At 41.8% G+C, this 144,179-nt stretch overlaps 1 protein-coding gene across 1 annotated transcript; it reads left to right on the top strand.

Annotated features, from left to right (window-relative positions):
- The first annotated feature begins 67,220 nt into the window (after nt 1-67,220).
- pias2 (protein inhibitor of activated STAT, 2) lies at nt 67,221-127,348 on the top strand. The gene is made up of 15 exons (XM_034169536.1): nt 67,221-67,228; nt 67,380-67,504; nt 69,819-69,906; nt 69,998-70,048; nt 73,411-73,501; nt 73,600-73,734; nt 73,834-73,939; nt 79,802-79,875; nt 88,106-88,266; nt 91,045-91,178; nt 99,193-99,198; nt 116,050-116,218; nt 116,300-116,439; nt 116,521-116,558; nt 123,869-127,348. Exons 1-15 carry the CDS (start codon nt 67,221-67,223, stop codon nt 124,088-124,090), a joined length of 1,548 nt encoding a protein of 515 aa, XP_034025427.1. The 3' UTR covers nt 124,091-127,348.
- The last annotated feature ends 16,831 nt before the right edge of the window (nt 127,349-144,179 follow it).

The raw sequence follows: 144,179 nt of genomic DNA, 5'->3' as shown, positions 1-144,179 counted from the left end.
AATGGGGAATGTTAAAGTACTGAATGCAAAAAGTTCTACATAGTCGGTGTACCTTGATGTGACCTGGGGTGAATTCCTCCGGTAGCACGTGCAGTCCATAGACAAGCCTGTTTACAGTTATGTTCACAATGTTGACAGTTGTCAAAGTGAATATGTGGTTAAAAAGCAAGAATATTTCCACCTTGTGTGTGTTTGTCTAACAAATCACATTGGTGTCTCAAAGTGGATGTCTGTGACATGCGAGGAGATATCAAAAAGCTTTGAGCCTCAAACAGAAAGAGCAAGATATTTGCATTCATAATGTTTTATTTTTCAACATAGTCCCCTTCCAACTCCGTACTCTTGTTCCATCTAGTTTTGCCAGTCAATGATACCCGATTGGTAGAACTCAACATCTTGGTCAGTCAGCTCATCGTCGTCATCAAATCTCTGGCCCCGAAGGTATTTTTTCAGCCTGGGAAAGAGGTGGAAGTCGCTAGGGGCTAGGTCTGGAGAATAGGGTGGGTGAGGAAGAAGTTTATAGCTACACTTGTGCACAGCGTCCATGGCAACCCGGCTGGTGTGGACTGGTGCGTTGTCCTTTTGAAGCAGAATGCCACGACTGACATTGTCTTTTCCACACAGTATTATGACTCAACAATTGAAGTGAGCAATATGATCCTACATGAAATAAGTAGCTAAGGTATTAATGTAGATCAGGTGTGATGTACTGTAATATCCGACTGGGAAAACTGTGCAAGGCTCAAAACCTTTTGACATCCCTTCATATTTTGTGGAAGTGTCTAATGTCCCATTTCAGGCCTAAATTTCCCTTTTACTGGGGCAGTTTTTACATGCAATCTGAGGATATCTGATATGACATCACATTATATTGAAGGTCAGTAACTGGTTAGCCAGAATATATCCCTTTAAACAGTTGTAAATCATTTAATGTTAGACAGATGTTTCCCATTTTGACTCTGTTAATACTGTGCTCCTTTTTCCCCATCAGAGCATAAAAAAATAATTGTTTTTTTTCTTGCACACATCAGTTTAATATGAAGCAGCATGGAGAACAACATAACGAGTTACTCCATAGAGGTCCGAGGTACTGTCCTATTTTGCTTGCAGTTTATTTTATGCACCAATGGGGCTAGAAGCAATTTAGGATAAGTAGTCGAGAACAGTTGAGGATATGATAAATGGCTTTATTGTTGGGATTGTGACTATCTGATACCCAGTCATGTGTTCCTTTGAACAATCAAGCTGCAGCATGGCAAAAGAATCTCAGTTTCCTGGACACTGGTGGCGGGCCAGATTGTCTGGTCCTGATAATAGTAATGAGAGTGATAGCAGCAGTGGCTAATCTGGACCCAGAAGGGGTCAGGTCTCACTTATCTGGCCTCAATGAAAAATACCAGCTCACTTAATGCCAATCTGTGATTGCAGAAGCAGCTTTACTAATGTTATTTGAGTGCTGTCAGCATGATTGAGTTTAATACATTATTACTGCAAGGTGGGTATATTTCAACTCACACAACTGAAAGTAAGATCACTCAGAAACATAAAACGATTTCTTTCAGTGTCTCCAGTGTAAATCTGGTGTGGATCGACATGGAGATTTGGCACAAGTTTCACACTGGATAACCTTCCTGATAAAACTGTAGATGTACAGTATAAGCAGATTTGGGTCTTGATTGAACCCAAAAACCTTCTTTTTGGGCATCAAGCATGCTATCTACTTGTTCCACCTGGCTGAAGTGTAATGGAAATCAAAAGTTTTTGTGGTTCTTGCCCATTGACTATATTTACCAGCTTATCATAACCCAGTGTGCAGTGTCTGAGTGACAGGATACACTGTGGGCAAGGTGCCAGTCATCTACAACGTCACTTCTCTTTTTGATTGTCATAGATATAATGTCTTCCCACAACTGCGGGTTGGATGGTATTTGCTGTCAAGGTGTCAGAAGTGTATTTCTGCATTTCGCAGATGATATGGTACTGATGGCTTCTTCAGAAAATGGCCAACAGTGCTCAGTAGGACTTTCTAGAGCGTGAAACTGTTGGGATGAGAATTTTACATGACTAAATCACGGGCCTTAGAACTCTGCTGGAAGTGAGTAGAATGTTCCTTCTGGCTTGTGTGTAACTGCTGCAACTGAAGGCACTCAACTGTCTTGGGGTATTGTTCAGCAACAAGGGTACAACAGAACAAGAGATTGGCAGGCAGGCTGGGGTAACCCCAACAGCAATGACAGCAGCAGTCAAAGACAATCTGTGAGGGTGGCATTGGAGCCCCTAAAAAAAATGCTGTGCCATCCCAGTTTTGGACAATCTGTTCATAATTAAGCACACCCACAGTTCAATTTTAATGATCCAAAATGCCAACCCTGGAGTTCAGAGGTAAGTCCTCTATAGGCCCTGAGGCCTGTGCTTATTGCCGGATTCCGTAACATCATGTGGATAAGAGTCTGCAACAGTCCGATGCAGGTTACTTCCTTAGCCGAGGTCAGTACCCGCTTACAGCTGGGTGGACTGAGACAATGTAGACAATGTAGATCAGGGGTGGCCAAGTTCGGTCCTCGAGAGCCACATTCCTGAGTTGTCTCCCTGCTCCAACACACCTGAATCCAATGAAAGGCTCATTAAAAGTCTGCTCATGAGTCTTTCATTGGATTCAGGTGTGTTGGAGCAGGGAGACAACTAAGAGTGTCAGGACTGTGGCTCTCGAGGACCGAACTTGACCACCCCTGATGTAGATTAAGTGTTGTGTCCAAGGATACAGACAGGTAGCATGAGCAGGATTTGCATAGAGGTCTACATATTTCCAGGGGAGCTCCTTAGCCACTCAGCTACCTGCTTGACAAAGGTAGAGTTCAGAGATTAGTCAAAATTACAGACATCTCTAGTTACTCAAAATTGCATAAAGACAGCACCTTCAAATCAGAGTTTTCATCCTCACTGGGTTGTTTCTATTTTGAAATTGTGAAAATGGAGATGTACAAATGATCACTATGATTTATTTTGCAGTTGCATGTGTGTTTGTCACGTGCAAGTTGCATCGATGCTGACAGTCATGATGGCGAAGTGGAGAGACAAAGTACAACCGAAGACATTAACTACGTGTGTGTGTGTGTGGGGGGGGGGGGGGGGGGGGGTTGTTTCTTGCTTGTTGAAAATTCACAGGAGTTAAACTTTGATGTAAAGTGAATGCAGCGGATGCTCCGGGTACCAAATTCTTTTCTACTCTTCCAATAACAGGGAGCAGACAGTATATTGAAGGAAAGAGGTAATAATTATTGTTCCACTTTAGATTAATCAAAAATATGTACTGATGGTTGGGTCCATATTTGCTGTATGCTAGCTAGCAAACATCACCTCTGCTTATGAAAAATCTGTCATGAATGCCCAAACAATATAGCTTTTTTTTTTCAGTGAACATGATGTAAATTACCAAATAAATTCTCAAATAATTGATGCAAATATTGTGAAGCTAAGGTAAAAGGTGTAGTTGCACTGTGACAGATTGAGTAAACTGATTAGTAATGGATTGAAATCATTAGTCTGGTAGCAAAAATCTGCTAATCCACAGGTCTCCATTAGATTTGGGTCACTGATGGAATGAGTGGACAACCACCAAATGAGGGTGTGCAGCACTTCTAGATGTGGAGAGAAGACGAACAGATAACACATGCCAAAAAATTAATGTCTACCAGATGTCCACTGGCAAGCTTGCAAGCAAGTACAGGACAAAACTGGTAAACAAATGTGCAAACACCGGGGAAGCTCTCCGTGTGATGTCCTGTTAAAGTTTTGAGTGTGCACAAAACTTTCCGACAGACACTACGGACACCAGCTTACAATGAGCTGAAATTTAACAAATTAGAAAAAAGATTTGTCAAAAGTTTTTTTTTTTTTTCTGTTACTCATGTTTCCTCAATTCATCACAGTGTGACTTTGACTTAAAAGAAGGTGTCCATTCATGTCTGGAAGTTGGCAAGCTCACTAATGAATTATTATTTAAGTAGCTTGCTGTTATTAATGAATTATGCAGAACTGTAGGGTCTGCAGATGTCCAAACCTATACTGTCCTGTCATTAATGGTCTTACTGCAGAGTTGTGAGATTTGGGTGCTAGGACAACAGCTAGATGTCTTTGACTCTTGGTCTGTTTAGAGGATCCATTTGTACCGGTGGAATGACTTTGTGTCAAATGAACAGTTATGTAGGGAGACTCAGATGAGGACTATAACTTGCATTATGAGCTGTGACATTTTGGCCATGTCACACTTTTGCAGTTATGTCAGTAACATTGACACCAGTAACTGGAAAAGGCCAAAGGGATTCCCACTTTATGCATAAAGATGCAGATGATCCATTAAGCAGCATAAAATTTCAAAATTAACGTATGTGAGAAAAATGTTTCAGATGGCCTTGAAAAGTAGAAGCACAGATTATATACAGTGGAATTAACAGAAATCCACACCAAGATAATTCACACCAGACAGCTTGAACAATAGTTATACAAAATATATTACTCAAGGTCATCAGATCACCATTGGCAGCCATATTGAAATATTTCCCAGAAATGATCAAATAACGTACCAAAGAGTCTGAGAAATATCAGTTTCTCATAAGGTTAAAAGATTATAATTGATCCAAAACTCAAATCATCCAAATAGGTTACCTCTGTAAATATCCTGGCCAAGATGTGTCATCTTTAGCAATCACAAGTAATCCTCTTGAAAAATAGCAGCCATCTTGTAATTTTTGGAGGCTAATCCCCCCCAGCCCCCAAAAATAAACTTCAAAAGATTATTCATAGAAGATATAGCACTCGCGACACCATTTTTCACTTTCCCACTGCACTATTCACTCAGTAAGTGAAAACGTATGTTTGTGTCGTCATGTAATCCATTTAATACCTATGAAAAAAGTCTAAATAGAAAGCGAAAGCTTCTTAAGTTCTCTTAAATCACTCCATTTACAACTGAATCTGTGTGCACGAATCTTGTGTGAGACCCACTGTGAATTCAGAGTTTAAAATTTGGAGTTCATACGAAACATGGATGATCCATGTGGCGACCGTAAGTTAAAAGTGAACGAAATGGAAAAAAACAAACAAACAAACAAACATCATGACCTGTACCACAGATTTAACCTCTCTGGCAGTAAACTATGTACCTGGTACGGTGTATAATTTTTGGTTAAATTAGTTACAATAAACTTTGACATTGTTTAAATAAAACAATTATTGATCAAAATGCTTTCACATACTTACAGGACTGTTTGTCTGACACAGCAACAGAAACGGTAATCATTATAAATTGCTCTAATACGCTGCGTAACAGCAGTGTTTCTTGTTTATCATGCTGCACTACATAAACTGAACCCTCCTCACAACCTTTGTGTGTGTAAAGCCGCTTTAGGCGACTTCTGGTCATACATGTGCCAAGCGTACGATATGGAAGTGCAGTAATTAGCTCTGTGGTGGAACGCCATTCTGAACCCAAAGCACAAATGCATGTGTGATCAAGTGTTGCTTAACCTTATGGAGTCAGCATTTCGGGTCTGAATGGTGCAAGTGGCTGGAAGCAGGTCAGCAGAGGTCAGGGAGGCCAGAAAGAGCTTCTTGGACACTTTTGAGGTCCAATGCGAGGGGCACTGAGTCAGTTCATTGATATTCAAGGATTTGACCCCCCGACAACAGCGATGTCACTGAGGTTAAGACAGCTGTGCTCTTGCCTATTGTACAGGGCCGGAAAGCCAGGGGGTCCCTTGCCAGCCCCTGGCCCTGCTGCACGGTTGTCATGGCAAGCAAATCAGTCTGGCAGAGCCTTTCTTCTTCCCTTTCTTTTCACTCTCTGATTTTCTGTCATGCTGCTTCACTGAGGAGGCCGCCAGACAGCTTTCTGTCCACTGACAGTACTCGGTGAGCCACAAACATCCCCATGAAGTGCACAGTGGTCTACTCTCTCGAAGACACTGCACACAAGGAAACAGATACAATGTATTTCCTTACGACTGTAGAATCTGATTGGATGAATAACTAAGATTTGTCCAATCTGTCCATGCTGCAGGTGAACAACAACTGACAGCACACTGCTGATACAAAGATCATGCCTCACTGCCTCATGCCATGCAGGCTGAAGACATGCAAGTTGGTGTATTGTATGGAGTGTAAGTCACATATTGATGTTTATAGTTTTTTTTTGTTTGACTACTTTGGAGGTCCTGCCACTTATATTTCAAAGCGATTTATATATCAAAAAACACTCCAATATCACCTTTGGCCACACGATGGCACTGTCTACATGCTTGACAAGTTGCTCCTGTATACTGAATGAGGTGTGATTCACGCAGTCTAGCAATGCTGATGGTTCAGAATGACTCATCTGCATCTGAGTGGCAATTGTCAACATTGATTTTGTGGAAAATATATGCACTGACAACCCTAATTTAACTTACTTATTGCTTTTTTGTGGTTCAAGTCACATGTTCGTTTATATCAAAACATCATAACGTCTGCCATGGCGGCCATTTTGGTGAAGGCATCTGGCGATGGAGGTTTCGACCTGTTATTTTACATACTCTTCTAATTATCGTATTTTGATATAAACAAGCATGTTATGCCCCCTTTTACAATGGACTGAGACCTATATCAGACCTACAAGATGAGGACATTTTGTCAACTCTCACAAGTCTTGGCTGGTCTCTGTTGTGATCTGTTATTTGCGTTTACACTAAGTTTGCATTGTGACTGAATTGTGTGAGTGAAAAATATGTTAATATCCGCGAACATTGATGCAACCCCAAGTTGAGTCAATTGAGAGTCTATTACAACCCACAGGATCAAGTTGAAATTGAGTTGGGATGTGAAAGTTTATCAAGACCAATTATAAGACCCATGTATCTGTAAACTGGACGCACAACTTGTGGGAGTGTTTTAAACAGTTCAATACACTCGTGCACCTGTTGGAGACCAATGGGTCATGATGGAGAGTGATGGCAACCAAGAGGGACCTTTTTTCTGACCATGGAGACCCCATTGTGACCAGCTTGCAACCCCAGTGGGAGTCAGCAAGAGTGACGGCAACCATGGCTGTTTTTCAGTCGTGGACTCTGTGTAAATGGGGTGTTACTTGGATAACAAAGAAGCGACAAGTAAGTTAATCTGTGATTTTTAGTGCATATATTTTTCAAAGCATTGATGTCAACACCTGCTGCACAGGAGCAGATCAGCCATTTGGAAAACCTCACCACAGCTTGAGCCCACATCATGTGACAACAGAGCAGAAGAAGAAGAAGAACTTCACCTGGAATGCCGTGGTCTGGAAAAAATTAATATACCATATTTTCCCGAGTACAAGTCACGGTCTGGTTTGGGAGGCCCTGCGACTTATACCCCGGTGTGACTTATATACTGAAAATTCACAAGTTTGTTATAATAGCAGTAATTGTAATTACTATTTATATAGAACTTTCCCAAGAATCAAAGCACTAAACAAAATAAACTTCAATAATAAAAGCATAAATGCCAGTAATAAAAATTACACTGCCTTGGATGGATGTCCATCACAGGGCGATAATGACGTAAATGGTGTCTTAGATAAGATTGCTGCCCAAGTGTTGTGTGGGCCGCTGAAGAGGAGGTACTGCTGGCCCACCACCACCAGTCGGCGCCCTGCTTGGAGTGCGGGCTTCAAGCATGAGAGGGCGCCGAGACAGAGAGTGACAGCTGTCACTCGTTTACACCAGCTGTCACCAATCACCACCAGCTCTACAAAAGCCGGATCATTACTCCACCTCCTCGCCGAGAAATCAACTACCGTTGAAGGTAATTTCTCCGCTGTGAGTAAGACTGTGTCTTAACCTGATCTTTGTCTGCAGCCTTTTTCCTGAAGTCGGAGATAACTGGAGTGGCGTGTAGTGGGAGCAGCGACGTCTTCGCCTCCCACTCCATCCAGATAAGTGACTGACAGGAGCTGCTAGAGTGTTCCTATTTCGGAGGTGGAGGTTTTCCCTCCTTGAAGACCTGCAGAAAAAGGATTATTGGGTGTGTGGATACACACTCACCATAACTGTTTTGTCATCTTCTGCCAGCAGTACCAGGGTCTGCAACCGAAGACGGTGACCACCTGGGGACTCAGGACTTGGCGGCTCCGGTGTTCTTCAGGCCGTTGGTAGTGGAAGCTGTGTGGGTCCTGGCTCTCCGATCGCCAGAGGTCTCCTATCTTCGAGCCTGCCCGCACGTCACCTTGTGTACAATTGGCATTATCTGTGTCTGTATTTAGTTGTGCGATTCACAACATTAAATTGTTGCTCTTTGTCTTATCCATTGTCCGTTCATTTGCGCCCCCTGTTGCGGGTCCGTGTTACGACCCTTTCCCAACAGGATTTCTCGGCCATTCGTCATGGATCCCGAGGGGCGTCAACCACAGCTTGAACAGCCAATGGGAGAACAAGGAGCGCAGGCGTCAGCAGGAGGCGTGGTAAGTGATCTGCAGCAAATCCTTACCGCTTTCACCGCTCAGTTAAATCTGGTAACCGAGCAGAATGCAGTCCTCAATCGGAGAGTGGAGGCTCTCACCGCCAGAGTGGAAGCGCGCGACTCGAGCGCTGCTGCAGTGACTCCTCCTGCTGGCTCTGGGCCACAGATAGACGTTCCACTGGCCGTTCAATAAACCCCCCCACCGTCCCCTGAAGCTTACATAAGCCCTCCAGAACCGTACGGAGGCTGTGTCGAAACGTGCGCAGACTTCTTAATGCAGTGTTCGCTCGTTTTTTCACAGCGTCCAGTTATGTACGCATCAGATGCCAGCCGGGTGGCTTATGTGATCAATCTGCTTCAAGGTGAGGCACGCGCTTGGGCTACGGCGCTTTGGGAACAGAATTCGTGGCTCCTGACGTCATACGCTGGGTTTGTACGGGAATTCAAACAGGTGTTTGATCATCCCAACAGAGGCGAGACCGCCTCGAGCGTGCTGCTGTCAATGAGACAGGGGCGCCGAAGCGCAGCTGATTATGCAGTCGACTTCCGCATCGCGGCTGCAAGGTCCGTCTGGAATAATGTTGCGCTCCGCGCCGCCTTCATAAACAAACTGTCTCCAGTTCTGAAGAAGCATTTACTGGCTAAGGACGAACCGCCAGACTTCGATGGGCTTGTCAGTTTGGTTATACGTTTAGACAACCGGTTGAATGAACACCGTCGGGAGCAGGCCGGGGGGCGTGGTCGGGCACAAGCCGTCCCTCTCTCCTCCGGGTCCGAAAGGGTGTCGTCTTCCCCACGTTCCACTGCCAGAGGGCTCCGTGTGGCAACAGCTCCCCCTGCTGACGAAGCTATGGACACGAGCAGGGCCAAATTAAAATTAAATATCAGACAAAGGAGGCTGGCCCGCGGGGAGTGTTTTTTCTGTGGCTCTTGTGAGCACATGTTAAAAGACTGCCCCAAACGATCAAACTCCAACACCCATCCTTAGGAACTGGGTTAAGGGTGGGCCATAATATGTACACAGGGAAAACCCATAAATCAGCACGAATCCAAGTAACAATCCTGAGTGGGGATTTAACCCTTCACGCCCCAGCACTGGTAGACACGGGGTCAGAAGGGAATCTGCTGGACAGCAGATGGGCCAGGGAAGTAGGGCTTCCTCTGGTGGCCCTGCCTTCACCATTGAAGGTACGAGCACTAGATGGCACTCTACTCCCGTTAATTACACATCAGACACAGCCAGTAACCTTGGTTGTGTCTGGGAATGACAGGGAGGAGATTGTGTTTTATGTAACACCTTCTACCTCCCGAGTGATTCTGGGATTTCCATGGATGGTGAAGCACAATCCCCGGATTGATTGGCCGTCTGGGGTGGTGACGCAGTGGAGCGAAACCTGCCACCAGGAGTGTCTTGGATCCTCGGTTCCACCCGGAATTACAGCTAAAGAGGAGGTCAAAGTCCCCCCCAATCTGACGGCGGTGCCCGAGGTGTACCACGATCTAGCTGACGTCTTCAGCAAAGAATAGAAGATCTGGCACTCACTCTTCCCCCACACCAACCGTACGATTGTGCCATCTATTTGATTCCGGGCGCTGAGTACCCATCCAGTAGATTGTACAACCTCTCACGTCCGGAACGCGAATCGATGGAGACCTACATCTGGGACTCCTTAGCCGCCGGGTTGATTCGGAACTCCACCTCCCCGATGGGTGCGGGTTTCTTTTTTGTGGGTAAAAAAGACGCCGGACTCCGTCCATGCATTGACTACAGAGGGCTGAACGAGATTACGGTTCGCAATCGATACCCGTTGCCCCTGTTAGATTCAGTGTTCACGCCCCTGCATGGAGCCAAAATGTTCACCAAACTTGATCTTAGGAACGCGTACCACCTGGTTCGGATCCGGAAGGGAGACGAATGGAAGACGGCATTTAACACCCCGTTAGGTCATTTTGAGTACCTGGTCATGCCGTTCGGCCTCACTAATGCCCCCGCGACGTTCCAAGCATTGGTTAATGACATCTTGCGGGACTTCCTGCACCGGTTTGTCTTCGTATATCTGGATGATATACTCATCTTTTCTCCGGACCCTGAGTCTCATGTCCAGCATGTACGTCACGTCCTGCAGCGGTTACTAGAAAACCGGTTGTTTGTGAAGGGCGAGAAGTGTGAGTTCCACCGCACTTCTTTGTCCTTCCTGGGGTTCAACATCTCCTCCAACTCCGTCGCCCCGAATCCGGCCAAGGTTGCGGCGGTGAGAGATTGGCCCCAACCAACAAGCCGTAGGAAGCTGCAACAGTTCCTCGGCTTTGCAAATTTCTACCGGAGGTTCATTAAAGGTTACAGTTAGGTTGTTAGCCCCCTGACTGCCCTGACCTCCACTAAAGTCCCCTTCACTTGGTTGGATCGGTGCGAAGCCGCGTTTAGGGAGTTGAAACGCCGGTTTTCGTCTGCACCAGTTCTGGTGCAGCCTGATCCTACCCCGCCAGTTCATAGTGGAGGTAGACGCCTCTGACTCAGGGATACGAGCCGTTCTGTCCCAGAGCGGGGAGTCCAACAAGGTTCTCCATCCATGTGCCTACTTTTCCCGCAGGTTGACCCCCGCTGAATGCAACTATGACGTGGGCAATCGGGAACTCCTCGCGGTTAAGGAGGCTCTTGAAGAGTGGAGACACCTGTTGGAGGGAGCTACGGTGCCTTTCACGGTTTTCACGGACCATCGGAACCTGGAGTACATCCGGACCGCCAAGCGGCTGAACCCCAGGCAAGCCCGCTGGTCCCTGTTCTTTGGACGCTTTGACTTCCGGATCACCTACCATCCCGGGACTAGAAACCAACGATCCGACGCACTGTCCCGGGTGCACGAAGAGGAAGCCAAGGCTGAGTTGTCAGACCCCATCGAGACCATCGTTCCCGAGTCCACTGTCGTGGCCACCCTCACATGGGACGTGGAGAAGACCGTCCGGGTGGCCCAGACCAGGAACCCGGACCCGGGAAACGGTCCTAAGAACAGACTTTACGTCCCACCAGAAGCCAGGGCTGCCGTCTTGGACTTCTGCCACGGATCCAAGCTCTCCTGTCATCCCGGAGTGCGTAGGACCGTGGCAGTAGTCCAGCAGCGCTTCTGGTGGGCGTCACTGGAAGCCGATATCCGGGACTATGTCCAGGCCTGCACCACCTGTGCTAGGGGCAAAGCAGATCATCACAAGATCAGGGGCCTCCTCCAGCCCCTGCCTGTGTCTCATCGCCCCTGGTCTCACATCGGCCTGGACTTCGTCACGGGCCTCCCGCCGTCCCAGGGTAACACCGTCATCCTCACGATAGTGGACCGGTTCTCCAAGGTGGCCCACTTCATGGCCCTCCCGAAGCTCCCGACGGCCCAGGAGACAGCAGACCTCCTGGTCCACAACGTCGTGCGTCTGCATGGGATACCATCGGACATCGTTTCGGATCGTGGTCCCCAGTTCTCCTCGCAGGTCTGGAGGAGTTTTTGTAAGGAACTGGGGGCCACCGTGAGTCTCTCGTCCGGGTATCACCCACAGACGAACGGCCAGGCAGAGCGGGTGAACCAGGAGTTGGAACAGGCTCTCCGCTGCGTAACCTCCGCGCATCCGGCGGCTTGGAGTGACCATCTGGCCTGGATCGAGTACGCCCACAATAGCCAGGTCTCATCTGCTACCGGCCTCTCCCCTTTCGAGGCGTGTTTGGGGTATCAGCCCCCATTGTTTCCACTTGTGGAGGGAGAGGTCGGGGTCCCCTCGGTCCAGGCCCACCTGCGAAGGTGCCGCCGGGTGTGGCGGACCGCCCGTTCTGCCCTGTTGCAGGCCCGGATGAGGGCTAAGGCCCATGCAGATCGCCGGCGTTCCCCGGCCCCTGCATACCAGCCTGGGCAGGAGGTGTGGTTATCAACCAAGGACATCCCACTGCAGGTTGAATCACAAAAGCTCAAAGACCGGTTCATCGGACCTTTCTCAATACTCAAGATCCTCAGTCCGGCCGCAGTGAAGCTGAAACTCCCAGCTTCACTGCGGATTCACCCAGTGTTTCATGTCTCAAGGATAAAACCATACCACGCCTCACCTCTCTGCACTCCTGGACCCGTACCACCTCCTGCCCGTATCATCGACGGGGAGCCGGCATGGACAGTTCGCCGGCTCCTGGACGTCCGTCGGAAGGGCCGGGGTTTTCAATATCTGGTGGACTGGGAGGGGTACGGACCCGAAGAACGCTCCTGGGTGAAGAGGAGCTTCATCCTGGACCCGGCCCTCCTGGCCGATTTCTACTGCTGACACCCGGACAAGCCTGGTCGGGCGCCAGGAGGCGCCCGTTGAGGATTTCTCGGCCATTCGTCATGGATCCCAAGGGGCGTCAACCACAGCTTGAACAGCCAATGGGAGAACAAGGAGCGCAGGCGTCAGCAGGAGGCGTGGTAAGTGATCTGCAGCAAATCCTTACCGCTTTCACCGCTCAGTTAAATCTGGTAACTGAGCAGAATGCAGTCCTCAATCGGAGAGTGGAGGCTCTCACCGCCAGAGTGGAAGCACGCGACTCGAGCGCTGCTGCAGTGACTCCTCCTGCTGGCTCTGGGCCACAGATAGACGTTCCACTGGCCGTTCAACAAACCCCCCCACCGTCCCCTGAAGCTTACATAAGCCCTCCAGAACCGTACGGAGGCTGTGTCGAAACGTGCGCAGACTTCTTAATGCAGTGTTCGCTGGTTTTTTCACAGCGTCCAGTTATGTACGCATCAGATGCCAGCCGTGTGGCTTATGTGATCAATCTGCTTCGAGGTGAGGCACAAGCCCGTTGAGGGGGGGGGTCCTGTTGTGTGGGCCGCTGAAGAGGAGGTACTGCTGGCCCACCACCACCAGTCGGCGCCCTGCTTGGAGTGCGGGCTTCAAGCATGAGAGGGCGCCGAGACAGAGAGTGACAGCTGTCACTCGTTTACACCAGCTGTCACCAATCACCACCAGCTCTACAAAAGCCGGATCATTACTCCACCTCCTCGCCGAGAAATCAACTACCGTTGAAGGTAATTTCTCCGCTGTGAGTAAGACTGTGTCTTAACCTGATCTTTGTCTGCAGCCTTTTTCCTGAAGTCGGAGATAACTGGAGTGGCGTGTAGTGGGAGCAGCGACGTCTTCGCCTCCCACTCCATCCAGATAAGTGACTGACAGGAGCTGCTAGAGTGTTCCTATTTCGGAGGTGGAGGTTTTCCCTCCTTGAAGACCTGCAGAAAAAGGATTACTGGGTGTGTGGATACACACTCACCATAACTGTTTTGTCATCTTCTGCCAGCAGTACCAGGGTCTGCAACCGAAGACGGTGACCACCTGGGGACTCAGGACTTGGCGGCTCCGGTGTTCTTCAGGCCGTTGGTGGTGGAAGCTGTGTGGGTCCCGGCTCTCCGATCGCCAGAGGTCTCCTATCTTCGAGCCTGCCCGCACGTCACCTTGTGTACAATTGGCATTATCTGTGTCTGTATTTAGTTGTGCAATTCACAACATTAAATTGTTGCTCTTTGTCTTATCCATTGTCCGTTCATTTGCGCCCCCTGTTGCGGGTCCGTGTTACGACCCTTTCCCAACACCAAGAGCTGAAGCGCAAACAATATACAACAATAATGCTGGGGCTGGGTCTTCTTTCCTTTCTGGCTTGCCTCTTGCGATCCAAGTTGCCTCGCCTGTTCTCCTCAAGGTTTTTATTCCTTGATGAACAGCATGGTGCCAGGCACATCTGTTGGTGGCAATGGACTCCCATTCAGGATGAGAGATACTGTATGTGGCAAAGGATGACTTCTAAGAGTCCTTGAAGCACTTGTTGGGGTGTCCAACCTTCCTTATGCCGGTAACAAGCTCGCAGTAGAACAATGTCTGCTTTGCTCGTCGGAGCACTTCAGTGTTGGGAACCTTTTCTCTCCAAGAGATGCCAATGATCTTAAGCAGGCAACAGAGGCAGAACTGGGCCAATGCTTTGAGCTGTTTTTGGTACAGTGTCCATGTTTCAAAGCCATAAAGTAGGGCCGTTATGATGGCTGCCTTGTATACTGCCAGTTGTGTATGAAGTTTGATGCTGCGTTCACCCCACAACCATGTCCAGAGCCTGCCAAAGGAGGAGCCAGCCTTTGCAATCCTGTTCAACACCTCTTTGCCCATGCTGCAAGATAAGGTCAGTGTGCTTCCCGGATAGGTAAAGCTCTCTACGTTGTTGAGCTCTGTGCCCTCAATCACAATGTGAGAGGCTGGTAGTATGAGCCCTGGTGCAGGCTATAGCATCACTTCTGTTTTCTTCAAGTTATTTATCAGTCCAAAAACTTTATTGGATGTTGACAGGCAGCTAGCAAGCTCTGGCAGCTCTAGCTCTCTGTGAGCAGCAAGGGCACAGTCATCTGCAAAGAGGAAGTCTCTCACTAGCACCTTCAGTACTTTGGTTTTCACTTTGAGACACTGTAGGTCAAAGAACTGGCTGTTGAATCTATAGCGAGTGGTTATCCCTGAAAAAGCTGTGGACAGCATGGTGGCAAACATGAGTATTGGTGAGTATTGGTGCCAAGACACATCCCTGTTTTACTCCGCTTGTGATCGAGAAGAAGTCAGACATTGTGTCTTTTTCCACAACGCGGGCCATCATGCCATCGTGGAAAGACTTAATGATGTTGACAAACTTTGGGGGACAACCCAGTTTAGACAGGATAATCCACAGGCCTTGCAAGTTGTACTCCAGTGTGACTTATACACTGAAAATTCACAAGTTTGTTATAATAATAGTAATTATATTTACCATATATAGAACTTTCCCCAGAATCAAACCACTAAAAAAATAAACTACAATAATAAAAGAATAAATGCCAGTAATAAAAAATTACACTACAACAATGCACAAAAATCTCAAATTAAGCAGTTCATGACACAGAAAAGGGTATGACTTACATATGTTTTTTTCCTCTTGAAGAGGCATTTTTGATAGGTGCAACTTATACTCTGGTGCAACTTATACTCCGGAAAATATGGTAACTTTTTTTCTGCTCAGCACAGGACTTGTTTGGACTTTGTGAGACAACAAGAGCAGCAACAGCAGGACAGCTGAGCTAAATTAACTCTATTAACATTCACAATTTTTTTTTTTCAATATAAATACATTTTTTTTGTGCTGAGTTTTCAAACATTTAATTACATTGCACATTTAACTGACATGATTGTCTGTTCATTGGGCAAAAGAAGCAGTTTATTCACATTTTATGACTGGTATAATAACATTAATTACTTTATTAGCTTCTGGCCGCTAATGTAGTGTTTTTGTTATAAATAAATGATGCACCAATTAAATTCCCTCTTTCTGGAAATCATGATTCCTTGCAAGGTTGGCAGAATTTTTGTCTGTTTGATTTCCCTTAGCTGTGAACAGATATCTGAAAATCTGCCTTTTAAAGCTTGGCGAAGCAATGCGGATGTTCACAATTTTTGCTGTCTGCAGAAAAACAACTAGTTAAGGAGCAATAAGGAGTTAAGTTGGACTCAAATAAAATAATCGAGTTCATTGAAGATGCTAGTTGACATTCAAAAATCTGCTCGTGACTTTTTTTATTCAGTTTTTGCAACTACTGGTCTTTGCTGGCAATTAAATTTTGTGTTATAACAATGTGAATTTTAATGTTAACTCCAGTTAACACAGCAGTCAATGAGATCAGAACGACAAGAATGATTCCAAACGTGCGTTACATTATGAGTCATTTTGCTCCTTGCTGCATAAATAAATGTGACATACTCCATAAAATATGTTACTGCTGTACGATTACTCATATCTCTTTAATGTTGTCAAGAAGAAAATCACTCAACAGAAATTAATTCATTTATAAAATACTCCATCACCTTGTCGTACTTTCTAATGGGAAACAATTGACTGATGTTTGGCGTTATGCCGCCACGGTGTCTTGTTGTCACACAAATATGCTCTTCGAGCCAACGTCAAGGAGATTAAGCTGAAGGGAAAAATGCAGCTGGTGACTTTCTGCACTCAGGTGATGGGGCAAGTCTGTGCTTCACCCCACCTGAACCTGGCGGCTGCTGCGGTTGGTGCTGTAATTATGCCGGCTGGAGAGAGGCGGATCAGGAGGAGTGAGAGTTGGAACGAGGGAGGGTGAAGGTGAAAGACTGGATTCATTTTCACGCAGGCAAGTTGTAACACTGCAAGCATCATCCTGCAGCTATACGAGTAATGACGTGAGTCTGACTTTAAAACCTGCATCTTTATGGCAAACATCTTTCACATCTCTGTACAAATAAGGAGTGGTAATGGCCGCACAGTATTTGAGACACTGCGTTGATGTTTTATTCCTTCATTCTCTGGGGGAAAATCAGACTTTTTTTTTTTTTCAATTTTTTACTGTGATGTTCATCGCAATGAAAGCAGATCACACCATCATTTTCAAGGCTTTAGAAAAAGATACTGATCAAACACTTTCTCAACATGGTCGTTTCCAAAACCACCAAAATTTAACATTTTCTTTGCGGGGAGAATGTTGAAAGCTCAAGAAAGAAAAATATTATAAGTAAAAGGTTTTATCACCTACATGTGGGGACATAAGTATTTGCATAGTGATTGTTCTTGCCTCTGTAACACTGCCATAGTGGACCTGAAATGAAACAATCGAGGTGTGCTAATGTAGACTTTCATCTTAGATTCAAAGGGTTAAACGAAAATATCACATTTACCATTTAGTAATTACAGCCATCTATCTCTCTCTCTCTCATATATATATATATATACATATATATATATATATATATATATATATATATATATATATATATATATATATATATATATATATATATATATATATTTGCGTGACTCTTGCTTGCCTCTACTGGTGGTTGGCTCTCACTGTGGTATTGTATCACTTCCTGTTCCGGAGCACAGCGGTGTTTTTCTGTATCTGTTAGCTGTTTAGTCTGCGCAGTTAGATTGATCTAGATAACTAGATAACGATTTGTTTCACAGTGTAATCTTCACGTGCCTTAACTAAAGCACTCCTTCTGCTGAATCACCTCTAAATTATTTACACATTATTCACTTTGTGTGTTTTTAGGAATCCGCTAGCTTAGCGCAGCTACTAGCTCTTAGCCGATTTAGCACGGTGGCTTCTCCTGTCTCTCCCGCACTTTTCTGCTCTGGGTGTGAAATGTTTAGTTATTCCTTGGCCTCCTTTAGCAGTAATGGTACTTGTAATAAGTGTAGCTTATTCGTAGCTTTGGAGGCCAGGCTGGGCGAATTGGAGACTCGGCTCCGCACCGTGGAAAATTCTACAGCTAGCCAGGCCCCTGTAGTCGGTGCGGACCAAGGTAGCTTAGCCGCCGTTAGTTCCCTTCCAGCAGATCCTGAGTAGCTGGGAAAGCAGGCCGACTGGGTGACTGTGAGGAGGAAGCGTAGCCCTAAACAGAAGCCCCGTGTACACCGCCAACCCATTCACATTTCTAACCGTTTTTCCCCACTCGGCGACACACCCGCCGAGGATCAAACTCTGGTTATTGGCGACTCTGTTTTGAGAAATGTGAAGTTAGCGACACCAGCAACCATAGTCAATTGTCTTCCGGGGGCCAGAGCAGGTGACATCGAAGGAAATCTGAAACTGCTGGCTAAGGCTAAGCGTAAATTTGGTAAGATTGTAATTCACATCGGCAGTAATGACACCCGGTTACGCCAATCGGAGGTCACTAAAATTAACATTGAATCAGTGTGTAACTTTGCAAAAACAATGTCGGACTCTGTAGTTTTCTCTGGGCCCCTCCCCAATTGGACCGGGAGTGACATGTTTAGCCGCATGTTCTCCTTGAATTGCTGGCTGTCTGAGTGGTGTCCAAAAAATGAGGTGGGCTTCATAGATAATTGGCAAAGCTTCTGGGGAAAGCCTGGTCTTGTTAGGAGAGACGGCATCCATCCCACTTTGGATGGAGCAGCTCTCATTTCTAGAAATCTGGCCAATTTTCTTAAATCCTCCAAACCGTGACTATCCAGGGTTGGGACCAGGAAGCAGAGTTGTAGTCTTACACACCTCTCTGCAGCTTCTCTCCCCCTGCCATCCCCTCATTACCCCATCCCCGTAGATACGGTGCCTGCTCCCAGACCACCAATAACCAGTAAAAATCTATTTAAGCATAAAAATTCAAAAAGAAAAAATAATATAGCACCTTCAACTGCACCACAGACTAAAACAGTTAAATGTGGTCTATTAAACATTAGGTCTCTCTCTTCTAAGTCCCTGTTAGTAAATTATATAATAATTGATCAACATATTGATTTATTCTGCCTTACAGAAACCTGGTTACAGCAGGATGAATATGTTAGTTTAAATGAGTCAACACCCCGAGTCACACTAACTGCCAGAACGCTCATAGCATGGGCCGAGGCGGAGGATTAGCAGCAATCTTCCATTCCAGCTTATTAATTAATGCAAAACCCAGACAGAGCTTTAATTCATTTGAAAGCTTGACTTAGTCTTGTTCTTCCAGATTGGAAGTCCCAAAAACGAGTTTTATTTGTTATTATCTATCGTCCACCTGGTTGTTACTGTGAGTTTCTCTGTGAATTTTCAGACCTTTTGCCTGACTTAGTGCTTAGCTCAGATAAGATAATTATAGTGGGCGATTTAACATCCACACAGATGCTGAGAATGACAGCCTCAACACTGCATTTAATCTATTATTAGACTCAATTGGCATTGCTCAAAATGTAAATGAGTCCACCCACCACTTTAATCATATCTTAGATCTTGTTCTGACTTATGGTATGGAAATTGAAGACTTAACAGTATTCCCTGAAAACTCCCTTCTGTCTGATCATTTCTTAATAACGTTTACATTTACTCTGATGGACTACCCAGCAGTGGGGAATAAGTTTCATTACACTAGAAGTCTTTCAGAAAGCGCTGTAACTAGGTTTAAGGATATAATTCCTTCTTTATGTTCTCTAATGCCATATACCAACACAGTGCAGAGTAGCTACCTAAACTCTGTGAGTGAGATAGAGTATCTTGTCAATAGTTTTACATCCTCATTGAAGACAACTTTGGATGCTGTAGCTCCTCTGAAAAAGAGAGCCTTAAATCAGAAGTGCCTGACTCCGTGGTATAACTCACAAACTCGCAGCTTAAAGCAGATAACCCGTACGTTGGAGAGGAAATGGCGTCTCACTAATTTAGAAGATCTTCACTTAGCCTGGAAAAAGAGTCTGTTGCTCTATAAAAAAGCCCTCCGTAAAGCTAGGACATCTTACTACTCATCACTAATTGAAGAAAATAAGAACAACCCCAGGTTTCTTTTCAGCACTGTAGCCAGGCTGACAGAGAGTCAGAGCTCTATTGAGCCGAGTATTCCTTTAACTTTAACTAGTAATGACTTCATGACTTTCTTTGCTAATAAAATTTTAACTATTAGAGAAAAAATTACTCATAACCATCCCAAAGACATATCGTTATCTTTGGCTGATGTCAGTGATGCCGGTATTTGGTTAGACTCTTTCTCTCCGATTGTTCTGTCTGAGTTATTTTCATTAGTTACTTCCTCCAAACCATCAACATGTCTATTTGACCCTATTCCTACCAGGCTGCTCAAGGAAGCCCTACCATTAATTAATGCTTCGATCTTAAATATGATCAATCTATCTTTATTAGTTGGCTATGTACCACAGGCTTTTAAGGAGGCAGTAATTAAACCATTACTTAAAAAGCCATCACTTGACCCAGCTATCTTAGCTAATTATAGGCCAATCTCCAACCTTCCTTTTCTCTCAAAAATTCTTGAAAGGGTAGTTGTAAAACAGCTAACTGATCATCTGCAGAGGAATGGTCTATTTGAAGAGTTTCAGTCAGGTTTTAGAATTCATCATAGTACAGAAACAGCATTAGTGAAGGTTACAAATGATCTTCTTATGGCCTCAGACAGTGGACTCATCTCTGTGCTTGTTCTGTTAGACCTCAGTGCTGCTTTTGATACTGTTGACCATAAAATTTTATTACAGAGATTAGAGCATGCCATAGGTATTAAAGGCACTGCGCTGCAGTGGTTTGAATCATATTTATCTAATAGATTACAATTTGTTCATGTAAATGGGGACTCTTCTTCACAGACTAAGGTTAATTATGGACTTCCACAAGGTTCTGTGCTAGGACCAATTTTATTCACTTTATACATGTTTCCCTTAGGCAGTATTATTAGATAGCATTGCTTAAATTTTCATTGTTATGCAGATGATACCCAGCTTTATCTATCCATGAAGCCAGAGGACACACACCAATTAGCTAAACTGCAGGACTGTCTTAGAGACATAAAGACATGGATGACCTCTAATTTCCTGCTTTTAAACTCAGATAAAACTGAAGTTATTGTACTTGGCCCCACAAATCTTAGAAACATGGTGTCTAACCAGATCCTTACTCTGGATGGCATTACCCTGACCTCTAGTAATACTGTGAGAAATCTTGGAGTCATTTTTGATCAGGATATGTCATTCAATGCGCATATTAAACAAATATGTAGGACTACTTTTTTGCATTTGTGCAATATCTCTAAAATTAGAAAGGTCTTGTCTCAGAGTAATGCTGAAAAGCTAATTCATGCATTTATTTCCTCTAGGCTGGACTGTTGTAATTCATTATTATGAGGTTGTCCTAAAAGTTCCCTGAAAAGCCTTCACTTAATTCAAAATGCTGCAGCTAGAGTACTGACAGGGACTAGAAGGAGAGAGCATATCTCACCCATACTGGCCTCTCTTCACTGGCTTCCTGTTAATTCTAGAATAGAATTTAAAATTCTTCTTCTTACTTATAAGGTTTTGAATAGTCAGGTCCCATCTTATCTTAGGGACCTCATAGTACCATACCACCCCAATAGAGCACTTCGCTCTCAGACTGCAGGCTTACTTGTAGTTCCTAGGGTTTGTAAGAGTAGAATGGGAGGCAGAGCCTTCAGCTTTCAGGCTCCTCTCCTGTGGAACCAGCTCCCAATTCAGATCAGGGAGACAGACACCCTCTCTACTTTTAAGATACATATTTCAGTACAAAAGGTTCAAGTATAACACCTTCATACTACAACACAACTCAACCACTTTCCTCTAATACATATCTGGAGGATACCATTTCTTGGTATAAATAATTGAACCGGTTGATATCTGGACATCGCTTGAGTTTCTCAGGTAGATTATTCCATTTTTTAGGACCACAAATGGAGACACAGAAGCATTTCCTGGTCGTCCTAGCGCCAGCAATTTTAAAATGATACAAACCCCTTAAATTATACATTCCTTCTCTTTGCGCAAAATATTCTTGAATTCTAACTGGTAATTGCTTATTTTTCGCTTTATACATCAATTGAACAGTCTTGAATGAAATCATATCGTAAAGTTTTAATATCTTCGATTTAATGAACAATGGATTGGTATGGTCCCGATACCCTGCATTGTGAATTATTCTTAATGCTCTTTTTTGAAGGATGAATAATGGTTGCAGTGTAGTTTTATAGTTATTGCCCCAGACTTCAGCACATCAGGTAAGGTGCAATCAATGCACAATACAGAGTGTGTAGTGATTTGCCATCAAGAATGTGCGTTGCCTTATTTAATACTGCAATACTTTTGGATGTTTTCTTTTGAATATGTTGAATATGAGCTTTCCAGTCAATTCTGTCATCAATAATCACACCTAACAACTTATTCTCTTTGACACGTGCTATGTTTACCCCAAGTATATTTAACTGTATATGTACATACTTTTTGTAATTTCCAAATAACATCATTTTAGTTTTAGATCAGTTTAGTGACAACTTGTTAATATCAAACCAACTCTTGAACTTTATCATTTCAGTTCTTAAATCAAATAATAATTGTTGCAAATTCTCTCCTGAAAAAAACAAGGGACTGCTTTAAATACATCCGAAACTTTACATAAATATTTGATATATAAAATAAATAATTTTGGTCCCAACACAGAGCCCTGGGGAACTCCGCAAACGATGTCCAGATACATAGAACAGCAGTCCCCAAATTCAACAAACTGCTTCCGGTTTTGTAAATAGCTTTTAATCCAATTCAGAGCCACTTCTCTGATCCCACAGAGTTCCAACTTTTGAAATAATATGTTGTGATCAACTGTGTTGAAAGCCTTTCTTATATCAATAAATAAACCAATTACCAATTCCCTTTGGTCCACATGTTTATTGATCTCTTCTATTACGTACATCAAACAAAGCCAGTGCAGTGGACCTTTTCGCTCTGAACCCATACTGACTGTCGTCAAGCAAGTTGTGTCGTTCAATAAATTTATCCAATCTGTTATTTTAAAGTTTTTCCAATATCTTAGAAAATTGTGACAATAAAGACCTGTAGTTAGTAAAAAGATGTTTGCCACCAGATTTGAATAGATGTATCATTTTTGCCACTTTCATACCATTTGGGACAATTCCAGCTTGAAATGATGTATTAAATATATAAGTTAATGGTTTAGCAATTTTGGGAATTATTTGCTTTATTAAGGCAATATGTACATCATTAGATGTACATATGGACTATACTATAGATGTCCATGAATGAAGTTGTGTGTAATATTATGAAATGGCACAGAGAAAAAGTATTGAACACATGAAGAAAGGGGGGGTGCAAAAAGGTATAGAAAGCCAAGATACTAAGTGGAATCTGTCAGTAATTGGAAAGCAAGCCTGCCCCTTATCAGTGCAAATTAATATCAGCTAGTTCAGTCCCACCTGATAGCCTATAAAAAGGTGTCACACAATAAATATCTCATGATGGGTTAAAGCAAAAAGCTCTTTCAAGATCTTTGCAACCTCATTGTTGCAAAACATACTGATGACATTGGTTACAGAAGGATTTCTAACCTTTTGAATGTTCCAGTGAGCACTGTTGGGGCCAAAACCCAGTAGTGCAAAGAACATCATTATCATTTCACTATAATCTGACCAGGATACCAGGTACCCCTCACAAGATTTGTGACAGATGAGTGAAAAAAATTATCAGAAGAGTTGTCAAAGAGCCAAGGACCACTTGTGGAGAACTTCAGAAAGACCTTGAATTAGCAGGTACAATTGTTTCAAAGAAAACAATAAGTAATGCACTCAGCCACCATGGCCTGTATGCACACTGACCGCGCAAGACTCCATTGCTGAAGAAAAAGCATGTTTAAGCTTGTTTAAAGTTTTCTGTACAACATTTACACAAACACATGAATTATTGGGAGAATATAATCTGGTCAGATGAGACCAATAATTGAACTTTTTGATCCCATAATACGTATACACGATAAATGGCACTGCACATCACCCCAAGAACTCCATACAACAGTGAATTTTAGAGGTGGGAACATCATGGTGTGGGACTGTTTTTCAGCATACAACACTGCAAACATCTTATAATTGAAAGAAGGATGAATGGGAAAATAAAAATCTACCAGGATGATGAAGATGAAATGAGGGTGAGCATTTTCACAAGACAATGATCCCAAATTCACAGCCGAGGAAACTCACTTGATTTCAGCGCATGAAGCTAAAGCTGCTAGAATGGCCCAGCCAGTCAGCTGACTTGAATCCAACAGAAAATCTATGGATAGAACTAAATATCAGAGTTCATAGAAGAGGTCCACGGAACCTTCAAGATTTGAAAACTGTTTATGTGGAAGAATGGGCCAAAATCAAGCTGAGTAAAGCATGAAACTAGTTTCTTCATACAAGAGGCATCTTGAAGCTGTCAATACCAATAAAAGGGCTGTTGTATGAAGTATTAAATTAATTTCATTAAGCATGTTAAATAGTTTTGGGGTAAATTCAGTTGATTGGACATGATTTGGAAAGGCACACACCTGTCTACATATAAAGTCCCACAGTTGACCAGAGACCAAAACAAGCATGAAGTCAAATTAATTGTCTGTAGACCTCTGAGACAGAATTGTCTCGATGCACAAATCTGGGGAAGGATACAGAAACATTTTTGCTGCTTTGAAGGTCCCAGTGAGCACAGTGGCCTCCATCATCCATACATGGATCCACCTGGACTCTGCCTAGAGCTGGCCACCTGTCTAAACTGAGTAATCAGGGGAGAAGGGCCTTAGTCAGGGAGGTAACCAAGGACTTGATGGTCACACTGTCAGAGCTCCAGCATTCCTCTGTGGAGAGACGAGAACCTTCCAGAAGGACAACCATCTCTGCAGCAATCCTCCAATCAGGCGTGTATGGTAGAGTGGCCAGATGGAAGCCACTCCTTAGTAAAAGCACATGGCAGCCCACCTGGAGTTTGCCAAAAGTTACCTGAGACTGTCAGACTGTCTGGTCTGATAAGACAAAGATTGAACTCTATGGCGTGAATGTCAGGCATCATGTTTGGAGGAAACCCGGTACCATCCCTTCAGTGAAGCATGGTGGTGGCAGCATCATGCTGTGGGGATGTTTTTCAGCAGCAGGAACTGGGAGACTAGTCAGGATTGAGGGAAAGATGAATGCAGCAATGTACAGAGACATCCTGGATGAAAACCTGCTTCAGAGCACTCTTGACTTCAAACTGGGGCAACGGTTCATCATTTAACAGGACAATGACCCTAAGCCCGCAGCCAAGATATCAAAGGAGTGGCTTCAGGACAACTCTGTGAATGTTCTTGAGTGGCCCAGCCAGAGCCCAGACCTGAATCTGATTGAACATCGCTGGAGAGATCTGAAAATAGTTGTATACTGACACTTCCCATCCAACTTGATGGAGCTTGAGAGGTGCTGCAAAGAGGAATGGGCAAAACTGCCCAAACGTGGGGGCACCAAGCTTGTGGCATCATATTCAAGAAGACTTGAGGCTGTAATTGCTGCCAAAGTTGCATCAACACAGTACTGAGTAAAGGGTGTGAATACTTATGTGCTGTACATGTGATTTCTTAGTTTTTTATTTTTAATAAATTTGCAAAAAATTCCAAAATCTTTTTTCATGTTGTCATTATGGGTGGGGGGGGGGGGGGGGAGAGTAGAATGTTGATGTGAAACAATTAATTTATTCCATTTTGGAATAAGGCTGTAACATTAAAATGTGGAAAGAGTGAAGCGCTGTGAATACTTTCCGGATGCACCATAAGTAAAGTACGTATTAAAAGAAAAATTGAACACTGGCACCTGCTGGATGACAAATGACAAATGACAGATGACAAATGTGCATCCATGTCAATTTATGACTTTCATATTCAAAGAAGGGCAGCATTTTGGCTTCGTGGTTAGCACTGTTGCCTCACAGCAAGGAAGGATGTGGGATGACTTTGAACTTGGTCCTTTCTGTGTGGTGTTTGCATGCCCCCCCCCCACACACACACATTTGTGTGGGTTCCCTCTGTGTGCTCTAGTTCCCTCCCACTCTCAAAGACTTGTAGGTTAGGAGAAATGGAACCTTTAAATTGGCCATAGGTGTGAGTGATGTGTATGTGCTTCTCTGTCTACATGTGGCCTTGAAGTAGACTGGCATCCTTTCCAAGGTGTATCCCACCTCCCATCCCATGATTGCTGGGATAAGCTCAGCTCCCCTGCAACCTGTAATTCGAATAAGCAGGTATAAAAAATGAATGAATGAATATTTTAAGGATTCAGTCACTGTAATGTTTGTATCTGCACTAGCATGCACTTTCCTTGCATATAGTGTTCACACAAAAGAATCTGATTAATTTGTTAGGCTTTGGTGTTACAATCCCTAAAGGTTCAGCATTCCTCACGCCAGAGCAAAGTTATTCTTTGCTGTGACCATCAGCTTGGAGCCAAAGATCTGAAACATCGTCAGTTGTGTAAGTCAACATCATCAGGTGTTTTGACTTTTATCACAAACCACCCTCTGTGGAGGCAGGCCTACTGCAAACTGATCAGACCTGGGTGTGTGTCAGATGGTTCGCTCCTCCATGGTCACCTAGGGGCCTAGATGCGATCCTTCCTCTTGAGCCACAACCAGTGACTGCTCCTCTCTGCTGTGTTGGCCAGAGCTTTGACCACATTTGTCCGGACCTTCTCTCTGATCCCAACTTCCCTCAGGAGCCTTGTGGTGGAATTGATGAAGAAGCCTTTGGAACCAACCTTGACTGGACGCACCTTCACTTTCCAGCCTCTTCAGCTACCAGGTCAGCGTAGCACAGCTTCTTACATTTGAATGCCTCCTCTGTGGCCTCATCCCAAGAGACAGTCAGCTCAATGATGAAAGAGTACTTATAAGACTTCCAGAGGTCCAGATCTGGTGCTGAGTTGGTAGCTGCAATCTCAGGTGAAAATAAAACTTGCTGGTCCATGTCAGTGCACAAAGTGTGGGAACTTGTTCTGGGTATTGAGAGGTGAGAAATAGGTGGTTACCCTCTTGATCTCAAGCTCAGCTGTCAGGCACTTTAGTACATTGTTGTGCCACCAGGTGCATCTGCCTTGTGTCAGGCTGGTCCTACATCTTACCAAGATATGCTTGAATGATGCTGCATTGAGCACAATTTGCTGACCAGATCTTATCCCAGCCAGAGATTGAGGTTGGTATGAGAGGGCAGGATGTTAGAATTTCAATTTTCAATTTATTTTCCTTTATATAACGCCAAATCACGACAAGGATGCTTCAAGGCGTTTCACACAAGTAAGGTCTAACCTTGCCAACCCCTAGAGCAACAGTGGTAAGGAAAAACTCCCTCTGCGGAAGAAACCTCAAGCAGACCAGACTCAAAGGGGTAAATAAATAAAATAATAATATTAATAATAAAAATAAAAAAAGATGGCACTGGGGAAAAAGCTCAATATGAGCACCTCCTTAACCGGAGGTACAGTATTTGAGAGAGGTAAAAAGGAAGAGGAAATAATTAGAGAGCAGGTAGCAGCTAAAAGAACAGAAGAGAAATGTGATGAACAAATAATAGGTGCAGAGAGAAATCGTTATTGTGAGAATCTTAAATGGTTTATAGAGAATTAAAAAATCATTTATAAATGTTTTATAAAGACATTACAAATTTTGTTATTAATAAATATTAAGTCATCTATTTATATTCTTACCAGTGAGTAGCTAATAAAAAAGACTGCTTAATAATTTGAGGAAAAAATGTAAAGACAATAAAAATATGATTTGTAAAGTATTTTAATCACGAATGAATAGTGTCTGATTTTACGTTTGTAAATGATGAACTATTAATGATCAACTTTTCTTGAATGGTTTATAGAGAATTAAAAAATCATTTATAAATGTTTTATAAAGACGTTACACATTTTGTTATTAATAATTATTAAGCCATCTATTTAGGTTCTTACCAATGCATTGTAAATGTTTTACAAGTAAAAAAAGAATGCTTTGTAAATGTTTTACAAGTAGTTATTTAAGCATTTACTTACACTTTATAAAAGCGTTACTAATGCTTTATAGTGTGCAGTTAATATAAAGTGTTATCCAATTCACAAAATGAACATACAGGAAATGTTGCCGGTGCACAGGACGGTTTCTAGAACAGATACCACACCCATCTCTGGATGGAGCCGCACCTCAAACAGAGAGAAAAGAAAAAAAGCAGAATCAAGCATTAGAGAGACAAATACAGTGTAATTTCTCACCATTAAGCAACAAGGAAAAACAGAAGAAATACTAAGGTGATTGTCGGCCGCAAGCCCTAAGCTTCCCTAAAAGACCCAGAATTTAGATAAATTTCAGGCCGCGGCCCGCTCCATTTACCAATAAAATGAATTAAAAGAGTAAAAAGCATAGAAACATATTATGCCAGTATGCCAGCCATACGAAAGGGAAAATAAGTGTGTCTTAAGTCTGGACTTGAAAGTCTCTACAGAATCTGACTGTTTTATTGACGCAGGGAGATCATTCCACAGAACAGGGGCATGATAAGAGAAAGCTCTGTGACCCGCAGACTTTTTATTCATCCTAGGGACACTAAGTAGCCCTGCACCTTGAGAACGTAAAGCCCAGGCTGGTACATAGAGTTTTATTAGGTCAGCTAGGTAGGGAGGTGTCAGTCCGTGAAGAATTTTATAGGCTAGTAGCAGAACCTTAAAGTCTGATCTCACTGGGACAGGAAGCCAGTGAAGAGATGAAGAGAGGCTCTAATGATAAAGATCAGAAAAGAAGACTCTATGCTACACAACGCAGTCCACTTACTTTTCCTCCTTTCAATAGAGTGCCATCTCATCCAGCTCCCTTGCTTCACTTGGGATATAGTTCTGGCACACCTCCTCCACCACCAAGAACCCATGTTCAATTGGAGTAGGCTTTTGCCAGGTAGGTCTTAATTTTCTAAACCCAAATCCCCATCTGCCCTGTTGGACGTGGCCCACTATGTTCCATTATTGAAGAGCAGATTTTGCGTCCATTACTGCAACCGCTGGAGTTCATCTTTTCCCCATGGCATTGAAGTAACTCCTCTTACCACAGCGTTCTCTCAGTGTCATCTCCATCCTTGTTCTGGCATACTTGATGTCCTCCACCAGAGTGAAGATGGGCAGTGACAGGACCCCATTCCCATAAAGTCACATGGTAATGAGGTATCTCGGTAGATCAAGCCATTCCCTCACCTAAGCATTCACTAGCCTCTCCAGATGATTGATGTGGGACAAACTGCCCTTGTATGTGCAAATTAGCTACATGAAATGAGGCAGCAAGCCAAAGTGGAAACAACAGAATTTCAGCTTCTCTGAGAGGGCAGTGCTGGTGATCTGCTTGAGGCCACTGATTGTATCCTGTCTGAGCTGCTCTGCCTGCTGTGTGTCTTTATCCTATGCATTGTACCATCTTCCATGGCTTTTCATATGCTTGTCCCGGACACTTGGTATTGCCTCGCCACTGATACTAGTGTTTCATCAGGAAGCCAGCCTCTTACAGTGGAGATGCTGGTGGACTTACTGGGTGTGTGTGGTATAACTCACAAACTCGCAGCTAAAAGCAGATAACCCATACGTTGGAGAGGAAATGGCGTCTCACTAATTTAGAAGATCTTCACTTAGCCTGGAAAAAGAGTCTGTTGCTCTATAAAAAAGCCCTCCGTAAAGCTAGGACATCTTACTACTCATCACTAATTGAAGAAAATAAGAACAACCCCAGGTTTCTTTTCAGCACTGTAGCCAGGCTGACAAAGAGTCAGAGCTCTATTGAGCCGAGTATTCCTTTAACTTTAACTAGTAATGACTTCATGACTTTCTTTGCTAATAAAATTTTAACTATTAGAGAAATAATTACTCATAACCATCCCAAAGACGTATCGTTATCTTTGGCTGCTTTCAGTGATGCCGGTATTTGGTTAGACTCTTTCTCTCCGATTGTTCTGTCTGAGTTATTTTCATTAGTTACTTCATCCAAACCATCAACATGTCTATTAGACCCCATTCCTACCAGGCTGCTCAAGGAAGCCCTACCATTATTTAATGCTTCAATCTTAAATATGATCACTCTATCTTTATTAGTTGGCTATGTACCACAGGCTTTTAAGGTGGCAGTAATTAAACCATTACTTAAAAAGCCATCACTTGACCCAGCTATCTAATTATAGCTAATTATAGGCCAATCTCCAACCTTCCTTTTCTCTCAAAAATTCTTGAAAGGGTAGTTGTAAAACAGCTAACTGATCATCTGCAGAGGAATGGTCTATTTGAAGAGTTTCAGTCAGGTTTTAGAATTCATCATAGTACAGAAACAGCATTAGTGAAGGTTACAAATGATCTTCTTATGGCCTCAGACAGTGGACTCATCTCTGTGCTTGTTCTGTTAGACCTCAGTGCTGCTTTTGATACTGTTGACCATAAAATTTTATTACAGAGATTACAGCATGCCATAGGTATTAAAGGCACTGCGCTGCGGTGGTTTGAATCATATTTATCTAATAGATTACAATTTGTTCATGTAAATGGGGAATCTTTTTCACAGACTAAGGTTAATTATGGAGTTCCACAAGGTTCTGTGCTAGGACCAATTTTATTCACTTTATACATGCTTCCCTTAGGTAGTATTATTAGACGGCATTGCTTAAATTTTCATTGTTACGCAGATGATACCCAGCTTTATCTATCCATGAAGCCAGAGGACACACACCAATTAGCTAAACTGCAGGATTGTCTTACAGACATAAAGACATGGATGACCTCTAATTTCCTGCTTTTAAACTCAGATAAAACTGAAGTTATTGTACTTGGCCCCACAAATCTTAGAAACATGGTGTCTAACCAGATCCTTACTCTGGATGGCATTACCCTGACCTCTAGTAATACTGTGAGAAATCTTGGAGTCATTTTTGATCAGGATATGTCATTCAATGCGCATATTAAACAAATATGTAGGACTGCTTTTTTGCATTTACGCAATATCTCTAAAATTAGAAAGGTCTTGTCTCAGAGTGATGCTGAAAAACTAATTCATGCATTTATTTCCTCTAGGCTGGACTATTGTAATTCATTATTATCAGGTTGTCCTAAAAGTTCCCTGAAAAGCCTTCAGTTAATTCAAAATGCTGCAGCTAGAGTACTGACAGGGACTAGAAGGAGAGAGCATATCTCACCCATATTGGCCTCTCTTCATTGGCTTCCTGTTAATTCTAGAATATAATTTAAAATTCTTCTTCTTACTTATAAGGTTTTGAATAATCAGGTCCCATCTTATCTTAGGGACCTCATAGTACCATATCACCCCAATAGAGCGCTTCGCTCTCAGACTGCAGGCTTACTTGTAGTTCCTAGGGTTTTTAAGAGTAGAATGGGAGGCAGAGCCTTCAGCTTTCAGGCTCCTCTCCTGTGGAACCAGCTCCCAATTCAGATCAGGGAGACAGACACCCTCTCTACTTTTAAGATTAGGCTTAAAACTTTCCTTTTTGCTAAAGCTTATAGTTAGGGCTGGATCAGGTGACCCTGAACCATCCCTTAGTTATGCTGCTATAGACTTAGACTGCTGGGGGGTTCCCATGATGCACTGAGTGTTTCTTTCTCTTTTTGCTCTGTATGCACCACTCTCATCATCATCTCATCATCATTAGTGATTGATCTCTGCTCCCTGTCCACAGCATGTCTTTTTCCTGGTTCTCTCCCTCAGCCCCAACCAGTCCCAGCAGAAGACTGCCCCTCCGTCGTTTTGACTGTTGGGGTTTTTACGTAATTATTGTATGGCCTTGCCTTACAATATGAAGCGCCTTGGGGCAACTGTTTGTTGTGATTTGGCGCTATATAAATAAAATTGATTGATTGATTGATTCGAGTTTATCCAAATGGTGTTATCCATATACCCTCTTCTTAGAAGAAACCACTGCCCACTGTCCAGGTGTTGACCTCCTGCGCTTTACTGCCATGGTGAAAGCCAGTGGTGAGATGGTTTAACCTGCCTTTCTTGAGATGTTGCCATCTCGTAGTGTTATCATGTGTTGTTATACAGAACTGAAAGTTTTTAATGTAAGCTTTGACCATCCTTGAAATACTCTCTGGAACCTGGAAGAACTTGAAAACAGCCCACAAGACCTCATGAGACATTGACCCAAAGATATTTGCAGGGTCCAAGAATACCACATGGAGGTTTTTCTTTTCCTTCTGGGCAGTCTGGATTAGGGCTCAAATGATTTGTCGAGTAACTCTAATAATTCAATTACAAAAAATGTAATTGACGCTTATCATGGAAAACTGACTGACAAACATATTCACACTTTCATCAATGGTTAATTTAGTGTTTCCAGTTTACCTAGCCTTCATATCTTTGGAATGCTAACCTCTAAACCACAGAGGTGGGATGAAGTCACCATCAAGTCACTCTCAAGTCATGAATCAGCAAGTCCCAAGTCAAGTCTCAAGTCATAATGACCACCAATTGTTTGCAAGCTGACTTGAGACTTGACTTGGGACTTGCAGTTGATGGCTTCAGAATGACCAGACCAGTGGTGTCCAAACTATTCCAGAAAGGGCCGAGAGGGTGCAGGTTTTCCTTGCAGGTGATTTCACTGATTAACATCCCTTTGAACAGATGGAATGAGTTCATCAGTGAAATCACCTGCTGGAGTCAGTGGCTGCAAGGAAAACCTGCACCCTCTCAGCCCTTTCTGGAATAGTTTGGACACCACTCGACTAGACAGTGACTTTGTCCCACCTCTGCTACACCACTATGCAGTCGTACATGAGATGTAATCCTACTTATACAAGCCTGGTCTTAGACCCAGTGGAAGCACAAATGTCAACTGTATATTTGCACCAGACTGTGCGCCGCTTTGCACTGTGTGGAAGATAAAGGCCAGCGATGGCAGCCAACTGCAGCCAAGTGGGCATTTCTCTACAGCACCATTGTGTTCCATCTCAGAATAATAATGTTGGTACAGAGCTCAAGGCCAGTACTCCTCATGGCAAGACAAACTTTGCATGGAGACATTTTTCAGTGGCTTCAGAGCCAAGACCATAATATGACTTCCACTAATCCGTAAAATCATTACAAAGACACTGTTAACAGGTTCCAAGGGCCACAGCTTACTTTTTAAATAAAATATAAACAAGGGAAAATATCAAACCCATTAATCTTTCATTAAGCTTCCCGGATAAAAAAGAATCACTTAAAGTATCATTCGTTACCATCAGTGTGAGTGAAAAAGCCCCCTACTAACATCAAAGGCTTCTCAAAGAAACCGAGAGAGAGAGAGAGAGAGAGAGAGAGAGAGAGAGAGAGAGAGAGAGAGAGAGAGAGAGAGAGAGAGAGAGAGAGAGTCAGCTGGCTGAGAACCAGCGTGTGGTTGTGTTTTAATTCCGACTGACTCATAATGGCACTGAGGAGGAAAAAAAGAACCAGCTTTTATTGTATCTTTTTTCTGTGCAAACACACATAAACAATCCATTTAACTGACATTAAAAAGCCGCACACAAAGCTCATCTTTATCTCGGACACAGTCTTCGTGTCCCGGACAGATCATAGGCTTCTCACAACAAAAGAACTGAACTCTGTAAAGACTGTACGGTACAGAACCCTTTATAACCCGAACAGCTCCCTGTCTCCAGACTTCCCAAACTGGAGTGTGAGCAACCCCTGGAGTGCATGGATTGCTGCTATTGGGTGCGCAAAAGAAAATTTGCAATGGCTGAAATAAAAATAACATTGAGCCAAAGGGGGCCACACAGTGGCTTAGTGGTTAGCACTGATGCCTCACAGCAAGAAGGTCGTAGGTTGACTTCCCACCTGGGGTCTTTCTTTGTGGAGTTTGCACGTTCTCCTTGTGTTTGCAAGGGTTCCTTCCGGGTGCTCCGGCTTCCTCCCACATCCAAAGGCATGCAGGTTAGGTCAACTGGAAACTTCACATTGACCGTAGGTGTGCATGTGTGTGTGCGTGAATCTGTTTGTCTCTCTGCAACAGACTGGCCTCCTGTCCAGGACGTACCCTTCCTCACACCCTATGACTGCTGGGATAGGCTCCAGCCTCCCCGTGACCCCTAATTGGAGTAAGCGGGTATAGAAAATGAATGGATGGATGGATGGATGGATGGATGGATGGATGGATGGATGGATGGATGGATGGATGGATGGATGGATGGATGGATGGATGGATGGATGGATGGATGGATGGATGGATGGATGGATGGATGGATGGATGGATGGATGGATGGATGGATGGAGCTAGCCTAAGGACATAAGACAGGAACAAGGTCTGAACCAAGGTTGGTCATCTTCTATACCCACTTACTCTAGTCAAGCCCATTCCAGCAGTCAAAGGGTGAGAAGCAGGGTACACCCCGGACAGGACACCAGTCAATCACAGGGCTACATACAGTCAGACAAACACAGCCACACCTACAGTCAAGTTGAAGTCCCCAGTTCACTTGACCTACAGGACTTTAAAAGTGGGAGGAAGCCAGAGCACTTGGAGGAACCCACACAATCATGTGGAGAACATGCAAACTCCACAGACAAAGGACCAAGTGGGAAGCAATTCCATAACCTTCTTACCATGAAGCAGCAGTGCTAACCTCAAAGCCATCTTGCCACTCCTGAAGCAAGGTTTGTGTGTGTATACAATTGGACTTTTTAGTTTGTTTCACACTGCAATATTGCACTTGGGCTAAAGAACTTTTTATGACATATTTGCATCTTGACATCATCATCTATGTAGGTTGTGTCTCCTCATACTTGACACTGATTGGCTTGTAATTATGCATGTGCCTGACATCAGTTTATTGTCAGTCTGGTGTGTAGCTCCATTTGAACATACACAAAAAGATGTTCAATTTGAACAGAGCAAAATTAATTAATGGATTTTCAATAAATGATCATTATTTGCATTTGTCAGCCTCCAAACATTTAAGCCCCCATCACACATAGCAAGAATGTGCAGGAACCATGCCCGACATGGCAAATATTGCCATAATCCGACGCAGTCAGGATGAAAAGAGGCATGGTCAGCCATGTCAGAATGCATCCAGAGTACCTGGTCCACACCTGCGTGATTGTAGCCAAAGTGCATGTAGACAGGTTGATGACACAGACTGCTGTCAGACGGCCATAAAAGGCGTTGCAGACTACCCGATGTCCAAACGTCTGGATGGCAAACACGGGACTGGAGTGCTGTGTTCCTCACACAGAATGTGTGTGTGCGTGACGCACGTGCACTCCATGCACATGGGTGGGGCTGCACTTATCACTTAGCCATGTGTCTGTGTGTATGCATATATGAGCCACTAAGAGCGTGTGCACAGCGTGCGTGCTTAGTGCCACTGGATAGCTTCGCTGAAAGTTTGCTGGCCTTGGGCCATGATGTCTCCTGCATCAATTCATTTTTATTTTGGGTGCGAGGATTTTAACCACAGGCTGCAGGTTTCGGATCTACGTCCACGTCTATGCTGTGAAACACTCCTGGATTGCTGTTGGAGGTGAGATTCATGTTTATTAATGACCACGGCCTGGCACAACAGTTCCACAATGGATAAATATCTGTACTGTAAGGGCTACTGTTAAGGTCTATTATTGAACAGCCTGTTCAGATTTGCAGCGGCGTGCGCACAGTAGCACCCGGTGCTTTCGGTTTGATAGCCGCTGTTCACATTCACTGTACATGATAATAATTCATAATTAATTATTATCATTATGAAGTGTGCCATATACATTACAACAGTTCCTTTGCGCTCTGGCGGGGTTGGACATTATTATACGTGGCACGTGCAGGTCACACTGCAGGCTTTACCTTGCCAAATCCATCTTGAGGTTCCCTCGTACGCGCTCAAATCGTTTCATGTCCTGTTTTTCGGTCATCAGAATATGTAAATTGTGGTCAGATGGTCCTCAGATTGCACATGGGCTGCCGTTGGATAGGTCTCCCATCTCGACGGTGCTCGGAGGGTTTTCAACATGTGCATCACACTCAGGGCCGCCGGCCAATCTTGACCCACTGTGTGGACTTCCACAGATGGCTGTCAGAATGTTTTGGAACTGAAATTTCAAAATGTGCAAATATTTGCACAAAAACAATAAAGTTTATCAGTTTGAACATTAAATATCTTGTCTTTGTGGTGTATTCAATTGAATATAGGTTGAAGAGGATTTGCAAATCATTGTATTCTGTTTTTATTTATATTTTACACAACGTTCCAACTTCATTGGAATTTTGGTTGTATGATAAACATACCAGGGTGGCAGCTGTAGCCAGGTAGGGGTCATTGAAGAATTACACAGAGGTCAAAATGTAAAAATGCTCCACATGGTGCACATACAGTTTGAATGAGAGAAGAGTTTGTGTATTTTGGAAAATCACTGAAAGTCACTGAGTGGATTTTGTGTGAAAGCAAAAATGATTCCCAGTTTGGTTTACATAGATTTCTCTTTCACTGACTGGAGTTTTGACCAATGCATGTTACCAAGCACAAAAAATAAATAAAATAAACTAATACTGCTGGAAACTCAGTGTTGCACATCAGTCACACTGCAGTTCACTGCACAAAATAAATCGACATGTGAAACAGACACCCATGAATGTCCTAAAAAATGACACAAAATGCTGTTTACCTATGTCGTTTCAGAAATAACAAGCTGATGACCTGGTTTTTTCCATTAGTTGTTGTCATTTGAAAGCATGAGAACAGCCTTCCGGTGATGCCAAGTAGGTTAATAACATGCAACAGATTAAGGATTTAGTGCAGCTCTGTCCTGCAGCTACTGTATGTTAAAAGCGTGCTAAAGAATCCAAAACCTCTCCCAGCGCGTTTTCCTTAGGTACGCTGACAGTGTCATCTCTCGCCGTCATACAAAAAATGAGGGAAGGAGCTTCCGTGTGGAGTCCAGTATATTACACGAGTTTAGTCATGACTCATACTAAATAAAACGTGGGAAGAAGAGTTTCTTTTTATCTAAAGCCAAAGTGCTAAATCTGACCACTGCAAATGATACCCGCCTGCTTCAAATCCTCCCTTTGATAGCGGAACTTGCGTAGGAGCTTCAAATCAGTTTGTCCTCATTTTTTTTAATGTGTTTCAGTCTCAAATACTGGTTGATGTTCGGCAGTGAAAAGTATACAAAGCATCCCCTTACAGAATAAATGCATCATAGCTCTGGTGTTTTTCTTACATATCGGTACATATTCTTTGTGTCCTGAACAGTGACGTGTAATCAACCAGAATCAGGGTTCCCTTTTTCTGACTGAGGCAGTAATAGTAATAATTATAGTGGACTAGAGGAGACAGGCCTGTTTGGTCTCCTATTGTTCTTTTGGAGTTTGGTGATCATCAAACAGTGCTGGTTGATGCTCAGGAATTTCAACGGCGTGTGTTTGGTTGCACGGAGCTCATCTTCTGTGGTGTGTAGGTGTGATGTTTTTGGACGAGCAAGGATGTAAGCCTAGGGTCCTGTGACTAATGAGACACTGAAACAGTGGGAATGATGGTTTTAATTACTGCTCAGGACTGGTCTAATGGGGGCGAATGCTGAAGAGCATGCTGAGTGTCCCAGGTTGGGAGTTCAGACCGATGTCGGTCCTGCTGTGCATGACTGCCTTTGATGCTCACTTCCCTCTGCTTTATTCCCACATTGGACTTATTAGATACTTTGCTGCTGATGCTGAACTCCACATCTGTTCAAACCTGTGGACAAACAGGCAAACAACCTCCACAGAGTTTGAGTAAAACATAATCTACAGGGCAAATCAGACCTGTTCCCACTGCAGATGTGAATTATAGGCACAGAACCGAGTGGAATTGGTGTTCGGTCGAGATGTGCTTTCCTGTTGAATTTTGCTCCTCAGAGCATAAATCAACAGTTACGTGGGTCGAGATGACCTAACAACGCCGAGCTGTGCTCCCTGTCGCGCTTCACTTTCATTCACTACATGTATGATTCTTGACCAAGTTCGCTTATATTGAAAGGCAAATAAATGTATAAATTGGTCATCCGAACATACATAATAATGTGTAAAATGTACTCACTATTAAAAGATAAGTATTCTTAAACTGGAGTAATTCTTTTATTATTGCAATGATCATTCATTACCTGAAAAAAGAATTTCTTTTAATTTGTTCTCGAGTGATAATTTTGTGCACTTTAAGAAATTATGCAGACATGATAATTTATGGGGGAATTTTTTATTTATTTATGTATTTATTTATTTATTTTTTTGCTTCTGTTCGATTGTTTCTGAACAAAAACTTGTATTATGATAATAAAGTATTTTTTTTATTTAACTTTGTCCAAATTCTGTCAGGGGTTTTATCTAATTAATAATCCAAGGGGGGGTCACAAAAAAACTTAAAGGTCATGAAAATTCATTCAGATTTAGCAATTTAATTATGCATCCACCTTAATTATTAAAAAGTAGCAGTATCACCTTTCAAGTTTCTTGTGCAATATCTGTAAACCATGTGCAATATTCCCGTGCAATATGATTCCACAGTTGTATATAATTCTCGTTTTACATTTTACTTGGTCCACATTTTATTTTATTTTACCTTATGTCTATATTAATTGTACATATACTCTAAATAATTCACCATTAAATTTCACTATCTTTTACTTGGCTAAAAATTACTCGCACCACGGAAAGCAGCCTTTTTGGAGTTGCACTCAAATCTCGTTGCAATGCAAATTACAATGACAATAAAGGCGATTCTGATTCTTCTGATTCTATCAGTACTGGCAATAATGGCCCTGTATTTACTTGGTATTGGATCAATACCAAATCTTGTGACAGTTTATGGGGAATTTCTTTTTTTTTTTTTTTTTTTTGCTTCTGTTTGATTGTTTCTGAACAAAAACTTGTATTATGATAATAAAGCATTTTCCATTTAATCTTTATCCAAATTCTGTCTGGGGTTTTATCTAATTAATAATCCACAGGAAAAATTACAAAAACACATAAATGTCATGAAAATTCATTCAGATTTTAGCAATTTAATGATGCCTCAACCTTAATTATTAAAAAGTATCAGTATCGGTACTGGCAATACTGGCCCTGTATTTACTTAGTATTGGATCAATACCAAATCTTGCAGTATCGCATACCTGTTGCTAGTTGTTAATGGTTATTGTAAGTAAAAAAGTAGTTCAAGAGGGGTACCCACTTTTCAAGGATTTGTCTCACCATGTCTGTATATGACATTCAAAAGTCTCGTCCAGGTTTATAAGACAGCTCCATCTTTTTCAGATTTTTTTCCAGGGTTTTAAAAACATCTTATTTTTGGACCAACATTGTAAATTAGAAGTGACATGCCCACAAAGTTACATGTATATTATCTGGTTCTACCACCTTGTGAGAGATTCACTGCAGCAAACTGATTGCATATTGTGCAGAAATTACACATTTAAAATGTACAAATGATGTTGTCACATGGCAGAAACAGAAAAAACAACAAACTGCATCATTGAGGCAGCTCTTTCTTTCACACGTGCACTGTAACTCTGAACTTGTCTCGGCGTTGCCTGGGGGATCAATGTGTAAGAATGCAGATATCCAAAATATTTTGACCAGACATTAAATAGACTTTAATCTGGCATTTCCCAAGTACAAAGTAACTGAGCACATGCATGAATAGTGCAGGTCTATGTTCAAAGGATTCACAGCTAAAAATTGAGTTCGATGACATTTGTGTCATGCAGCTTGGACGAAACTGGAAGAATGCAGTCACATGAGGGTGATGATAAAGTCCCATTGTCATGAAGGTGCCAACAAAATGTCTTGCCTCCTGCCTGCTCTATGCAGGTGCCACCACTTAACTAGAACAAGTGACCTATTTCCAGATATGTAGGGCTAGAGATAGTGGGGGGTTTATAAATCATGAAACAGCATCTATGTTTGCATCCTCACATCATAGATGCTGCTTGCCAAATCCGCATGTTAATAATATTGCTGCAGTATCAATGAAAAAACAACTTAATTCATTCAGGTTTTTATAAATTTTAACACTTTTTTAAGTTGGTTCAAACATTGTCTTTTTTCAGAGAACAGAATGAATTAAGTTGTTTGAACTTAAGTTTGTAAATTAGAGCTGTTTTAACTTTCAAACTTAAGTTCAAACAACTTAATTCATTCAGGTTTTTACAAATTGTAACACTTTTTAAAGACCCCAACTGTCAAAATGACCCCCTGTGAGCAAGCACTTGGCGACAGTGGGAAGGAAAAACTCCCTTTTAACAGGAAGAAACCTCCAGCAGAACCAGGCTCAGGGAGGGGCAGTCTTCTGCTGGGACTGGTTGGGGCTGAGGGAGAGAACCAGGAAAAAGACATGCTGTGGAAGAGAGCAGAGATCAGTCACTAATGATTAAATGCAGAGTGGTGCATACAGAACAAAAAGAGAAAGAAACACTCAGTGCATCATGGGAACCCCCCAGCAGTCTAAGTCTATAGCAGCATAACTAAGGGATGGTTCAGGGTCACCTCAGCCAGCCCTAACTATAAGCTTTAGCAAAAAGGAAAGTTTTAAGCCTAATCTTAAAAGTAGAGAGGGTGTCTGTCTCCCTGATCTGAATTGGGAGCTGGTTCCACAGGAGAGGAGCCTGAAAGCTGATGTGAGAGCGAAAGAGTGACAGAAAGAGAGAGCATCCCATAAAATATGTTTTGTCTTCTTCCTCCCACTCAGCTTTTCCTCTACAGCACCTTTAATATGACATAATATTAATATGCCTTTGCAGGCAGCTGGTATCATTATGTGCAGCCAAGCAGAGTGTACATACATTGCAAACCTACTTATGCAAGGTGTGTGCAAGTAGTGCACTTCTTCAAGAAGAAATCCACTGCATTAGACTTTAGACAAGCTTTTGGTGTTCTCATGCACAAATTCTTTCTTGTGATGGACATATCACCTCTGCCCCTGACTACACCTCATTTTCATGCTGGGTGTTAAAATGAAAAAAAAATATTTCTTGAAACTAGCAATGGCACTAGTGCTAGGCTGTGCACAGCTTTGCACCGGGCAGAAGATAGAACCCTAATTTGACTCAGATTTCAGAAACCAACTGTCAGTCCTCTCCCCAGCCACTCCCAGCAGGAGGGTGTCACTATGTGGCTGTTCTCTGTTCCCATTCAGCCCAGCTGTGACCATCCTTTGTTGACTTTTCAGAGATCACATGGCCTTCTCACTGAAGTTGGCTTTGAGGGGGATGTGCCTCTGCGGGAGTCTGCTATGGTCAGTGCAAGCTGCCACCCTTTCCTGCTGCCTCTGCCTCCTCCAGGCTGCCTGGCTAATATTTGAACAAGCAAATTCAGAAAACATTTGGATTGCCCAGATTCTAGAACTGCAATGGCTTTGGGTGGCAAGGTAGTTCTCTTTTCAGTCCTTTTCAAGCAAAGACTTTGTGCAATAAATTGACCTCAGTGAGTCTATGGTGCTGTGTTTGCACAAGTATCATTTCTGTAAACATCACACCATAGTCCATGGGCCAAGCAGGTTTTCAATACCACTTAAGAGGAAAAAAAACAACACTTAGAATCCAGCCTCAGTGTATCATGGCCTACACAAAAATGTATGATAGCCATCCCAGGGTGGTAGCTGTAGCCAGGTAGGGATCAATGAAGAATTACACAGAGGTCAAACTTTAAAAATGCTCCAACCATGTTGAAAACTATATCACATTACTTGTCTGATCATAACGAGTCCAGAAAGGTATAGTTTGGACTATCTATGACGGAATGTTCTGAAGTTATGGGGTCAAAACAGCAAAAACTGTGACAAAGGTCAATTTCAGTTTGGTGATTAGGTCAAAATTCATGACTGGCTCATGGACTAACCAGACTTTTGGAACCTCAGAATATCCATCCAGGCATCCATCCTCCCCCCTTATCCAGTGTTAATCAGAGAATTGGTCTCTATTCATCCTGTGGACAAAGTCTTCTAAACTGCCTGATAAGAGATGTTTTTATTATATACTGTCTGCACATTGGAACACCCTTCCTTGAGCATCAGCCCACCCCCTTTTTTGATGAAAGTTGGTTAAACATCCACCCTAAATTTAATTATTTTAATTAAAGTTGATTAAACATCCACCCAAAAACAAATTAATTTTGTGACCCTAGCACATCTTAAAAAGCAAAAAATATAAAAAAAAAAAAAAAAGCAAAAAAGAGATTATTTAAGTGCAGAGAGTCTACTGGTTTTAAACAGGTAAAAGTGAATACCTGTAATCTGTGTGATATTTCATGAAGAAATTAATTTAGACATAACCTCACAAAAACATAACTTGTTTAGCTACCATTAGAGTCAGGATTTCCTGTTTTAATATAAGGCGATGCCATGAAATAAAGTATTGTCTGTGTTGTTACCATTGAAAAATAGCTGCAGCTCACATCATCTCCTGCTGTATGTAGCTGCAGATGGAATTCTGTTGGATGGTGTTTTTGTTCCTGACACATGAAACTAGCTTAACGTCAACTGGACGTCCACTGGCAAGGAACAAACATGGACAGGACAAAACAAATGTGCAACCACTGGAAAAGTTCTCGTCTGATATCTCCTCAAAGTTCTGAGCATGCACACAACTTTCCAACAGGCTCACCTGGCATCAGCTGGCAGCAGCTGACTAGGAACACATTTAATGAATGAGAAAAGGATTTATATAGGACACAAATGGGTGAGTTGTGATTGTTTTATTTGTGATTAAATCAGACATCTGTCTATAAAGCAAGAAACATCTGTGTGTATGTGGCTCGCATATCTCTAATTTTCAAAACCTTTATTTTGACATTAAACCTTTATTTTGATTAACATTGTAACATTCATACTTCCAAGATGGCGTGGCTTGCTTACATCCCAGGTAGCAAAGTTAAACAACATCAGATGCTTCATGTTGCTCACACCATTTCACAATTAAATGTTTAATGCCAGCATCCCAGCAAATACTCTTACTGTGAAAGGCATGCTGCCAGTGTTCCTTGAGACTGAATTTAACTTGACAACACTGAGGAGACGTTAGCTAAAATTCGTTTTTGCTAACACCAACAAATTTCCCAGTAATTGTACATTTTTTCAGTAGTTTCAGTAAATACATAAGCCGAAAAAATCTTATATGCTGTGATTTCAAGTTTAAATAAACTGTGTTCAGAAGGTGGGGGTACTGACATTTAATTATTCTAAATGTTCTGTTTAATTTAATAATCTCTTCCAATAACCTCTTTAATAGGAATCCTTTTATTTTCTTATAACTGATAATAAAAGATTTTTGAAAATAATATGAAATATTATATTCAAATAATGTAATATATCAATCCAAATATAGACCCAAATGATATAAAAAAAAGTGCTTATTATCAACTCCACATGTGGATCAAATTTAATTTGATTTGATTTAATTTGTGCCAAGTGGCTTTTGAATGTTTATATTATTTCTATCTCAAATGATACGATGTGAGTCGTCGGCTCACATGTGGCTCACATAACAATCCACAAATTTCACAACAAACCTAAACGTCCCTGACTCACAACATCAATAATAACTACTGTATTGATATCCATATGTTTGTGCTTCATGTACACTGTGTTTATTCCTTCCTATTTCTCTGTGTGTGTATACGAGGTCTCTTACATAATAAACCGACCCTTTTATTTTTTTTAACTATATGGATTTGAATGACGTGCGATTACACCAATCATGCTTGAACCCTCGTGCGCATGCGTGAGTTTTTTCACGCATGTCGGTGACGTCATTTCCCTGTGGGCAGGCCTTGAGTGAGATGTGGTTCAGCCTTCTCGGCTGAATTTCTTTGTTTCACACACTGCTCGAGACGGCGCTCGTTGCTTTATCAAAATTTTTTCTGGACCTGTGAGGAATATCCAAGTGGACACTATTCGAGAAATTAAGCTGGTTTTCGGTGAAAGGTTTAACGGCTGATGAGAGATTATGGGGTGTTTCTGTCGGTGTAAGGACTTCCCACAGAGCGGGACGTCATGCAGCGCTTCCAGGCACCGTCGTCGGCCTGTTTCGAGCTGAAAACATCCTAATTTAAGGCTTAATTCACCCAGGACGTCGTGAGACAACAGAGAAGATTCAGAAGAGGCCGGCATGAGGACTTTATGCGGACATTCCACTGTTTAAGAACATTTTTTAATGAAAGACGTGCGCGCAAATTCGCCAAGTCGTTTCCGTGACTCGGCAAATCTGTGTGCGCCACGACAGGAAAAACACCTCCGTGTTGAAAACCATTTGTAAAATTCAGGCGGCTTTTCATGGCTTTCAACAAGTGAGTAACTGAGAAATTGTTTAACAGCTTGGGCATGTTCCAACTTGCCCGTTAAGGTTTCCAACGGAGGTGTTAAGGTTTCAACGGAGGTCCGGCCCGACATGCGACTCTGCCCGCATGTTCTTTCATTACAAAATGTCCGTTAACAATGGAATGTCCGAATAAATGCCTCATGCCGACTTCTTCTGAAAGTTCTCTGTTCTCTTACGACTTCCTGGGTCAACAGAGCCTGAAATGTGTTCAAGTTTTCAACTTGAAACAGCGAGACGCTGCCGCCTCGAAGCGCAGATCGCCGTCAGGCGCCGTGGGCCGTCCTTACGGCGACACTACCAGACCAAAATCTCTCATCAGCCGTTAAAATTTTTACCGAAAACCAGCTGAATTTATCGACTGGTGTCCACTCAGTTGTGCCTTACAGTTTTGAAAAAATTTGATCAAACAAAGCAGCAGTCTCTGAGCCATTCCTAAACAATGAAAAAAACGACGAGAGGGTGGGCCACTCCTCACTCAAAGACTGCCCACAGGCGAATGACGTAACCGACAGGCGTGAAAAAACTCTCGCATGCCCACGAGGGTTCAAGCATGTCTGATGTAATCACACGTGATTCCAATCCATATGGTTTTTGAAAAAAATAATAAGGTCGGATACTTTTCTAATAGACCTCGTCTGACCATGTTGGATGAATGTCAATCTTTTTCTTAAAACAAGTGTATTTACGTATCTCTATGTATCTCAATGTCAGCCATGTCTTAACAAATGTACACTTTGTCTGTTAAAACAATGTAAGAGTAAGTACAACTCTTTGTACATACCACCTTCAAACACAGCCTCTTACGACCATCCATGAAAAATGTACTTAAGCTCACAATTTTCTAGAGGAATACAAACTTCCTACGGGCACTGCACTAATTTTATTGAAATGGGCGTTCGTTCCATTGAACGTAATATTGGCCATGCTTCTGCATCAGCCCACCCACAGACCCAAAAGGTCTGTTGTGCAAATTGTTCATCTACCTTCTTGGTGGTTTCATTGTCAAACATCTATAAAACCTCACAACCATATCAGGGGCGTAGCCAGAAATAATAATTATTGTGCCCCTGTAGGATCTTGGACCATAGCAAAAAAATGAAAAGGAAAAAAAATGTTCAGTTTTTACTGTTATTTTAAGATCTGGTAAATAACAGTCCACTTGCATAGATTATCAGTTTGAATGTGTCAAAAGACAAACTGTTTTGTTTACTATTGTTTATGTCGCTCATCACAGTTACTGTGAGCCACTGTCCTCGTATATTCATATTTCTTTATAAAGAACATTGAAGTGTCTTTCCATCTGACCAATCTGGCCTTGCTACAAAACTCTAAATGTGCATGCTCATCAGTGTCCAGCGGACGAATCCTGGTGTTTTGAGTCAAACTGTTTTCTGCCTCAGTCCACACAAATAATCATCAACAAGCCAAGGCCTCCAGGTTTGTTATCAGATAAACAGGAAAGGAAAATTGGCACCAAAAAAAAACAAAAAACAAAAAAAACAAATAGAATTCAAATGGAAAATGTCTTTGGCTGGCTCTCATGTTTATAGGAATTGTGGATCGGGGGGGGCAGTGTTCAACGATACCAAAGAAACCAAAAAAGAAAGATGCTGTTGACAGTTATTTTGACACTGTTACATATCCTTCTGTCCTGTATTGTCACACACACACACCCTCCCCCCATAACCTTTCACAGATACTTTGTTGAGTCTTTCATAGGCGCTACAAAGACATAAAGCAGTGGAATCCTACGACTTCTGAACTCAGCAGATGCACACTGTAAAAAATGACCCGTTGTTCTAACTAAAAAATCAGTTGGTAGTTGTTGTCACAGTGAAAAAAGCATCTAATTATGGAACAATACCCTTGCCCAGAGGGGCACCAACCCTAATCCTGGATATCACCTGTCCTGAATGTTTTCCAACTCACTCTGCTCCACCCGATGCTAATTTACTGCCAGCTGTGCAAAGCCAATCAAAAGCAAAGAAACGAATCAGCTCTGAATGCACCAGGTACACGTGGAAGATGCAGAGCAGGCAATCCGGTGCAGGGGGTAGACTAGGTTACTTTTCTTAATCCTCTTCTTGATATGGTGGATTCAGACTTTTCAGAATCCCCTCTTGTTCGGCTTTTGCAATTTGGAATTGTTTTATATATATATATATATATATTTATATATATATATATATATATATATATATATATATATATATATATATATATATATATATATATATATATATATATATATATATATATATATATATATATATATATATGAAGCTGGAACATACCATTCAACTCAGCGTCGCCTTGTTGAATGGTATGTTCCAGCTTTTAAAACATTAAATATTTGTTCGATTGAAAGAATGTAAAAACATTCATTATTTGTTTTATATAACAAATAAAATAGATCCTTGTCATTTGATATTTCATTAATTTATAAACAACAGAAAAGAGGCTTACATTTTGGTGTTCCACTGCTGCTAAAGTCCAAATTGTGATGTGTAGTCCAGTGATGCTGTGCACTGATTTCGGACTTCCATTAAAAAAAGAAAAAAAAAGACTTTGTGTAGTTCCTCAGTCCAGCCAAAAATCACGTCAGCTTTTCATTTGAACAACTCTTCATGCATCCAGATGACATACAGTGGAGTGGATTTTGTGTGTGTGTGTGTTACAAGAATTAGCAGCGTCAGTTAGCTCAATCAAATCATCATGTCATTGTCCCCCGCACGCGCACACACACGCAACCGGGTCGGTGCTTGTGTGCGCGTGTACTTCCAAAAAAAGACTGTATACATTCTCAGTGCAGTGGAAAAAAAATCATGTCAGAAAATAGTACAGCTTTTTATTCTTTCTTCCTGCTAACAGTCTCCAGACAGTGGATTTGTTTTGTGTGTGCAGCTGCACATGCGAGCACATGTGCACGTGCATGTGTGCAGTTGTGCATGTGTGCGTGTGTGTGTGTGCACGTGTGCAGAGTGCAATGGTACGAAACGTATGGAACCAAATTTGCACTCTAAATGCAATGCAACACAAATGGGACTTAATCCATGTCATGTGACATACAAAGCACCAATCAAATGACAAGGATCCACTCAGCCGTTTTATATATAATCATATATATAATATAATATATAATCATTAGTGATTGATCTCTGCTCTCTTCCACAGCATGTCTTTTTCCTGATTCTCTCCCCTCAGCCCCAACCAGTCCCAGCAGAAGACTGCCCCTCCCTGAGCCTGGTTCTGCTGGAGGTTTTTTCCTGTTAAAAGGGAGTTTTCCCTTCCCACTGTCGCCAAGTGCTTGCTCACAGGGGGTCATTTTGACCATTGGAGTTTTTCTTATTGTATGGCTTTTGCCTTACAATAGCACGTTCACTGTGAGAGACATAATCTAAAAAAAAAAATTCCGGAAATCACAATGTATGATTTTTTAATAATTTATTTGTATGTTACTGCTGCAAATAAGTATTTGAACACCTGTGAAATTCAATGTTAATATTTGGTACATTAGCCTTTGTTTGCAATTACAGAGGTCAAATGTTTCCTGTAGTTTTTCACCAGGTTTTCACACACTGCAGCAGGGATTTTGGTCCACTCCTCCACACAGATCTTCTCTAGATCTTTCAGGTTTGGAGTTTCAGCTCCCTCCAAAGATTTTCTATTGAGTTCAGGACTGGAGACTGGCCAGGCCACTCCAGGACCTTGAAATGCTTCTTACAGAGCCCCTCCTTAGTTGCCCTGGCTGTGTGATTGGGGTCAGTGTCATGTTGGAATAACCCGTCATGACCCATCTTCAATGCTCTTACTGAGGGAAGGAGGTTGTTTGCCAAAATCTCGCAATACATGATCCCATCCATCTTCCCTTCAATACGGTGCAGTCATCCTGTCCTCTTTGCAGAAGAGCACCCCCAAAGTATGATGTTTCCACCCCCATGCTTCACGATTGGGATGGTTTTCTTGCGGTTGTTCTCATCCTGTAAACATGGTAAGTGGAGCTGATTTCAAAAAGCTCTATTTTGGTCTCATCTGACCACATGACCTTCTCCCATGCCTCCTCTGGATCATCCAGATGGTCACTGGTGAACTTATATATATATATATATATGTGTGTGTGTGTATACACACACACACACACACACACAGGTTAGAGCAGCATGGTCACCTGTTCTACATTCTCTGTATACATCTGGAGTTGCATGAGGACGGGCATATGGTGCAAACCTGTGCCATATTAACATATGGAACTGGCACGGTCACCCTGACAAAACAAGACATCCAGTAGAATTACAATGGTCAAGTTTCTTTTAGTATTATTATTATTATTATTATTATTATTATTATTATTATTATTATTATTAGACAAGTTTTAAAAAAACAGACCAGAATCAGGTCCAGAAGTCTGACTGTATCTGATTATCTGACTGTTTTCTTGGGCCACAATTAACAGTATACATAATAATCGTTGCTGCCATCTAGTGGCTTTTTAAAAAAAAAACGCTCCTAATGAGGGTCGGAGCTCTGAGGGTCGTTGTTTTAGTTGATGTGCTGAACAGCAACTCAATCACGTGTTTAATTCAACATTCAAGACTGTACTAGCACAACAACATGGTATCTTATGTAGGAGAATAAGATTTTTGGAAAAAGGGGAAAAGAAAAAAAAAACTGCACATAGAAAAATTTTCTTTGTGAAAATGTCAATGAATCAACTGGCAAACCTTTCTCACATTTAATGATTGCCTAAAGAGGGATGTAGGTTTGGGTGATTTGCCTTTAATTTATTGACAGATATTGCCATCGCTATATATTTTGTGATTGTATTTTTAATTATTATTTCATGAATTCCTCTATATTATAATGCAAGGGTGGGAACCTGTCTGTGTCTCTTGGTTTGTAATAACATGTATATAACACCTCGTAATGCACATTATGATGCAATGCCGGCAGTGGCAGCTGGTGACAAAACAGCTTGGTGGGGCTGGTGTGCCGATAGATTTCCCTGCCTAGTCCAGTACAGGCATTCAAATGAACAGTCAGAAAAAAATACTACAACTCCACAATAATTATTTAATGCCCCTCTCAAAATCAGCAGTTTCACAGATAAAGTTAACCATTTACAGCTATATTAGGCCTCATTTATACTTTGAAAAGGAACAGTATCAAATACAACACTCAAGTTCCTGAGCAAGGTTCACCATTTGACACCAATTACACACATAGTACACTAAACTGTACTGCACTGCCATTACCTTCAGCCAAACAGATCACAGGTTTCACAATGACACCCCCTTAACAGGACAGAAAATATCACCAAATTTAGACTCTTTCAAAATATGGAAAAATTCCTCAATTGACAAAAGAACATTATGTACATACGACAATGTTCACACCACCTTCCAAAAAAGAGAGGGAGAGAATGTATGTGTGTGTGTGTGTGTGTGTGTGTGTGTGTGTGTGTGTGTGTGTGTGTGTGTGTGTGTGTGTGTGTGTGTGTGTGTGTGTGTGTGTGTGTGTGTGTGTGTGTGTGTGTGTGTGTGTGTGTGAGAGAGAGAGAGACGCCAAAATCGAGAGGAACAACTCTCCTTAAAGAGACAAAGACCTGCCGAAGAGTCAAATCCACAGCGGAGACTCGATCCAGAAAACCTTTCTCCAACTCCTCACACCTTGTCCCCGTTACGACAGTTGTCCCCCTCCGAACTATTCAGTGAAGCAGTTTGCGCTTTTTTTTTCTGTCAGACCTGAGCGCAATGTGCAACCACACGCCTCCGTAAAAAAACAAACTCAAAACTCAAACAGACTAGGCTCCATTTGCAATAAGTGAGGCTGGGAGCTGGTTTTTGTTGGCGTCATGCTGCGTCTTTTCCACCAACCAAACTCCGAGCCATTAACATGAGCGCAGTCAGTGTACGTCAGTTTGTGGTCGCTCCTTTATTAAACCAGGTTCACCCCTCACTTCCCAAAAACTGTGTCCCAAAGTTCTTCAACTTACTCCAGCAAAACACACACACACACAAAAAAATAATAACCCAAATGGTGGAGGGGTTTTTGTTTCCGTCAAAAACAGCAGCACTTTCAGGGGCGACCCAAGCCATTAAATTTGGCGATGCTGATTGGCCACATCGGACCCGGCGCCATGAGGGGGCGTTTGGGGGCTACGCCCCCTCACGTCATCAACCTCGCCCCCTCGGATATGAGAGTTATCAAAAATAAAAATAAAAAAAGAAAGAAAAAGAAATACTGGAAAATATAGCGCCTCGCAGTTTTGCGGATTTTTTTAGTACAATTTTGCATGCTTTTTTTTTTTTTAACAGCGCATTGTGCTCTGCGTCCTCATCAAGCAGGCTGGTGTTCTGTCGAGATGACGGGACACCTGTTGCGGCACCGCGAAGGGAGAGTACGTGCATTGTTTTCTGCGTGTCTGTTTATAAGAATCTTCTCGCCCAGAAGAAAAAAGAGCGCCAACAACAACTACCCATAACTGTGTTCTTCACTCGTAAAAAGACACCTGCAGCGAGGTGTCTGTTGTGGCTGGCGTGCCTGGCTGGCTTTTGTTTGTCTTTTGTTTCTGTCTTTTGGTTTTCCTTCCAGGTGGTGCACATTTGGGACTGAGTGGCTGTGTGGCTGAGATATCAGGACCTCACCCTGATCACCTGCGGCTCGTCAGGACTCACAGCTGTGGTGCATCTACATGGATTGGAACATGGTAGCATTTAAGTCTGGAGTACACAGTGTGTATTTGCCAGAGACTCGACCTTGTGACCAGACGGGTGAGATCGTCGTCTCAAGAGCCATCTCATCATCAGTGGATGCAGAGAACGTCCAGGTTTGATGCATGGTCTGTGAAAGAGGAGGGGGTGAGGTCTCACGCTCGTCAGCACACTTCCTGAGGTACGTTAGATTTTGTGACTAACATTTATACAGTCAGTAAATGTGGTGTCCCTCACACCTTATTATATTGAGCTGTTATGTTAGTCGTTTTAATTAGCTTCCACTGCAGTGAGTTTGTGAACAGGATGTTCCATGCCTGCAGGGTGGGAAGCTGATTAGTAATTAAGCCAGGAAGTGTTTGCTGTTTGTACAGATTTCTTCATTCACAGACTCGGTTTGTCGCGGCCACCTGGGGGGTGTCGGCGGGGTCCTTGGGTCCGAACTGGTTCTGGCTCCGGATCGTTAGCGCTGCTGGGAGCGCACCGCAATCCACCACGCCAGACCGCGCACTTTTATATTTTTCACATCACTGTTATGTTTATTAAACTCTGTTATCCTTTGTACCGTGCTCTGCTTATTTCATACTGGGTCCTTCAAACGCGGGTCGGTACTCCGGGCTGCGTCCGACACATATAACAGTAGTCTCTGGCCAAACATCACGGACCCAGCGGTAGCAGAGACGGTAACGCGCCGGGAAGGCGGCAGCAGACGTTCAGAAGGTATCCGGATCAGTTGCGGGTGCTCTCCGCCCGGATGGTGCGTGTTTGAGAACCCATTACTGAATACTGATTTGTGCTCTCTTGCAGCCGTGTTTCCTGTGTTTGTGCCTTATCCGTGGGTCGTGGTGGAGTGTGACTGGCGATGGCTTCGCGTCATGCTCCGACCGGATAAGAGGTTTAAACGGGAGCTGCAAGAGTGTGTCTGTAATGGGTGAACACGCATGGCGGAGCTCTGTGGCACGGGTCGCTGAGCTTCCCGTGTTACAGTTGTAGCCCCGTTTCCCCGGATGAAGATAACTACTGCGTCTGTTGTGACAGCTCCGGCGTTATTTAGTTGAGCACATTTTTGGTTGTGTGTTACACACAGCTGCTCACAGGAAAAGCAGCATGAATTATTTTCTGTCACCAAAGGGGGTTTTTCATTTTTAGCACTCTGGCTCCCTCTGTTGGTGACTGAGTCACATTACCGTTAAGCTCTTAAGTTGGAACAGGTGTGTTCCATTTGTTTGAGCTTGACGGTATAAATCACTTATTAGTTTTGTGTTAGGTCATTTTGTGTGGGTGTTTTTTGAGTTGGTTTTTGTGTGGGATTTTTTTTTTTTACACTATTAGTGTCTGGGGTCGTGTCCCTGCAGTCTGTTTGGAGCAAAAAACGGACCCAAGCAACTTTATGTTAGTCTGTTAGTCTTTCTTTTTATTTCTTTTAGTTTCACCTCTCCAGGGTTTGATGGGACGGTCCCCTGGGGGGTGATGGGGGGGTAATTGGGTTGTTTTTTCTTTTTTGTTGATTCCCTGTTCCATCTCCGGCTTCAGCACGCCTTTGAGCCATCTGCCATCGGCGTGGCTAAGGTTTGGGGTAGTGGAATATACCCGCAGCTGGTGGCTGGTTTGGAAGTCGGAGGAGTGGCGCTGTTTTGTGCCATCTGCCATAACCGCTGTTCCACTCCTCCCGGTTGGCTTCTGGGGTATAGTCACGGTTGGTGACGCTGGACGTGCTTCCAGTTTCCACTGCGCCAAGGGGGTGGGGTTGGGGTTGTTTTGTTTTGTTTGTATGTTTTTTTTTTCTTTCCTTTTGTTTTTCCCCCCAGTTTCCGCCCTCAGGGTTTGACTGTGGTGTCCTCTGGGGGGGAAAGGGCTGTGGGTCCGTCTAGCCATAGATGGCCAGGGCTGGGTCCGTTGGTCATGAGGGGGGGCGTCTCCTGGGGTTGATGGAACGGTCCTCTGGGAGGCGCTGGGAGCCCCCGTGGGTGACTTTGGAGCCCAGAGGGACCTCGGCTGTGGTTATTACTCCTGGAGCTGGCGGGATGCACTCTGGGGGGTGTTGGTCCCTACATGTCGTCGGGGGGGGGGGGGGTGGTGGGTGTTAGCATTTTTATGTGCAAGCTTAAGTTTGGGTTGTTTTTCTTTTCTCCCCTTCCCCGGGGTTTGATGGAACGGTCCTCTGGGGAGGGGGGGGGGGGGTGTTAGCATTGTTATTTGTAAGCTTAAGTTTAGGTTGTTTTTCTTTTCTCCCCTTCCCGGGGTTTGATGGAACGGTCCTCTGGGAGGGGGGGTGGTGTTAGCATTTTTATTTGCAAGCTTAAGTTTGGGTTGTTTTTCTTTTCTCCTCTTCCCGGGGTTTGATGGGACGGTCCTCTGGGGAGGGGGGGTGGTTTGGTTGTTTGTGTTTGTCTTTTTTGTTTTATGACTGATCAGACTGTGAACATGGTTGGACAAAGGCTGACCGCACAGGTTTAAGAACTCCTGGCCATACCTGTGCTAATTGACAGACAGAAACAAAGGCAAAGATGCAGCCAGAGGAGAAGACATCAACCGTTCTGTTGGATGAAGATTCTGTTGGAAGATGAATGCAGATACGGTTTCCAGCCATGGTCCCTGGAGGGGGGTGTTTCTCCTGGGCCAGGTTTGTGTGGTCGCCGGGAGGCTTCCCGTGAGGGTGGGGTGCTGTTGTGGCTGGCGTGCCTGGCTGGCTTTTGTTTGTCTTTTGTTTCTGTCTTTTGGTTTTCCTTCCAGGTGGTGCGCATTTGGGACTGAGTGGCTGTGTGGCTGAGATATCAGGACCTCACCCTGATCACCTGCGGCTCGTCAGGACTCACAGCTGTGGTGCATCTACATGGATTGGAACATGGTAGCATTTAAGTCTGGAGTACACAGTGTGTATTTGCCAGAGACTCGACCTTGTGACCAGACGGGTGAGATCGTCGTCTCAAGAGCCATCTCATCATCAGTGGATGCAGAGAACGTCCAGGTTTGATGCATGGTCTGTGAAAGAGGAGGGGGTGAGGTCTCACGCTCGTCAGCACACTTCCTGAGGTACGTTAGATTTTGTGACTAACATTTATACAGTCAGTAAATGTGGTGTCCCTCACACCTTATTATATTGAGCTGTTATGTTAGTCGTTTTAATTAGCTTCCACTGCAGTGAGTTTGTGAACAGGATGTTCCATGCCTGCAGGGTGGGAAGCTGATTAGTAATTAAGCCAGGAAGTGTTTGCTGTTTGTACACCTTTGAGCGTTCTCTCTGTGTGTTGAGTGTGGACTCACAAGATGATTTCTTCATTCACAGACTCGGTTTGTCGCGGCCACCTGGGGGGTGTCGGCGGGGTCCTTGGGTCCGAACTGGTTCTGGCTCCGGACCGTTAGCACTGCTGGGAGCGCACCGCAATCCACCACGCCAGACCACGCACTTTTATATTTTTCACATCACTGTTATGTTTATTAAACTCTGTTATCCTTTGTACCGTGCTCTGCTTATTTCATACTGGGTCCTTCAAACGCTGGTCGGTTCTCCGGGCTGCGTCCGACACATAACAGTGTCAGTGGGAAAAGACGCGACAGTGGCGCGGCGTCAGGACGAAGAGGCGCGATCAGAGGAACAGTGAAATACTGGTCAGTCACTATTAATAATTTCTTATGTGTCCCTAACCCTGGGAGGTTGATCGTTAAAATTTAATTTGTTAGTTCTAAAAGCCATCATAATTATTTATAGGAAAATGTTCTATTTTTATTTCTCAAACAAATGTTTGGGCCTGAAAACAGGTTGGACTTATTTTTCTACTAAGGTCTGAACTTTGAGAGTGTTTACACACGAGAGAAAAGTGAGAAAATGTTAATGCCTGTTTGAGAAAAGTGTATAAAGTGTGTAGTGAGGGGTTTTACAGCCTTAAAACGTCTATAATAATTGTAAAAAATAACGCTGACTACTTCGCGGATTTCGCCTATTGCGGGCTATTTTTAGAACGTAACTCCCGCGATAAACAAGGGACCACTGTACATCTACATGAAACGTTTATCTTTGACCCGTTGTGTGACTGTCATGCCCAATTGCACTGTGTTTGCGCTTGTGATGGAGGGCTGTATGTGGGGTTAATCTACTGTCTCGTGTCGTTTCTTAGGTCAGTTGTTGGTTTTGTGGTATGCAGGAGATCACTTGACCGAGGGTCTATACGTTCAAATAATAATTAAAAAATACTGTCATCACTCGGGAGGAGCTCGGAGTCGAGCCGCTGCTCCTCCACGTCGAAAGGAGTCAGTTGAGGTGGCTCGGAGAGAGGTGTTCCGGGCACGTCCCATTGGGAGGAGGCCCCGGGGAAGACCCAGGACACGCTGGAGGGATTGCATCTCTCAGCTGGCTTGGGAACGCCTTGGGGTTCCCCCAGAGGAGCTGGGGGAGGTGTGTGTGGATCAGGAGGTTGGGGCGGCTTTGTTTGAGCTGCTGCCCCCGCGACCTGACTCCGGATAAAGCGGAAGAAAATGGATGGATGGATGGATGTCATCACTCTTTACTCTTACACAGTCAGTCTCTTACAATGGTGTAGCCTAAATACACGAGCTTTCTAGGAGCGCACCCAATTCATTACGCATGCTCAGAGGCAGGTACCCTCCGGTGCGCACTTTTGTTGGGGGGGGGGGGCGACCCCGCCCCCTGTGATAAACTCATCGCCCACTTAATATTTTTTTTCTGGCGCCGGGCCTGGGCTGAGAATGCAAAACAAGCAACAAAGAAAATTGGGTGTTAGCATCATTTGTAGCTAATGTGACCGCAGCATTATGTAGTTGTTCTCAACATGTTACAGTACCCCATGTTTCTGTACAATCCCACTATAACGCGCAGTCTAGGCATGTGAATCTCATCACTGACAACGATTCAATACGCACTTTGATACACTACCAGCAATACGTTACATAGAGCAATACATGACGATACTGATGATACGATGCAATACAATTCACCTCTTTCCTGATTTGATGCGATTTCATATGTATTTGATGGTGATTCAGTTCTTCACAATGCTATACGATTCGATTTGCTGCGATATGATTAGGGATGGGTATTGATAAGATTTTATCGATATCGATGCCATTATCAATTCCGCTTATCGATCCGATTGTTTATCGATTCCCTCATCAATTCTTCTTGTGAATTTTCTGTGTACTAAAAGTAGGCTTTACAGGTTTTTTATGTCAACACTTTATTGAGTCTTAAAGTAAATGAATATGAAACTGGATCCTTGATCTTTGGACATAAATAGAAATAAATAAAATCTGTAGTTTTTGTCAAAAGCATTTCCTTTGAGATATTAATGACACAAATGTAACCCCATAGACTCTGAGCTGAGCTCAGCCGGCTGCGCTGCACGTCAGGATGTAATTCATAAAAAACGCAGGTCGTCTCATTTTGGGGGAAAAAAACCCGGGTTTGGACGGTTGTAGTTTATTGTTTGCATTATAACATTTTGAAAGCAGTGTCATTTGACTTGAAATGGTAATTCACTCAGAAGTTATTAATTGTGACCGAAATCTGTGCGGCTCTTTGGAGCTGAGTAATTATTATTATTATTATGGGAGCGGAAGAGGCTTAAATACTCTGACCTTGCAGAAGAGTGCAGGGAGGCGGGTTGGAGGACCACTATTTACCCTGTGGAGGTTGGCTGCTGTGGCTTCGTGGGAACATCAGCCATCCACCTCCTGAGGGTGGTGGGTGTGTGCAGGGCAGGTCTCCGAAAAGCAACGAAAGACCTGGCAGAGGAGATGGAGAGAAGTAGCTTCTGGCTTTGGCTCAAAAGGAGGGATACATGCTGGGGCACAACCTAGCTCAAGGGCAGACTGCCCCGCCACCAGGAGACATTCCGGGTTCAAAGGGGCGAAACGTCAAGGATTGGTGGGACCCGGCTGACGACCCTGCAGCAGTCCAACCCTATAGGCACCGGAGGAGGTGCATCAGGAAGCAAATACCATTGCAGGTGAACACCTACCTGTGATCATGTCTTATTATTATTATTATTATTATTTCCTTTATCTGATGGACAATTTCAGTTTATGTACCAACTGGTGCTCACGCCAGTGGACTTGCCACTTCTGAAAACCAGCGATGCAGAGAATCAGCCAACAGTGGGTTGAAGCGCTGCTTCGTTGCTTCAAGCAGACCCCAGAGTCTGCAATCAACATAGAGAAATAATCATTTTCTTGATAAACACCCTCAAAAACAATGGCCACTCCGGTGTCCCAAACCGTCCGTGGTGCATTCAATGTGCCTTGGAAAAAAAAATCGATGCAAGCAGGCAGCGAGCGATTCAACACGATTCAACCTGTTAATTGAATCGATCCACACTGAATAAATCAATGCACTCACATCATGCACATTTGTATCTAGATACTGATTTGCATCGATTAATCTCCACATGCATGCAGTATGATAAAAAGTTTGCTTTTGAGTAAGACAAAAAAAGATTCAGTACCATTCTTCACTCACGTGCACCTCGTGATGCTGCACTTCTTACAGGCAATATCAGGATGTTATGCTGTACTGTTTACACCCAAACCATCTGAACTGAAGAGTTAAAATACAACAAATAAGTGATTCTGCTGAAAGAAACACACATCTTGAATACTGAAGACATATTAACAAAAAATCCAACAGCGCCCTCTTGTGTCAGTGTTACATACAGCACTTTGAACCAAGGGTTAACAGCAGTGTTACAGACAGCACTTTGCCACAAAGAAGTTCAAAATGAATCCCTCGGGGAACTTTTTTCTTCTTTGTAGTTAGAATGGCCACCTGGAAAACCACCGGAAAACGGAAAAAACATCCACTGACAGTGTTAGTGACGAGACACAGCAACACTCTGTTGTTTCAGCCTATTTTCTAGCTACTGTGGACATAGAAATTCAACACATTCTTGGGTTTTAAACATTTTAATATGCTTATGCCATTTACAAAAAAAAAAAGAAGAATTTTTTTTTACCATTTTGAAAACGATACCCTTGAGACTCAAACCCAAAACAAGTCTATCACAAGGCCAACACAGATAAACACATTCAGATAAACACATTCACACTCTCAATCCTACACCTACAGCTGATTGAAAATCTGGGAGCAAGAAGCAATTTAAATCACAAAATAACAGTTTGGAGATATTGATAGTCAAACATTTCGAAACATGCCACATTTACTTTTTTAACAGGTGGCACACTGTTGCTGGTTCTTGCAGTTATACAGAGTAGACAAACCATTTTTTGGTGTAAAAATTATCCTTTATTACAAAGAAAATTAGAAAATTTGTTTTGGACCTCAGCACTTCTTTGACTTGGGTACTTTTACCATGCTAAGCCCTTTATTGCTCATTTTTGATAGCCAGTCAGTTTGCTCTGTCTCCTTGCCTTTCATGGTTTAAAGTTCGCAGAAATATTCTATTAACTGAAGCATTACCAGTGAAGTAAGTCCCTACAGCTGCTCCCTCATTTTCACTCAGGGTCGCCACAGCAGATCCAAGGTAGCGCTGTTTGTTGATTTGGCAAATGTTTTATGCCGGATACCCTTCCTGACATAATTCCACATTACCTGCAGAAATGCGGCTGGGGTGGGGTTTGAACTGGAAAGCTTTCATACTGAAACCAAGCACACAAACCACTTGGCCACCACCCCAATAACTGAAGTTTGCTCAGTTAATTTGGAAATTATAATAAAATCATTACATATGAGCTGTTTGAGTATGCATTTCTTGATTTTTCACTCAGGAATCTTCTTTAAAACAGAAAATACCAGAATCAAATTTTAACTAAATGAAACTTCCAAAGCCTAAGTAAAATTAAATGTGAGATTTATCATATCTTTCTACAGTGCATCCAGAAAGTATTCACAATGCTTCACTTTTTCCACATTGTATGTTACAGCTTTATTCCAAAATGCATGAAATTCTTCTTTTCCCCTTAAAATTCTACACACAATACCCCATAATGACAATTTGAAAACGTTTTTTGGGGGGATTTTTGTAAATTTATATTTAAAAAAGACTAAATCCCATGTTCATACATGTTCATTTTGAAATGGATGCCTGCAACATGTTTCAAACCAGCTGGGACAGTGGTATGTTTACCACTGTGTTACATCATCTTTCCTTCTAACAACACTCAATAAGCATTTGGGAACTGGGGACACTAATTGTTGAAGCTTTGTAGGTGGAATTCTTTCCCATTCTTGCTTGATATACGAATTCAGTTGTTCAACAGTCCGGGGTGTTGGGAAAGTGTAGGAACACGGACCCACAACAGGGGGCGCAAATGAACGGACAATGGAATAGGTCAAATAACAACACTTTACTGTTGCGAACGTGCACAACAAAAACAACAAATTACAACAATGGACAAAGTTCAATTCACAAAGGTGTCGTGTGGGCAGGCTCGAAGATAGGAGACGCCTCTCCAAAGTAGAACCGGAACCACACGGTTTCCTCCGCCACAGGACCCCGGGAATACTGGAGCCGCCAAGTTCCGAACTCCCAGGTGGCCACTGCCTCCGCGTGTCGGACCTGGTACTGCTGGCGAGGAACAAGAACACAATTAAACGTGGGCGCGTTTGCACCCAGCAACCTGCACGGCAGGGAAGCTACCTCCACCTCTCGTTGGAGAAAAAAAGTCTGCAATCACTCACAAAAATCACAAAGGTTACTGTCAAGCAGTCAGCTGAGATTATTACCTTCCAGGTAGAACGATATCTCGGCGATGAGGTGGAGATGCCGTCCTGCTGATATACCCCAGTGATAATTGCCGTCAGCTGTCTCAGGTGATGGGTGACAGCTGTTACCGAGGCAGCTCCTGTGGGGCGGCGGCGCCCTCTGGTGCCTGGAGCCCGCACTCCAGGCAGGGCGCCCTCTGGTGGTGGACCAGCAGTACCTCCTCTTCAGCGGCCCACACAACACGGGGTCTCTATTGCTGTATTTTGCACTTCATAATTCTACACACATTTTCAGTGGGCGACAGGTCTGGACTGCAGGCAGACCAGTCTAGTAACTGCACTCTTTTACTATGAAGCCACGCTGTTGTAACACGTGCAGAATGTGGCTTGGCATTGTCTTGCTGAAATAAGCAGGGACGTCCCGGAAAAAGACGTTGCTTGGATGCCAGCATGTGTTGCTCCAAAACCTGGATGTACCTTTCAGCACTGATGGTGCCATCACAGATGTGTAAGTTGTCCATACCATGGGCACTAACACCCCCATACCATCACAGATGCTGGCTTTTAAATTTTGCACTGGTAACAATCTGGATGGTCTTTTTCCTCTTTTGTCCAGAGGACACTTTTGGGATAATTCAGGGGTCTCCAGTGATCTTGCCTCCCCCTGTCCCTCTTATCCCGCATGTTCATTGATTTAAAAGAAGGTTTTGGCCAGTTATTTAAATTTAAACACAATTACCCTGAGGGCTAAACCACCGCTCAGAGAAGAATTTAAATGTCACAGAATTTACCAGAATTCAAGTTTTACAGAATGAGTGAGATAGATCTGATCATACCCAGACGTTCTGAGGGTCCCATGAGCTGAGAGCTTCTAACCAGGCATCTACCAAAATTGGAGCAACTTTAACTTTTGACCCCGGTACAAAATGACACTGACCTTTGTCACCATTCTTGCTGTTGTTATCCCGTAACTCCATAGAATTCAGTCACAGATAGTCCAAACTATACCTTTTTGGAATCTTTATGATCAGGCATCATCATAATCTTTGGCTTAATAGCCTGTTGATTTGCGTTATCTCACTATTAGTATGAACAGAATCAATTTTATTACACGTGTTTCCTTACTGTGCATTGAACTGAATGTTTTCTTATTTATATTTATGAATTTAAACTCATATTTTTATTAAATTCAATATCAAAAATGTTAGCCTAATATATTGCAAATAATATAGACCTCTTATATTGTTCTTGTTGTTGAAGGATGACAAGGCTTGTAATCTTTTCCAAAGAACCTCTTCTAATTAGCACAATTTAGTAGCCATTACCATAAAATTATGCTGTAGACCTATTGCTTATTTTACTGCTCACATTAACCCTTGTAGAAAGGGGATTAGCGTGAACATTTAGCATGTCAATAAATGCCAGTGCTGGTTCATACTGGATGTCTCACCCATAATTCACGCAAGGCCTCATGGGGGCTAGGAATAAGGTGGCTAGAAGGTGTGTGAAACAGGTATGTGTAAAAAATAAATAAATAAAATAATGTGTGAGGTATTGCGAAGACCTGGCGTCTGTCCGTCTGTCTGTCTGTGTAACAGCATAAGTCCACTTCTACTGCCACAATCTTCAAATTCACAGGGAACACTCTTGGGACACAGACCTTGGACAAGTTCAAAGATGGCTAACCTTGACATACTTAAGAGGTATTTAAGAGGATAAAAAGTCACATTCTGTTTGAATCTGTTCTGCTTTTTTTGGGTGGCGGGGGATGACAGCCAATCAGAGTACAGCTGCACCGTGACGTCAGTGGCTGGTCTCTTCAAAATCGCTTTGCTTTGTGTTTATATGCGCATGTCTCTCATATATTATGTAAAAGCTAGTGAGAAATAAACACTTCTAAAAATCGAAAACGCAGTTTTTGGAACCCAATAACACCTCTGAAATTATTTTGTAAGAGTTAGCATGGTGATGTCACAGGCTGGTAGCTAGCTGTAAAAATCTGTTTCGTTTGTGTGTAAATATATCTCCTAATATATATCCTCTTTGTCATAAAATATAGCGAGGAAAAACACTTCTAAAACTGAAAACGCTCTTTTTATAACATGATAACACACTTTGCGGAGTTAGCATCCACGCTAACTTTTGCTAACTCAAAGCTAACCTGTGGAGTTAAATTTGTCTCATTAATATCAGCAAATGCACAGAGGGGGATCTACAAGTATTCCTTGATTTGCATAACTTCCACTTTTGTCAAAAGCTCATGTACACGCACACACAAAGCCTCCTAATGCTGATGCTGTTAAAACATAAATATTGTTTTTGATTGACTGATTAATAGAGGGGCTTCATTGCACATGTATAAATTGTATGTAAGACAACAGGATCTTAATAATGAATTAAACAACTGCAAATTATAAAGAACACAAGGCTCATACGCCTGAGGGTATTTTGTGTTATGTTTTTGTTATATCAGGAAGTTTGTTATATAACTAGACAATAACAATCCAAAACAAAACAGAAAACAGAAATTTCGTTCCACTGTACTGATATTTGAAACTTTTGTACAACTAATGTTACGTATCTCTGCCAGGTGATATGCCGACCTTGTTGATATTACTGTAGATATGTATTTTGTTGTATTGTGAATATGTTGTGTGTTGGTTTGTACTAATATAAAGTTGATAAAACGTTTGGTGCTACATTCAGTAAAGTTTGAGCTTTGTGTGTACCCTCCTCTCTTAAACTTCAACTTGTGTCTAGATTAGAAACATGTCTTCATGATGCATCATATTGTTTATGTCAGCTTTTGAAGTGTCATCACTATTGTGAATTCTTCCTGTGCCAAATTGTAAATCACTGAAACATTTTTTGAATGATTTTGCAAGCATGCACATGGTAGAAATTTGTTTTTCCACCCCAGAAAACTAATTTCCTTTACAACCAGCTGTATCCCGTGTAAAACCCAGACATGTTCCAGACTACATTTTGCCCTGATGACACCAATATGTGCCCCATATGGGTACATGGGGACCATATGGACCCCATATGATAAATACGCAAATGTGGGGCTGACCTGGCAAAACCCATATTAAACCCACACAAAACCCATTTGGCCAAAATGGGGTGTACAGTGCAAAATATATATATGGGTCCCAGAAGGGGTAAGTTGTACACTTTTTTCTCATTTTTACTGTCATTTCAATTATGTCCTTTATTTTTATATGCTTCTTGTTGATTCTGTTCTGTAGCACTTTGAGATTTATTTAAATATAAAGTGCATTATAAATAAGATTTATTGTTATTATTATTATTATTATTATTATTGAGTGGGGCCCATATAGTCCCAGATATTTTTGCTAACTGAACTGAAGTAAAAGGTTTAGAAAAGCAAGCTGACCCCTTAAATGAATTATTTGAATAATATGTAGATTAAAGACGATGGCTGCAAAAGAAAAGAGCAGCAACGGTTAATGAGTGACATATAAATAAAGGTTGAATAAAATTTAAAAGAACAACTTTCTGCTTTCTTTTGTGTCTCCACTTTGTTTTACCTTAAATCCTAGGACGCAATCATAAAAGGATTTCTGTAAAAAGGTAGATGATGCCGAACATCAAGTAGGAACTCGGGCACACTGGGGATTTTTCTACCTGCAGTTGGTGGCGGTATTTGCACCACCCGCTTGCCAAACACCAATAAACAAGCGAAGAAGAAAAAGGACGCGACACCCGGAAGTGATCTTTGCAGGATGACCCGAGCGACAAGATGGCGCATCGCGATGTTTTTCTGGTTCGTTAAACGAAACATGTTTGTTGTTTAACTTCTGTGTCAGTCTGTGACGAGGAAATGATCAGTTTTATTCCTTTAATAAAGTTAGACTTTAGTCAGGCATTGGACAGCATGTCCCTGTCCTCTGTAAACTGCACAGTTAGCCTGAAAGCTAACAGCTGGTTAGCTGCAAGCTACTACGGAAAGGATCGCTATGAAGAGCATTAAAGTATAAGCATATATGTATGTTTTGTGCAATATGCGAAAGAGGACATAAGTTAGCTAACGTTCACTTAAAGTTGGGTTTAATTATTTTCACAATAAATCACGGTGTTTCAGAGGAAAAATGTCTTTACATTGAAAAACATTCTGTACACACCTGTGGAGAAACAATCCCGAATATTAACTCTGAACTGCTCCAGATTTTATGTATTTTTCTAAACTGTTCTTTCGGTTAAACTTTGAACATTCATGGCTGTGAAAAAGGGCAAAAATTTAAATAGTCTTAAAGACTAAAAAAAAAAAAAAAAAAAGGACAAATATAAATCATCCGATTTGTTAATGCCTGATTTAACCCCAGGTCCTAAACCATTTTGTGGATTTTAATGAAACCTAACATTGTGATTTCAAGTTAAATAATTTGTGGCTGACATGTAATTTGAATTTTGTCTTTAAATAATATACTGATGGCCTCATGAATTCAAATAAAATTTCACCCAGCTGCAGCACCGTGTGACTGCACAAAGGAAAGTAATTCCAGTTCAACATCTTCAAGGAGAGATAATTGGACTTTTGATATGTTTTTTTTTTTTTTTACTTAACACATTTGTCACTTACGAGGTCTGTGAGAAAAGTATCCGACCTTTTTATTATATGCAAAAAATATATGGATTTGATTCATATGTTTTTACGTCAGCCAAGCGTGAACCTTCGTGTGCATGTGTGAGTTTTTTCATGCCTGTCGGTTGCGTCATTCGCCTGTGGGCAGTCTTTGAGTGAGCACTGGTCCACCCCTCTCGTCGTTTTTTCATTGCAAGGAAATGGCAGAATGATTTGGGCTTTGTTCCATCAGAATTTTTTCAGAAACTGTTAGAGACAGGCAGCTGAAAACCATTCGAAAAATTTATCTGGCTTTCGATGAAAATTTTACGGGCTTCACAGAGAATAAGGAGTGTTATTACAGCTTTAAGGACGGCCCACAATGGCGCTCGGCGCGTCGCGCTCCGAGCCGCGATGACAGGCACGAACCACCGGATTATTTCTAAACGGATGGCCGTGTGGGGCTGGGACCGTCGTGTGCACTTTCTCTGGTTATCACAAGAGCTGGACATCAACCATTTTCCGGCAGATTTCACTTTTAACAAGAGATTCTGTCATGGAAAGCCGCGCGGAGGCTTCGCGCGTCACGACGGATTCGCGCGTCACGACGGATTCGCTGATGGAGCGAGACAAAGAACACCTCCGTTTTTGAGTGCCCAGCTCTCCACAATTTCTCTTATACTCACTCGACTGGTAAGCCACTGAAAGCCGAGATAGGCATGTCCGAACTTGTCCTCTAACACTCCAAAACGCGCCGTTGTGGGCCGTCCTTAAAGCTGTAGTAACACTCCTTATTCTCTGTGAAGCCGTAAAATTTTCACCGAAAGCAAGATAAATTTTTCGAATGGTTTCAAGCTGCCTGTCTAACAGTTTCTGAAAAAATTCTGATGGAACAAAGCCCAAATCATTCCGCCATTTCCTCGCAATGAAAAAACGATGAGAGGGGTGGACCAGTGCTCACTCAAAGCCTGCCCACAGGCGAATGACGCAACCAACAGGCGTGAAAAAACTCACGCAAGCGCACGAAGGTTCAAGCTTGGCTGACGTAAAAACATGAATCAAATCCGTATATTTTTTGCATAAAATAAAAAGGTCGGATACTTTTCTCACAGACCTCATACATGTACAATTAACTAGTTTGTAATTTCAGGTGTTTCATCATAAAAAGAATTACTGTGGCCCATTTAGTGGACAGTTTGTGAGTTTTAGCGCATCACTCCAGTGTGTTTCTTCCGAGAAGCCTCTGAAAATAGCCCAAAATTAAAACGGCATCCTGTTTGAGAGCTTCACACTCTGTGTATTCAATGAAGCACTCATTTTCTTGTCATTCACAATGTACAAGGCCACATGTCTGCAGTTCAAACGTATTTATTATTGTGATGGCAGTACAGGAAATTCTAAACGGTCAAATGGTGGACTGGCATGAAAGTGTTGTTTCAGCATTGTCACTGCGACGTGCGGATGTGCAGTATTCACAGTATGGAAGATGTGATGGTAAGTAATAATGGCTTCAGTAAACTGGTGCATCTTTCTGTCTGTAAGACCCATAAATTCGCAGTATGTCAAGTTAGTTAATGACAAGTTGTTAGGAACTTCCACTGTTTGTCCTGTTCCTGGCAGTATTAAATTCACATATTTGTTCCATCCACGCACTATATAAAGTGATTGTAATTAGTTCAGTTCTTCACGCGGCTGGATGAGCTAATCAGGGAAATTGCTTTTTTTGTGTACACAGGGAGAAACGATGAATGTGGGACTTTTATTCACTGAAGCCAAGGTTACACACCTCTAGGCAGCAGCATTTACATTTAAGAGTTCTTTTATTAAGACCCTTGTTTCCTCTGCATTTTATTTGTCTTGGAAAGAAGCTCTTTTCCATGCAACAGAGCTTCACTTATTACCTCTCCCAATGAAAATGGGAGGAGTTTATGTTTTCACCCCTGTTTGTTTGCCTGTTCATGAACAACCCGTAAACAGCAATTTTTCATATATCATTCGGATTTTTTTAACACAGGTTTCATAGGTGAGAAATGATTCAGTTTTCAAGGTCATAGGGCCAAAGGTCAAAGTCAGGAAAATTCTTGGAAAATTGGAAAATCCCTACCCTTTAACATTGAACAAATTTTCAGAAATTCATAACTGTCAAAAAGATGGAATTTCTTTCATATTTAAGTGTGTTATGTAGGGTAAGTATCCTTTATTGACTGACAGCTTGATCTGATCCAGATTATAGATTTTGTGACCAATTAAATTTAACATTGAAAACCCCGTTTAATGTATATTTTACATTATATCTTAATCAAATGTGCCCCAATCACTGTCATATTTGAAAGTGAGGTACAGACTGGCACCTATCGCCTGACAAAGTTTGATGCAGATCTGATCCGGATTGTGGATTTTGTGAACATTTGAATGTAACTTTGAAAAGCCCATTTGGTGTATAATTTGCATTATATCTCAATCAAAAGTGCTTCAATCACTCTCATTTGTGACGAGGCGCATACTGACACATTCAATGAATAGACTAAGTTTGATTCGCATCTGATCTGTATTGCAGATTTAGCATGTATCTGATTAATATTTCAAAGCCCTTTTGATTTATATTTTAGCTTATGAAAAGCCACTTCTACCACGAGTTTGACCTTTTTTCCAAGGTAAAAATTTGTGGAATTGGAAACTAGTGTTGGCGTACGTTTGCACTCTACCTGCACGGTGCTCTAGTTGCTATTATCTTTGGGCAGGTTTCTGTTGAAAATTAAATTGTCTTATTTACAGATATGGATAATCTTGAATATTGGTGCAGGTAATTGGTTGACCCTCTGCTGAGAATGTCATATTGTATGTGGTTGTGTTATATGTGTCATTCTGTGTGGAACTGGGTTTTTCATGCTTTGACACCTCTTGGCCTTTGGTTTTGTTCTAATAAAGGTCAGTTGAATAAATTTCATTCTGTAGTCAGATCACTTCATCTGGCATATTTGTTACAGTAAATGTGAGGCAGCACAGGTTGCTGTTAGATTTGCTGCTTTTATGAATTTTCACACGATTAATGACTTGTATTTCAGTGTCCACTGTACTGTAGATTTATTTCACACTCTGCTCCACCAGGAACAACACATTGTTGCAAACATGAGCTTGTCAGTACTCTGTGCTAGTTAAAAAGCAGCTGTGTTCCGTACGGTGAATTAAATCCAGGATCAATGATGATCAAGCCTGCATTGATGTCTGACATTTCACTTTGCAGGAATCAGTCATACAACATCCCCTGTAGCCTGTTGATCATTGAAGCAACCAGACCAACATGAATCTGCAGCAACAAGCCCCACTCATCCCTCCTGTCCACCCTGATGTGCAGATGAAAGCCCTGCCATTCTATGATGTGCTAGATGTTCTTATCAAGCCTTCAAGCCTAGGTTTGTGTTTTCAGACAGCAATCAGAAGCCCATGTTCTTCTACCCTGAAGCCTGTTTATGATGATGCAGCAAATTTAGGCCTAGATTTGCACTTTGGCAGAAGGCATGAAGTTTTGGTTGTGAGGTTTTAAGTGTATGCAGAAGTGATTTTATTGAGACATTTCATCACACCGCTCCACCAGCTCCACAACAGTTTCATACGGAGACTAGTGGTTCTCGCAATCAAACATAGAAATTTTATTTAATTAATTCTACGAGTATAATAATCATATTACTGGCAAAAGTAGTGACCAAGCAGTTAAGTGCGCTTGTTTCTCCTGCAGAAGGTTCCCATTTCAAACCCACCCTATTCTCCAACATGGCGTTGTTCCGTAAGGGCATCGGGCATAAAACGTGTGCCAAATCAACATGCAGATCCGCTTCTGATCTGTTGTAGCAACCCCAAGTGAAAACAAGGGAGATGCTGAAGTGACTTAATTTTATAATAATAATACTGATGATTGTGATGGTGATGAACCCACCAGGGCAAATTGAGGCAGTTTGATGTGCAGCTCCACCACTTGCTTGATGAAGACTAATAAAACAAAAGAATCTGACGTACATTATGCATGAGTGTAGCTGGAGTCTACTATATAAATACGCATACACTGTAGTTACTAAAAAAGAATTTGACAGGCGAAACATGGTAGAAAAAGGGAAAACGATGTAGCCTCATCAGCTCTGTTCAAACTTGCTGAAGCTTTTCTGGATGAAAAGCAGAACTTCAAGGATCTAAACACAGCCAGTTGACCTGACAGGCTGCTTGGATACCATGACCTGATGGACTGAGAATCTCCACAGACAAGATAGCCATATCTTATGTTTGGATATGCCATGGTTTTAATAGCGCTTAACTTTTTAATGATATGAGATAGAAACTTACTTTTTTTGCTGAAAAGTTAACTCTGTGGACTTTTGAGCCAGCCGTCGGCCATCTTTGTACTCCTCATAGTAGCTGTGTGATGACGTGCGCAATGTGAGTGTCCAATCGGAATTGGTTCACCGTCACATGATTTTCCAAAATCCAATCGTAGGGCACATTTACCTCACCTGAAAAGCCAAAGAGCATTTTCAGGAGTGATATGTTACTAGTTGGCCCGTTTGAATAGCACACTGGGTGCTCCAGTGAGTACATACTCAGTGTGCCCTGCACCATTACGCACAGCGATCAATGAAAGCAGGAGCACACAGAGAGTCTCTGATGACAATCTCACATGCTCAAACAAAGTGTGTAACTATCAGAATTGCTTCACTAGTTTGCATGTGAATGTTACTGGATAAACTCTGTTACTTTCTCTGCGTAAAGCACTGTTTACCATATCAATGGACAACAAAATGCATAGACCATTTTGTATATATAGTTCAAAATGTGCATTTGTGTTTATTGTTTGAACCTTTTTGTTGTACAGTATTTCACACAAGACCTCAAATTACCTTTATAAAGTGTTAAAACAGTTGTTTATTATAGTTTGCTGTGTGTTTTAAATAAATGTGTGTGGAAAATTATTTTTCACTTTATTTTTTCCTTGCCTATTTTGGATTGTAAACCTTTATTACACTTATAAAACACAACAAAAACATATATATTCTGAAAGTACATGTTGTCCTGAAAAAACAGACATAAAACTTGATTGTGGGATGCAGGGAGAGCTGTTAACAGCAATAATAAAACACTTATGCCAAAGTGAGTGAACTGTCCAAAAAATGCCCTCGGACCCCAGAGGGTTAAAGTCTGCAACAAAGAAGTCTGGATGCTTAAGCATTTATCACTTTGGAATGTTGCCTTTCTTTCTTGCAACACTTTGAACGATAAACCGTTTCAGGTGTTACTTTGTCTCATTCTTCGTGCAAACACATCTTAAGGAGAGCAACAGTACGGGGTTATTGCTGGCTGCATTTTCCATCCATCCATTAATTTTCTTACGCTTTATCCGGAGTTGGGTCGCTGCATTTTATGTTTCAAAATTCTCCACACATTCTTTTAACATGAGAATGTGGTTTTGCGTTGTCCCTTGAGAAGATATCTTCTTGAAGACGACATACGTTGCTGTAAAATATCAGTGTATTTTTCAGTGTTTATCCCAAACTAGTAAAAAACAAACAAAAAATCCTAACTTATATTCCAGAAAATGTGGGTGGTGTTTGAGTAGCAGAATGAGACTTATATGTGGTCTTTTGAGACAGAAGTGAATGCAAATTTAAAATATCAGCATATCCAACTCATAAAGCTACAGTGTGAATGCACAGGTTTCACTGTCAATGTTTGTGTTTATAGGAGCAAGTACTGCACAGAGATACCATCAGGAGAGGTATTTTATCTTTGCCCTGACACCACAGCAGGTTCGAGAGGTTTGCATTTCCAGGTAGGACTAGTTTTTCCTTATTTGATTTTGTGACATCTATGCCTGTTTCCTGCATTGTTGGTGATGTTATAGCTGTACTGTGTGTTTAAAGGGATTTTCTACCAGGTGGCAGAAGAGACTATATGGTTCAAATTCAGCTGAGGTGAGAACCTTTCTGTTTCTTTTTCTCTGTAAATCATGATACTACAGTATATGTGTCAGGTGATTTAAAAAAAAAAATAATTTAATTACAAGTTTTGCTATTAATTTATCTAAATTAAATGTAGATTTTATCTTCATTTATTTATTTTGAAAAAAAACATAATTTTGCAAGGATTAAAGTTCCCTGTTGCTAAAAGGCCATATATGATAGGGCTCGACAGTAACGATTACCCGCTCCACATTGGCAAGTGAACAGTAATGTCGGACTCATGCTTCATGCCACTTATGTGCCCGACATGAACTTAATTTTCAGCTGCATTTGGAGCGAAATCTAGTGAAAAATCAACATATTTCAGTAATGTTCATGCTTTTTCTGATTGACTGATTGATTGATTTTAGTATAAATGAACCCAGTTCTGTAATCATGCACATTCTTCCTCACTCGTCTTTGTATGGTGTCAGAGTGTGTCTCTCAGCTGCATTCAGTCTCAAATTTCAGTGCAAAGTTGATCAAAGAGAAAAAAGTCTGAAAACAGAGCAGTGATTTAAAAGAATAAATCCTACAGTGTCTGTAACTCAACATTCCTTGTATTGGAGGTGTGATTTAAAATAATTGCTCCTGCACAGAGAGGAGGGGGGTGGGGCGGGAGGAGGAGGGCGGGGCAGCGGTCATATTATGTTCATCCAATGTTAATATGTTTGACCCTTTTAAATGTTTATGGCCCATGTGCAGTGGTGGGCACACTTCCGATAATCCAATAACAGATAATTATCGAAGATAATGTTTTTATTATCGGATTATCTTTTTAGATAACTTTAAAAACCATTATCGGACCAATTATCTTCCGATTTAATTTTTGTCCGATAACTTTTAGACCGATAAACACAGTAAACAAAGCTGAACAGAGACGAGCATTTTTAAAATTTAAAATCAGTTCAGCACCTACCTGTTAAAAGTAAAGCATCTCTATCCTCTGTAGACAAAGGAGAAATGGCCAAAAAAAAAAATCATTTCCTTTAACACCATACCGATATGCTGGCAATATCACTGAAGTCATCCAGAGGCATACATTTTTAACTTATGGTTCAAATTTTAACCAAACTAATTTTGGACAAGTTATTTTAAATTACTGTCATGTCTGAAGTTTTATAAAGTGAAAATATCAGATATATGTTTTAAAGTAATGTGCTAAGTTTTAAGGTTTGTGAGCACATGCTGTGCCCAGCAGTGCATTATGGGTAGGATGATGTAATCTCAGAACGTTCACGACAGGACAATTGCATTTCAGACACTCTGTTCAGGCTCCATGGACAACAGCATTAAACTCTAGTGCCTAAAACGCTCGTGAATATATTCTCTGGGTTTATAGACGTCGTGCATACGTATGTATGTGTGTGTGTGCGTGTACCATTGAACACCTTGAAACTGGGGAGAGCTGACCTTGTTTTATCGTGCTTTTATAGAATCAGTTTTAGCTGTCTTGTTTTGTGGTTTGGAAGCGTGTCCCTCAAAAACAAAAATAGTTTAAACCAAATTGTAAAATGGTCGAACAAACTGATTGGAGAGTCTCAGCTTCAGCCAGAATTTCTGTATACTAAACAGGTACAGAGGATATCTGGTTCGATTCTGAGAGACGTCTCCCACCCTCTTTATGGTGAGTTTCAGCTGCTTCCCTCAGGTCGGAGGTTCAGAGTACCACCTTGTAAAACCAAACGTTACAAAAACAGTTTTGTACCAGTAGCCATCAGTGCTGTTATCAAGTAACAGAAACTTAAATATAACTTAAGTATTTATTTTTGTATAGTTTCTCTTACCTTGTTTATATGAACACATTTTTTTATTTTTATTTATTTAGTTTTTATCCATTTGGCTCGGTATAAGATGTTTTTAGACTTTTTATCTATTGATGTTTTAACTTATCTTGCTTTTATTTTATTTTGGGGCCGTCCTTGTTGTTCTTTTAGCTTTTTTGCACTGTCGTCACTTTGTCTAGTTCTGTGTTTTGTTGTGTGTTTACCAAACGAGATGACTCACTCACTGTAAACTAATTTTACCCATGGATATAAGAATAAATTGAATCGGAATCTGAAGAGCTGACATTTGCAATTTGGTATGCTTATGTATTTTGAGTCAAGGATGAACACTTCCATAATGGAACGTTGATAGGACTAATAATTTTGGAGAAATTACAGATATTACGAAACAGCAGTGAACAGTATACGTTGATAATTGCATTCTGGACTCATAGAAACTTTGCATAATTTATTACCACCCTTAAAAAATGTCAGATACCTATTTTATTAACAGTGTTGGGTACGTTGCTTTAAAAAAGTTATAGTTACTAGTTACCTCTCCCAAGAAGTAACTGATTTAGTGAGTTACGGCATTATAAAAGTAGTTAGTTACTTGGGAAACGAACTATTGCATTACTTTAAAAAAAATGTTTTAAAAAAACGTTCAAATTTGTCAATGAAATTATGAAATGTGTAGTTCTGAGCTTTCTCAGAATCATCCTTACCCCACAAAGAGGGCTTCTTAAAGAAAAATTAACAGGTCTGTGAGAACCAGAATTTTTGCTGGTTGGAATGTGTTCAAATACTTATTTGCATCAGTAACATACAAATAAATTATTAAAAAAAAACTCATACATTGTGATTTCCAGATTTTTTTTTTTTTTTTTTTAAGTCTCTCACAGTGGACATGCACCTAAGCTATTCATTTGTTCTCTGGGAGGGACTCTCCCACACTTTGAAAACCCCTGCTATGTCGTCTTCTGTTGATTTATCTATCACCTCAATTAAGGTGGTGTGGCTGTGTGATGTAGCGATTTTCATTTTGCATATAAGTATTTTTTTGAGATAAAGTTACAGCATTTGGGAGGTATGTCTTAAGCTGTCAGGCCTAAATGATGTTTGATTTGTGATGGGAAAAACATCACAAAACAAACATTTGTATAGTTCTACACCTTTTAAGAGGTTGTTGGCTGTGTTTTAATTAATGATCATTAAGGCCCAACTCTGCCAAGTCAAAGTACATTTTGGATATTTTCATGATAGTTCTTAAATCAAGTTACTTCTATAAGGAAAGTAATTAACAAGTGTTTGACATATGTGTGATGCAAGAGAACAAGCTATTTGAAAACAACCTCAGCAGCTTCTGTTTAAAAAAAAAAAAAAAAGCTATGTCCTCAGAAACACTGACCTGCAACATTAAAGGTTAATGTGCTTTTTTTTTTTTTCCCTAAAGAGAAGTTGAACTTGCCTCACTTGCCAATTATTTGTAATTATTCCTTTCATTTCTGAAAGGGACACTTAAAGTTTTTAATGCAGACATTTTTTTTTCTTCTCTTTCTTTCTTGTTAGGTTCTGTTTGTCAGAGACGAGTTGTCCTCAGGAGGATAACTTCCCAAATAGTCTATGTATTAAGGTCAATGGAAAACTTTTTCCTTTACCTGTAAGTGCCTGTTTTCTTTAAGATGAACTACAGCTTGTATGAAGTAACAATTCAGCACACTGCAATACAGATATTAATCAACAGTTTTCTTTCTGTAGGGTTATGCACCACCTCCCAAAAATGGTGTGGAACAGAAGAGACCAGGTAGACCTCTGAACATTACCTCACTGGTGCGGTTGTCCTCTGCAGTACCAAATCAGATTTCAGTGGCATGGGCACCTGAAATTGGAAAGGTAAAAAGAGAAACCTTTTCACAACACTTTTCAGCTTTCTTCTTGTTTTTCATTTTGTTCTACCATTTTCTGTTGTTGGTGATTTGGTGGTTTGTGCAGACTTATTCCATGTCCGTCTACCTGGTAAGGCAGCTGACATCACCACTGCTGTTGCAGAGGCTCAGGATGAAGGGTATCAGGAACCCGGACCACTCCAGAGCACTCAGTAAATACATGACAACACTTCATCCCATAAATCATGTACTTGAAGCACTAGTGTGAAGTCGTCACTTTGTCCTGATTGATATCTATGAGGAGTGTCTTAATATAACTGATCGGGGGCAATGCTTGTAAATGTAATACACACACAGACACTAGCATGCTGCCCGTGGGGTTACATGGGCTCTAGATTGGGTAGAGTTTATAAAAAAAAAGGTAGCTGACATTTTTCAAGGGTTATGCAAAGTTTCTATAATGAGTTAGAATGGTATGAGTCCAGAATGTTTTTAGAAGCTTAGACCTCAACAGTTTTTAGAGGAAGCGCTCGACCCTTTTGTTTCCTGTTAATGATGTGATTTTTTAGTGTTAATTTACTGTCTTAATGCATTTATAAATTGTTTAGATTCTTGTTGTCATATGCACATATTATTATTAGTAGTAGTATTATCATCATCAGTATTATTATTTTATTATTACTTCTATTTTGTTATTTGATTTGTTTACAATAAATGGACCACAATGGAAATAAGTTTCACTTTCTTGTGTCATCCATGTATTTTAAATATATTTACAATTATATTATGTACTTGCATTGACCTTACGAAATAAAATCATTCGCACACACTTTCAATATATAGATTATTTACCGCCCCCTGGTGGAATGGTGTGTGAGTCCAGAATTTAATTATCGGCATCCATTTTTCAGTGTTGTTAGCTAATATCTGTAGTTTCTCCAAAAATCATATCCTTTGCCATTTGGTATGCTTATGTATTTTGGGTCAAGGATGAGCACTGCCAAAAAGGAACATTGAGAGGGCTAATATTTTTAGAGAAATAGGGAATGTTTGATAACAACAGTGAACAAAGGACATTGATAATTGCATTCTGGACTCGCACATCATTCCAACAAGGGGCAGTAAATCATCTATCATCTAAAAACGAAGTGGCCTTTGCGTGCCTGCGTGCATACGTATGTATGTGTGTGTGTGCCTGTACCATTGAACACCTTGAAACTGGGGAGAGCTGACCTTGTTTTATCGTGCTTTTATAGAATCAGTTTTAGCTGTCTTGTTTTGTGGTTTGGAAGCGTGTCCCTCAAAAACAAAAATAGTTTAAACCAAATTGTAAAATGGTCGAACAAACTGATTGGAGAGTCTCAGCTTCAGCCAGAATTCCTGTATACTAAACAGGTACAGAGGATATCTGGTTCGATTCTGAGAGACGTCTCCCACCCTCTTTATGGTGAGTTTCAGCTGCTTCCCTCAGGTCGGAGGTTCAGGGTACCACCTTGTAAAACCAAACGTTACAAAAACAGTTTTGTACCAGTAGCCATCAGTGCTGTTATCAAGTAACAGAAACTTAAATATAACTTAAGTATTTATTTTTGTATAGTTTCTCTTACCTTGTTTATATGAACAGCACATTTTTTTTTTATTTATTTAGTTTTTATCCATTTGGCTCGGTATAAGATGTTTTTAGACTTTTTATCTATTAATGTTTTAACTTATCTTGCTTTTATTTTATTTTGGGGCCGTCCTTGTTGTTCTTTTAGCTTTTTTGCGCTGTCGTCACTTTGTCTAGTTCTCTGTTTTGTTGTGTGTTTACCAAACGAGATGACGCACTCACTGTAAACTAATTTTACCCATGGATATAAGAATAAATTGAATCGGAATCTGAAGAGCTGACATTTGCAATTTGGTATGCTTATGTATTTTGAGTCAAGGATGAACACTTCCATAATGGAACGTTGATAGGACTAATAATTTTGGATAAATTACAGATATTACGAAACAGCAGTGAACAGTATACGTTGATAATTGCATTCTGGACTCATAAACTTTGCATAATTTATTACCACCCTTAAAAAATGTCAGATACCTATTTTATTAACAGTGTTGGGTACATTGCTTTAAAAAAGTTATAGTTACTAGTTACCTCTCCCAAGAAGTAACTGATTTAGTGAGTTACGGCATTATAAAAGTAGTTAGTTACTTGGGAAAGGAACTATTGCATTACTTTAAAAAAAAAGTTTAAAAAAAACGTTCAAATTTGTCAATGAAATTATGAAATGTGTAGTTCTGAGCTTTCTCAGAATCATCCTTACCCCACAAAGAGGGCTTCTTAAAGAAAAATTAACAGGTCTGTGAGAACCAGAATTTTTGCTGGTTGGAATGTGTTCAAATACTTATTTGCATCAGTAACATACAAATAAATTATTTAAAAAAAACTCATACATTGTGATTTCCAGATTTTTTTTTTTTAATGTCTCTCACAGTGGACATGCACCTAAGATGAAAATTTCAGACCCCTCCATGATTCCTAAGTGGGAGAACTTGCAAATTTGCTCGGTGTTCAAATACTTATTTTCCTCACTGTAGGTGTTGACAAGCACATCATCAGCCTCTCTCCTTCACACAGAGGCCATAGAGAGCAATTTAACTTTTTTTTTTTTTATTAAATTTTTTTTTGTCTTGGTGTCTTTTGGGATCTGTTTTCATCACATGCAGACTGCTGAAGAATCAAATGATGTCTGTATTAAACACTGACATGAATGAAAGAGGAACTGTCATTCTTTCAACTTTAAAACAAGTTAATTTTGTTATTGTGGCACAAAGCCCTGGCATTGTGTGGTTCAGGCTGAAGAAATGGACCAGGACAAGATAAAACACAGAGGGGCTTCTTTTAAAACGCTACGTTTCTTCAGCCACAACAAGAAAGTAAAGTATTTTCAGACGTTTTCCATAATCAAGATGCTGTTTGTGGATAAGTTTTTGTCAGGGTGTGATGATGAATCTGGTGAATGGTTTTAATATTTGAAACGGTCTGAACTGTTCTCCTGAGAACTGCAGCTTTCACTCAGCCAATCAATGGACATATTTTGACTTATGAGTAACTTAAAAGAAATGTCAACAATCCATAACTTACCTACAACTTATGTCCCATGTATGCAGGACATACAACCCCTGGCAAAAATTATGGAATCACCGGCCTCAGAGGATGTTCAGTTGTTTAATTTTGTAGGAAAAAAGCAGATCACAGACATGACACAAAACTAAAGTCATTTCAAATGGCAACTTTCTGGCTTTAAGAAACACTATAAGAAATCAGGAAAAAAATTGTGGCAGTCAGTAACGGTTACTTTTTTAGCAGAGGGAAACAAATATGGAATCACTCAATTCTGAGGAAAAAATTATGGAATCATGAAAAACAAAAGAACGCTCCAACACATCACTAGTATTTTGTTGCACCACCTCTGGCTTTTATAACAACTTGCAGTCTCTGAGGCATGGACTTAATGAGTGACAAACAGTACTCTTCATCAATCTGGCTCCAACTTTCTCTGATTGCTGTTGCCAGATCAGCTTTGCAGGTTGGAGCCTTGTCATGGACCATTTTCTTCAACTTCCACCAAAGATTTTCAATTGGATTAAGATCTGGACTATTTGCAGGCCATGACATTGACCCTATGTGTGTTTTTGCAAGGAATGTTTTTGCTCTATGGCAAGATGCATTATCATCTTGATCCCCAAACATCCTTTCAATTGATGGGATAAGAAAAGTGTCCAAAATATCAGTGTAAACTTGTGTATTTATTGATGATGTAATGACAGCCATCTCCCCAGTGCCTTTACCTGACATGCAGCCCCATATCATCAATGACTGTGGAAATTAACATGTTCTCTTCAAGCAGTCATCTTTATAAATCTCATTGGAACAGCACCAAACAAAAGTTCCAGCATCATCACCTTGCCCAATGCAGATTCAAGATTCATCACTGAATATGACTTTCATCCAGTCATCCACAGTCCACGAATGCTTTTCCTTAGCCCATTGTAACCTTGTTTTTTTCTGTTTAGGTGTTAGTGATGGCTTTCGTTTAGCTTTTCTGTATGTAAATCCCATTTCCTTTAGGCGGTTTCTTACAGTTCGGTCACAGACGTTGACTCCAGTTTCCTCCCATTCATTCCTCATTTGTTTTGTTGTGCATTTTCAATTTTTGAGACATTGATTTAAGTTTTCTGTCTTGACGCTTTGATGGCTTCCTTGGTCTACCAGTATGTTTGCCTTTAACAACCTTCCCATGCTGTTTGTATTTGGTCCAGTGTTTAGACACAGCTGACTGTGAACAACCAACATCTTTTACAACATTGTGTGATGATTTACCCTCTTTTAAGAGTTTGATAATCCTCTTCTTTGTTTCAATTGACATCTCTCATGTTGGAGCCACGATTCATGTCAGTCCACTTGGTGCAACAGCTCTCCAAGGTGTGATCACTCCTTTTTAGATGCAGGCTAACGAGCAGATCTGATTTGATGCAGGTGTTAGTTTTGGGGATGAAAATTTACAGGGTGATTACATAATTTATTCCTCAGAATTGAGTGAGTCCATATTTTTTTCCCTCTGCTTGGTCTAAAAAAGTAACCGTTACTGACTGCCACAATTATTTTTCCTGATCTCTTATAGTGTTTCTTAAAGCCAGAAAGTTGCCATTTAAAATGACTTTAGTTTTGTGTCATGTCTGTCATCTGCTTTTTTTTCTACAAAATTAAACAACTGAATGAACATCCTCCGAGGCCCGTGATTCCATAATTTTTGCCAGGGGTTGTATGAGCCATACGTTGGCATGTGTCGAAAATATTGTCGCTCAAAATTTTTCGCCGAACTCGCCGTGATATTACGTATATCGGTGTGCTTCAAAGTGCTCTTAACTTACAACCCCTGGCAAAAATTATGGAATCACCAGCCTCAGAGGATGTTCATTCAGTTGTTTAACCATCCCTTAGTTATGCTGCTATAGACGTAGACTGCTGGGGGGTTCCCATGATGCACTGTTTCTTTCTCTTTTTGCTCTATATGCACCACTCTGCATTTAATCATTAGTGATTGATCTCTGCTCCCCTCCACAGCATGTCTTTTTCCTGGTTCTCTCCCTCAGCCCCAACCAGTCCCAGCAGAAGACTGCCCCTCCCTGAGCCTGGTTCTGCTGGAGGTTTCTTCCTGTTAAAAGGGAGTTTTTCCTTCCCACTGTAGCCAAGTGCTTGCTCACAGGGGGTCGTTTTGACCGTTGGGGTTTTACATAATTATTGTATGGCCTTGCCTTACAATATAAAGCGCCTTGGGGCAACTGTTTGTTGTGATTTGGCGCTATATAAAAAATTGATTGATTGATTGATGATGCCTAATAATAATTTTTGCCAGGGGTTGTATACAAAACTTACCCAGAACTTCTTAGACACATGCCAGCGTATTTTGTGGATATTCATACATCTGCATACGCAGGCTAAATCATCAAGGTGTGACAGGCCATTTAGCCAATCACCATCGCTTATGCGATTGTCCTGCTCAGCTGTGGCTGAGAGATGAAAATGGCTTCAATGAGCTGAATTGTAGTCACTAGCTGCATTTTATTGTCCACAACGATAACAGCGTTGTAATGATGGAAACAGTAATTAGATTACTCGTAACTGAAAAAATAATGCTCTTTCCAATGACGTTATTCTCACCAATGGTCTTTAAATAAAAGTGCTTGTGACATCATGTGTATGAGATTGAGATAATTAGCCCATTTTGTATAATTAAAATATATAAAATCTCACCATTAAGCCTGAAAATACTGGGATAAGATATTTGGTTCATATGCCGAGCTCCAGTCTGAAGACATCATGATGGCATGCCTCTTGTTGATTTGCTTTAAACTCTGATTTTTATTTATTTAATTTTCAATTATTATTTAGCTTGTCATAGCGAGTTCCTTCAGCTTCTTCCCTGTTTCACTCGGGCTGCTGCAGCAGATCCAAGATGAAGCTTGATATAATATGTATTTATTTATGTTTTTTGTGTGTGTGTGTGTGTGTGCGCGTGCTGCAGTTAAAGAGAAGCTGACAGCTGATCCAGATAGTGAGGTTGCCACAACAAGCCTGCGTGTGTCTCTTATGTGCCCGGTAAGTGACATGATTTTATAGAAACACGCACAGGTTTGTCCACAGTTATCAGTCAGCTAAATCAATTTAATTTATTTATAAATTCTAACTGATCAAAAGTCTACACATAGTCAGAATTGACCTGGCACAGGGTTGTTGGATCAGTCCCACGTGTTTGTTTGTGGACACGTACAGTAGTGTTCAGAATAATAGTAGTGCTAAGTGACTAAAAAGATTAATCCAGGTTTTGAGTATATTTCTTAATGTTACATGGGAAACAAGGTACCAGTAGATTCTCACAAATCCAACAAGACCAAGCATTCATGATATGCACACTCTTAAGGCTATGAAATTGGGCTATTAGTAAAAAAATAAAGTAGAAAAGGGGGTGTTCACAATAATAGTAGCATCTGCTGTTAACGCTACAAACTCAAAACTATTATGTTCAAACTGCTTTTTTAGCAATCCTGTGAATCACTAAACTAGTATTTAGTTGTATAACCACAGTTTTTCATGATTTCTTCACATCTGCGAAGCATTCATTTTGTTGGTTTGGAACCAAGATTTTGCTCATTACTAGTGTGCTTGGGGTCATTGTCTTGTCGAAACATGCCCATATCATGATGCTTGCACCACCATGCTTCACTGTGTTCACTGTGAACTGTGGCTTGAATTCAGAGTTTGGGGGTCATCTCACAAACTGTCTGTGGCCCTTGGACCCAAAAAGAACAGTTTTACTCTCATCAGTCCACAAAATATTCCTCCATTTCTCTTTAGGCCAGTTGATGTGTTCTTTGGCAAATTGTAACCTCTTCTGCACATGTCTTTTATTTAACAGAGGGACTTTGCGGGGGATTCTTGCAAATAAATTAGCTTCACACAGGCGTCTTCTAACTGTCACAGCACTTACAGGTAACTCCAGACTGTCTTTGATCATCCTGGAGCTGATCAATGGGTGAGCCTTTGCCATTCTGGTTATTCCTCTATCCATTTTGATGGTTGTTTTCCGTTTTCTTCCACACGTCTGTTTTTTTTTTTTTGTCCATTTTAAACCATTGGAGATCATTGTAGATGAACAGCCTATAATTTTTTGCACCTGCGTATGTTTTTCCCTCTCCAATCAACTTTTTAATCAAACTACACTGTTCTTCTGAACAATGTCTTGAACATCTCATTTTCCTCAGGCTTTCAAAGAGAAAATCATGTTCAACAGGTGCTGGCTTCATCCTTACATAGGGGACACCTGATTCACACCTGTTTGTTACACAGAATTGATGGACTCACTGACTGAATTCCACACTACTAGTATTGTGAACACCCCCTTTTCTACTTTTTTTTTACTAATAGCCCAATTTCATAGCCTTAAGAGTGTGCATATCATGAATGCTTGGTCTTGTTGGATTTGTGAGAATCTACTGAATCTACTGGTACCTTGTTTCCCATGTAACAATAAGAAATATACTCAAAACCTGGATTAATCTTTTTGGTGACATAGCACTACTGTTATTCTGAATACTACTGTATATTCCAGACAGGCCTACATGATGTGTTTCTCAGCAAAATCAGATGTGTGAATGTGACACGATAACAATTACCGGCAAGGTTTGGAGGCCGATGCCAATATTTGCTTGGAGTAAAAAGTATCAAAAATTTGTCAAAATTTAGTATAGAACGTACTCTTAACACAAAACTTTCTTTAAATGTTTTGCAGCGTATGTTTAATTGACATAACCTTTCAACATGACCTTCACACAAAAGCACTGGCAGGCTGAAATTCTCTAACAAATCAAGTAGTGCTGTGGGCGAGACTTTGTTACAAACCAGAAAGCAGTGATTCATGTTTTAAAAGCATGGTATGGGCTAATGGTCCCTCAGTGCCTCAACTAAGTCATTTTCTTCTTATGATGGGTACTTCTGAGACATCAGTTGGTCTGTGTGAAGCAAAATAACGCAACAGCTTGAGGCAACTTAAATGATGGAAATTTCATATTTCAGGTATTCTATGTCATTTTATGCTTGGGTCATAAGTAACAGTTAAAAGGTTAAAAACGCATTAATATTTGATGGACATGTCATTTGCTCCCTTCAAAACTCTCATGGTGTTTTAATTGTCTGATGGAGCTGTGTCAGAGTGTAAATGTAAATTTGCACACAGTAGCTTTAATCCAGTCAAGCAGAGTTTTTCTGTCATCTTGACAGCTTTTTTTCTTTCAATATTTTTGAGTGGGATTGCATGATGTTTGTTTTGTTTTGTTTGTTTTTTGTTTTGTTTTTTTTACAATATCTTCTTTTAGCTGCTCTCGTTAGGGGTCGCCACAGCAGATCAATCGTTTCCATCTCACCCTGTCCTGTGGATCTTCCTCTGTCACACCAACGTCCTGCATTTCCCCCCTCAGTACATCCATAAACCTCATCTATCAGCTTCTCAACATATTCCCTCCACCTTCTCAGCACACTCTCCTCACTTGTCAGCACTTTACTATCTGTATACTTTGCCACCCAAACTTGCTGCACATCCTTTCCAGCTCGGTCCCTTTGTCTGGCGAATCGGTACCAGTCCTTTTCTCCTTCTTTACTATTCAACGTCTCGTACAGCTCGCTAAATGCCTTTTTCCTTAGCTTTTGCCACTTCTCTTTTCACAGTACACCGCATCTCTTTGTACCACTGTCTGCTTTCTTCATCTCTCTGACTGTCCCAACGTTTTTCTCTTTATACTTTCCTGAACATCATTCCATCACCAAGTCTGCTTGTCTTCCTTCCCCTGTCCAGATGTCACACCCAGAACCTTCCTCACCATCTCCCTCACCACATCTGCAGCACTTTTCCAGTTGTCCAAAATTGCTTACCCTCCATCCTGTGCCTATCTCACCTGCCCACTGAATGTCTCAAGACAGTCTTTCTTCTTCAGCTTCCACTAAATGATCCTTTGAGTTCTCACTCTCTTCCTCTTCTTCACCTCTAAAGTCCTCCTAAAAACCACCATCCTATGCTGTGTAGCTACACTCTCTCCTGCCACCACCTTACAGTCTCCAATTGCTTTTAGCTTGCATATCCTTGGGACTCGGTGCTTGGGACTCCGGCGAGGGCAGTCACATCTCCTCTCTCTTCTCCCCTCTCCCTCTGTGCTTTTCTATCTCTGCTCCAACCTTCAAAAGTCCCAACGTCGCCAGACTGTGAATTCTTCGAACTATATTTGGATTAATCATGGAATTGATCAGCTGGTCTCTGGATGCTATTGACACCATTTTTTCAACAAGGAAATCAGGGCTGGTGGACCCTGCCTGCCCAGATGGAACTTACCTTGCGTGGTTTGTTCTCAACACTTGGGAAAAGTGACATGTTGCATGCTTGGTACCACTTTCTGTGGAGGATGTTGAAGATTTATTTAGATTTGGTTTTATTGTGGGAGGGCTGGTGCTTATTGGTTTGTGCTGCCCTGACCTACTGGAGAATTGGCAAGATAGGTGCTACCAGAACCACAACCCCTCACCTGTCTGTCATGATTAATGAGTTGGGCCAGGCGATACATGCTCAGACTGCGTTAACCCTTGAACTCAGACGTAAGTTCAATAACATCTCGGAGCAAATTTACACTTTGCAAAGGAAGATGTCGGAGACCAGGGAATACTCATAAATTGGATTTGGTCAGTCAGAGGAGTTGTAAATTTGTTTCTCTGCTCAACCCTAATCACGGCAGGCTTATCAGCCTTCGAAGGTCAAAACGCCCCACTGTTTTCCTCCATAAGAATTTCTACGGCCTTGGTGAACCATTCGGCTGCCCTCTTATCTTCTGCCCTCCCGTACAGTCTGATGTTGTCAGGGCAACTCCAGAATCCTATTACATTCAACTTCTCATAATTGTAGATTAATTGTATTTTTGTCTGAGGTGATTTGGTGTGAAGACATTTCATTTCACTTGTAATGTCTGTCTATCTTACCATCTTACCCTACCCTACAAAGAATGTAGTCCACCTGGGTGCACCTTCCTCCATTCTATGTCACCCAGTGCTCCTCTCTTTTCTTAAAGTATGTATTCACCACAGACATTTCCATCCTTTTTGCAAGATCAATGACTATCTGCCCTTCCAGATTCCTGTACTTGATAGCATATATACCCATTATTTCCTCATCACCTCTTTTCCCATCACCAACATGCCCATTGAAGTCAGCTTCTATTACCACTCTTTCATGCTTGGGCACACTCTCCGCCACCTCATCTAACTCATTCCACAAATCTTCTTTCTCCTTCATCTTACAACCTACCCGTGGGACATATTCACCGATGATATTTATAATCACGCCTCCAATTTCCAGCTTCACACTCATCACCCTGTCAGACACACACTTAACCTCCAGCACACTCTCAACATACTATTCCTTTAAAATTACCCCAGCACCATTTCTCTTTCTGTCTTCACCATGATACGTCTTCAACCCCCCGCCTGTGCTCCTGCTCTTACTTCCCTTCCACTGAACATACAATATGTCTACCTTTCTCTCCCCCCTCATATCAGCCAGCTCTCTCCCTTTACCAGTCATACTGCCAACATTCAAAGTTCCAACTCTCACTTCCACCCTTCTAGTTTTCCTCTTCTTCACCCAGCAGTTGCCCAATTTCCACTGGCACCCTGTTGGGCAACAGCACAGGTGGCGATCGTTGTTAACCTAGGTCTCAACCAATCCGGTGTGGAAATTTGATTTGTACTCTGAATTTTTATGTTGGCTTGTTTTACTCTGGATGCTCTTCCTGATACAACCCTACTTATTTAGCCAGGCTTGGGACCAGCACTCAGAGTGTACTGGCTGCACACCTTGTGGCTGAGGTTTTTAAACAATATTGCCCCTTTTAATAATTGTCTTATTTGAACAAGAGCTCAACCTGGACTAATTTAATTATAAATCTGTGCTTTAAAGAATAAAACCTGGATGAAAATTGAAAATTGAACTGAAGATGATCGTTTAACATCATTAAGTTGCTTTGCTGTTCACACAAATGATCATGTGATCATCTGTAAACAGTAAACAGCTTGTGCTGTTTAAAAACTTTCCATGAGAACTTTTAGCTTTTGTTTCATGGAAAAATGAGTGAACCCCTTCCTCTCCTCTCCAGTCTCTCACACTGCAAGCAGTGTCTCTCTTCATCTCTCTGTAGCATACAGTGCATGAAGGCGGAACTTGGTGTCCAGTGAGTCGCTACTTGCAGTGCTGCAAAAATGAGCTGTCATATTGGTCGCTATAAATGGCTGATACCGATATCTTCAAAAAATGCAGAATATCGGCCAGGCTGATAATTGTTCGACCCCTTATACACACGTGTGTGTGTGTGTGTGTGTGTGTGTGTGTGTGTGTGTGTGTGTGTGTGTGTGTGTGTGTGTGTGTGTGGTGTATACAGTGGATCCAGAAAGTATTCCCAGCGCTTTACCTTTTCCACCTTATGTTACAGCCTTATTACAAAATGGACGAAATTCACCTTTTCCCCTCAAACCTCAACACACAATACCCCATAATGACAGTGTAAAAGAAGATCTTTTGAGATTTTGGCAAATTTATTAAAAAAAAATTTAAAAAGAAAATCATGTGTACATACGTATTCACAGCCTTTTACCATGAAGCTCAAAACTGATCATCCTTGATATGTTTCTACAGCTTATGGCCCAGTCACATGGCATAGGACGATTCCTGAACGAAGGGAAAAAAGTAAAAAAGTTTTTTTTGCATTGCATTGCAGAAATGAGCTCCATTCTCAAAACGGTAAAGCAAACGGCACTCAGGTTTCTAGATGTACAGCAGGACACACTGCTTCCTTGTTGTTGCTGGGAACATCAAATCACAAAGTTCAGAGTCATTCTGTGTCCCCCCCATAAAGTAGAAAATATTGGCATTTAAAGTCACAAGGAAACTTAAAACTTTCCGTCTCTTGAAGGGAGGGAGGGAGGGAGGGAGAGAGAGAGAGAGAGACCTTTTTTTTCTTTCAAAACCCTGGTGTTTCTAATCACCGGGCTGTGGCTGTGTGATCAAGCAGTCACTCGCATGCGCGCTGGTTTGATTACCAGTTCTGATCATGTACACACAGGTGCTGCATACATGGATCAGACATGCATGCGCTTCACCTTCTCTCCAGCTGATTCACTCTGGATGCGCAAAGTCACGCTTCTGTAAACTACCGCCTGGTTTGCACAATCCAAGGCGCAGTTCACTCTGAGAGATCACCGCAGCCTACACAAAATATTACGTCCACGGCAACGAAGCGCTGATCGTGCTCCTGCAGAGCCCCCTCCCCACCCCCCGCTGCAAATAAATATGCAGCGATCAAGAATCACCTCCTCAACACACACCAGCTCCACCGCAGAGGAGCTTCATCTCTCTACGACAGCAGAGCTCACAAACTGGCTTCTCTACTGTATGAAAACATTCAGCTGGTCGACGAAGTCAAACTACAACCCCTGGCAAAATTTATGGAATCACCGGCCTCGGAGGATGTTCATTCAGTTGTTTCACTCAGAATAGAGTGAGTCCATATTTTTTTCCCTCTGCTTGGTCTAAAAAAGTAACCGTTACTGACTGCCACAATTATTTTTCCTGATTTCTTACAGTGTTTCTTAAAGCCAGAAAGTTGTCATTTGAAATGACTTTAGTTTTGTGTCATGTCTGTGATCTGCTTTTTTTTTCTACAAAATTAAACAACTGAATGAACATCCTCCGAGGCCGGTGATTCCATAATTATTGCCAGGGGTTGTAAATGCTGACATTACAAAAACTAAGCAAGCAATAAAAAAAAAACCATCAAGAACGACAGCAATATGAAATACGGACGAATTGAGGTTTTTGGAAGCATTCCTTCAAATTTTGCAACAGTTTAAAAATTCTGACGAAGCACCAGTTGCAGGAACAAAGCTGCGTGAAGGATAAACACTGCCAATGAAAGTCCAGATTTCTTGTTTTGTTTGAGCTTTGTTGCCCTTCATTAAGTGCTGTGTGACCTGGCCTTTAATTGGAGTCCACCTGGGGTGAATTCAGTTGATTGGACATGATTTTGTAAGGACTTGCTAGCCAGAATACAACCCCAATTCCAGTAAAGTTGGGACGTTGTGTAAAATATGAATAAAACAGAATACAATAATTTGCAAATCCTCTTCATCCTGTATTCAGTTGAATACACCACAAAGACAAGATATTTAATGTTGAAACTTTATTGTTTTTGTGCAAATATTTGCTCATTTTGAAATGGATGCCTGCAACACGTTTCAAAAAAGCTGGGACGGGGCAACAAAAAACTGGGAAAGTTGATGAATGCTCAAAGAACACCTGTTTGAAACATTCCACAGGTGAACAGGTTAATTGGAAACAGGTGAGTACCATGATTGGGTATAAAAGGAGCATCCCCAAAAGGGTCAGCCATTCACAAGCAAAGATGGGGCGAGGATCACCACTTTGTAAATAACTGCATGAAAAAATAGTCCAACAAGTTCATCAGTTTGAGCATTAAATGTCTTGTCTTTGTGGTGTATTCAGTTGAATATAGGTTGAAGAGGATTTACAAATCATTGTATTCTGTTTTTATTTACATTTCACACAATGTCCCAACTTCATTGGAATTGGGGTTGTAGACATTAGCTGGCACAACATAAGATTAAAATAATTTCTGCAGTGACTGTCTGCTAAACAATAAGCTAACAGCTAATGAAATGTGCGTGTGGCGTATATGGTTCCAACTATAAGTCTGCCAAAATTGTGACACGCCAGTTTGAAACTTACAAATGCATTTACACTCAAATAATTCACAACATATTTCAGCATTTGAGAGACAACATACCTGAAATCTAGGTTAATGCTGATCCTCACGTCTAGTGGCGTTTCTTTCCGATAAGCAGCAGTACTGTATGGAACCCACTGGGCAGGATCAGAATCCAGTAGTTTCTCAACCTATCTAGCAAGCTGCTCTAGTGGTGCAGGGAGGAACTGCAGCATCAAGTCCTGGTTGACCTAATGTCGATCAGTCTGAAACAAAGCCCAATCAATCAACTTAGGATCATAACTGACTCTGATTCTGATTTACATGTTTACAAACCTAAATGTCTGTGTTCAGATTTGCAGCTTTTACGTGTATTAGTGGATTATTACCATCAGTTGTGTGTGATCGCAGATGGGAAGATGTAAGGCAGGATTATGGTTGAAGAAATCATAACTGGTATTAAAGGGGTTTTGTTTAGGAGAAACACTGCTTGACCGTCATCATGTTTTCTCTTCCAGCTGGGTAAGATGCGTCTAACGGTGCCGTGTCGGGCGGTGACCTGCTCTCACCTACAGTGTTTTGATGCTGCACTCTACCTGCAGATGAATGAGAAGAAGCCGACGTGGATCTGTCCTGTGTGTGACAAGAAGGCTACGTATGAGAGTCTCATAATTGATGGGTTAGTTTCAACATAATTACATAATTGATAGGTTGTTCTAATCAAACTGTTGGATGCTATAAAACCATTGTTAAAAGGTGCTTAAACAAATGTTTATCTGGCATGCTCTGTACCACATAACGAGTCATGTTACTATTGAGGAGCTGAAGCACAGGTTTCAGTGTTTTTCTTAGGGCCCCCTTTACACACAACAATTGTGAATCTGTCGTGCAACTTAAAATACACCTGATCCACAGATGTGACATGACAACACCTTTCTGTGTACCTTTTTCAGCTGCCCTTGTGTGGTGGTGTTGTCTCACGTGGAGTTTATGTGCTACAGTCACATTTCCAAGAACATCTACCGCTTTTTTGATGTGCTGGATTTTGAGCTGTTTGTCGCCATATTTCCTCACTGTTCACGCACTGAGGGAGCAAACAAAACAAGCTGAATATTAAATGGTTGTTTTTTCATACTCGTCAGTTTGCATTTGTCTTGTGTGGGTGCACGTGTGTGTGTACGTGCATTTCCCTGTCTTTCACAGGCAGCTTCAGCTAAATCTGCAGAAAAGTGACATCACTGGACAAATATATTTCACTGGCCTTTCTATGTCTGGAAAACAACTGATAGCCATGAAAAGTTAAATAGATTTGTTAAAAAACTTTTCACGGACTGAAAAAAGTGACATGGCTGTTGTCCTCTTCCGAAAACTCACTCTTTTTATGTCTTCTTTTGACCGGAGCGCCACATTGAGGTCTGTGTCAAACTCTGGATTATATAATTGATAGAAAGAAGGACAAAACTGCTGTGAGTCCACAGTGTACTTAATGTACCTACGTATGTATTAAAACGTTCCACGCAAGGTGTTTCAAGTAGGTTTTTTCAGGTACACGGCAGCACATAATCCAAACTGAGTGTACATGTAGAGAAATGTGGAAAAAGGATTAAATCAATATTTAGCTCGTTTTGTATTTAATGGTGACAGGTTTTTATTTAGACAGTTAGTGTACAGGTCATCGTCATCATAACGGTAATTGGGGGAGCGTATTGCGCATCTGATGAAGTAGTGTGGGTTTTTTTTGTTTTTACTCATTCATTAGAGAGAGAGGTGTTTGTCTATGGCAGTGTCTCTGCAGAACGAAGTTCTGAGTCTTTCAGATCCTGTTGCTTCCAATGTGAACTGTTGGTAAGTCACAATTTGGCACTAGGCGTATTCAGGGGATCTTTGGGTACCACTGTAATTACTTATGGTCAAACAAATGATTACTTGAGGAGACTTGTGTGAAGCGTACTAAATGCATTGTCAGGGAATGCCATCTACAACTGAGGCTGTACAGTAAAACCGTAATCCATAAACCATAAAATTAATGTCCCATCAATGGTGAGATTTGGATCGTTATACTTTATGGCCAGATCTGATAAAAGACACATTAGAATGCCAAAAACATGCCTATCAAACTGCTGTTTGGGCTACTGAAGAATGCTTCAGAAACTTGGCAGAGGGTTTTCAAGGAGATGCAAAGGAGGAACAGACAGACTTTCCATCCTGGCATTTCACAATAGAAGTCCAAAATAATGCACTGCTGCTACAGCAGTAATCATAATGAATTATATTTGTGTAGGAGTTTCTAGCGTTCCATAGAAAGTGTTTTGTTTTTTGTTTTTTTCCAAATAAAAAAACAAAAGTGTAACTTGAATACTCAAGTTTCTTCAGGTTTAAGTCATGATCAGGATCATCTTCAAACTAGTATCACTATTAAATTACATAATTTGGTAAATGTCTGATCAATATGGAAAAACGTGATTTTCTTTTCCCCATACTAACTGCAATGCTATGGTTATGAAATGTGCATAATTCAGCTCATATGCACCTCAGTGCTCATGACCCAAGTAACTGGAAAAGCCCAAGGACAGACATGCCCATGTGTGTACACGGTTATGGGCACCTGCTTGATTAATTTAAGCTTGTTCCTGAAATGAAATGTAAAACAAATGACTCTTCAGTGCTTACTTATCAGTGATCACATCACCTAAATTAAACAATGAATGATATTAAGACTGAACAAAATGGGTTTGCTTACTTCCAGTTTCTTCTTCACAATGGCAAAGATGACAGCTAACAGCCTGCGATCATCAGAAATGTTATCAAAGAAGAAGAATAAACTGCCTTTCTGTAGTGCTTTTCCATCTAGCAGATACAGCCATCTCTGGCTGGAATGTGTGTGTGCACACACTTTGTTGTGAAGACAAGCCTGTTGTCAAGAGAACCAGATCTCGCACCTGCAGGTGCCGCAGACACCACAGACTGGCACTCGGTCTCAAACCTGCTGTCGAGTCACGTCATCATGGATGTTTTATTTTGATTTTGTTTAAAGTGTCATGGTCACCGTTTGCTTTATTTTCTTTTGTTTTCGTTTGTTAGTTTCAATTCTGTTTTGTTATTTTATGCGCTCTGGACTCGCAGGCTTTTCGGTGATGAGAGAAGTGGACGCTCATTCGTCCACTTTCTCTCAGCGATTTGTGACTTTATGACTTTTTTCCTTCGTTCAGCTATCGCAGTGTGACAAGCCCTTAGGGACATAGCAGTCCCTAACATAACCACCATAGTGGTTGCCAGCTGTGACTTGGGGAGGTTTCCTTAAGGTGGGGAATGGTGTGGTGACCCAACCTGACAGAAAAATTTAGAATTGTACAAATTAAAAGTGTGTTGTTGATGAATTTGTATTTGAGGAGGCCCATTTAAAATCATTAAGCTAATTATTGTACAGTTGTTCACATTGGTAATTCTTTTTCTTCAGTTTATTCTTAGAAATCCTGAATGACTGTTCGGACGTGGATGAAATAAAGTTCCAAGAGGATGGAACTTGGTGTCCAATGAGACCTAAGAAGGAGGCAGTCAAGGTCCCCACACATGCAATTTTAAAAATTGAGCGTAAGTACATTTTTGTGTGTTCATGTTTTCCACACTGTCAAATACAGATTTATTTATTTAATCAAATGAACTGATCTTTTATCAAATGTTCCCGTGTCCCATTTACACTCAAAATTTCATACGGTGGGTTTTGTATAGCACGTACTCCATTAGGGACATACAACTTGGCAGTTAAGTGTCATGACTAAATCAGCTGTTTTTAATGCTGGCTTGAAGGTACAGTGAGTATTTTGCATTGGCACTTAGCAAAAATGGAAACTGGTCAACACACTACTGCCCAATTAATTTTGATCTCAAATATTTGGTTGTAATTGGTGAAAGTTTACATATATTCTTTACTTTCAACTAAAACAAACAAACAAAAGTCCAAATACAGTTGTATGCAAAAGTTTGGGCACCCCTGATCATTTTCAGGATTTTCCTTTATAAATCATTGGTTGTCTGGATCAGAATTTTCAGTTAAATATATCATATAGCAGACGAACACACTGATATTTGAGAATGAAATGAAGTTTCTAGTATTTAAAGAATGTGTGCAATAATTATTTAAACCAAATTTGGCAGGTGCATAAATTTGGGCACCCTTGTCATTTTATTGATTTGAATACATTTAGCGGTAATTATTGGAACACAAAACTGGTTTGGTAAGCTCATTGACCTTTGACCTCCTTACACAGGTGAATCCAATCATGAGAAAGGGTAGTTAAGGTGGCCATCTGCAAATGTTTCTCCTCTTTGCATCTCTTCTAGTGAATGGCAACATGGGGAGCCGCTAAACAACTCTCAAATGACCTGAAAACAAAGATTGGTCAACATCATGTTTTAGAAAGGATACAAAAAGCTGTCTCAGAGATTTCAGTTGTCAGTTTCCACTGTGAGGAACATAGTGAGGAAATGGAAGACCACAGGCACAGTACTAGTTAAGGCCCGAAGTGGCAGGCCAAGTAAAATCTCAGATAAGCTGAAGCGAAGGATGGTGAGAACAGTCATACAACCCCTGGCAAAAATTATGGAATCACCGGCCTCGGAGGATGTTCATTCAGTTGTTTAATTTTATAGAAAAAAAGCAGATCACAGACATGACACAAAAGTAGTCATTTCAAATGGCAACTTTCTGGCTTTAAGAAACACTATAAGAAATCAGGAAAATAAAATTGTGGCAGTCAGTAACGGTTACTTTTTTAGACCAAGCAGAGGGAAAAAATATGGAATCACTCAATTCTGAGGAAAAAATTATGGAATCATGAAAAACAAAAGGCTCCAACACATCACTAGTATTTTGTTGCACCACCTCTGGCTTTTATAACAGCTTGCAGTCTCTGAGGCATGGACTTAATGAGTGACAAACAGTACTCTTCATCAATCTGGCTCTAACTTTCTCTGATTGCTGTTGCCAGATCAGCTTTGCAGGTTGGAGCCTTGTCATGGACCATTTTCTTCAAGTTCCACCAAAGATTTTCAATTGGATTAAGATCCGGACTATTTGCAGGCCATGACATTGACCCTATGTGTCTTTTTGCAAGGAATGTTTTCACAGATTTTGCTCTATGGCAAGCTGCATTATCATCTTGAAAAATGATTTCATCATCCCCAAACATCCTTTCAATTGATGGGATAAGAAAAGTGTCCAAAATATCAACGTAAACTTGTGCATTTATTGATGATGTAATGACAGCCATCTCCCCAGTGCCTTTACCTGACATGCAGCCCCATATCATCGACTGTGGACATTTACATGTTCTCTTCAGGCAGTCATCTTTATAAATCTCATTGGAACGCACCAAGCAAAAGTTACAGCATCATCACCTTGCCCAATGCAGATTCGAGATTCATCACTGAATATGACTTTCATCCAGTCATCCACAGTCCACGATTGCTTTTCCTTAGCCCATTGTAACCTTGTTTTTTCCTGTTTAGGTGTTAATGATGGCTTTCGTTTAGCTTTTCTGTATGTAAATCCCATTTCCTTTAGGCGGTTTCTTACAGTTCAGTCACAGACGTTGACTCCAGTTTCCTCCAGTTTCCTCCCATTCGTTCCTCATTTGTTTTGTTGTACATTTTCAATTTTCGAGACATATTGCTTTACGTTTTCTGTCTTGATGCTTTGACGTCTTCCTTGGTCTACCAGCATGTTTGCCTTTAACAACCTTCCCATGTTGTTTGTATTTGGTCCAGAGTTTAGACACAGCTGACTGTGCACAACCAACATCTTTTGCAACATTGCGTGATGATTTACTCTCTTTTAAGAGTTTGATAATCCTCTCCTTTGTTTCAATTGACATCTCTCGTGTTGGAGCCATGATTCATGTCAGTCCACTTGGTGTAACAGCTCTCCAAGGTGTGATCACTCCTTTTTAGATGCAGACTAACGAGCAGATCTGATTTGATGCAGGTGTTAGTTTTGGGGATGAAAATTTACAGGGTGATCCCATAATTTATTACTCAGAATTGAGTGAGTCCATATTTTGTTCCCTCTGCTTGGTCTAAAAAAGTAACCGTTACTGACTGCCACAATTTTTTTTTTTTTCCTGATTTCTTATAGTGTTTCTTAAAGCCAGCAAGTTGCCATTTGAAATGACTTTAGTTTTGTGTCATGTCTGTGATCTGCTTTTTTTTCTACAAAATTAAACAACTGAATGAACATCCTCCGAGGCCGGTGATTCCATAATTATTGCCAGGGGTTGTAGTCAACCCACAGACCTGCTCCAAAGACCTACAACATGATCTTGCTGCAGATAGCGTGTCTGTGCATCGTTCAACTATACAGCACACTTTGCACAAAGAGATGCTGAATGATGCTGTAATGCAGAGGAAGCCTTTTCTGCGTACACACCACAAACAGAGTTGGACATTTGGACAAGCCAGCTTCATTTTGGAATAAGGTGCTGTGGACTCATGAAACTATTGAGTTATTGGACATAACAAGGGGCGGTATCCATGGCTGAAAAGAACACAGCATTCCAAGAAAAACATTTGCTACAGTAAAATTTGGAGGTGGTTCCATCATGCTGTGTGGCTGTGTTGCCAGTGCAGGTACTGGGAGTCTTGTTAAAGTTGAGGGTTACATGGATTCCAGTCAATATCAGCAGATTCTTGAGAACAATGTTCATGAATCAGTGACAAAGTTGAAGTTGCACCGGGGCTGGATCTTTCAACAAGACAACGACCCTAAACCTGCTCCAAATCTACTAGGGCATTCATGCAGAGGAACAAGTACAATGTTCTGGAATGGCCATCTCAGTCCCCAGACCTGAATATTATTGAAAATCTGTGGTGTGAATTTAAGCAGGCTGTCCATGCTCGGAAACCAACAAACTGAGATGTTTTGTAAAGAAGAATTGTCCAAAATACATTCACCCAGAATCCAGACTCTCATTGGAAGCTATAGGAAGCTTTTAGAGGCTGTTATTTCTGCAACAAGGAGGATCTACTAAATATTGATGTATTTTTCTGTTCGGGTGCCCAAATTTATACACCTACCTAATTTTGTTTAAAGAATTATTGCATACTTTCGGTAATCCTATAAACTTCATTTCAACTTCTCAAATATCAGTGGTTTGTCTGCTATATGATATATTTAACTGAAATTGCTGGATCCAAACAACCAATGATTTAAAAAGGAAAATCATGGAAATCATCAGGGGGTGCCCAAACTGTTACATACAACTGTATATATGAACCTGAGTATACCCAATCAGGTTTAAGCATAGTTGGACAGCAACGCAATGTTTTTCTAATTTTTCCTCTTTTTGCCACCTCAATGGAGTGGACATTAAATAATCTGTGAGCTTGTATGTAGTGAAGGGATTTAATAATATTTTAACCATTTAGGAATTAGTCATTTATGATACCCAAAATTCTACCTGAAAACTGGGTGGGCAGATGCATGATTGAGCAGCCATAATACTTTTGTTGACCGTCCGCCTCACATATATTTGAATAAAATGTCCCATTTCATCAAAAATAACTCACTCTTTCAGTGTCAGATGGTGTCAGCTCCATTCCGTCTTATGTGCAACTTCTACTGCAAACTCACAATTGACATTGTCATGCACCTCCTACTTATTTGGCGGGAAGAGGTGAGTGCATGGATAAAATGATTAATGAATTGCAAAAAATTAATAATTCCTCAAAACAAAAGTTATTGTGGGTCAGCCGGTACAGTTTGTGGAACTCTGGAAAGACCAGTGCACACTGATGTCATGAAAGCAACAAGAAAACCTTGTGAAAACCCATTATTTTTTGCTTTTGTACAATGTATTTGTTGTGAAATTAATTTGATTTACAGCATGGGATTGAATCAACTCTGATTTAAAAAATTATTATTATTATTATTTGGGTGTTTATGCAACTTTATTAAAAAAAAAAAGGGGGGGCAGGCAGATAGTTGAGTTTAGGCATTCCTGGTTGCAGGTACAGCATATTGTCCCACTTTCAGAGACCATAAATAAATAATGGTTGAACTAAATCACAGTATTACTGTTCATACAAGCAATCATTTTTGCAGTTAGTTTTCTTTATGGCCCAGTCACACATTCCTGAACGAAGGGAAAAAAGTAAAAGTCACAAATCATGGCGGAGGCAAGCGGGGGTAGGGGTGGGGGGGGAGGATGGGGCGTGTGTCATAGTGTGCAGATGAGATGAGTTCATATCAGTCAGATGAGTTTGTATCAGTTTCTGTCAGTGTATGCATAATGTCTGTATGTTGCCTTAACAACATCAGACTGTTGGGGAGGACACAAGATAAGAGGGCAGCCAATGGCTCACCAAGGCCGTAGAAATTCTTCTGGAGGAAAACAGCAGGGCGTTTTGGCCTTCAGAGGCTGATAAGCCTGCCATGTTTAGGGTTGAGCAGAGAAACACATTTGCAGCTCCTCTGACTGGCCATATCTAATTTGAGTATTCCCTGGCCTCCGACATCTTCCTTTGCAAGGCGTACATTTGCGCCGAGATGTTATCCAACTTACGTCCCGAGTTCAAGGGTTAACTCAGAGAGGAAGCGATGCGACCGCCCTCGCCGGAGTCCCAAGCTGAATGAACCTGAATGAATCATTCCTTGTTTGGTTTGGGCTTCTTTGCCCTTCGTTAAGTGCCATGTTGACCGGGCCATTAGATGAATCCAGTTGAGGCTATGTAAACATTTTCATATCACTGAATGTGTTGTGGTTGACATCAGTTATTAAGAAATACAAAGTGGTGTGTTGCTGTGCGGTACAGTAAATCTGTCTGCAGTCGGCAGTTTGCACAACTGAGTGACGTGCAAGGGTTAGACTACTGAGGGCAGCCACCTCGACACCCATGAGCCTATAACTCTAGGCTCTGTAGCTGGTTTGTGGGAATTGTCCACAGTGCATGTTTGTCTGTTGGACCACCAGTCACAGCTTCAAGGTGGAGTGGAACAGTAGAGTTTACACTCAAGAAACTGTACTTCGCCTTCTTATGCTGCGTTTACACACAAAAACCTGATTGGCTAACTGACTGTCTTCACGCTCTGTGATTGGCCAGTCACACACAGCGCCCACCCCTTCCTACACAGATGTGTCTCTCTGCAGCTTCCCGTTAAAAACATAAATATTGTTTTTGATTGATTGATAGAAGGGCTTTATTGAACATGTACAAATTGTACGTAAGACAATGGGATCTTAATAATTCATTAAAGACTGCAAATTATAAAGACACATACAGTCAAGGGTATTTTAGCATTGTGTTATATTTAAATTAGCAAATAATGTGTAATTACATTTGAGTAACAACCCCAACACTGACCCTTTTTCTGTGGTTCAGCTTCCAATTCTACCAGACTTCACGCTCATTGACTGGTTTCTCCAAAGTAGAATCTGCCTCACCCAAACTTGTTTCTAGAGACCCAAAGCAATTTTTTTTTTTTAAGGAAATTAATTCCTAAGAATTAAAGATGCCTTGAGTTTGACTCATCATGTGTTTAGAGTTCAGTATGTCTTGCTTGATTTCATGAGTAGTGTTACAAAGTTCGGACAAAAAAATAGAAATATGTTGAGTGCGCTAAATAATGTTTAATTGAAGCTGTCAAGTGTTCTAACGCTGCGTAATCCTGAAATCACGTTTCAAATGTTTGCAATCTCTGTCAAGTTAGAATGATGTTCAAGAGTTTCATCTGTGTATAATATGGTTCCTGTTTCAGCTCCTTTGCGTCAGACGTCAGTGCCCCCCCTTTAACGGAGTCCACCAAGAAGGCTGATGTCATTGATTTAACCCAGGAAAGCTCCTCCTCTGATGAAGAGGAGGCCGACCCGCCATTAAAGAAGCGTTGCCTGTACCTTTCCAAAACTGAGGAGCTGCATGGGAAGGGGTGAGCGAGCATGCGTCTTCTTCCACAGTGGAGGGACAGTTTTGTAGACAGCAAGGATATTATTATTCTGTTTTCTGTTAGAGTGTTGACCTACCAGCCTTCCACTATGCAAGTGCCAAACGTTTCAGCCCTGGATGCACCGTACCTGGCCTCAGCGCTGGCTGACTATGCAGTCCCCTTCCACCATCCACGCTGGCCACCATCCCCGCAGAGATTCAAAGTGAGTCCGCTGGAGGAAGTGATCATCTCTCCACTTCTGAGATGCTGCCAGTGTTCATCTTCTTCTCTCTGTCTCTTTTAGGTCTGGATTTGTTTTCCTTAATTCAAGCAGAATTCTCAGGTTTGTTTGTTGTTTATTATTCTCTGAAGTTGGACAATTATTTATTTCTCTGTGAGAAGCCAAACTGTCTGCATCAGGAAGTATTACAGCAGCAGGAAACTACCTCTATCACTTCGGCTTACTAGACTGATATTTTAAGCATTTATCCAAAAGCCCTGAATAAATGAGGGTAAAAGGAAGGCAGGGTGTTACCTGAAATTTTGTCAAATTTCAGTCACTTGGGATGTGCAGCCAGTAATGAGTGCTAGTCCCAAGCCTGGAGTAAATGAATACGGTCATCGTGTCAGAAATGGCATTCGGTGTAGTAAAAAAAAAAAAGCAGATAAAACCATGCAGAATACAAAATTGAATTTCTATGCCTGATCAGCCGAGGCCCGGGTTAACAACGATCACCACCGGTGACATGGCCCAAGAGGGTGCTGGCGGAAATTGGGAAGTGAGAGTTGGGACTTTGAGTGTTTGCAGTAAGACCGTTGAAGGGAATGAGTTGGATAATATATGAGAGGAGAAAGGTCACCATACTGTGTGTGGAAGGGAAGTAAGGCCAGGAGCATCAGAGGTGGCTTCAAGTTGTAGTATCATGGTGTAAATTGGAGGAGAAATGATGTTTGGGTCATTTTAAAGGTTGAATATGTGTTGGAGTGTGTTGGAGGTAAAGTGAGTGTGACAAGGTGATGTGTGATGTTGGAAATTGATTGGGTGATGAAATGTCACCAATGTATATGCCCCTCAGGTAGGTTGCGAGATGAAGTAGAAAGATTTCTGGAGTGAGTTAGATGAGGGGTGGAAAGTATGCCCAAGTGTGAAAGAGTGGTGATTGGAGTGGACTTCAGTGGGCATGTTGGTGAAGGGAACAGAGTTGATGAGAAAGTAATTGGTAGATGTTGATATCAAGGGCAGGGATGTGGAAGGGAAGATGATAGCAGATTTTGCAAAAAAAAAAAAGATGGAAAGGGCTATGGTGAATACTTACTTTCAGAAAAAGCAGGAGCACAGGTTGACACACAAGAATGGAGGAAAGTGCACACAGGTAGACTATATTCTTTGTAGGAGATGCAACTTAAAAGCAATTGGAGACTGTAAGGTGGCGGTAGGGGAAAGTGTAGCTAGGCAGCATTGGTTGGTGGTTTGTAGGATGACTCTAGAGATGAAGAAATGAAGTGAGAGCTGAACAAAGGCTCAGATGGTGGAAGCTTAAAGGAGGTGAAGCAGTTTTTGACCACTGGAGAGGTACTGCAGATGTGTGAGGGAGACAGCTAGGAAGGTCCTGGGAGTGACATCTAGACTGTGGAAGGAAGACCAGGAAACTTGGTGGGGGAACAAAGATTTCAGGAAAGCATAATGAGAAAGCGGTTGATGAAAAAAAATAGGGATAGTCAGAGAGCAGAAAAAACAAAGGCAAAGGGACCAAGCTGGAAAAGATATGTAGCAGGTTAGAGCGGTAAAGGATGCAGGCGGTAATGTGAAAAGTGAGTGTTTTGAGAAGTTGAAGGGAATATTTTGAGGAGCTGATGAATGAAGGAAATGGAAGAGAAAAGGCTGGATGATGTGGAGAGAGTAAATCAGGGCATGTAAGGGATTTGTAAGAATAAAGTAAGGACAGCTGTGAGGGTGGGAAAGCAGTTGGTCCAGATGACATTCCAGTGGAGGCATTGAAATGTTGCGGAGAGATGGCAATGGAGTTCCTAAACAGAATTTCTCATCTTATCACACTGTCTTTGTGCATTGAAAATGCCATCAATAAAATGCACCTGTGTTCGTTGTCCATACCATGCGCCTGTCCATACCATAACCCTGCCGCCACCACGGACCACTTGATCTGCAATGTTGACATCAGCAAACTGCTCACCCACACGACGCCACACACAGGTCTGCCATCAGTCCTGAACAGTGAAAACCGGGATTCATCCATGATGAGAACACCATCAAATGTCGGCATTTACCCACTCAAGCTGCTTACGACAACGAAGTGCAGTCAGGTCGAGACCCCAATGAGGACAACAAGCATGCAGATGAGCTTCCCTGAGACGGTTTCTGACAGTTTATGCTGAAATTCTTTGGTTCTGCAAACTGCTTGTTGCAGCAGCTGTCCGGGTGGCTGGTCTGACGATCTTGGAGGTGAACATGCTTGTTTATGTGGAGGTCCTGGGCTGGTGTTGTGAGGTCAGTTGGATGTACTGCCAAATTCTCTGAAATTCCTTTAAGATGGCTTATGGTAGAGAAATGAAGATTCAGTTGACGGGCAACAGCTCTGGTGGACATTCCTGTAGTCAGCACAACAATTGCACGCTCCCTCAAAACTTGCAGCATCTGTGGCAAACTGATTGAACTTTTCAGAGTGGCCTTTTATTGGTCTAATCCCCATCTTGATATGCGCCACCTGTGAGGTGGGATGGATTCTCAGCAAAGGAGAAGTGTTCACTAACACAGATTTAAACTGATTTGTGAACAATATTTGAGAGAAATAAGTCTTTGTGTATATAGAAAATGGTCTAGATCTTTGAGTTCAGCTCATAAAAAAATTGGAGCAAAAACAAAAATGTTGAGTTTACATTTTTGTTCAGTGTATGTTATGCGGCTCAGAGACTTTGGTGCTCATAAAAAGCAGGAGGCAACACTGAAGATGCTGTGATTTTCTGTGGGAGTAATGTGGATGGACATGATTAGGGGCCCTTCACACATAACACGACTGAAGCCGACTAGCACACAAAGGAGGAATTGCATGCCATTCATGAAAATCTGAGCTGCCTCCAACGCCTCGTGCACCTGTCGCTACAATTATTCACGCATACCGGCAGTGAAAGACAGTGCCCTGTGAGAGCACATTCAAACCCTCTTGCGGCAGGTGTCGGCCAAATTCCAGGTCACATCCACAAACATCCAACACCGCTCGCTGGACACTTACAAAATGTGTGGTCATCATCGCACTGTTAGCACAAAAACAGTGCGCAGACAATCACTTTCGAGCTGGATGTGAAATTTGTCTGAGTGCTCCCACGAGTGCGGCATTGCAAAAAGCAATGGCATGCTCACGGCGCAATGCATGTGTCGCGCATGTCGCAATGTGGTGCAACACGTTCCAGCTGCTCGCACTGTGTTCATGCACGAGCGTGCGCAAAAACACAGCTGGTGTGTCGTGCACACCTATGTGACAGTACATCCCTCACGACAGCAGGTGGAATGTTTCATAGTTCCCCATTTCGCCTTTGGTTTGCGGATTTTCTTCTGGTTTCTGCCTCTTTTGTTTTATGTGTGAAGGGCCCTTAAGAATGAACATATAACAGGAGAGCTCAGGTTTGACCGTTTGGAGACGCTCAGAGAGGTGAGCTTGAGATGGCTTGGACATGTGCAGGAGAGACCCAGGGTATATAAGGAGATGGGTGCTGAGGATGGCACCACCAGGCAAGAGGAGAAGAGGGAGGCCAAAGAGGAGGTTTGGATGTGCTGAGGGAGGACAGGCACCTTGTTGTGAGACAGAGGAAGATGTAGAGGACAGTTTGAAATGGAAACGATTGATTTGCTGCGGCGACAACAGGAGCAGCCAAAAGATCCAAAAAATATTAATGTCCAACCACAGAAACTATTATTTAATAGGGAAAATACTTTGCCAGTTTTAAAATATATACGTTACTTGAATGTTGTCTGGCTCAAACTTCTCATGAAGCTTTTCTGAAAGGTTTATGTTTTTGCTGTGTATCATTGGATTTGGTGCTATTGATAAAACAAAATAACTCCTGTTTAAAATTGGAAATGTGATTGACAGGTGTCTGGACATTAAGACTGCTCCTTAAGGAGCAGTAGACTACCTGTTCTCAGGTAGAATTTAAACGTTTGAACCTGGTGCAAAACGAGAATCAGTTGCAAATCATGAATTATCCGCAAACCCTTAATTGCAAAATGTGAATACTGAAAAAATATCCCCCAAAATGTTGAACGCAAGGCTTGCAAAGCGTGAATATCATTTATAATATATATATATATATAATATATATATATATATATAATATATATATATATATATATATATATATACAGTAGTGTTCAAGATTAATCCAGGTTTTTCATATGCACACTCTTAAGGCTATGAAATTGGGCTATTAGTAAAAAAAAAAAAAAAAAAAGATTTATTTAGATTTGGTTTATTGTGGGAGGGCTGGTGCTTATTGGTTTGTGCTGCCTGACCTACTGGAGAATTGGCAAGATAGGTGCTACCAGAACACAACCCCTCACCTGTCTGTCATGATTAATGAGTTGGGCCAGGCGATACATGCTCAGACTGCGTTAACCCTTGAACTCAGACTAAGTTCAATACATCTCGGAGCAAATTTACACTTGCAAGGAAGATGTCGGAGACCAGGGAATACTCATAAATTGGATTTGGTCAGTCAGGAGTTGTAAATTTTTTCTCTCTCAACCCTAATCACGGCAGGCTTATCAGCCTTCGAAGGTCAAAACGCCCCACTGTTTTCCTCCATAAGAATTTCTACGGCCTTGGTGAACCATTCGGCTGCCCTCTTATCTTCTGCCCTCCCGTACAGTCTGATGTTGTCAGGCAACTCCAGAATCCTATTACATTCAACTTCTCATAATTGTAGATTAATTGTATTTTTGTCTGAGGTGATTTGGTGTGAAGACATTTCATTTCACTTGTAATGTCTGTCTATCTTACCATCTTACCCTACCCTACAAAGAATGTAGTCCACCTGGGTGCACCTTCCTCCATTCTATGTCACCCAGTGCTCCCTCTTTTCTTAAAGTATGTATTCACCACAGACATTTCCATCCTTTTTGCAAGATCAATGACTATCTGCCCTTCCAGATTCCTGTACTTGATAGCATATATACCCTTATTTCCTCATCACCTCTTTTCCCATCACCAACATGCCCATTGAAGTCAGCTTCTATTACCACTCTTTCATGCTTGGGCACACTCTCCGCCACCTCATCTAACTCATTCCACAAATCTTCTTTCTCCTTCATCTTACAACCTACCCGTGGGATTCACACATCCCGATGATATTTATAATCACGCCTCCAATTTCCAGCTTCACACTCATCACCCTGTCAGACACACACTTAACCTCCAGCACACTCTCAACATACTATTCCTTTAAATTACCCCAGCACCATTTCTCTTTCTGTCTTCACCATGATACGTCTTCAACCCCCCGCCTGTGCTCCTGCTCTTACTTCCCTTCCACTGAACATACAATATGTCTACCTTTCTCTCCCCCCTCATATCAGCCAGCTCTCTCCCTTTACCAGTCATACTGCCAACATTCAAAGTTCCAACTCTCACTTCCACCCTTCTAGTTTTCCTCTTCTTCACCCAGCAGTTGCCCAATTTCCACTGGCACCCTGTTGGGCAACAGCACAGGTGGCGATCGTTGTTAACCTAGGTCTCAACCAATCCGGTGTGGAAATTTGATTTGTACTCTGAATTTTTATGTTGGCTTGTTTTACTCTGGATGCTCTTCCTGATACAACCCTACTTATTTAGCCAGGCTTGGGACCAGCACTCAGAGTGTACTGGCTGCACACCTTGTGGCTGAGGTTTTTAAACATATTGCCCCTTTTAATAATTGTCTTATTTGAACAAGAGCTCAACCTGGACTAATTTAATTATAAATCTGTGCTTTAAAGAATAAACCTGGATGAAAATTGAAAATTGAACTGAAGATGATCGTTTAACATCATTAAGTTGCTTTGCTGTTCACACAAATGATCATGTGATCATCTGTAACAGTAAACAGCTTGTGCTGTTTAAAAACTTTCCATGAGAACTTTTAGCTTTTGTTTCATGGAAAAATGAGTGAACCCCTTCCTCTCCTCTCCAGTCTCTCACACTGCAAGCAGTGTCTCTCTTCATCTCTCTGTAGCATACAGTGCATGAAGGCGGAACTTGGTGTCCAGTGAGTCGCTACTTGCAGTGCTGCAAAAATGAGCTGTCATATTGGTCGCTATAAATGGCTGATACCGATATCTTCAAAAAATGCAGAATATCGGCCAGGCTGATAATTGTTCGACCCCTTATACACACGTGTTGTGTGGTGTGTGTTGTGTGTGTGGTGTGTGTGTGTGTGTGTGTGTGTGTGTGTGTGTGTGTGTGTGGTGGTGTATACAGTGGATCCAGAAAGTATTCCCAGCGCTTTACCTTTTCCACCTTATGTTACAGCCTTATTACAAAATGGACGAAATTCACCTTTTCCCCTCAAACCTCAACACACAATACCCCATAATGACAGTGTAAAAGAAGATCTTTTGAGATTTTGGCAAATTTATTAAAAAAAATTTAAAAAGAAAATCATGTGTACATACGTATTCACAGCCTTTTACCATGAAGCTCAAAACTGATCATCCTTGATATGTTTCTACAGCTTATGGCCCAGTCACATGGCATAGGACGATTCCTGAACGAAGGGAAAAAAGTAAAAAGTTTTTTTGCATTGCATTGCAGAAATGAGCTCCATTCTCAAAACGGTAAAGCAAACGGCACTCAGGTTTCTAGATGTACAGCAGGACACACTGCTTCCTTGTTGTTGCTGGGAACATCAAATCACAAAGTTCAGAGTCATTCTGTGTCCCCCCCATAAAGTAGAAAATATTGGCATTTAAAGTCACAAGGAAACTTAAAACTTTCCGTCTCTTGAAGGGAGGGAGGGAGGGAGGGAGAGAGAGAGAGAGACCTTTTTTTTCTTTCAAAACCCTGGTGTTTCTAATCACCGGGCTGTGGCTGTGTGATCAAGCAGTCACTCGCATGCGCGCTGGTTTGATTACCAGTTCTGATCATGTACACACAGGTGCTGCATACATGGATCAGACATGCATGCGCTTCACCTTCTCTCCAGCTGATTCACTCTGGATGCGCAAAGTCACGCTTCTGTAAACTACCGCCTGGTTTGCACAATCCAAGGCGCAGTTCACTCTGAGAGATCACCGCAGCCTACACAAAATATTACGTCCACGGCAACGAAGCGCTGATCGTGCTCCTGCAGAGCCCCCTCCCCACCCCCCGCTGCAAATAAATATGCAGCGATCAAGAATCACCTCCTCAACACACACCAGCTCCACCGCAGAGGAGCTTCATCTCTCTACGACAGCAGAGCTCACAAACTGGCTTCTCTACTGTATGAAAACATTCAGCTGGTCGACGAAGTCAAACTACAACCCCTGGCAAAAATTATGGAATCACCGGCCTCGGAGGATGTTCATTCAGTTGTTTCACTCAGAATTGAGTGAGTCCATATTTTTTCCCTCTGCTTGGTCTAAAAAAGTAACCGTTACTGACTGCCACAATTATTTTTCCTGATTTCTTACAGTGTTTCTTAAAGCCAGAAAGTTGTCATTTGAAATGACTTTAGTTTTGTCATGTCTGTGATCTGCTTTTTTTTTTACAAAATTAAACAACTGAATGAACATCCTCCGAGCCGGTGATTTCCATAATTATTGCCAGGGGTTGTAAATGCTGACATTACAAAAACTAAGCAAGCAATAAAAAAAAACCATCAAGAACGACAGCAATATGAAATACGGACGAATTGAGGTTTTTGGAAGCATTCCTTCAAATTTTGCAACAGTTTAAAAATTCTGACGAAGCACCAGTTGCAGGAACAAAGCTGCGTGAAGGATAAACACTGCCAATGAAAGTCCAGATTTCTTTTTGTTTGAGCTTTGTTGCCCTTCATTAAGTGCTGTGTGACCTGGCCTTTAATTGGAGTCCACCTGGGGTGAATTCAGTTGATTGGACATGATTTTGTAAGGACTTGCTAGCCAGAATACAACCCCAATTCCAGTAAAGTTGGGACGTTGTGTAAAATATGAATAAAACAGAATACAATAATTTGCAAATCCTCTTCATCCTGTATTCAGTTGAATACACCACAAAGACAAGATATTTAATGTTGAAACTTTATTGTTTTTGTGCAAATATTTGCTCATTTTGAAATGGATGCCTGCAACACGTTTCAAAAAAGCTGGGACGGGGCAACAAAAACTGGGAAAGTTGATGAATGCTCAAAGAACACCTGTTTGAAACATTCCACAGGTGAACAGGTTAATTGGAAACAGGTGAGTACCATGATTGGGTATAAAAGGAGCATCCCCAAAAGGGTCAGCCATTCACAAGCAAGATGGGCGAGGATCACCACTTTGTAAATAACTGCATGAAAAAATAGTCCAACAAGTTCATCAGTTTGAGCATTAAATGTCTTGTCTTTGTGGTGTATTCAGTTGAATATAGGTTGAAGAGGATTTACAAATCATTGTATTCTGTTTTTAATTTCATTTCACACAATGTCCCAACTTCATTGGAATTGGGGTTGTAGACATTAGCTGGCACAACATAAGATTAAAATAATTTCTGCAGTGACTGTCTGCTAAACAATAAGCTAACAGCTAATGAAATGTGCGTGTGGCGTATATGGTTCCAACTATAAGTCTGCCAAAATTGTGACACGCCAGTTTGAAACTTACAAATGCATTTACACTCAAATAATTCACAACATATTTCAGCATTTGAGAGACAACATACCTGAAATCTAGGTTAATGCTGATCCTCACGTCTAGTGGCGTTTCTTTCCGATAAGCAGCAGTACTGTATGGAACCCACTGGGCAGGATCAGAATCCAGTAGTTTCTCAACCTATCTAGCAAGCTGCTCTAGTGGTGCAGGGGGAGGAACTGCAGCATCAAGTCCTGGTTGACCTAATGTCGATCAGTCTGAAACAAAGCCCAATCAATCAACTTAGGATCATAACTGACTCTGATTCTGATTTACATGTTTACAAACCTAAATGTCTGTGTTCAGATTTGCAGCTTTTACGTGTATTAGTGGATTATTACCATCAGTTTGTGTGATCGCAGATGGGAAGATGTAAGGCAGGATTATGGTTGAAGAAATCATAACTGGTATTAAAGGGGTTTTGTTTAGGAGAAACACTGCTTGACCGTCATCATGTTTTCTCTTCCAGCTGGGTAAGATGCGTCTAACGGTGCCGTGTCGGGCGGTGACCTGCTCTCACCTACAGTGTTTTGATGCTGCACTCTACCTGCAGATGAATGAGAAGAAGCCGACGTGGATCTGTCCTGTGTGTGACAAGAAGGCTACGTATGAGAGTCTCATAATTGATGGGTTAGTTTCAACATAATTACATAATTGATAGGTTGTTCTAATCAAACTGTTGGATGCTATAAACCATTGTTAAAAGGTGCTTAAACAAATGTTTATCTGGCATGCTCTGTACCACATAACGAGTCATGTTACTATTGAGGAGCTGAAGCACAGGTTTCAGTGTTTTTCTTAGGGCCCCCTTTACACACAACAATTGTGAATCTGTCGTGCAACTTAAAATACACCTGATCCACAGATGTGACATGACAACACCTTTCTGTGTACCTTTTTCAGCTGCCCTTGTGTGGTGTGTTGTCTCACGTGGAGTTTATGTGCTACAGTCACATTTCCAAGAACATCTACCGCTTTTTTGATGTGCTGGATTTTGAGCTGTTTGTCGCCATATTTCCTCACTGTTCACGCACTGAGGGAGCAAACAAACAAGCTGAATATTAAATGGTTGTTTTTTCATACTCGTCAGTTTGCATTTGTCTTGTGTGGGTGCACGTGTGTGTGTAGTGCATTTCCCTGTCTTTCACAGGCAGCTTCAGCTAAATCTGCAGAAAAGTGACATCACTGGACAAATATATTTCACTGGCCTTTCTATGTCTGGAAAACAACTGATAGCCATGAAAGTTAAATAGATTTGTTAAAAAACTTTTCACGGACTGAAAAAAGTGACATGGCTGTTGTCCCTTCCGAAAACTCACTCTTTTTATGTCTTCTTTTGACCGGAGCGCCACATTGAGGTCTGTGTCAAACTCTGGATTATATAATTGATAGAAAGAAGGACAAAACTGCTGTGAGTCCACAGTGTACTTAATGTACCTACGTATGTATTAAAACGTTCCACGCAAGGTGTTTCAAGTAGGTTTTTTCAGGTACACGGCAGCACATAATCCAAACTGAGTGTACATGTAGAGAAATGTGGAAAAAGGATTAAATCAATATTTAGCTCGTTTTGTATTTAATGGTGACAGGTTTTTATTTAGACAGTTAGTGTACAGGTCATCGTCATCATAACGGTAATTGGGGGCGTATTGCGCATCTGATGAAGTAGTGTGGGTTTTTTTTGTTTTTACTCATTCATTAGAGAGAGAGGTGTTTGTCTATGGCAGTGTCTCTGCAGAACGAAGTTCTGAGTCTTTCAGATCCTGTTGCTTCCAATGTGAACTGTTGGTAAGTCACAATTTGGCACTAGGCGTATTCAGGGGATCTTTGGGTACCACTGTAATTACTTATGGTCAAACAAATGATTACTTGAGGAGACTTGTGTGAAGCGTACTAAATGCATTGTCAGGGAATGCCATCTACAACTGAGGCTGTACAGTAAAACCGTAATCCATAAACCATAAAATTAATGTCCCATCAATGGTGAGATTTGGATCGTTATACTTTATGGCCAGATCTGATAAAAGACACATTAGAATGCCAAAAACATGCCTATCAAACTGCTGTTTGGGCTACTGAAGAATGCTTCAGAAACTTGGCAGAGGGTTTTCAAGGAGATGCAAAGGAGGAACAGACAGACTTTCCATCCTGGCATTTCACAATAGAAGTCCAAAATAATGCACTGCTGCTACAGCAGTAATCATAATGAATTATATTTGTGTAGGAGTTTCTAGCGTTCCATAGAAAGTGTTTTGTTTTTTGTTTTTTTCCAAAATAAAAAAACAAAAGTGTAACTTGAATACTCAAGTTTCTTCAGGTTTAAGTCATGATCAGGATCATCTTCAAACTAGTATCACTATTAAATTACATAATTTGGTAAATGTCTGATCAATATGGAAAAACGTGATTTTCTTTTCCCCATACTAACTGCAATGCTATGGTTATGAAATGTGCATAATTCAGCTCATATGCACCTCAGTGCTCATGACCCAAGTAACTGGAAAAGCCCAAGGACAGACATGCCCATGTGTGTACACGGTTATGGGCACCTGCTTGATTAATTTAAGCTTGTTCCTGAAATGAAATGTAAAACAAATGACTCTTCAGTGCTTACTTATCAGTGATCACATCACCTAAATTAAACAATGAATGATATTAAGACTGAACAAAATGGGTTTGCTTACTTCCAGTTTCTTCTTCACAATGGCAAAGATGACAGCTAACAGCCTGCGATCATCAGAAATGTTATCAAAGAAGAAGAATAAACTGCCTTTCTGTAGTGCTTTTCCATCTAGCAGATACAGCCATCTCTGGCTGGAATGTGTGTGTGCACACACTTTGTTGTGAAGACAACGCTGTTGTCAAGAGAACCAGATCTCGCACCTGCAGGTGCCGCAGACACCACAGACTGGCACTCGGTCTCAAACCTGCTGTCGAGTCACGTCATCATGGATGTTTTATTTTGATTTTGTTTAAAGTGTCATGGTCACCGTTTGCTTTATTTTCTTTTGTTTTCGTTTGTTAGTTTCAATTCTGTTTTGTTATTTTATGCGCTCTGGACTCGCAGGCTTTTCGGTGATGAGAGAAGTGGACGCTCATTCGTCCACTTTCTCTCAGCGATTTGTGACTTTATGACTTTTTTCCTTGCTTCAGCTATCGCAGTGTGACAAGCCCCTTAGGGACATAGCAGTCCCTAACATAACCACCATAGTGGTTGCCAGCTGTGACTTGGGGAGGTTTCCTTAAGGTGGGGAATGGTGTGGTGACCCAACCTGACAGAAAAATTTAGAATTGTACAAATTAAAAGTGTGTTGTTGATGAATTGTATTTGAGGAGGCCCATTTAAATCATTAAGCTAATTATTGTACAGTTGTTCACATTGGTAATTCTTTTTCTTCAGTTTATTCTTAGAAATCCTGAATGGACTGTTCGGACGTGGATGAAATAAAGTTCCAAGAGGATGGAACTTGGTGTCCAATGAGACCTAGAAGGAGGCAGTCAAGGTCCCCACACATGCAATTTTAAAAATTGAGCGTAAGTACATTTTGTGTGTTCATGTTTTCCACACTGTCAAATACAGATTTATTTATTTAATCAAATGAACTGATCTTTTATCAAATGTTCCCGTGTCCCATTTACACTCAAATTTCATACGGTGGGTTTTGTATAGCACGTACTCCATTAGGGACATACAACTTGGCAGTTAAGTGTCATGACTAAATCAGCTGTTTTTAATGCTGGCTTGAAGGTACAGTGAGTATTTTGCATTGGCACTTAGCAAAAATGGAAACTGGTCAACACACTACTGCCCAATTAATTTTGATCTCAAATATTTGGTTGTAATTGGTGAAAGTTTACATATATTCTTTACTTTCAACTAAAACAAACAAACAAAAGTCCAAATACAGTTGTATGCAAAAGTTGGGCACCCCTGATCATTTTCAGGATTTTCCTTTATAAATCATTGGTTGTCTGGATCAGAATTTTCAGTTAAATATATCATATAGCAGACGAACACACTGATATTTGAGAATGAAATGAAGTTTCTAGTATTTAAAGAATGTGTGCAATAATTATTTAAACCAAATTTGGCAGGTGCATAAATTTGGGCACCCTTGTCATTTTATTGATTGAATACATTTAGCGGTAATTATTGGAACACAAAACTGGTTTGGTAAGCTCATTGACCTTTGACCTCCTTACACAGGTGAATCCAATCATGAGAAAGGGTAGTTAAGGTGGCCATCTGCAAATGTTTCTCCTCTTTGCATCTCTTCTAGTGAATGGCAACATGGGGAGCCGCTAAACAACTCTCAAATGACCTGAAAACAAAGATTGGTCAACATCATGTTTTAGAAAGGATACAAAAAGCTGTCTCAGAGATTTCAGTTGTCAGTTTCCACTGTGAGGAACATAGTGAGGAAATGGAAGACCACAGGCACAGTACTAGTTAAGGCCCGAAGTGGCAGGCCAAGTAAAATCTCAGATAAGCTGAAGCGAAGGATGGTGAGAACAGTCATACAACCCCTGGCAAAATTATGGAATCACCGGCCTCGGAGGATGTTCATTCAGTTGTTTAATTTTATAGAAAAAAGCAGATCACAGACATGACACAAAAGTAGTCATTTCAAATGGCAACTTTCTGGCTTTAAGAAACACTATAAGAAATCAGGAAAATAAAATTGTGGCAGTCAGTAACGGTTACTTTTTTAGACCAAGCAGAGGGAAAAAATATGGAATCACTCAATTCTGAGGAAAAAAATTATGGAATCATGAAAAACAAAAGGCTCCAACACATCACTAGTATTTTGTTGCACCACCTCTGGCTTTTATAACAGCTTGCAGTCTCTGAGGCATGGACTTAATGAGTGACAAACAGTACTCTTCATCAATCTGGCTCTAACTTTCTCTGATTGCTGTTGCCAGATCAGCTTTGCAGGTTGGAGCCTTGTCATGGACCATTTTCTTCAAGTTCCACCAAAGATTTTCAATTGGATTAAGATCCGGACTATTTGCAGGCCATGACATTGACCCTATGTGTCTTTTTGCAAGGAATGTTTTCACAGATTTGCTCTATGGCAAGCTGCATTATCATCTTGAAAAATGATTTCATCATCCCCAAACATCCTTTCAATTGGATGGGATAAGAAAAGTGTCCAAAATATCAACGTAACACTTGTGCATTTATTGATGATGTAATGACAGCCATCTCCCCAGTTGCCTTTACCCTGACATGCAGCCCCATATCATCGACTGTGGACATTTAAATGTTCTCTTCAGGCGTCATCTTTATAAATCTCATTGGAACGCACCAAGCAAAAGTTACAGCATCATCACCTTGCCCAATGCAGATTCGAGATTCATCACTGAATATGACTTTTCATCCAGTACATCCACAGTCCACGATTGCTGTTCCTTAGCCCATTGTAACCTTGTTTTTTCCTGTTTAGGTGTTAATGATGGCTTTCGTTTAGCTTTTCTGTATGTAAATCCCATTTCCTTTAGGCGGTTTCTTACAGTTCAGTCACAGACGTTGACTCCAGTTTCCTCCAGTTCCTCCCATTCGTTCCTCATTTGTTTTGGTTGTACATTTTCAATTTTCGAGACATATTGCTTTACGTTTTCTGTCTTGATGCTTTGACGGCTTCTTGGTCCTACAGCATGTTTGCCTTTAACAACCTTCCCATGTTGTTTGTATTTGGTCCAGAGTTTAGACACAGCTGACTGTGCACAACCAACATCTTTTGCAACATTGCGTGATGATTTACTCTCTTTAAGAGTTTGATAATCCTCTCCTTTGTTTCAATTGACATCTCTCGTGTTGGAGCCATGATTCATGTCAGTCCACTTGGTGTAACAGCTCTCCAAGGTGTGATCACTCCTTTTTAGATGCAGACTAACGAGCAGATCTGATTTGATGCAGGTGTTAGTTTTGGGGATGAAAATTTACAGGGTGATCCCATAATTTATTACTCAGAATTGAGTGAGTCCATATTTTGTTCCCTCTGCTTGGTCTAAAAAAGTAACCGTTACTGACTGCCACAATTTTTTTTTTTTTCCTGATTTCTTATAGTGTTTCTTAAAGCCAGCAAGTTGCCATTTGAAATGACTTTAGTTTTGTGTCATGTCTGTGATCTGCTTTTTTTTCTACAAAATTAAACAACTGAATGAACATCCTCCGAGGCCGGTGATTCCATAATTATTGCCAGGGGTTGTAGTCAACCCACAGACCTGCTCCAAAGACCTACAACATGATCTTGCTGCAGATAGCGTGTCTGTGCATCGTTCAACTATACAGCACACTTTGCACAAAGAGATGCTGAATGATGCTGTAATGCAGAGGAAGCCTTTTCTGCGTACACACCACAAACAGAGTTGGACATTTGGACAAGCCAGCTTCATTTTGGAATAAGGTGCTGTGGACTCATGAAACTATTGAGTTATTTGGACATAACAAGGGGCGGTATCCATGGCTGAAAAAGAACACAGCATTCCAAGAAAAACATTTGCTACAGTAAAATTTGGAGGTGGTTCCATCATGCTGTGTGGCTGTGTTGCCAGTGCAGGTACTGGGAGTCTTGTTAAAGTTGAGGGTTACATGGATTCCAGTCAATATCAGCAGATTCTTGAGAACAATGTTCATGAATCAGTGACAAAGTTGAAGTTGCACCGGGGCTGGATCTTTCAACAAGACAACGACCCTAAACACTGCTCCAAATCTACTAGGGCATTCATGCAGAGGAACAAGTACAATGTTCTGGAATGGCCATCTCAGTCCCCAGACCTGAATATTATTGAAAATCTGTGGTGTGAATTTAAGCAGGCTGTCCATGCTCGGAAACCAACAAACCTGAGATGTTTTGTAAAGAAGAATTGTCCAAAATACATTCACCCAGAATCCAGACTCTCATTGGAAGCTATAGGAAGCTTTTAGAGGCTGTTATTTCTGCAAAAGGAGGATCTACTAAATATTGATGTATTTTTTCTGTTCGGGTGCCCAAATTTATACACCTACCTAATTTTGTTTAAAGAATTATTGCATACTTTCGGTAAATCCTATAAACTTCATTTCACTTCTCAAATATCAGTGTGTTTGTCTGCTATATGATATATTTAACTGAAATTGCTGATCCAAACAACCAATGATTTAAAAAGGAAAATCATGGAAATCATCAGGGGTGCCCAAACTGTTACATACAACTGTATATATGAACTTGAGTATACCCAATCAGGTTTAAGCATAGTTGGACAGCAACGCAATGTTTTTCTAATTTTTCCTCTTTTTGCCACCTCAATGGAGTGGACATTAAATAATCTGTGAGCTTGTAATGTAGTGAAGGGATTTAATAATATTTTAACCATTTAGGAATTAGTCATTTATGATACCCAAAATTCTACCTGAAAACTGGGTGGGCAGATGCATGATTGAGCAGCCAATAATACTTTTGTTGGACCGTCCGCCTCCACATATATTTGAATAAAATGTCCCATTTCATCAAAAATAACTCACTCTTTCAGTGTCAGATGGTGTCAGCTCCATTCCGTCTTATGTGCAACTTTCTACTGCAAACTCACAAATTGACATTGTCATGCACCTCCTACTTATTTGGCGGGAAGAGGTGAGTGCATGGATAAAATGATTAATGAATTGCAAAAAAATTAATAATTCCTCAAAACAAAAGTTATTGTGGGTCAGCCGGTACATTTGTGGAACTCTGGAAAGACCAGTGCACACTGATGTCATGAAAGCAACAAGAAAACCTTGTGAAAACCCATTATTTTTTGCTTTTTACAATGTATTTGTTGTGAAATTAATTTGATTTACAGCAGGGATTGAATCAACTCTGATTTAAAAAATTATTATTATTATTATTTGGGTGTTTATGCAACTTTTATTAAAAAAAAAAAAAGGGGGGGCAGGCAGATAGTTGAGTTTAGGCATTCCTGGTTGCAGGTACAGCATATTGTCCCACTTTCAGAGACCATAAATAAATAATTGGTTGAACTAAATCACAGTATTACTGTTCATACAAGCAATCATTTTTGCAGTTAGTTTTCTTTATGGCCCAGTCACACATTCCTGAACGAAGGGAAAAAAGTAAAAGTCACAAATCATGGCGGAGGCAAGCGGGGGTAGGGGTGGGGGGGAGGATGGGGCGTGTGTCATATGTGCAGATGAGATGAGTTCATATCAGTCAGATGAGTTTGTATCAGTTTCTGTCAGTGTATGCATAATGTCTGGAGTTGCCTTAACAACATCAGACTGTTGGGGAGGACAAAAGATAAGAGGGCAGCCAATGGCTCACCAAGGCCGTAGAAATTCTTCTGGAGGAAAACAGCAGGGCGTTTTGGCCTTCAGAGGCTGATAAGCCTGCCATGTTTAGGGTTGAGCAGAGAAACACATTTGCAGCTCCTCTGACTGGCCATATCTAATTTGAGTATTCCCTGGCCTCCGACATCTTCCTTTGCAAGGCGTACATTTGCGCCGAGATGTTATCCAACTTACGTCCGAGTTCAAGGGTTAACTCAGAGAGGAAGCGATGCGACCGCCCTCGCCGGAGTCCCAAGCTGAATGAACCCTGAATGAATCATTCCTTGTTTGGTTTGGGCTTCTTTGCCCTTCGTTAAGTGCCATGTTGACCGGGCCATTAGATGAATCCAGTTGAGGCTATGTAAACATTTTCATATCACTGAATGTGTTGTGGTTGACATCAGTTATTAAGAAATACAAATGGTGTGTTGCTGTGCGGTACAGTAAATCTGTCTGCAGTCGGCAGTTTGCACAACTGAGTGACAGTGCAAGGGTTAGACTACTGAGGGCAGCCACCTCGACACCCATGAGCCTATAACTCTAGGCTCTTGTAGCTGTGTTTGTGGGAATTGTCCACAGTGCATGTTTTGTCTGTTGGACCACCAGTCACAGCTTCAAGGTGGAGTGGAACAGTAGAGTTTACACTCAAGAAACTGTACTTCGCCTTCTTATGCTGCGTTTACACACAAAAACCTGATTGGCTAACTGACTGTCTTCACGCTCTGTGATTGGCCAGTCACACACAGCGCCCACCCCTTCCTACACAGATGTGTCTCTCTGCAGCTTCCCGTTAAAACATAAATATTGTTTTTGATTGATTGATAGAAGGGCTTTATTGAACATGTACAAATTGTACGTAAGACAATGGGATCTTAATAATTCATTAAAGAACTGCAAATTATAAAGAACACATACAGTCAAGGGTATTTTAGCATTGTGTTATATTTAAAATTAGCAAATAATGTGTAATTACATTTGAGTAACAACCCCAACACTGACCCTTTTTCTGTGGTTCAGCTTCCAATTCTACCAGACTTCACGCTCATTGACTGGTTTCTCCAAAGTAGAATCTGCCTCACCCAAACTTGTTTCTAGAGACCCAAAGCAATTTTTTTTTTTTAAGGAAATAATTCCTAAGAATTAAAGATGCCTTGAGTTTGACTCATCATGTGTTTAGAGTTCAGTATGTCTTGCTTGATTCATGAGTAGTGTTACAAAGTTCGGACAAAAAAATAGAAATATGTTTGAGTGCGCTAAATAATGTTTAATTGAAGCTGTCAAGTGTTCTAACGCTGCGTAATCCTGAAATCACGTTTCAAATGTTTGCAATCTCTGTTCAAGTTAGAATGATGTTCAAGAGTTTCATCTGTGTATAATATGGTTCCTGTTTCAGCTCCTTTGCGTCAGACGTCAGTGCTCCCCCCTTTAACGGAGTCCACCAAGAAGGCTGATGTCATTGATTTAACCCAGGAAAGCTCCTCCTCTGATGAAGAGGAGGCCGACCCGCCATTAAAGAAGCGTTGCCTGTACCTTTCCAAAACTGAGGAGCTGCATGGGAAGGGGTGAGCGAGCATGCGTCTTCTTCCACAGTGGAGGGACAGTTTGTAGACAGCAAGGATATTTATTATTCTGTTTTCTGTTAGAGTGTTGACCTACCAGCCTTCCACTATGCAAGTGCCAAACGTTTCAGCCCTGGATGCACCGTACCTGGCCTCAGCGCTGGCTGACTATGCAGTCCCCTTCCACCACTCCACGCTGGCCACCATCCCCGCAGAGATTCAAAGTGAGTCCGCTGGAGGAAGTGATCATCTCTCCACTTCTGAGATGCTGCCAGTGTTCATCTTCTTCTCTCTGTCTCTTTTAGGTCTGGATTTGTTTTCCTTAATTCAAGCAGATTCTCAGGTTTGTTTGTTGTTTATTATTCTCTGAAGTTGGACAATTTATTTATTTCTCTGTGAGAAGCCAAACTGTCTGCATCAGGAAGTATTACAGCAGCAGGAAACTACCTCTATCACTTCTGCTTACTAGACTGATATTTTAAGCATTTATCCAAAAGCCCTGAATAAATGAGGGTAAAAGGAAGGCAGGGTGTTAACCTGAAATTTTGTCAAATTTCAGTCACTTGGGATGTGCAGCCAGTAATGAGTGCTAGTCCCAAGCCTGGAGTAAATGAATACGGTCATCGTGTCAGAAATGGCATTCGGTGTAGTAAAAAAAAAAAAAAGCAGATAAAACCATGCAGAATACAAAATTGAATTTCTATGCCTGATCAGCCGAGGCCCGGGTTAACAACGATCACCACCGGTGACATGGCCCAAGAGGGTGCTGGCGGAAATTGGGAAGTGAGAGTTGGGACTTTGAGTGTTTGCAGTAAGACCGTTGAAGGGAATGAGTTGGATAATATGATGGAGAGGAGAAAGGTCACCATACTGTGTGTGGAAGGGAAGTAAGGCCAGGAGCATCAGAGGTGGCTTCAAGTTGTAGTATCATGGTGTAAATTGGAGGAGAAATGATGTTTGGGTCATTTTAAAGGTTGAATATGTGTTGGAGTGTGTTGGAGGTAAAGTGAGTGTGACAAGGTGATGTGTGATGTTGGAAATTGATTGGGTGATGATGAATGTCACCAATGTATATGCCCCTCAGGTAGGTTGCGAGATGAAGTAGAAAGATTTCTGGAGTGAGTTAGATGAGGTGGTGGAAAGTATGCCCAAGTGTGAAAGAGTGGTGATTGGAGTGGACTTCAGTGGGCATGTTGGTGAAGGGAACAGAGTTGATGAGAAAGTAATTGGTAGATGTTGATATCAAGGGCAGGGATGTGGAAGGGAAGATGATAGCAGATTTTGCAAAAAAAAAAAAGATGGAAAGGGCTATGGTGAATACTTACTTTCAGAAAAAGCAGGAGCACAGGTTGACACACAAGAATGGAGGAAAGTGCACACAGGTAGACTATATTCTTTGTAGGAGATGCAACTTAAAAGCAATTGGAGACTGTAAGGTGGCGGTAGGGGAAAGTGTAGCTAGGCAGCATTGGTTGGTGGTTTGTAGGATGACTCTAGAGATGAAGAGGAATGAAGTGAGAGCTGAACAAAGGCTCAGATGGTGGAAGCTTAAAGGAGGTGAAGCAGTTTTTGACCACTGGAGAGGTACTGCAGATGTGGTGAGGGAGACAGCTAGGAAGGTCCTGGGAGTGACATCTAGACTGTGGAAGGAAGACCAGGAAACTTGGTGGGGGAACAAAGATGTTCAGGAAAGCATAATGAGAAAGCGGTTGATGAAAAAAAAAATAGGGATAGTCAGAGAGCAGAAAAAACAAAGGCAAAGGGACCAAGCTGGAAAAGATATGTAGCAGGTTAGAGCGGTAAAGGATGCAGGCGGTAATGTGAAAAGTGAGTGTTTTGAGAAGTTGAAGGGAATATTTTGAGGAGCTGATGAATGAAGGAAATGGAAGAGAAAAGGCTGGATGATGTGGAGAGAGTAAATCAGGGCATGTAAGGGATTTGTAAGAATAAAGTAAGGACAGCTGTGAGGGTGGGAAAGCAGTTGGTCCAGATGACATTCCAGTGGAGGCATTGAAATGTTGCGGAGAGATGGCAATGGAGTTCCTAAACAGAATTTCTCATCTTATCACACTGTCTTTGTGCATTGAAAATGCCATCAATAAAATGCACCTGTGTTCGTTGTCCATACCATGCGCCTGTCCATACCATAACCCTGCCGCCACCACGGACCACTTGATCTGCAATGTTGACATCAGCAAACTGCTCACCCACACGACGCCACACACACTGTCTGCCATCAGTCCTGAACAGTGAAAACCGGGATTCATCCATGATGAGAACACCATCAAATGTCGGCATTTACCCACTCAAGCTGCTTACGACAACGAAGTGCAGTCAGGTCGAGACCCCAATGAGGACAACAAGCATGCAGATGAGCTTCCCTGAGACGGTTTCTGACAGTTTATGCTGAAATTCTTTGGTTCTGCAAACTGCTTGTTGCAGCAGCTGTCCGGGTGGCTGGTCTGACGATCTTGGAGGTGAACATGCTTGTTTATGTGGAGGTCCTGGGCTGGTGTTGTGAGGTCAGTTGGATGTACTGCCAAATTCTCTGAAATTCCTTTAAGATGGCTTATGGTAGAGAAATGAAGATTCAGTTGACGGGCAACAGCTCTGGTGGACATTCCTGTAGTCAGCACAACAATTGCACGCTCCCTCAAAACTTGCAGCATCTGTGGCAAACTGATTGAACTTTTCAGAGTGGCCTTTTATTGGTCTAATCCCCATCTTGATATGCGCCACCTGTGAGGTGGGATGGATTATCTCAGCAAAGGAGAAGTGTTCACTAACACAGATTTAAACTGATTTGTGAACAATATTTGAGAGAAATAAGTCTTTTGTGTATATAGAAAATGGTCTAGATCTTTGAGTTCAGCTCATAAAAAAATTGGAGCAAAAACAAAAATGTTGAGTTTACATTTTTGTTCAGTGTATGTTATGCGGCTCAGAGACTTTGGTGCTCATAAAAAGACAGGAGGCAACACTGAAGATGCTGTGATTTTCTGTGGGAGTAATGTGGATGGACATGATTAGGGGCCCTTCACACATAACACGACTGAAGCCGACTAGCACACAAAGGAGGAATTGCATGCCATTCATGAAAAATCTGAGCTGCCTCCAACGCCTCGTGCACCTGTCGCTACAATTATTCACGCATACCGGCAGTGAAAGACAGTGCCCTGTGAGAGCACATTCAAACCCTCTTGCGGCAGGTGTCGGCCAAATTCCAGGTCACATCCACAAACATCCAACACCGCTCGCTGGACACTTACAAAATGTGTGGTCATTCGCACTGTTAGCACAAAAACAGTGCGCAGACAATCACTTTCGAGCTGGATGTGAAATTTGTCTGAGTGCTCCCACGAGTGCGGCATTGCAAAAAGCAATGGCATGCTCACGGCGCAATGCATGTGTCGCGCATGTCGCAATGTGGTGCAACACGTTCCAGCTGCTCGCACTGTGTTCATGCACGAGCGTGCGCAAAAACACAGCTGGTGTGTCGTGCACACCTATGTGACAGTACATCCCTCACGACAGCAGGTGGAATGTTTCATAGTTCCCCATTTCGCCTTTGGTTTGCGGATTTTCTTCTGGTTTCTGCCTCTTTTGTTTTATGTGTGAAGGGGCCCTTAAGAATGAACATATAACAGGAGAGCTCAGGTTTGACCGTTTGGAGACGCTCAGAGAGGTGAGCTTGAGATGGCTTGGACATGTGCGGAGGAGAGACCCAGGGTATATAAGGAGATGGGTGCTGAGGATGGCACCACCAGGCAAGAGGAGAAGAGGGAGGCCAAAGAGGAGGTTTATGGATGTGCTGAGGGAGGACAGGCACCTTGTTGTGAGACAGAGGAAGATGTAGAGGACAGTTTGAAATGGAAACGATTGATTTGCTGCGGCGACAACAGGAGCAGCCAAAAGAAGATCCAAAAAATATTAATGTCCAACCACAGAAACTATTATTTAATAGGGAAAATACTTTGCCAGTTTTAAAATATATACGTTACTTGAATGTTGTCTGGCTCAAACTTCTCATGAAGCTTTTCTGAAAGGTTTATGTTTTTGCTGTGTATCATTGGATTTGGTGCTATTGATAAAACAAAATAACTCCTGTTTAAAATTTGGAAATGTGATTGACAGGTGTCTGGACATTAAGACTGCTCCTTAAGGAGCAGTAGACTACCTGTTCTCAGGTAGAATTTAAACGTTTGAACCTGGTGCAAAACGAGAATCAGTTGCAAATCATGAATTATCCGCAAACCCTTAATTGCAAAATGTGAATACTGAAAAAATATCTCCCAAAATGTTGAACGCAAGGCTTGCAAAGCGTGAATATCATTTATAATATATATATATATATATATATATATATATATATATATATATATATATATATATATATATATATATATATATAATATACAGTAGTGTTCAAAGATTAATCCAGGTTTTTCATATGCACACTCTTAAGGCTATGAAATTGGGCTATTAGTAAAAAAAAAAAAAAAAAAGTAGAAAAGTGGGTGTTCACAATAATAGTAGCATCTGCTGTTGATGCTACAAACTCAAAACTATTATGTTCAAACTGCTTTTTTAACAATCCTGTGAATCACTAAACTACCCTCAACAAAAATATAAACGCAACACTTTTGGTTTTGCTCCCATTTTGTATGAGATGAACTCAAAGATCTAAAACTTTTTCCACATACACAATATCACCATTTCCCTCAAATATTGTTCACAAACCAGTCTAAATCTGTGATAGTGAGCACTTCTCCTTTGCTGAGATAATCCATCCCACCTCACAGGTGTGCCATATCAAGATGCTGATTAGACACCATGATTAGTGCACAGGTGTGCCTTAGACTGTCCACAATAAAAGGCCAGTACCAGTCAGTATCTGGTGTGACCACCATTTGCCTCATGCAGTGCAACACATCTCCTTCGCATAGAGTTGATCAGGTTGTCAATTGTGGCCTGTGGAATGTTGGTCCACTCCTCTTCAATGGCTGTGCGAAGTTGCTGGATATTGGCAGGAACTGGTACACGCTGTCGTATACGCCGGTCCAGAGCATCCCAAACATGCTCAATGGGTGACATGTCCAGTGAGTATGCCGGCCATGCAAGAACTGGGACATTTTCAGCTTCAAAGAATTGTGTACAGATCCTTGCAACATGGGGCCGTGCATTATCCTTCTGCAACATGAGGTGATGTTCTTGGATATATGGCACAACAGTGGGCCTCAGGATCTCGTCATGGTATCTCTGTGCATTCAAAATGCCATCAATAAAATGCACCTGTGTTCTTCGTCCATAACAGACGCCTGCCCATACCATAACCCCACCGCCACCATGGGCCACTCGATCCACAGCATTGACATCAGAAAACCGCTCACCCACATGACGCCACACACGCTGTCTGCCATCTGCCCTGAACAGTGTGAACCGGGATTCATCCGTGAAGAGAACACCTCTCCCACGTGCCAAATGCCAGCGAATGTGAGCATTTCCCCACTCAAGTCGGTTACGATGACGAACTGGAGTCAGGTCGAGACCCCGATGAGGACGACGAGCATGCAGATGAGCTTCCCTGAGACGGTTTCTGACAGTTTGTGCAGAAATTCTTTGGTTATGCAAATCGATTGTTTCAGCAGCTGTCCGAGTGGCTGGTCTCAGACCATCTTGGAGGTGAACATGCTGGATGTGGAGGTCCTGGGCTGGTGTGGTTACACGTGGTCTGCGGTTGTGAGGCTGGTTGGATGTACTGCCAAATCTTCTGAAACGCCTTTGGAGACGGCTTATGGTAGAGAAATGAACATTCAATACACGAGCAACAGCTCTGGTTGACATTCCTGCTGTCAGCATGCCAATTGCACGCTCCCTCTAATCTTGCGACATCTGTGGCATTGTGCTGTGTGATAAAACTGCACTTTTCAGTGTCTTTTATTGTGGGCAGTCTAAGGCACACCTGTGCACTAGTCATGGTGTCTAATCAGCATCTTGATATGGCACACCTGTGAGGTGGGATGGATTATCTCAGCAAAGGAGAAGTGCTCACTGTCACAGATTTAGACTGGTTTGTGAACAATATTTGAGGGAAATGGTGATATTGTGTATGTGGAAAAGGTTTTAGATCTTTGAGTTCATCTCATACGAAATGGGAGCAAAACCAAAAGTGTTGCGTTTATATTTTTGTTGAGTGTAGTATTTAGTTGTATAACCACAGTTTTTCATGATTTCTTCACATCTGCGAGGCATTAATTTTGTTGGTTTGGAACCAAGTTTTTGCTCGTTTACTAGTGTGCTTGGGGTCATTGTCTTTTTGAAACACCCATTTCAAGGGCTTGTCCTCTTCAGCATAAGGCAACATGATCTCTTCAAGTATTTTGACATATCCAAACTAATCCATGATACCTGGTATGTGATATACAGTAGTGTTCAGAATAATAGTAGTGCTATGTGACTAAAAAGATTAATCCAGGTTTTGAATATATTTCTTATTGTTACAGGGAAAACAAGGTACCAGTAGATTTCAGTAGATTCTCACAAAATCCAACAATACCAAGCATTTATGATATGCACACTCTTAAGGCTATGAAATTGGGCTATTAGTAAAAAAAAAAAAAAAAAAAAAAAAAAAGTAGAAAAGGGGGTGTTCACAAAAATAGTAGTGTGGCATTCGGTCTGTGAGTTTGTGGAACAAACAGGTGTGAATAAGGTGTCCTCTATTTAAGGATGAAGCCAGCACCTGTTGAACATGCTTTTCTCTTTGAAAGCCTGAGGAAAATGGGACGTTCAAGACATTGTTCAGAAGAACAGCGTAGTTTGATTAAAAAGTTGATTGGAGGGGGGAAAACTTATACGCAGGTACAAAAAAGTATAGGCTGTTCATCTACGAATGATCTCCAGTGTTTTAAAATGGTCAAAAAAACAGACGCGTGGAAGAAAACGGAAAACAACCATCAAAATGGATAGAGGAATAACCAGAATGGCAAAAGCTCACCCATTGATCAGCTCCAGGATGATCATAGACAGTCTGGAGTTACCTGTGAGTGCTGTGACAGTTAGAAGACGCCTGTGTGAAGCTAATTTATTTGCAAGAATCCCCCACAAAGTCCCTCTGTTAAATAAAAGACGTGCAGAAGAGGTTACAATTTGCCAAAGAACACATCAACTGGCCTAAAGAGAAATGAAGGAATATTTTGTGGACTGATGAGAGTAAAATTGTTCTTTTTGGGTCCAAGGGCCGCAGACAGTTTGTGAGACGACCCCCAAACTCTGAATTCAAGCCACAGTTCACAGTGAAGACAGTGAAGCATGGTGGTGCATGATACCTATGAAAGATATTTATGTTTTGCGAGACCTGCATTCACGTCTTAAGAGATTTTTTTCACTATTCACATTTTATAATTACTGGTTTGCGGATAATTCATGACTTGCAGCTGATTCACGTTTTGGGGGTTAACATGGCTGCCAACAGGTCTTTACCAATAAGAGGTCATGTGAGTTCACTGTCATTGTGTCAGCTTTACAGTTGAAAAAAGTCCACAGTGACGGTCTCACAGTAGCAGAGTTATTCAGGTAGAACATGTTACGACCGTGCACGCAGTAAAGGTTTGTGACTTGTTGATTCTGATCCTTGTCTTTTGTCCTGCTCAGCATTATCGGCCTCCCATGTTCTTGGACAACTTGACCAGCAGCATCCAGAGTGCAGCCGCTGCCAGCACTAGCTCTGCCCTGGTCTCCTCCTCCGGAAGCCACTATGACACTGGCAGCCACTCGTCGAGCTCCATTCATGACACCAGGGTCATCGCAGGGGGCAGTGTCAATCCCGGACCCGGAACTGACAGCAGCATATCGGACATCATCTCGCTGGACTGAGCTGATACTCAGTGTGCTTTTTACAGCCCTATTTGACTGTGACTTGTTTAGAGATGAACATCCTCACAAGGCCTGAAGCTGCCCTGAAATGGTATCCAGGAGGTATGGAGGCATTTTTTTTCCTGTGGTCAGCGTCATATATGTTTGATGTTCTTATGACCACGCAAAAGAACTGTCCATTGAACAGAATAAACTGAACGTATTTTTTCATGTCTCTCAATCAGATGGCAGTGCTCCGGCAGCTACTGGCCAGTTCATTAGGTACGGCTGTTGACATGATCTTAAAAGTATATCTCTAAATGGCCCCAGTCACTTGGCCAAAACTCTGTGCATTTAATCATATAGATGTGGTGAAGATCCCAAGGTCAAACCAAACATCAGAATGTGGAAGAAACTTGATTGAAGACGTTGTCCATCTGGCACCAACTATAATGCTGATTGAGAAGGCTCTTTATACACAACCATCTCCAAGGTCTACAAAGAACAGTCTGAAGTAAAAGAAACATCCAGTGAGCTGCAGTTCTCTGGGTGAGATGACCAGCCAGACTGAAAGATCTGTAGAAGGTCAACACATCCAACCTTGAAGATCACAGCGGATGTTGCTTCCCGGCAGCTAAGAACAGGAAGCTGAGGCTACAGTTTGGAAGGACGAGCCAAACTGGATAATGGAAGACTGGAAAAACACTGTCTGGTCTGATGAGTCTGGATTTCTGCTGCCCCATCAGATGCTCAGAATTTGAAAGTGTGGGTCCAGCCTGCCTGTGATGGTGTTGTAACTGCGATGTTATCAATGTCTGTATATTCCAGTAGCTTGTAAAAACCTGCGCCACCAGGCGAAAGGTCGTCCAACCTGCTATGGACGGTGTGCCTAATGAAGAAACCGATGAGTATGTTTCTCTGAAAGGAGCGTGGTGGCGTTTTCCAAGCTGTACTGTTTGCTGTGTGAAAAGGCCGAACAATGCACATATAAAGGTGCTGATGTGAAGCAGAGGGAAACTGTCAACTTGGTCATACATATATGAAAACGTTCTGTCGTCGTATTGGAAGGATCATAGCAGCTTTGCACAGGACAGCAACTTTCAAAAGTTTCCAATCCACCTAACCTGCAGGTCTTTGGATGTGGGATGAAGTTGGAGCACCCAGAAGAACCCACACAAACACTGGGAGATGCATGCAAACTCCTCACAGAATGGCCACAGGTGGGAATCAAGCCCATGACATTCTTGCTGTGAGGCAACAGTGCTAACCACTAAGCCAGCATGCTGCAGACTTACCAAACTAGTAAAAAAAAAAAAAAGTTATACTGCAAAAAATATGGCATTTCTGGTCTACATCCTCTAATTTAGGGTGGTCACTGTATGACAGGAGAGTAGTATTATGGAACATACTCGTGTATGTTCCATAATACTACTCTTTGATGTGGTCCAGTGACGGGCTAAGGTGAGGTGGAGAGAAGTGGCAGTATCCAGCTGTCAGTCAATGCTCCACACACGCCCATGCTTGTCTCGTCCTGCCCACTTTTCTGGATTCCAGTGAAATCACACCTGACCTGAAGCAGCATCACACCAACATATTTCACAATGAAATACACAAAAAGCGCGTTTGCTGCCGAGACGCCGTTTCCTTCTGCTTCCACACTGGGTTATTCTAAGCTTAAGGTGGACCGAACTCCCACCTGTTCCTGGTCAGTCTTCAGTGAGCCCCCCCCCGCACTCTCACTAAGTGGTCTGTGGCTCATTGTGTCACTTCCTGTGTGGTACTTGTTCCGTTTTGTCCACTCTGTGTTGGGATCTGTGGACCACGGCGTGCACAGAGGGTTTGGACTGACACAGCGTCAACTCTCATCATGGACACTTGTTCTAATGTCTCCTCGAAGCAGCCAGTCAGTACTGTGATGCAGCACAATCACAGCCGCTCAACCAAACTCAGCAATAACACTTCAACAAATGGTTTAATAAATACATTTTTTTAAATAGTTTCCCAAATGATTTTTTTATTACACGTGTTCATTTTACTTTTTTTTTGTAAAACTTTTTTATACATGCCGTTTTCCAGGTATGATGGGTTAAACAATGGTGTGAATTAGTTTGTGTCGAACTGAAACAAGTAGATTTTTTTTTTAAACATTTTCTCCAGTTAAAAGCCTGTTTTTTTTTTTTGTTGTTTTTTTTTTGGTTTTTTCTCTGACCTCTGTGCTGTTGAGTCTGTGAAGGAGGGATCAGGTGATGGGCTGTCAACAAACTCTTCTGAAATCCCTCCAGTGAGCTCAAATGGCATTTAAAAAAATGCTGCCGATTTGTGGCGCCTGGCATCGATTTGACTCTTCCTATTTTCTAGTTCCGCTTCCACCCTTAACACCATTGGGCACCTAACTGCAGCAATGAGGAAAAACTGTATTACCACAAATGTCTGTATATTCCTGCTGCGTGGCCGCCTGAAGAGCAGCATTTGGACAGGCGGGGCATTGGCTTCAGTCCCTTCCTGCCTGAAGTAGTGTGGCCCATTGCTACACGGAGAAGTATTTGCCCGTATAAGGTTAAACATTTCTACCTCTGTAAGACAGATGGGGATCTCAGAAGAGGTTAGTTGCCCTGATGTGTCCTTTTGTGTGAGGTTGTGTGTTAGCGAGAGTTAATCCTGCATTCACACAGCTGACTGCAAGAAGCAGCATGAAAACTGCCAGAACTGATTCAGACTTATGGCTCTGTGTGAGGAACCACAAGTCGTCTTATGTGGTCTAAACTTGGGTGAACTGGAGGCAGCACACTGCCATTTATAACACAACAATTGGTGCACTTTGCTGCTTCAAAGTTGAGAGATAAACCAGCAGAATCAGAACAAATTATCTGCATTTTGGATTTGCACTGTAACCAGGTTCAGAGCACAGATACGTCTTCAGACAAAAGTCCAATCTGGCTTGCTTCCCTGGTCTGGCAGCTCCCCGTCTCTTTGCAGACCCAACCTGCTCGTATGTTCTTTGTGATGCTCCAGTTGCTGATGCTGCCTGTCCACACCCTGAAAGTGAATTGAATAGTTTTTACTTGTGCCCCAGCTATACATGTTCTGTTGTAAGCCAAACTAAATTAAGACTTTTTGTTTGTTTTTTACTGTAAAACTGAACTAGTAATGGACTTGGACTCTTGTTTAAAATTTCAAAGTTTTACAGTTTGTTTTTTCACTATTTGCAAAATTTGGTGGTCAGATCTTTGTTTTTGTCAAATATTAAATGATTTTTTGATATGGTTTAAACCCTTTTCAGTCTTGGTATGATTAAGTATTAACGTTGCATTCACATGTTGGCCATAAGTAGCAAATGGCAAAGTCAATCAATCAATCAATTTTTTTTTATATAGCGCCAAATCACAACAAACAGTTGCCCCAAGGCGCTTTATATTGTAAGGCAAGGCCATACAATAATGATGTAAAACCCCAACGGTCAAAACGACCCCCTGTGAGCAAGCACTTGGCTACAGTGGGAAGGAAAAACTCCCTTTTAACAGGAAGAAACCTCCAGCAGAACCAGGCTCAGGGAGGGGCAGTCTTCTGCTGGGACTGGTTGGGGCTGAGGGAGAGAACCAGGAAAAAGACATGCTGTGGAGGGGAGCAGAGATCGATCACTAATGATTAAATGCAGAGTGGTGCATACAGAGCAAAAAGAGAAAGAAACAGTGCATCATGGGAACCCCCCAGCAGTCTACGTCTATAGCAGCATAACTAAGGGATGGTTCAGGGTCACCTGATCCAGCCCTAACTATAAGCTTTAGCAAAAAGGAAAGTTTTAAGCCTAATCTTAAAAGTAGAGAGGGTGTCTGTCTCCCTGATCTGAATTGGGAGCTGGTTCCACAGGAGAGGATCCTGAAAGCTGAAGGCTCTGCCTCCCATTCTACTCTTACAAACCCTAGGAACTACAAGTAAGCCTGCAGTCTGAGAGCGAAGCGCTCTATTGGGGTGATATGGTACTACGCGGTCCCTAAGATAAGATGGGACCTGATTATTCAAAACCTTATAAGTAAGAAGAAGAATTTTAAATTCTATTCTAGAATTAACAGGAAGCCAATGAAGAGAGGCCAATATGGGTGAGATATGCTCTCTCCTTCTAGTCCCCGTCAGCACTCTAGCTGCAGCATTTTGAATTAACTGAAGGCTTTTTAGGGAACTTTTAGGACAACCTGATAATAATGAATTACAATAGTCCAGCCTAGAGGAAATAAATGCATGAATTAGTTTTTCAGCATCACTCTGAGACAAGACCTTTCTGATTTTAGAGATATTGCGTAAATGCAAAAAAGCAGTCCTACATATTTGTTTAATATGCGCTTTGAATGACATATCCTGATCAAAAATGACTCCAAGATTTCTCACAGTATTACTAGAGGTCAGGGTAATGCCATCCAGAGTAAGGATCTAGTTAGACACCATGTTTCAAAGATTTGTGGGGCCAAGTACAATAACTTCAGTTTTATCTGAGTTTAAAAGCAGGAAATTAGAGGTCATCCATGTCTTTATGTCTGTAAGACAATCCTGCAGTTTAGCTAATTGGTGTGTGTCCTCTGGCTTCATGGATAGATAAAGCTGGGTATCATCTGCGTAACAATGAAAATTTAAGCAATACCGTCTAATAATACTGCCTAAGGGAAGCATATATAAAGTGAATAAAATTGGTCCTAGCACAGAACCTTGTGGAACTCCATAATTAACTTTAGTCTGTGAAGAAGATTCCCCATTTACATGAACAAATTGTAATCTATTAGACAAATATGATTCAACCACCGCAGCGCAGTGCCTTTAATACCTATGGCATGCTCTAATCTCTGTAATAAAATTTTATGGTCAACAGTATCAAAAGCAGCACTGAGGTCTAACAGAACAAGCACAGAGATGAGTCCACTGTCCGAGGCCATAAGAAGATCATTGTAACCTTCACTAATGCTGTTTCTGTACTATGATGAATTCTAAAACCTGACTGAAACTCTTCAAATAGACCATTCCTCTGCAGATGATCAGTTAGCTGTTTTACAACTACCCTTTCAAGAATTTTTGAGAGAAAAGGAAGGTTGGAGATTGGCCTATAATTAGCTAAGATAGCTGGGTCAAGTGATGGCTTTTTAAGTAATGGTTTAATTACTGCCACCTTAAAAGCCTGTGGTACATAGCCAACTAACAAAGATAGATTGATCATATTTAAGATCGAAGCATTAAATAATGGTAGGGCTTCCTTGAGCAGCCTGGTAGGAATGGGGTCTAATAAACATGTTGATGGTTTGGATGAAGTAACTAATGAAAATAACTCAGACAGAACAATCGGAGAGAAAGAGTCTAACCAAATACCGGCATCACTGAAAGCAGCCAAAGATAACGATACGTCTTTGGGATGGTTATGAGTAATTTTTTCTCTAATAGTTAAAATTTTGTTAGCAAAGAAAGTCATGAACTCATTACTAGTTAAAGATAATGGAATACTCAGCTCAATAGAGCTCTGACTCTTTGTCAGCCTGGCTACAGTGCTGAAAAGAAACCTGGGGTTGTTCTTATTTTCAATTAGTGATGAGTAGAAAGATGTCCTAGCTTTACGGAGGGCTTTTTTATAGAGCAACAGACTCTTTTTCCAGGCTAAGTGAAGATCTTCTAAATTAGTGAGACGCCATTTCCTCTCCAACTTACGGGTTATCTGCTTTAAGCTACGAGTTTGAGAGTTATACCATGGAGTCAGACACTTCTGATTTAAAGCTCTCTTTTTCAGAGGAGCTACAGCATCCAAAGTTGTCTTCAATGAGGATGTAAAACTATTGACGAGATACTCTATCTCCCTTACAGAGTTTAGGTAGCTACTCTGCACTGTGTTGTTATATGGCATTAGAGAACATAAAGAAGGAATCATATCCTTAAACCTAGTTACAGCGCTTTCTGAAAGACTTCTAGTGTAATGAAACTTATTCCCTACTGCTGGGTAGTCCATCAGAGTAAATGTAAATGTTATTAAAAATGATCAGACAGAAGGGAGTTTTCAGGGAATACTGTTAAGTCTTCTATTTCCATACCATAAGTCAGAACAAGATCTAAGATATGATTAAAGTGGTGGGTGGACTCATTTACTTTTTGAGCAAAGCCAATAGAGTCTAATAATAGATTAAATGCAGTGTTGAGGCTGTCATTCTCAGCATCTGTGTGGATGTTAAAATCGCCCACTATAATTATCTTATCTGAGCTAAGCACTAAGTCAGACAAAAGGTCTGAAAATTCACAGAGAAACTCACAGTAACGACCAGGTGGACGATAGATAATAACAAATAAAACTGGTTTTTGGGACTTCCAATTTGGATGGACAAGACTAAGAGACAAGCTTTCAAATGAATTAAAGCTCTGTCTGGGTTTTTGATTAATTAATAAGCTGGAATGGAAGATTGCTGCTAATCCTCTGCCTCGGCCCGTGCTACGAGCATTCTGACAGTTAGTGTGACTCGGGGGTGTTGACTCATTTAAACTAACATATTCATCCTGCTGTAACCAGGTTTCTGTTAGGCAGAATAAATCAATATGTTGATCAATTATTATATAATTTACCAACAGGGACTTAGAAGAGAGAGACCTAATGTTTAATAGACCACATTTAACTGTTTTAGTCTGTGGTGCAGTTGAAGGTGCTATATTATTTTTTCTTTTTGAATTTTTATGCTTAAATAGATTTTTGCTGGTTATTGGTAGTCTGGGAGCAGGCACCGTCTCTACGGGGATGGGGTAATGAGGGGATGGCAGGGGGAGAGAAGCTGCAGAGAGGTGTGTAAGACTACAACTCTGCTTCCTGGTCCCAACCCTGGATAGTCACGGTTTGGAGGATTTAAGAAAATTAGCCAGATTTCTAGAAATGAGAGCAGCTCCATCCAAAGTGGGATGGATGCCGTCTCTCCTAACAAGACCAGGTTTTCCCCAGAAGCTTTGCCAATTATCTATGAAGCCCACCTCATTTTTTGGACACCACTCAGACAGACAGCAATTCAAGGAGAACATGCGGCTAAACATGTCACTCCCGGTCCGATTGGGGAGGGGCCCAGAGAAAACTACAGAGTCCGACATTGTTTTTGCAAAGTTACACACCGATTCAATGTTAATTTTAGTGACCTCCGATTGGTGCAACCGGGTGTCATTACTGCCGACGTGAATTACAATCTTACCAAACTTACGCTTAGCCTTAGCCAGCAGCTTCAAATTTCCTTCAATGTCGCCTGCTCTGGCCCCCGGAAGACAATTGACTATGGTTGCTGGTGTCGCTAACTTCACATTTCTCAAAACAGAGTCGCCAATAACCAGAGTTTGATCCTCGGCGGGTGTATCGTCGAGTGGGGAAAAACGGTTAGAAATGTGAACGGGTTGGCGGTGTACACGGGGCTTCTGTTTAGAACTACGCTTCCTCCTCACAGTCACCCAGTCGGCCTGCTTTCCCGGCTGCTCGGGATCTGCCAGGGGGGAACTAACGGCGGCTAAGCTACCTTGGTCCGCACCGACTACAGGGGCCTGGCTAGCTGTAGAATTTTCCACGGTGCGGAGCCGAGTCTCCAATTCGCCCAGCCTGGCCTCCAAAGCTACGAATAAGCTACACTTATTACAAGTACCATTACTGCTAAAGGAGGCTGAGGAATAACTAAACATTTCACACCCAGAGCAGAAAAGTGCGGGAGAGACAGGAGAAGCCGCCATGCTAAATCGGCTAAGAGCTAGTAGCTACGCTAAGCTAGCGGATTCCTAAAAACACGCAAAGTGAATAATGTGTAAATAATTTAGAGGTGATTCAGCAGAATGAGTGCTTTAGTTAAGGCACGTAAAGATTACACTGGGAAACAAATCGTAATCTAGATAACTAGATCAATCTAACTGCGCAGATTAAACAGCTAACAGATACAGAAAAACACCGCTGTGCTCCGGAACAGGAAGTGATACAATACCGCAGTGAGAGCCAACCACCAGTAGAGGCCAAAGTGGACGTTCCATCATTTTCCATGAGGGGTCTGTGGAAAATTCAGCTACTGCCTGCTGTGAAAGCACTTGATAATTTACCAAAAAAAAAAAAATTCCCCACCAGTTGACATTTTAAGGAGACTTCACAGCCAGAGCTTACTGTTTTATTGTAACATTGTGCAAGACAGTAGAAATCATTCATCTCAACACAGTGACAGTCACATGTTCTGTTGGTTTGTCTTTAAGCCTGGTCCAGTTGCTACTAGATTATTCCACCAGAGGGCACCTCAGACCATATGCTGCGCTACTGAACTTTTGTTTCCAGTTTGAAAATTTTGCATGCCAGCTGTTTCGATTAACATATATTTGAAGAGTTTAAATGCAAAATGAAAATGAATTCACAGCAAAACATTACAAAATGCACCAATTTACATAAATAAAACAGTATGTTCACATTCTTTAATATTTTGCACACTGATAGTGACCTAAGCAGCTACGTGCATGTTTGTCATCTAAAAATTTGTCATTTTGTTTTTAGTGGTTTGCATTTGTTGCTGTACAACAACGATGCATCATATACAACCCCTGGCAACAATTATGGAATCACCGGCCTCGGAGGATGTTCATTCAGTTGTTTAATTTTGTAGAAAAAATGTTTCTGTGTAGGCTCTCAGTTTTCCAGGTGGTTTCCATAGTAGAGAAGCGTGAATCTTCGACTGGACTGGGTTGCTTGACGCGAGGACGTTTCACTTCAAATCGCAGAAGCTTCCTCAGCTAAAATTCTTGCTCTGGAAGTCTGACTTCTGTCTGACTTTTGTAGAGACGAATGAACAGAAGCCAACAAAAGCTGGAGTTTTAAACCTAACCAGACCCCTCCTACTGAGAGGCAGACTGCTATAGGCTAGTGACTGAACAATAGCTCTATTAGCAACTATTGGCCTAATGATGGGATGGATGCCTTTATTGATGGCTCCCTTGATGACTCTCCTGATGACGTGAATGACTCATTACCATGAACAAAAGACTGAAACTCCTTTGACCTGAGTACCCCATTGTAAACGGGATAAAGCGTGTCTCAGACCCCCTCCTGGATTTTCACTGGTTCAGATATGTTGATGACACATGGGTTAAAATCAAGCAACAGGAAGTTGAAGACTTTACAGAACACATCAACTCGGTGGACGCCAACATCAAGTTCACACGTGAGGATGCCAGAAACAACCATTTAGCCTTCTTGGACTGTAATGTTACGATTGGAGAGAACAGGCAGCTCCAGACAGGGGTTTATAGAAAACCAACTCACACTGACCAATATCTGCTCTGGCTCAAACCACCCCCTTGAACACAAACTCGGGGTGATCAGTACGCTTCAACACAGAGCCCTACAGGTGCCCACAACTGCAGAAGGAAGGGCTAAAGAACAACGTGTCCGGAAAGCCCTCACAGTATGTGGGTACCCACGATGGTCCCTGGACAAAGTGCAGAAGTCCACAACAAAGAGACCAGATAGACAGGAGACGGAGACAAGAAGAAGAGTGTCTCTCCCTTATTTAGCAGGAGTAGGGAAAAACTACAGAGGATCTTCAGACAGCACAAAATCCCAGTTTACTTTAAACCGATTAACACCTTGAGACAGAAATTAGTTCACCCTAAGGACATGATCCCTAGTTACAAACAGAGCAATGTAGTGTATTCTATCAGATGTCAGGAAAACTGTAACGAACACTACATAGGTGAGACTAAGCAACCTTTACACAAAAGACTATACCAGCACCGCAGAGAGGGCGCCAGTGGACCTCAGTCTGCAGTTCATCTCCACCTTAAAGACACTAACCACACGTTTGAGGACAGTTAAGTTAAAATATTAACCAGAGAGAAGAAATGGTTTGAGAGAGGGGTCAAGGAGGCATTCTTTGTGAAACGTTTGAAACCCAGCCTTAACCGGGGAGGGGGTCTGAGACACGCTTTATCCCGTTTACAATGGGGTGCTCAGGTCAAAGGAGTTTCAGTCTTTTGTTCATGGTAATGAGTCATTCACGTCATCAGGAGAGTCATCAAGGGAGCCATCAAGAAAAGCATCCATCCCATCATTAGGACTATAGTTGCTAATTAGAGCTATTGTTTAGTCACTAGCCTATAGCAGTCTGCATCTCAGTAGGAGGGGTCTGGTTAGGTGTAAAACTCCAGCTTTTGTAGGATTCTGTTCATTTGTCTCTACAAGAGTCAGACAGAAGTCAGACTTCCAGAGCAACAATTTTAGTTGAGGAAGCTTCTGCGATTTGAAGCGAAACGTCCTCGCATCAAGCAACCCAGTCAAGCTTCTCTACTTTGTAGAAAAAAGCAGATCACAGATATGACACAAAACTAAAGTCATTTCAAATGGCAACTTTCTGGCTTTAAGAAACACTATAAGAAATCAGGAAAAAAAAATTGTGGCAGTCAGTAACGGTTACTTTTTTAGACCAAGCAGAGGGGAAAAAAATATGGACTCACTCAATTCTGAGGAATAAATTATGGAATCACCCTGTAAAGTTTCATCCCCAAAACTAACACCTGCATCAAATCAGATCTGCTCATTAGTTTGCATCTAAAAAGGAGTGATCACACCTTGGAGAGCTGTTGTACCAAGTGGACTGACATGAATCATGGCTCCAACACGAGAGATGTCAATTGAAACAAAGGAGAGGATTATCAAACTCTTAAAAGAGGGTAAATCATCACGCAATGTTGCAAAAGATGTTGGTTGTTCACAGTCAGCTGTGTCTAAACTCTGGACCAAATACAAACAACATGGGAAGGTTGTTAAAGGCAAACATACTGGTAGACCAAGGAAGACATCAAAGCATCAAGACAGAAAACTTAAAGCAGTATGTCTCAAAAATCGAAAATGCACAACAAAACAAATGAGGAACGAATGGGAGGAAACTGGAGTCAACATCTGTAACCGAACTGTAAGAAACTGCCTAAAGGAAATGGGATTTACATACAGAAATGCTAAAATAAGCCATCATTAACACCTAAACAGAAAAAAACAAGGTTACAATGGGCTAAGGAAAAGCAATCGTGGACTGTGGATGACTGGATGAAAGTCATATTCAGTGATGAATCTCGAATCTGCGTTGGGCAAGGTGATGATGCTGGAACTTTTGTTTGGTGCCGTTCCAATGAGATTTATAAAGATGACTGTCTGAAGAGAACATGTAAATTTCCACAGTCATTGATGATATGGGGCTGCATGTCAGGTAAAGGCACTGGGGAGATGGCTGTCATTACATCAATAAATGCACAAGTTTACGTTGATATTTTGGACACTTTTCTTATCCCATCAATTGAAAGGATGCTTGGGGATGATGAAATCATTTTTCAAGATGATAATGCATCTTGCCATAGAGCAAAAACTGTGAAAACATTCCTTGCAAAAAGACACATAAGGTCAATGTCATGGCCTGCAAATAGTCTGGATCTTAATCCAATTGAAAATCTTTGGTGGAAGTTGAAGAAAATGGTCCATGACAAGGCTCCAACCTGCAAAGCTGATCTGGCAACAGCAATCAGAGAAAGTTGGAGCCAGATTGATGAAGAGTACTGTTTGTCACTCTTTAAGTCCATGCCTCAGAGACTGCAAGCTGTTATAAAAGCCAGAGGTGGTGCAACAAAATACTAGTGATGTGTTGGAGCGTTCTTTTGTTTTTCATGATTCCATAATTTTTTCCTCAAAATTGAGTGATTCCATATTTTTTCCCTCTGCTTGGTCTAAAAAAGTAACCGTTACTGACTGCCACAATTTTTTTTCCTGATTTCTTATAGTGTTTCTTAAAGCCAGAAAGTTGCCATTTGAAATGACTTTAGTTTTGTGTCATGTCTGTGATCTGCTTTTTTTCTACAAAATTAAACAACTGAACATCCTCCGAGGCCGGTGATTCCATAATTTTCGCAGTGAAATCGCAGTTCACGGGCGCATTGTTTTACAAAGACACCCCGGGTCAGCACAATTCGACCGCTGTGGATGACGCGGGCCCGAATAAAGGCCTCGTGAGCAGAGAGCGCTTTAGCGCTGAATCGCGTGAATTTCAAGTTCAGGGCCCGCAGCACGCGGACATATTTTTCTGCGAGAGGCTTCTTCTGAATAATGTTGATCTAAGAGTTAAATTAATTCAAGCCAGCGATGCTTTCTGCCTGATGGGGCTGGCGGCCTCCACTTTCAAGCTGAAAATTCTGGGCGCGTCCCTATTCGTTAAGAAAGTCACCGTATCCCCTGCAGTGAGATTGGGTCACTCCGCAGCTCTCATGAAAGGGAACGCCGTGTATCCGTTATCACAAATCAACGTTAAGACTTACGTGATCCCCAGCCATTCCAGGATATGCAACCAGGAGAACCTGTTTTTAGGAACCATGCCCAAATATGTGGTTCTGGGTATGGTGAATCACAATGCATTCAGCGGGAGAAGAGATCTGTCCCCGTTTGAATTTGCACACTATGACCTGGAGTACCTCGCACTCAGTCAAAACAGGAGACAGCTGCCGGCTAAAGCTTTCCAGCCTGAATTTAACAACAGACTCTCTGTGAGGGAGTTTTATAATCTCTATACGGCAACCGGGCAACACCTCAAGGACCTGCCTCTCTGTATTGACCGGGAGGATTTTGCACACGGCTATGCGCTGTACGTCTTCAATTTAAACCCGGAGGACAGCGGCGCTCTGAGCCCCGTCTCCACAGGGACCCTGCGACTTGAGATGAGATTCAGAGTCGCGACTCCGCATACCACCACGCTGATAGTGTACGCGTGTTACGATTCTCTCCTGGAGATTAATTCCAAGTGACAGGTCCTTGTGGATTTTTACTGATGAACACCCTGGAATTGGATGCTGTTATGAGGGGCTTAATGGGAGACCTGTTCGCCGGTGTTTTCGCGTCTGACGAGTTATTCCGGATCAAGCCGGACCCTCCCGTATATTTCATTGTAAACACCCACCCTAGACATTTGATACGCACGCCACCGGAATGTTCCGCTCCTGTAAAATATTGAGGAACTTCACCCAACCTGTAGGGGGGCTCGATTTCTTGAACAAGGATCCGAGATGTTTCATAAGATCTATGGTGTGAGACCCCCTCACGACTTTCCCCTTGTAAATAAATTCCCCCGACAGACTACAGCGCGTATCACCCATCGACAATTTCCTCATAATATATTCAGCGTTTCTACGCTGTCTGGAGGGGATATTCTTCAGGACCTCTGTGACAGTCTCATCCAGCTCCTCCACCCCTCCTCCTCAGGTTGCTTAGCGACGCAACTCTCTTGCGGGGGTGAAACGCGTGATTCGAGTTCCCCCTGTTTGATCAGGGTTAAATAGCGCTGCAGCAGAGCCTCATACTTTTTAATTTTTTCATAAGGGGAGTGAGTACGTTCCTCCAGCACGGCCTGCATTTGCGAATCTAAATCATTTTCCGCCGTTTGTCTGATGTTATTTCCGCTCGGCGGAATGGAATGTCTGAGTTGAAGCATCTGTTGAGGAGTCAGTAAAACATCTTTTGCGCCGCTTTGAACGCCATTATCCTCTGGGCAGTATTAGACTTGTTATAACGGGCAGGGCCGCGGCGAGCAGAGGCAGGAGAAAGCTGCCCATCTGAATCAGCACTCCCCGCTTCCTTTTGTAACTGCTTTTTCTATCGGCCAGAAGACGTAAAACTTTTTCGTTTTTTCAAGGCACGGAATTGAGAGTCGCTCAATGCGATATTCCCCTTTAATATATTCAAAGCGATCTCAGATAAAGTTTACAGAAGCTCCGGCCTGCAGGTCTTCAGGCTATGGTGACACTCCCTCGCCCCGGCTCTGATTAGCGCTTTAAGAGCGGGGGCGTTCCTTTTTAAAAGAGAGCTCATATCCGTTTATCTTTCTGTAAATAAACCGCGGGCCACTCGTGCGGGAGTAATCCCGATCTCAGTCTGAACTGATCTGGACACTCCTGCATGCAATCCAGTAATAAATACCCATAAGGTACGCTCATAGCATCAAGAGCCTCCAAAAAAAATTGTTTTCTGCTGGGAAACATTTGCTGAGCCAGAATGTTCATCTGTAACTTGTCTCTGGGGTTTTTAAACAGCACCATATAATTATAATTCAAGCTGATGGTTCGACTGTATTTCCCTTTATGAAACACGTTCTGTGTGATCATGATGACGCTCATATTCCGGTGATGTCTGTACTGGGTGAAAATTCTTACAACTTCAGGATGATCCGTTGCTTGAAAGATGAGATCGTCCAAAATAACCAGATGGCTCTGACCTTCAGGGAAAAGGCTGTCGTCCAGAAATGAGTCAGGGAGTCCTCTTACAAATTTAATATTTTTATTCTTCAGTTCAGAATACAGAGGTTGTTCAGATGTATACAGCCATACAATGTTGTCAGGCACATATCTCATAGAGTGGCTACAATTTTCCAGCAATGTTTTCACAAACACACTCTTTCCCGAACCACTCGGTCCAACGATGAGACAGGAGAATGGGGGCTGAAGTCTGGGGTCAAACTCCACCGTATTTCCCGAGTGAGCCATGTTTCAAAATCCGAACGGTTCGGTTTCCCCGTCCTTTAAAAGGCACCGCTTGTTATACACCACCCTGAAGGATTTTTGAAATGACACGTTTGTCAAACTGAAACTGCTTTTATGACGTTTAATTCCCTGCTGCGGTGTTTTGATAGATGCAGCGAGGGTGGGGTCTTTTATATAACCCTCAACCAGATCTTTGACGCTGTCAAAGTTTATTTTCTGACAGCTCTCGTGGGTTTGAGTGATCCCCTTCACACGCATGACCGTTTTACCTCATACGGTTTTATATGCGTAACTTTTAGGCCCCGCTGCTGCAAACTCTGTGATGACGTCGCCGTTCAACTCGTCGGTGAGCTGCCCCAGATAATTACCGGTAGGCAGCGGGGTTTCACCCCGCCTACAAACGTAAATCAGGCTATCGGTATCATAATACAGAATCCTGTCAGGATTTTCCACAGCCTCCATAAAACCGTACAAGGTCAAACGCGCGTACGCCGTTGTAAACGCTGCGATGAAAATATTGACGGCTTTACCCGTTCGGCTGACGTACCGCGGGCCGTACCTCCATTGAACCATAGCCACCTGACTGCTGAGGAATGTTAGACATGTGACCTCGTACTCTTCAGAAAACCTGACCAGATCGTCAGCGTTTTTAACGAGCGCGGTCTGCGTCAGATTTGACCTCTGGGCGAATTTCCCCCAGAAGGAGTTGAGGCAGATCTTAGCCATCTGTCGTTTTGCCGGATTGTGACTGAATTTTTCTGGGTCTAAACGAATCTTCTGATTCAGCCAGTAGTCCGTGATATATTTTTCTCTGCTCTCGGGGTCTTTATCAAATTCGGGAGGGAAACCGGAGGCTTCCTGCTTGTGTTTTAAGAAGGTGTTTATGTACACCTCAAAGATTTTATCACTTTTTTCCTCAAAATGCCAGACTTCAAAAATCTTAGCTACAACGTAGCCTGTATCCAGAGCTTTGTGGAATTCTGGGGTCGTCCAAGTCCCAGACAGAGCTCTCTGCTGCTGACTGTGTGTGCACGCTCCAGCTTGATTATTTTCATCAGCGCAGGTGCAACACAGAGTAAACACCAGTTTACCGTGAGGAGTTCTGTGTGGGAGGACGGGGAATTTTAGCCCCCAGGGCGGATACACGACGGCTTTGATGAGCCCGAAATAAGTCCCGGGGTCTCGGAAATTTCTCGTGCTAATTTCCGGATGCCCCGTGGGATATGTGAAATTTACGTTAATGTAAGGATACAGCGAGGTCACGTCGACGTAATAGACCCTCTCATCTTGCTTAGCTGTGTACCTCAGACGGGATGCACAAGTCCGACCACCGTATAAAGCCTCGCGAGTTTCGAGAACGGCGGTAACCCCCTGCGGCTGAGGAAACAGCGAACGCTCTCATCCCTCAGCCTCATTTCAATCCACTGATGTTCCCAAATTACGCTGAGGGTGACGCCCGGCATAGCCCGCAGAAAGGCTATTTTTTTTCTGACACGCTGCATGGAGCTCTCCAAATGAGGTGTTTGTGAGAGAGTTTATTTCGTGCTGTGTAAAACATGTTGCACACCCGTGGTAAAAACACCCGAGAAACTCCCACACCTTTATCCGCCCGTCAATCTGAGCATACCCATCAACATAATAACCTCCTATTTTTTTCTCGCCCCTGTTTAGAGCGTGATCGATGGTAATGTTTTGCGTCTCAGCAACCCATTCTAACCACTGCACGGCCACGTCCGAATATTTTTTATGCTTCGTTCTGTAATTGTCGGCGGAGGGGATCGCCAGCATTTTTGGAGCGAGAAAGTTAGTTTGGAAGACTTTCATACACGCCGAGGCTATTGTAATGCAGGTAAAAGGATCCACGCATGTTTCAGCGATGAATTCAGCCATAAACTTGGAGCAGGCTGCAGCCAGGATTTTTGTATCGTTATCACAATACATAATGGCCTCGGCTTTAAAATCGAAAATTGCGTTTTTTTTGCTCACGTACCACGCGTTAAATTCCTCTCTTTCTCCCTCTGACATAGTTGTGACCCCGTAAGCCGCAGAGTCAGGGTACGGCCCGACATAGTTCAGATTTTTTCTGAACTGAACAGGTGCGGAAAGTAACCTTTGCGGACGATTTCGTCTTTCAGCCGGATTCCCAGGGCTTTAGGCATCTGAGATAAGCGCATTGTAAGGAAAAATAATGAATCTATATATTTCTGTTTAAAGGCGGCGTCTGTCATGAGTAATAGTTTACTCCCGGTCATAATCACAGCGGGGGTTACGCCCTGCTGGACTAAATACTTTAGAAGCAGATAGCCGTCAAAACCTTTTGAGTTGTGAGTGATGAACACGTATTCTTTGAATTTTCTCATTCTAAAATGTTTAAAGAAGCAGGCTACGCAGTCTGTCCCCCATGCGCTCCAAAAATCACCCGTCTTTGTTACAGCGTTGACGTAAAACGGCACGTGTTCCCCGTTATTATCGACATACGTTTCAAAGTTATAAAAAACGTATTTCTCTGAATGCGTCTCTTCAGCTTTGAGCGGCGTCATATAGCAGAATTGACCCTCGCCCGGCTCCTGGAGAGCCTCGCCGCATATATGACACTTCTTCTGCTTACACATATGCGGAGCGCTGTTTTTAGAAAATGCTATGTAATACTCACATTTACATCGAGGGCATTTTTTTCTGTTATCACACACATTAACGAACTTACCGGCGGAAGGACGATACTTCGGTTGTTTATGTAGGCTGTAACAGGCGGGCGAGCGACACTTCTTGTTACATTCTCTGCAAAATACCGGGTTATTTTTCTCGTAACACTGCGTGGATTCACAGATTTTACAATATGACGGACAATTATGGGAGGCGGGGTTATTGTACCCCTCAAAGCAAAACTCACATACATATCTCACTCCCAAAAATCTCTTTAAATCGGTGATTCCGTAAAAATGATTATTAAACAGAAAAACGAAAAGAGTTTTCTGCTGCGCCGGTATTCCTGTTTGGAATTTTGTCAGCTTTCTCTCCCCTTCAGGTCTGAAAAACACCACAATTTTACAACCCATAACGTTTTCAAATTTTCCCACCTGCTCTAAAGATACCGGTGTAGCAGCCGTTAATCCGACGCTAATTTGTAACGCCAGCCCGCGCTGCTCCGCCTCGTGCGTAGTCAGATGAGGATTCAATAATTGAACGAGGTTTATCGCGAAACATAAACTGTTGTCAGGATTATACACAATATTAAGGCATTTGGATTTTTTCCTCAGAACCTCGTGATGGAGGAAGTAATCTATTCTGTGTTTCCCCACGCCGTTCTGGTTGCGGATGACTTGGACCACTAATTCCAGAGACTCGTTGGATAAAACGTCGGAATTCGATTGTATCAATCATTCTAGCAGATTTTGGAAGCCCATCACATCGCCCGCGTCGTTATATGAGCTGATCAAAGCGGCCTCGTTGTAGACTGAGTCCCCACGAATCTCCATTTGCATAAAGTCCCCAGTCCTGGCGTGTGTTAAAGCCTTTTCGACCAAGTTCTGAAGAGTCCCAACAATGTTACGATAAAATTCCGCGTAGTCAGGAATTTCGTCGACGCGGTGGAAATTTAGAGGCTGCCTGATTTCGATATTGTTAAAAGCTGGTCTCCTGATGACGTTAGCAGCCCCACCGCCCGTCATGGGAGAGTGTCGGCTGGACCCTGGTCGTGCATCATCCCCGCCTTCCATCAAAACAGAGATTGCCGCATTTATCGGGGTTAAATGAGCTCTGTTTAAAATATCTTCTCCGTGCGCATTGCACGGGGAGGGACTTCTTAAAGGTGAAAAAACACGCGCGTCGTTAGGCAGTTGATTTAATTCATCCACCGCGGATTGGACGTGAGTCAGACATACCTGGTTCAATGCCGCGGGGCCGGACTCGTCTGGAGGCGGGGTGTGCGGGGGGTCAGGGGGCTCTTCCGTATCAGACTGGACCGTCAAATTTATCGCGTTAATCGCAGAAATGATGTAGGGGTTAATTTCTTCCGATTCTTGTTCAGCCGCCAAATTGTTAAGAGCATCATTTAACGGTGTTAAACGAACACGGCTTAAAAGTCTCTCTCCGGACTCGATGTTATTTCGAGGCGGCGAATTTAACGCCTCGGGTAATGGGCCATCTGTTCCAGGAGCGCTCCCCACTGAGTCGATTATTGAAGCGTTTAAATCCAATACACGTCCGAAGTTATTTTCCCGGCCTGAATTCTCTCCTTCCATCTTTTAAAAGCCGTACCAGGATGAATCTACCTCAAGAAAATCAATTAATATACCTCTTCAAAATGAATTCTCCCGTTCCATCGGAATAAGAAAAAAAAAAAAAAAAAACCAGAATACACATTTTCAAAATAGTTGTGAGATGAGATTAATCCCAGCTCAGAATATCTTCGAGCCTTGCGTCTCGGTGGAAAATAGACGGTCTCCCTCCACCGCGTGCTGAAAAAAAAAGAGAAAAACGTTAGTTATTAAATATTTAAAATAAATAAATACATAAACTCCGACTCCTTACCGTGAAAATCCGTGGATCGTTTTACGGTTCTCTGCCACTGACCCGCTTCTCCACGGGCTGTAACAGAAAAAATCGGGTTATTCCAGAGTTTTAAATGTGATTTAATTTCGGTCGGTGTACTTACATCTGCGTGGTGAAGTCGGGGCTTCCAGCCTTCGAACTTCTTCAGGGGGCTCTGACTTGATTTCTAGAATTAAAATAAATAAATAAATAAAAAGCAGCACCCTTGCAAGCAGATATTCTGTAATATTTCAAATATATTACCGAGGCCGGGTACGAACGCACTCTGGAGTGTCTGCGTGGTTTTGTCTAAAAAAGACACAGTTTCAGACCGCGTACATCATTTAAAAACAGTCATTTCTATCAAAAAAAGATTACTTAAATCACTTACCCTGAAAGCTGATGTGGTTTTCTCACTCTGCTCGAAGACAAGAAAACTTAATTAAACAACATGGTTTTTCAGGACCAGGGGATTTTTTTAACCGCAAATTAATTCTATTTTATACCCATCGCGGGGTCCAGACGCCTTCACTCTTCACCGGTCATAGTGGAAATGAGCGGCATTAATTTAAGAATTAAAAAATATTAAAGGGGTATTAAAATATTCGTGTTTAATCAGTAAATTGAAGAAAACCTCCCATAATTGTGCTAAAGATACAGGTATTTTTTAATCCTTCTTTAATTGAGGCATTAAAAACCATAAAAGGACGCGCTTTAATTTAAGAATTATAAAATATTAAAGGGGTATTAAATATTAGACACTGATTTATGTTTAATTATTTCAGAATTAGTTAATTCTTTAATACATTAAAAAAGGTCTAGGTTTTTTTTAATCGTTCTTTAATTCATGAAATAAAATGACAAAATATTAGACCCGGGTGGGAGGGGAGGTAGGGCTTGGAGGTGGAGCTTGGGGTGGGGTTAGGGGAGGTGCTAGGGGTGGGGTTAGGGGTGGAGGTTGGGGGCAGGGTTAGGGGAGGAGCTAGAGTCGGAGCTTGGGGGGTGGGGCTAGGGGAGGAGCCAGGGCTGGACCTGGGGCGGGACTAGGGGAGGGGTTAGG

This window comes from Thalassophryne amazonica, chromosome 5 (genome assembly GCF_902500255.1).
Source record: "Thalassophryne amazonica chromosome 5, fThaAma1.1, whole genome shotgun sequence".
NCBI classification, from domain to species: Eukaryota; Metazoa; Chordata; class Actinopteri; order Batrachoidiformes; family Batrachoididae; genus Thalassophryne; species Thalassophryne amazonica.
The sequence above is the reverse complement of the archived record's forward strand: the minus strand, read 5'-3'. Positions and strand labels throughout refer to the sequence as shown.

Coding starts and splice junctions, on each gene's coding strand:
- pias2 (XM_034169536.1), top strand. Junction 116,219..116,299: donor GAGGAGCTGCATGGGAAGGG/GTGAGCGAGCAT, acceptor GTTTTCTGTTAG/AGTGTTGACCTACCAGCCTT. Junction 116,559..123,868: donor TAATTCAAGCAGATTCTCAG/GTTTGTTTGTTG, acceptor TGTCCTGCTCAG/CATTATCGGCCTCCCATGTT.